The 110,583-nt window shown below is 42.9% G+C and overlaps 2 protein-coding genes across 7 annotated transcripts; both read left to right on the top strand.

Annotated features, from left to right (window-relative positions):
• Positions 1-7,486: 7,486 nt before the first annotated feature.
• On the top strand, positions 7,487-30,803 carry LOC121575632 (RNA-binding protein 12). Of its 2 annotated transcripts, none has more exons than XM_041888856.2 (2): positions 7,487-7,567; positions 27,236-30,803. In XM_041888856.2, the coding sequence occupies exon 2, from the start codon at positions 27,261-27,263 to the stop codon at positions 29,889-29,891; it is 2,631 nt and encodes an 876-aa protein (XP_041744790.2). In that variant the 5' UTR covers positions 7,487-7,567; positions 27,236-27,260; the 3' UTR covers positions 29,892-30,803. The 2 variants fall into 2 exon arrangements, with proteins under 2 accessions (XP_041744790.2, XP_045079066.1); XM_045223131.1 differs by lacking the exon at positions 7,487-7,567 and adding an exon at positions 15,159-15,245.
• Positions 7,501-77,934, top strand: LOC121575633 (copine-3-like). 5 transcript variants are annotated; one of them, XM_045223133.1, is made up of 16 exons: positions 7,501-7,567; positions 38,956-39,087; positions 63,109-63,288; positions 63,443-63,517; positions 63,659-63,730; positions 63,869-63,952; positions 65,204-65,293; positions 65,661-65,759; positions 66,123-66,209; positions 67,031-67,090; positions 68,049-68,182; positions 68,694-68,748; positions 68,835-68,886; positions 70,655-70,788; positions 73,900-74,136; positions 76,600-77,934. In XM_045223133.1, exons 2-16 carry the CDS (start codon positions 38,956-38,958, stop codon positions 76,711-76,713), a joined length of 1,605 nt encoding a protein of 534 aa, XP_045079068.1. In that variant the 5' UTR covers positions 7,501-7,567; the 3' UTR covers positions 76,714-77,934. The 5 variants fall into 5 exon arrangements, with proteins under 5 accessions (XP_045079068.1, XP_045079069.1, XP_045079067.1 ...); XM_045223134.1 differs by lacking the exon at positions 7,501-7,567 and adding an exon at positions 15,176-15,245; XM_045223132.1 differs by lacking the exon at positions 7,501-7,567 and adding an exon at positions 34,659-34,775.
• Positions 77,935-110,583: the final 32,649 nt, after the last annotated feature.

Genomic DNA, 110,583 nt, shown 5'->3' with positions numbered 1-110,583 from the left:
CCTATAAGTATATTTTGTATTGGCAGACCTGAATAATTTGTTCCTTTTGTATTTGACAAAGTATTATTATTGTTACAGAAATGATGTGCTCTTAATGCAGGAATCCGCTACCCTGCTTGTGTTGTGCACATGGTTAATAATATTACTGTCCGCCCCAGCAACTTTGTTATTGTTTTTGTTTCACCATGGTGCTGGGGCGGACAGTGATACTAATAACCGAGCACACAACACAAGCAGTGGGGCGGTAGCGCATTCCTGCCTTTAAGTAGTTCAGCAGCATTGACCATTGGATTTCATGACTGTCAGCAAGTTACAAAATGGTTTGTTTATGTAGTATGTGCTACATTCCATTTAGTTAATGGCGCAGTGGTCTAAGGCACTGCATCGCAGTGCTAGCTGTGCCACTAGAGATCCTGGTTCGAATCCAGGCTCTGTCGCAGCCGGCCGCGACCGGGAGACTCATGGGCAGCGCACAATTGGCCTAGCGTTGTCCAGGGTAGGGGAGGGAATGGCCGGCAGGGATGTAGCTCAGTTGATAGAGCATGGCGTTTGCAACGCCAGGGTTGTGGGTTCGTTTCCCACGGGGGACCAGTATGAAAAAAAAAAAAAAAATGTATTCACTAACTGTAAGTCGCTCTGGATAAGAGCGTCTGCTAAATGACTAAAATGTAAATGTAAATGTTAATGGATCATTATACGTTGTGAACATACAGCAAGCAGCATGCTAATGAGGTTATTAACAGTAACACTGGTTTCATGTCACGGTAAAGGAGAAAATTGAGAATTGTTTTTGCCTCATCTCAATGTGTGAATTTGAATCCCAACCTTGTGGAGCAATATTTTTATATACACTGCTCAAAAAAATAAAGGGAACACTAAAATAACACATCCTAGATCTGAATGAATGAAATAATCTTATTAAATACTTTTTTCTTTACATAGTTGAATGTGCTGACAACAAAATCACACAAAAATTATCAATGGAAATCAAATTTATCAACCCATGAAGGTCTGGATTTGGAGTCACACTCAAAATTAAAGTGGAAAACCACACTACAGGCTGATCCAACTTTGATGTAATGTCCTTAAAACAAGTCAAAATGAGTCTCAGTAGTGTGTGTGGCCTCCGCGTGCCTGTATGACCTCCCTACAATGCCTGGGCATGCTCCTGATGAGGTGGCGGATGGTCTCCTGAGGGATCTCCTCCCAGACCTGGACTAAAGCATCCGCCAACTCCTGGACAGTCTGTGGTGCAACGTGGCGTTGGTGGATGGAGCGAGACATGATGTCCCAGATGTGCTGAATTGGATTCAGGTCTGGGGAACGGGCGGGCCAGTCCATAGCATCAATGCCTTCCTCTTGCAGGAACTGCTGACACACTCCAGCCACATGAGGTCTAGCATTGTCTTGCATTAGGAGGAACCCAGGGCCAACCGCACCAGCATATGGTCTCACAAGGGGTCTGAGGATCTCATCTCGGTACCTAATGGCAGTCAGGCTACCTCTGGCGAGCACATGGAGGGCTGTGCGGGCCCCCAAATATATGCCACCCCACACCATGACTGACCCACCGCCCAACCAGTCATGCTGGAGGATGTTGCAGGCAGCAGAACGTTCTCCACGGCGTCTCCAGACTCTGTCACGTCTGTCACATGTGCTCAGTGTGAACCTGCTTTCATCTGTGAAGATCACAGGGCGCCAGTGGCGAATTTGGCAATCTTGGTGTTCTCTGGCAAATGCCAAACGTCCTGCACGGTGTTGGGCTGTAAGCACAACCCCCACCTGTGGACGTCGGGCCCTCATACCACCCTCATGGATTCTGTTTCTGACCGTTTGAGCAGACACATGCACATTTGTGGCCTGCTGGAGGTAATTTTGCAGGGCTCTGGCAGTGCTCCTCCTGCTCCTCCTTGCACAAAGGCGGAGGTAGCGGTCCTGCTGCTGGGTTGTTGCCCTCCTACGGCCTCCTCCACGTCTCCTGATGTACTGGCCTGTCTCCTGGTAGCGCCTCCATGCTCTGGACACTACGCTGACAGACACAGCAAACCTTCTTGCCACAGCTCGTATTGATGTGCCATCCTGGATGAGCTGCACTACCTGAGCCACTTGTGTGGGTTGTAGACTCCGTCTCATGCTACCACTAGAGTGAAAGCACCGCCAGCATTCAAATGTGACCAAAACATCAGCCAGGAAGCATAGGAACTGAGAAGTGGTCTGTGGTCACCACCTGCAGAACCACTACTTTATTGGGGGTGTCTTGCTAATTGCCTATAATTTACACCTGTTGTCTATTCCATTTGCACAACAGCATGTGAAATTTATTGTCAATCAGTGTTGCTTCCTAAGTGGACAGTTTGATTTCACAGAAGTGTGATTGACTTGGAGTTACATTGTGTTGTTTAAGTGTTCCCTTTATTTTTTTGAGCAGTGTATATTTTTTTATTATTAAGGAGAGAGCGAGACTAACATTTGACTTGCTAGCTACACAAGCAGATGCTGTTAATTTCTTTCTAAATTTCTACAAGGCATTTGATACCATTGACCATCAATGTGGTTTGGGGGAAATTTTATGAAAACTGTCAATGTTTTATAAGGACATTAATAGTTCAGTAATTGTACAATCAAAAACCTCAAATATATTCTATATCAAACGTGGGGTTCGCCAGGTATGCGGAATTTCACCTTTTCTGTTTTTGACTTCCGTGGAATTATTATCCCTAAGTATCCTTAATGACCCAGACATCAAAGGTCTATCAATGTTTGGGAGAGGTTAGGATCTCACAGTTGGCTGACAATGTTCCTGGAAAGCCAAGATCACATTTCCAAAGCACTTGACACTGTTGATTTATTTTCTGTTACAGATTTAAAGTTGAACGTCTCAAAGTGTGATGTTCTCTGTGTATATGATCATGTAGAAACTACAATAGGTAATATTCCTGTTAGAGACAGTGTTGGTATCTGGGTATTCATATTACCAAAAACTACATTGTCAGACAGCAGATTCATTTCTCACCCAGACTTAAGACAGCAAAGCTCATTTTCAATAATTGGTTACAAAGAGACCTGTCTATACTAGGCAGAGTTATTTTGGTGAAAGCAGAAGGGTTGTCTCGTTTCATATACCCTGCACTTTCATTATTTGTCCATGAACTACTTGCAAAGACATTAACAAAGCCTTTGTGAATTTCTTCTGGAAGAATAAGCATAAAAATCTTAAGAAAGCAGTTATAGCTGGGAAGAAAGCAGAAGGAGGGTTTGATATGTTAGACTTTTTGAATGTAAATAATACCTTTTAAAGTTAACTGGATGAAGAGGTGTATCGTTGCGCCTGACTCCATTTGGTACTTCATTCCACATAATGTCTTTGAGAAGATTGTTGGTTAGAATTTGTTAACATGTGACTACTCTCCATCCAAATTGCCCATAAAACTATCAAAACGTCATGAACAAGCTCTGTTGGCATGGAAGTTGAGCTTCGTACACAACCCTTCCCCTCAAAACCAAAATCTTGAATAATGAGCTACTTCATTATAATAAAAAAACAAGTATATTTTTTGAAAATTGGCATGCTCGTGGTACAGATTACCTGAGTGATCTCTTTGATCACTCAGGTAATCTATATACATATACAATTGAAGTCGGAAGTTTACATACACTTAGGTTGGAGTCATTAAAACTCGTTTTTCAACCACTCCACAAATGTCTTGTTAACAAACTACAGTTTTGGCAAGTCGGTTAGGTCATCTACTTTGTGCATGACACAAGTAATTTTTCCAACAATTGTTTACAGACAGATTATTTCACTTATAATTCACTGTATCACAATTCCAGTGGGTCAGAAGTTTACATACACTAAGTTGACTGTGCCTTTAAACAGCTTGGAAAATTCCAGAAAATGATGTCATGGCTTTAGAAGCTTCTGATAGGCTAATTGACATCATTTGACTCAATTGGAGGTGTACCTGTGGATGTATTTCAAGGCCTACCGTCAAACTCAGTGCCTCTTTGCATGACATCATGAAAAGAAATCAGCCAAGACCTCAGAAAAACAATTGTAGACCTCCACATGTCTGGTTCATCCTTGGGAGCAATTTACAAACGCCTGAAGGTACTACATTTACCTGTACAAACAATAGTACGCAAGTATAAACACTATGGGACCACGCAGCCGTCATACCGCTCAGGAAGGAGACGCGTTCTGTCTCCTAGAGATGAACGTACTTTGGTGCGAAAAGTGCAAATCAATCCCAGAACAACAGCAAAGGACCTTGTAAAGATGCTGGAGGAATCAGGTACAAAAGTATCTATATCCACAGTAAAACGAGTCCTATATCAACATAACCTGAAAGGCCGCTCAGCAAGGAAGAAGCCACTGCTCCAAAACCGCCATAAAAAGGCCAGACTACGGTTTGTAACTGCACATGGGGAGATCTTACTTTTTGGAGAAATGTCCTCTGGTCTGATGAAACAAAAATACAACTGTTTGGCCATAATGACCATCGTTATGTTTGGAGGAAAAAGGGGGCTGCTTGCAAGCCGAAGAACACCATCCCAAGCGTGAAGCACAGGGGTGGCAGCATAATGCTGTGGGGGTGCTTTGCTGCAGGAGGGACTGGTGCACTTCACAAAATAGATGGCATCATGAGGAAGGAGAATTATGTGGATATATTAAAGCAACATCTCAAGACATCAGTCAGGAAGTTAAAGCTTGGTCGCAAATGTGTCTTCCAAATGGACATGACCCCAAGCATACTTCCAAAGTTGTGGCAAAATGGCTTAAGGACAACAAAGTCAAGGTATTGGAGTGGCCATCACAAAGCCCTGACCTCAATCCTATAGAAAATTAGTGGGCAGAACTGAAAAAGCGTGTGCGACCAAGGAGGCCTACAAACCTGACTCAGTTACACCAGCTCTGTCAGGAGGAATGGGCCAAAATTCAGCCAAATTATTGTGGGAAGCATGTGGAAGGCTACCCGAAACGTTTGACCCAAGTTAAACAATTTAAAGGCAATGCTACCAAATACTAATTGAGTGTATATAAACTTCTGACCCACTGGGAATGTGATGAAAGAAATAAAAGCTGAAATAAATCATTCTCTCTACTATTATTCTGACATTTCACATTCTTAAAATAAAGTGGTGATCCTAACTGACCTAAGACAGGAACTTTTTACTAGGATTAAATGTCAGGAATTGTGAAAAACTGGGTTTAAATGTATTTGGCTAAGGTGTATGTAAACTTCCGACTTAAACTGTAACAATTTCATTACTAAATATGACTTCCCACTGCCATTATAAATACATAATTTGGTGCTGTGATCAACGCGATCCCCAATGGACTTATTCGCCTAATGAGAAGCCATATAGGATCTACTGAGATTCTGAGACTTGACCATGAATGTTTAGTTGGAGGAATGGATATTTATAATAAATAAAATATGATCCAAGATGTGGTAACAAACAATTAAGAGAGGTGTTTCATTGTAAAAAGAGAGTCACCCCAACAGGGAAGTTTTATTGGAACTCAGTATTGAAGACATAGATTGGAAAAAAGCATGGTTAATGCCTTACAGGTTTTGTATACCAAACAAGGCTAGAGAGGTCCATTAGAAGGTGCTAAATAATATACACAGTGTACAAAACATTAGGAACACCTGCTCTTTCCATGGCATAGACTGTCCAGGTGAATCCAGGTGAAAGCTATGATCCCTTATTGATGTCACATGTTAAATCCTCTTCTATCAGTGTAGATGAAGGGGAGGAGACGGGTTAAAGAAGGATTTTTAAGCCTTGAGACATGGATTGATATATAATCTGTTTTATTCATTTATAAGTATATATACAGATGGTTCAAAGGATGCAGTCAGTGGTAGGGTGGGGGTGTATATTCCAGATTTCAATGTCAAGAGTATGTATTATGTGTCAGTGAATGCGGCCGAGTTGATGGCCATGATTTGAGATGGGTGGAGGAGGTGAAACCACTCAGAGTGTTGATCTGCTCTGATTCGGCTGCAGTGTTGAGTAGTGTGAAGACGGACGGGCAGGTTGGATAGGGGAGATGATGGTGCTGTTAATGGGATTGGAGAGGATGGGAGTGGTGGTAAACTTTTGCTGGGTTCCCGCCCATGTGGGTCTGGAGGGTAATGAGAAGGCCGATGTGGTGGCTAAGAGTGCTGTGAGGAGAGAGGGGGTAGATATTCAGGTCCCGCTGGGCCGCAGGGACGTCAATTCCTTGATCCCGGCAAAAGGGCTCGATCTTTGGTAAAGGGAGTGGGATGCTAGTAGTAAGGGGAGGCAATTGTATTGGTTGCACCGGTCTGTAAAGGAAGAGGTGTGGAGTATGGGATGTAGGAGAGGAAGTTTGGGAACACAGGTTTGAAAGCCACGTGGATGATAGGGAGACATGAAACAGGTCTGTAATGAGTGTTTAGTGGAGGAAACGGAGGAGCATGTGTTGATATTTTGTGAACTGTATGACGTAGATGTGGAGAGACTGTGTGAAACTGTTAGAGGCTGGACGGGGTTGGGGTTTGGGTGGTGTGGTGGGTGGGTGGGTGGAGGAAAGGGGAAGGAAGTGGTGTCTAGGGCTCTATTTTACTTTCTTAGAGGAACAGGACTAATGAAGAGAATTTAATGTAGGTAGGCCGTGACTGGCCTCACACTCCAGTACAGAAGGTGACGGAGTATGCACCTTAAAAGTTGGATGTGGTCCGCCAAACCCAATCTAGAAGAAGACATGGATTGTGTATGTGTGCCATTCAGAGGGTGAATGGGCAAGACAAAATATTTAGGTGCCTTTGAATGGGGTATGGTGGTAGGTGCCAGGCGCACCGGTTTGAGTGTGTCAAGAACTGCAACACTGTTGGATTTTCACGCTCAACAGTTTCCTGTGTGTATCAAGAATGGTCCACCACCCAAAGGACATCCAGCCAACTTCACACAACTGTGGGAAGCATTGGAGTCAACATGGGCCAGCATCCCTGTGGAATGCTTTCGACACCTTGTAGAGTCCATGCCTGACGAATTGAGGTGTTTGAGGGTAAAAGGGGTGCAACTCAATATTAGGATGGTGTTCCTAATGTTTTGTACACTCAGTGTATATCCAACAAACGCCTCTATTTAGAAGTTATTTTTTCAATGTAATATCCAAATTCTGGGATGATCTTATATATTTCTCAAATAAATCTGTTTTAACTTTACCTTGAGCAAAAACATGTTTTACATTTATTTTCGTAACATTGATAAGAAGCTAGATTATTGTTAATTTCAATACTAATGAGTAAATTCTATATATGTACATTCCCTCAAATTACATAGTAACAGAAGTATCTGTACTGTAGAATATTATAATGCAATATTTTATGTATGATGTAATGTGATGTCATCTTTTTATTTGATTTAGAATTTTGTGTACGGTGGTTTTTGTAATATGTGTTCTTGCCTGAATTGAATATTGTAGTGTCCATTTATTTTTTATAAAAAAATCTACACGAGCAGAGAGAGAAGAGCGAGTGAAGAGGGTGGAGAGGACGCACCATAAAATAAAGATCTGTAAACAGATATTTCGGTAAGGACCAAATAAAAACACAGCAGACAAATGCAAGTACAGAGACCGTAATATTGAAATGCTTGTTATAGATTAGTGAAAATACAAACCTGCAGTCAGACATGGGGTGACGATAGCGTCAGCTAGAATGGCTAGCTAGCTATATATTTCTTTGGGGGGGTGGCATTTGAGCTGGTCGGCCTGCCCTAATGGGGTAACGTTAGCTAGCTATGTGTTCAGCGAACAACAGGCTATTTCACTCTAGTATTACTTGCGTTAGGCTTTTCCTGAGCTTTAGAAATGTTTTGGGAACGAGCTAGCTAAACATTTGGGTTTGCTGTTCTCGTGTTGTTTCGCTAGGTAGCTACTAGTCTGAAGAACTACGTTGAAGGGCAATTTTTCCGTCTTTAGCAAATTATGCTAGCTAGCTACCCATCTTGCTAATTAACTAGCTAGCTTTTAGGTCGGAGAATGGGTTCTCATTGCAGAACCAGCGCCATCTTGGCTGTCTGCTCTTAACATCAATCCAACTAGCTAGCTAGCATGACGCCCTTGCTCAAGTAAAATGTGGTGCACAGCCAAATGGATAATGGCAAAAGTAATGAGAAATGACTGGATATAATTTTTCTGCGGTCTAACTGTGGCCTTGCAGAATTTGCTGTCTTCCTGCAGCCCTTCAGATTTGGCAACTGCTTTGTACTGTGACAGACTGAGCTTTTAGTTACGTTACTGGCAAATGTGTTTTACAATGAAGTCTCGTTCATGTTGACAGCGTTTCGTGCGCATGCAATTCCATTGCTATTTCATCAACTTCCCCATGTGTGCAGGGATTGGGGTACAACAACCATGGATAGAGCAGTCCAGGGGTGTATTCATTACGCCTTGCAACGGAAACCGTTCACAGTTTAAGATCCAAACGGAAACAAACAGAGGAAACGAAACGGGGAGGGACCTACCTGAATGTGTCCAATAGAAAGTCGTTTTCATTGGAAACGGTTTCTGTTGGAAACGTTTTACAACGGAATTGGCGTAATGAATACAATGGTGTAACCATTAGTCCAAACGGTTTTGCAACTAAAATAAGTTTATATTGGACAAATTCAAGTAGGTCCCTTATGGAGCGACAGAAATTGTATTTGAATTGCATATTTAAAATTTTGTATTAGGATATTGAATTTGAATGTAATGTTTTAATTTGTAATGCACAAATTGAATCATTGAATTCATAAATTGAACTTCTATTTCATGATTTGAAACTGAATTGAATGAATATTGCATTCAGTTTTAAAATGTGATTTCAATTTAATTGAATATTCAAATTAAATATTGATTTTTATTTTATTTTATATATTAAGTTTCAATATGGTAGATATTACATTCATTGTCTGTATCAAGTTTACAAACAATCAGTTAAAGTTGATAAAAGTTTAATATATTAATCTTCTCGGATGCATTCCGATTCAGTTTTCAAATTCAGTTCTCTAAATTCAGATTCAAAACCAGAGACAACATCCTGGTACTTTGCCAGCCAGGAAAGGTAGAGGAGCACATATAGAATCAAACTGTCTATGGTAAACAAAAGCTTCTGGCCCTTTCTGAAGCTAATGTGGCATGATGACCACAGGCCTCGCCAGGACATTATAGAAGGGAATGTCACAAAAAAAATGTAGATAGCCTTTCCACTCCATATTTAATCTTGTGACTGACTGGGTTCGAACCAGGTCTCCTGCATGTCACAAGACTGTGTTAGCCCACTTGGCTAAAGCCTATAGGGATAAGTTCAGGAAGTTTGTGTAAAGGACGATATGCTGCTTTCTTATTGAGTACCGCTTCCCCCTGATTCAGCTCATACCGAGACTCGAACTCAGGACCTCTGCCTCGCAAACACTCGTGACTGCCCTCCTGAAGTTTTCCAACCCACTGCACTGTTGAAAAAGGCCTTCTTCAATTGCACAAGGGGCTGATGAGTGAGTTTCACAGATCCCCATCTGCTACATTCACCCCCCAAATTCACTCCATAGCGACTCCAGCGGTTGAGCTGAGAGTCCAGTGGCACCATTGTATATAAAGATGGCGCAGACAGACATGGCAGCTCTGCTTCTAGCTCCTAAGCAACTTTCCAGTATTGAGTTTTTTCGTACATTATTAGCCCAGAATGTTTTTTTGTGTTCTTACATACAGCCAGAAATAACTTTTTGATATCAGAGCAGCGGTAACTCACCAGCATTACGACCAGAAATATGACTTTCCCGAATTGGATCCTTTGTTCGTACCCCCCAGGGCAACTGAACTTATCCCAGAGGCTGCTCCAAGAAGAGGAGAGGTATTCAGAGTGGATTTGTAGTCCGACTCGGGAGGCACACCATCCACCGCTTCCGAGTATATTACTCGCTAATGTTCAGTCCCTGGAATATAAAATAAACGAGCTCAGGGTGAGGATCTCCTTTCTGAGAGACATCAGGGACTGCAACATACTCTTGTTTTACGGAATCATGGCTCTCTCCGGATATACTGTCCCCGTACATACAGCCAGCTGGGTTCTTAGTACATCACGCAGACAGGAATAAAGAACTCTCTGTGAAGAAGAAGAAAGGCGGTGATGTATGTTTCATGATTAACTACTCATAATGTGATTGTGATAACGTACAAGAACTCAAGTCCTTTTCTTCACTTGACCTAGAATACCTCACAATCAAATGCAGACCCTATTACCTCCCAAGAAAAGTATATTCGGTTATAGTCACAGCCGTGTAGATTCCCCCTCAAGCCGATACCATGACGGCCCTCAAGGAACTACACTGGAAACCACATATCCCGAGGCTGTGACTATAACCGATCAACACATTGTTCTATCAACACATTGCCTGTAGTACTCGCACATCAAAAACTCTCAACCATTGTTACTTCCTCTTCTGGGATGGCCCCTTCGGCAAATCAGATCACGACTCCATCCTGCTCCTCCCTTCCTATAGGGGATGTTGTTCCCACTGTGACTATTAAAACCAACCCAAACCAAAAACGGTGGATAGATGGCAGCATTCGTGCAGAACTGAAAGCGCGAACCACCACATTTAACCACAGCAAGGTGACTGGGAATGTGGTTGAATACAAACAGTGTAGTTATTCCCTCTGTAAGGCAAGCAAACAGGCAAAACGTCAGTACAGAGACAAAGTGCAGTCGCAATTCAATGGGTCAGACACGAGACGTAGATGGCAGGGTCGACAGACAATCACGTATTACAAAGGGAAAACCAGCCACGAAGCTGACACCGAAGTCTTGCTCCCAGACAAGCTAAACACCTTCTTCGACCTATTTGAGGATAACACAGTGCCACCGGGCTCTCTTTCTCTGTGACCGACATGAGTAAGACATTTAAGCGTGTTAACCCTCGCAAGGCTGCCGGCCCAGATGGCATCCCTATCCGAGCCCTCAGATCATGCGCAGACCAGCTGGCTGGAGTGTTTACGGACATATTCAATCTCTCCCTATCCCAGTCTGCTGTCGCCACTTGCTTCAAGATGTCCACCATTGTTCCTGTACCCAAGAAAGCAAAGGTAACTGAACTAAATGACTATCGCCCCGTAGCTCTCACTTCTGTCATCATGAAGTGCTTTGAAAGGCTAGGTAAGGATCATATCACCTCCACCTTACCTGACAACCTAGACCCACTTAAATTTGCATACCGCCCCAATAGATCCACAGACGATGCAATCGCCATCGCACTGCACACTGCCCTATCCCATCTGGAGAAGAGGAATACCTATACCATAGTACCCTTCAAGCTCATCATTAAGCTCGGGGCCCTGGGTCTGCACCCAGCCCTGTGCAACTGGGTCCTGGACTTCCTGACGGGCCGCCCCCAGGTGGTGAAGGTAGGAAACAACAACTTTGCTGATGCTCAACACAGGGGCCCCACAAGGGTGCGTGCTCAACCCATGACTGCGTGGCCACGCACGCCTCCAACTCAATCATCAAGTTTGCAGGTGACACAACAGTAGTAGGCCTGATTACCAACAATGACGAGACAGCCTACAGGGAGGTGAGGGCCCTGGCAGAGTGGTGCCAGGTAAATAACCTCTACGCTAATAAAATGAAGGAGCTGATCGTGGACTTCAGAAGACAGCAGAGGGAGCACGCCCCTATCCACATTGAACGGACTGCAGTGAAGAAGGTGAAAAGCTTTAAGTTCCTCGGAGTACACATCACTGACAATCTGAAATGGTCCACCCACACAGACAGTGTGGTGAAGAAGGCGAAACTGCGCCTCTTCAACCTCAGGAGGCTGAAGAAATTAGTCTAGGCCGCTAAGTTCCTCACAATCTTTTACCGATGCACAGTTGAAGGCATCCTGTCGGACTGTATAACCGCCCGCAATCGCAGGACGTTCCAGTGGGTGGTCCGGTCTGCCCAACAACACATCACCGGGGGCACACTGCCTGCCCTCCAGGACACCTACAGCACCTGATGTCACAGGAAGGCTAAAAAGATCATCAAGGACCACACGAGCCACGGCCTGTTCACCCCACTATCATCCAGAAGGCGAGGTCAGTACAGGTGCATCAAAGCTGGGACCGCGAGACTGAAAAACAGCTTCTATCTCAAGGCCATCAGACTTAAATAGCCTTCACCAGCCGGCTACCACCCGGTTACTCAACCCTTCACCTTAGAGGCTGCTGCCCTATACAGTGAGGGGAAAAAGTATTTGATCCCCTGCTGATATTGTACGTTTGCCCACTGACAAAGAAATGATCAGTCTATAATTTTAATGGTAGGTTTATTTGAACAGTGAGAGACAGAATAACAACAACAAAATCCAGAAAAACGCATTTCAAAAAATTATAAATTGATTTGCATTTTAATGAGGGAAATAAGTATTTGACCCCTCTCAATCAGAAAGATTTCTGTCTCCCAGGTGTCTTTTATACAGGTAACGAGCTGAGATTAGGAGCACACTCTTAAAGGGAGTGCTCCTAATCTCAGTTTGTTACCTGTATAAAAGACACCTGTCCACAGAAGCAATCAATCAATCAGATTCCAAACTCTCCTCCATGGCCAAGACCGAAGAGCTCTCCAAGGATGTCAGGGACAAGATTGTAGACCTACACAAGGCTGGAATGGGCTACAAGACCATCGCCAAGCAGCTTGGTGAGAAGGTGACAACAGTTGGTGCGATTATTCGCAAATGGAAGAAACACAAAATAACTGTCAATCTCCCTCGGCTTGGGGCTCCATGTAAGATCTCACCTCGTGGAGTTGCAATGATCATGAGAACGGTGAGAAATCAGCCCAGAACTACACGGGAGGATCTTGTCAATGATCTCAAGGCAGCTGGGACCATAGTCACCAAGAAAACAATTGGTAACACACTACACCGTGAAGGACTGAAATCCTGCAGCGCCTGCAAGGTCCCCCTGCTCAAGAAAGCACATATACAGGGCCGTCTGAAGTTTGCCTTTGAACATCTGAATGATTCAGAGGAGGTGGAAACATTATGCTTTGGGGGTGTTTTTCTGCTAAGGGGAAAGGACAACTTCACCGCATCAAAGGGACGATGGACGGGGCCATGTACCGTCAAATCTTGGTTGAGAACCTCCTTCCCTCAGCCAGGGCATTGAAAATGGGTTGTGGATGGGTATTCCAGCATGACAATGACCCAAAACACACGGCCAAGGTAACAAAGGAGTGGCTCAAGAAGAAGCACATTAAGGTCCTGGAGTGGCCTAGCCAGTCTCCAGACCTTAATCCCATAGAAAATCTGTGGAGGGAGCTGAAGGTTCGAGTTGCCAAACGTTAGCCTTGAAACTTTAATGACTTGGAGAAGATCTGCAAAGAGGAGTGGGACAAAATCCCTCCTGTGATGTGTGCAAACCTGGTGGCCAACTACAAGAAACGTCTGACCTTTGTGATTGCCAACAAGGGTTTTGCCACCAAGTACTAAGTCCTGTTTTGCAGAGGGGTCAAATACTTATTTCCCTCATTAAAATGCAAATCAATTTATAACATTTTTGATATGCGTTTTTTTGGATTTTGTTGTTGTTATTCTGTCTCTCACTGTTCAAATAAACCTACCATTAAAATTATAGACTGATCATTTCTTTGTCAGTGGGCAAACGTACAAAATCAGCAGGGGATCAAATACTTTTTTTCCCTCACTGTAGACATGGAATCACTGATCACTTTAATAATGTAACACTAGTCACTTTAATAATGTTTACATACTGCTTTATTCATTTCATATGTACAGTGTATTCGGAAAGTATTCAGACCCCTTGACCTTTTCCACATTTTGTTACGTTACAGCCTTTATCTAAAATTGATTAAACCGTTTTTCCCCCTCATCAATCTACACACAATACCCCATAATGACAAAGCAAAAACAGGTTTTGAGAAATGTTTGCTAATTTATTAAAAATAAAACACAGAAATATCACATTTAGATAAGTATTCAGACCCTTTACTCAGTACTTTGTTGAAGCACCTTTGGCAGCGATTACAGCCTCGAGTGTTCTTGGGTATGACGCTACAAGCTTGGCATTACCTGTATTTGGGGAGTTTCTCTTATTCTTCTCTTAAGATCCTCTCAAGCTCTGTCAGGTTGGATGGGGAGCGTCGCTGCACAGCTATTTTCAGGTTACATTTCTCCAGGCCCTTTCCTCAGCCTTTTCCCAAAATAGAGGCGAGGTGCTGCTTTGTTATTGTTTCAACTGTGGATTGCCACTTTAAGATGGCTAGGTGGGACAACCACAGTTGATGACCTCACTTATTGTCCATTGTTGCTGATGTGGACCAGGTTGTTGGTGCTCTCACAGGAGTGACAATTTTCCCCTGTATTTTTGGTGGATAGATTCCCACACAAGTGAGATATTGTAATGTGCTGAAGCTTTGAGTTCACACATCTGCAGGTGGTTGTTTTTTTCTGTAGCATTTTGCATAAAAAATAAGGAATATGCGAGGCTAGATTTTAGTGTAGGCCCAGGCTTATGTTTTTCATGGGGTAGGGTCTGAATACAATCCTCAGTGCGAGACTGATGACGCAGCAGACCTGATTTAGGTTTGTCCATAGTATGTTCAAGTATTAGGCTTCAGAGTCTCTGATAATCATGATCAGATGATGTGTTTGGTGGGAGATGAGAATTAGTCCTCCAACTGACTGGTCCACTACCATATTACTATACCTTATTTACGTTTGTAGACCATATCATTTAGATCATTTTACATAGAACACTTTAGAAAATAGAAAGTATAAGCTATTGAGGGAATCTTGTATTTCACTGCTCAAGTTGTTCAATGGCATGCATGTTTAATTCGCTCTTATGGATTTCTGTGATGAATGAAATGTATTTTCATTTTTAATGTCAACATGAGAAATTATGAGATGCATAATCTTTGTGAAATATATGAATTATTAAGTGTATGGCTTTTTGGCGAGGCAGCCATTTCAAAGACTTTGTGCTCTTATTGTTGATGCCAATTTACTGCATTTCTCCTGTTGCAAAACAAAAGCTGATATGGGGCTGAATCAAGAGTGTGTTGTACTGTTCACTAAGGATGCCTACATTTGCCTGCTGTTTGCTCATGTTTTTGCTTCCATTTCCTATTCTTTTGTTACAGTGTAGAATTGATTTAAATTGCTTGCTGTCAGGATTGGCTTGGATATCCTGTGCCACAGTTTTAACGAAGCACCACTTATTATTACAGGTAAGCTTGTGAATATGTCCTGAACATAGTCTAATTCAACTGACTTCCAGTCCAACCCTCACAACCTCCTGTGGGCTCTTTATGGTTTTTACCAGTAATTATTAGCTTTGTTAGGCTATATTCATTGACCTTATTGATTCCCTTTTGGGCTAGTGTCCCTTTTGAGATAGTGTTCTCTATTGTGGAAACCTCTGAAGGTGAGGAGAGCTGAGAATGACCTACCAAGGTATGAGTGGTTTAGAGGGAGATCATGGTATGTTGGTGGCTTTCTTTGGTAAGATACCACATTATCCACAAGCCCCAAGTCAATGTCTCCACTTCATGACCTGACCTCCTTCTGTTGACCACATTCTTTCTACTTGCTTTTTAATACGCTGTTTTGGCCAACACCTGCTCTGAACAATGCTTGAGACTTGAGTCTACGCATAGGCTAATTGTCTTGCACCTTTAGTGTTTTAATGTTGTTGGTGTCGCGATAATACATGGCCTAATTTGTGTCTGGTCCTCTCAGAATTTTAAATGATTCATAAATGCATTTGTTTATGTTTACCAGTTGCTACTGAGATGACCGTGTCATCCAATAGCTTAGGGATACTGCATTGCAATTATAACATATTGTCACATTTATATTTTAAAACGTTTAGTAAGTAAGATTTTAGTCCACAAATGTACCCACATTTACATTGAATGTAAATAGTTTATAATTTGTGAATGCCAGAATGTAGTTATTTTTGTTAGATACTTCTCCATATTAGCTGAGATCAGATTTTCTCAAAGCCATTTTAGCTGTCGTGCTAATTGTTTGTTCTGAATCTAGCATAGAATCATGCGAATTTGTCACGCTATCCCGACATTGCCTCCCAACCCTCCGGGACTCCCCCCCCCTTAATAGATTCTGCACTCTGAACCAAAACATATTATCTAGATTCAAGATGGCGTAGTCAAATAAAGCAAGGAAAGTCTACTTCAAAATGTGTTTTAGTTTTATTAGGATTTGCAGCTGTTGTTGGTAAGTAATGCACCCTGTAAACTTCTAAAACGACTTACTCAACCTTTTAAATTCATGCGCCTTCTTCCACCTGAAATGTATTGGACATGGGCCTAATGATGCATCAGATTGATCAATTGGAAGTTGTTTTAACAGTGCATTCGGAAAGTATTTAGACACCTTGACTTTTCCTAAAAACAATTATGTTACAGCCTTATTCTATTAATTAAATTCTATTTTTTCCTCATCAATCTACACACAATACCCCATAATGACGAAGCAAAAACTGGTTTTTAGCAATTTTTGCAACTTTATAAAAATAAAAAAAACTTTTATAACATTTACATAAGCATTCAGACCCTTTACTCCAAACTTTGTTGAAGCACCTTTGGCAGCGATTACAGCCTCGAGTCTTCTTGGGTATGACACTACAAGCTTGGCACACCTGTATTTGGGGAGTTTCTCCCATTCTTCTCTGCAGATCCTCTCAAGCTCTGTCAGGTGGGATGGGGAGCGTCGCTGCACAGCTATTTGCAGGTCTCTCCAGAGATGTTCGATCGGGTTCAAGTCCGGGCTCTGGCACTCAAGGACATTCAGAGCCTTGTCCCGAAGCCACTCCTGCGTTGTCTTGGCTGTGTGCTTAGGGTTGTTGTCCTGTTGGAAGGTGAACCTTCGCCCCAGTCTGAGGTCCTGAGTGCTCTGGAGCAGGTCTTCATCAAGGATCTCTCTGTACTTTGCTCCGTTCATCTTTCCCTTGATCCTGACTAGTCTCCCAGTCCCTGCCGCTGAAAAACCACCATGCTTCACCATAGGGATGGTGCCAGGTTTCATCCAGACGTGACACTTGGCATTCAGGCCAAAGAGTTCAATATTGGTTTCATCAGACCAGAGAATCTTGTTTCTCAAGAGTCCTTTAGGTGCCTTTTGGCTAACTCCAAGCGGGCTGTAATGTGCCATTTACTGAGGAGTGGCTTCCGTCTGGCCACTCTACCATAAAGGTTTGATTGGTGGAGTGCTGCAGAGATGGTTGTTTTTCTGGAAGGTTCTCCCATCTCCACCAAGGAACTCTGGAGCTCTGTCAGAGTGACCATTGGGTTCTTGGTCACTTCCCTGACCAAGGCCCTTCTCCCCCGATTGCTCAGTTTGGCCGGGCGGCCAGCTCATTTAAGAATGATGGAGGCCACTGTGTTCTTGGGGACCTTCAATGCTGCAGATATTTTTTGGAACCCTCCCCAGATCTGTGCCTTGACACAATCCTGTCTCGGAGCTCTACGGACAATTCCTTAGACCTCATGGCTTGGTTTTTGCTCTGACATGCACTGTCAACTGTGGGACCTTATATAGACAGGTGTGTGCCTTTCCAAATCAAATCAAATTTTATTTGCCACATGCACCGAATACAACAGGTGTAGACATTACAGTGAAATGCTTACTTACAAGCCCTTAACCAACAATGCAGTTTAAAAAAACTTGTTAAGTAAAACATTTTAAAATAGCTAATAATTAAAGAGCAGCAGTAAAATAAGATAACAGTAGGGAGGCTATATACAGGGGGTACCGGTACATTATTTAAAAAAATGATTTAGCAGATGCTCTTATCCAGAGCGACTTCCAATTAGTGAGTGCATACATTTTTCATACCGAGTCAATGTGCGGGGGCACCGGTTAGTTGAGGTAATATGTACATGTGGGGTAGAGTTAAAGTGACTATGCATAAATAATAATAATTACACACCTATCACGAAAATGTATGCAGCAGGTAATGCTCCTGGAGTTCCCCAGTGCCTCGACCAGCACCAGCAGCAGCTTGCCCAGTTGAACGCCGCCATGCAGGAAGTGCTCCAAACTCTGCATAATCTGCCCAGCGCTCCGGTTCCACCTCAGGGAGCGGCGAGTGCACCCAGTCCACCTGTTCCCGTGCTATCACCAACTTCTGAGGGACCCCTCGCCCTACCAGAGCGCTATGACGGTAAAACTACTACTAAATGTAGCGGCTTCCTGCTACAGGTTTCCCTTTATCTGGCGTGTCAGCCTGGGGCATATCCATCTGACCAAGCCAGGATAGTGCTGGTGATTTTGCTACTTAAAGGGAAGGCGCTGGATTGGGCCACGGCAGTCTGGGAAGGGGGTGAGGCCGCAGCGCTTCCCTGCTCCACCTTCCTCGCTCGGTTCAGGGCAGTGTTTGATCATCCCACGGAGGGAAAGGACGGGGGTGAGCGTCTCCTCCAGCTACAACAGGGAGAGGGGCCCGCGTCCGAGTACGCTCTGAGCTTTCGCACGGTGGCAGCGTCTTCCGGCTGGAATGAGCGTGCTCTGCGCACGGCCTTCAGGAGGGGCTTACGGGAGGACATCAAGATGGAACTCGCATGTTGGGACGACGAGATGGACCTTGATACCCTCACCGCCACGTCCATCCATCTTGACGACATGTTGAGAGACCGACGGCGTTCCCAACACCTCCTGGAGCCTCGACGCTCACCCCATCTGAGCTATGGAAGCCACCCTGCTTCCGAGTCCTCACCCATGGAGGTGGGCAGCACCCCCTACACCACCATGGACCACAGGTCTCCTGGCGGCTCCCTATCTAGGCGGTATGAATCCCGTCGCCGCTTCGTGAGTGTTACGTCATCTCCTATCACAAAAACATTGTTTTTAGTTCCCATAACGGTGACTGGTTATTCTTTCTCTTCCATTTCCACTGCAATGATAGATTCCAGATCAGCGGGGAACCTTATACAGTGAGGGAAAAAAGTATTTGATCCCCTGCTGATTTTGTACGTTTGCCCACTGACAAAGAAATTATCAGTCTATAATTTTAATGGTAGGTTTATTTGAACAGTGAGAGACAGAATAACAAGAACAAAATCCAGAAGAACGCATGTCAAAAATGTTATAAATTGATTTGCATTTTAATGAGGGAAATAAGTATTTGACCCCCTCTCAATCAGAAAGATTTCTGGCTCCCAGGTGTCTTTTATACAGGTAACGAGCTGAGATTAGGAGCACACTCTTAAAGGGAGTGCTCCTAATCTCAGTTTGTTACCTGTATAAAATACACCTGTCCACAGAAGCAATCAATCAATCAGATTCCAAACTCTCCACCATGGCCAAGACCAAAGAGCTCTCCAATGATGTCAGGGACAAGATTGTAGACCTACACAAGGCTGGAATGGGCTACAAGACCATCGCCAAGCAGCTTGGTGAGAAAGTGACAACAGTTGGTGCGATTTTTCGCAAATGGAAGAAACACAAAATAACTGTCCCTCGGCCTGGGGCTCCATGCAAGATCTCACCTCGTGGAGTTGCAATGATCATGAGAACGGTGAGGAATCAGCCCAGAACTACACGGGAGGATCTTGTCAATGATCTCAAGGCAGCTGTGACCATAGTCACCAAGAAAACAATTGGTAAAACACTACGCCATGAAGGACTGAAATCCTGCAGCGCCCGCAAGGTCTGTTTGAAGTTTGCCAATGAACATCTGAATGATTCAGAGGAGAACTGGGTGAAAGTGTTGTGGTCAGATGAGACCAAAATCGAGCTCTTTGGCATCAACTCAACTCGCCGTGTTTGGAGGAGGAGGAATGCTGCCTATGACCCCAAGAACACCATCCCCACCGTCAAACATGGAGGTGGAAACATTATGCTTTGGGGGTGTTTTTCTGCTAAGGGGACAGGACAACTTCACCGCATCAAAGGGACGATGGACGGGGCCATGTACCGTCAAATCTTGGGTGAGAACCTCCTTCCCTCAGCCAGGGCATTGAAAATGGGTAGTGGATGGGTATTCCAGCATGACAATGACCCAAAACACAGAGTGGCTCAAGAAGAAGCACATTAAGGTCCTGGAGTGGCCTAGCCAGTCTCCAGACCTTAATCCCATAGAAAATCTGTGGAGGGAGCTGAAGGTTCGAGTTGCCAAACGTCAGCCTCGAAACCTTAATGACTTGGAGAATATCTGCAAAGAGGAGTGGGACAAAATCCCTCCTGAGATGTGTGCAAACCTGGTGGCCAACTACAAGAAACGTCTTACCTCTGTGATTGCCAACAAGGGTTTTGCCACCAAGTACTAAGTAATGTTTTGCAGAGGGGTCAAATACTTATTTCCCTCATTAAAATGCAAATAAATGTGCATATATGCATTTTTCTGGATTTTTTAGTTGTTATTCTGTCTCACTGTTCAAATAAAGCTACCATTAAAATTATAGACTGATCATGTCTTTGTCAGTGGGCAAACATACAAAATCAGCAGGGGATCCAATACTTTTTTCCCTCACTGTAGATAGGGAGCTGATCTCTGAATGGGGGTTGCCACCGTGCCACTGCCTTCTCCGCTACATGTCACCTCGCTGGACAATAAACCACTTGGATCAGGCACAATTACGCATGTCACTCTCCCCATCACCATTCCCACACTACCGGAGCACCACGAGGAGCTGTCATTCCACATCGTCACATCACCCCTTCACCGGATCGTCTTGTGATTGCCCTGGGTCAGACTACACAACCCCGCCATCAATTGGATCACCAAGAGGATCATAGCCTGGTCCACCTCATGCCGGAAGACCTGCCTGCCGGTGGTTTTTTGTTCCACGTCAGTGGAGAGTCCGGAGTCCGCCCTACAGCCCAACATTCTACATGAGTGCGCAGATCTCTCTGATTTCTTGTCTTCATCAAAGGCTAAGTGTCTCCCTCCTCACAGGCCCTGGGACTGCGCCATTGACCTGCTGGAGGGACAACACCCCCCGAAGAGTCTCATTTACTCCCTTTCCATGGCGGAGACTGAGGCCATGGAGAAGTATGTGGCGGAGTCCCTGAAACAGGGGTTCATCAGACGCTCTACCTCTCTTTCCTCCGCCAGCTTCTTCTTCGTGGCCAAAAAAGACGGACTGAGGCCGTGCATTGACTACGGGGGCTGAACGCAGTCACCACCAAGTACCGGTACCCCCTCCCTCTGGTTACGTCGGCCATCGAGCAGCTACGAGGGGCCCGGTACTTTACCAAGTTGGACCTGGGGAGTGCCTACAACCTGATCCGAATCCGGGAAGGAGACGAGTGGAAGATGGCATTCAGCACTACCTCAGGCCACTATGAATACTGCGTCATGCCCTACGGCCTCGCCAACGCACCTTCTGTGTTCCAGTCCTTCGTCAATGACGTGTTCCGAGACATGCTGAGTAGACAGGTGGTGGTGTACATCGACGATATCCTGATCTACTCGGCTACGTTCGAGGAGCACGTCAGGGGCGTCAGAGCTGTCCTACTCTGCCTCCAGGAACACAGCCTGTTGGTGAAGGGGGAGAAATGCGAATTCCACCAACAGGCCATCTTCCTGGGATACAAGTTCAGTCCTCAGGGGGTGTTCATGGAAAGAGAGAAGACTGACGCCGTCAGGTCATGGCCAGTCTCCACCACCACCAAGGGCCTACAGAGGTTCCTGGGCTTCACCAATTTCTACCGGTGTTTCATCAGGTCCTTCAGCTCCATAGCCACCCCGCTCACCTCTCTCCTTAAGGGTGGGCCTCAGAAGCTGGCCTGGAACCCTGAGGCTGACGCTGCCTTCAAGAGGCTGAAGGAAAGGTTCACCACAGCGCCCATCCTAAAACACCCAGATCCATCTTGTGCTTTCATCCTGGAAGTGAACGCATCTGAGGAGGGCGTGGGTGTGGTCCTCTCCCAGCGACAAGGTAAGCCAGAGAAAATGTATCCCTGTGCCTTTTTCTCTAAAAAGCTTACCTCCACAGAGAGGAACTATGGAGTTGGAGACGGGAAGCTGTTGGTGGTGGTCCTTGCTCTGGAGGAATTGAGACACTGGCTGGAGGGCGCAGTCCATCCATTCCGGATTCTTACTGACCACCAGAATTTGGAGCACATACGAGCAGGGAATCGGATTAACTCTCGTCAAGCCAGGTGGGCCCAATTTCTTACTTGCTTTCAGTTCATTCTGTCCTACCGCCCAGGATCCCAGAATGTGAAAGTCGACACACTCTCCAGGATGCACCATACCGGAGAAAGGAAGGATCTGGGGGGTCCTATCCTGCTCCCGTATCTCATCGTTGCACCTGTCGTTTGGGATGTGGACGAAGACATCCGCCTGGCGGCTCAGAAGGACCCAGCGCCTGCCAACGCCCCTCCGGGGCACGTGTATGTACCCACCAGTGTCTGTGACCGCCTGCTGATCTGGGCGCACACCACCCTTACGGCAGGGCACTCCGGTGTTACGAGCACCCTGCATTCTCTATCACAAAAATACTGGTGGCCCAACTTGGCTACTGATGTCAACTCCTGTTCCGTATGTGCCCAAACAAAGACACCTCGAAACGCCCCGGCAGGCAAACTAGTTCCTCTACCAGTGCCTCAGCGACCTTGGTCATACCTGGTCATACCTTGGTCACAGACCTCCCACGTTCTGACGGCTTCACCACAGTCATGGTGGTCGTAGATCAGTTCTCAAAATCATGCCGTCTTTTGCCACTAACTGGTCTTCCTTCTGCTCTCTAGGTTGCTGAGGTCCTATTCCAACAGGACATCGTCTTGAACCGAGGTTTCTTCCCTGGGCAGAATATGCCCACAATTCCCTCGTTCACTCCTCCACTGGGCTCACTCCCTTCCAATGTGTCCTGGTGTACCAGCCGGCCCTGGCCCCTTGGACACCCAGCCAGACCGATGCGCCCGCTGTCTACGAGTGGTTCTGCAGGGCCGGACAGGTCTGGGACGCCGCCCATGTCCGTCTCCAGAGGACCATTCGCCGGCAGATGGACCAAGCTGACCGCCACCGCAGTGAGGCTCCCGAATTCCAGTATATAGCCCTGAACTGTTCAGTCATTGTTGTGTGTAATTTGTTAGCGTTTTGTCGTTTACTCGCTCTTTGTTATTCTCTTTCGTTGTGAAGTAAACCTTTACCTTGTTGATTCCTGCATCTGCGTCCTGCCTCTTCTTATCCTCAGTACTCGTCACATTATGACTAGGGTTGCTGGAGTCTTTGATAATTTTTAGGGCCTTCCTCTTACACTGCCTGGTATAGAGGTCCTGGATGGCAGGAAGCTTGGCCCCAGTGATGTACTGGGCCGTACGCACTACCCTCTGTAGTGCCTTGCGGTCGATGTCCGAGCAGTTGCCATACCAGGCGGTGATGCAACCAGTCAGCATGCTCTCGATGGTGCAGCTGTAGAACATTTTGAGGATCTGAGGACCCATGCCAAATCTTTTCAGTCTCCTGAGGGGGAATAGGCTTTGTCGTGCCCTCTTCACGACTGTCTTGGTGTGTTTGGACCATGATAGTTTGTTGGGGATGTGGATACCAAGGAACTTGAAGCTCTCAACCTGTTCCACTACAGCCCCGTCGATGAGAATGGGGGCGTGCTCAGTCCTCTTTTTCCCCCCTGTAGTCCACAATCATCTCCTTTGTCTTGATCACGTTGAGGGAGAGGTTGTTATCCTGGCACCACACGGCCAGGTCTCTGACCTCCTCCCAATAGGCTGTCTCATCGTTGTCGGTGATCAGGCCCACCACTGTTGTTTTGTAGGCAAACTTAATGATGCTGTTGGAGTCGTGCCTGGCCATGCAGTCATGGGTGAACAGAGAGTACAGGAGGGGACTGAGCACGCACACCTGAGGGGCCCCTGTGTTGAGGATCAGTGTGGCAGATGTGTTGTTACCTACCCTTACGCCCTGGGGGCGGCCCGTCAGGAAGTCCAGAATCCAGTTGCAGAGGGAGGTGTGTAGTCCCAGGGTCCTTAGCTTAGTGATGAGCTTTGAGGGCACTATGGTGTTGAACGCTGAGCTGTAGTCAGTGAATAGCATTCTCACGTAGGTGTTCCTCTTGTCCAGGTGGGAAAGGGCAGTGTGGAGTGCAATAGAGATTGCATCATCTGTGGATCTGTTGGGGCGGTATGCAAATTGGAGTGGGTCTAGGGTTTCTGGGATAATGTTGTTGATGTGAGCCATGACCAGCCTTTCAAAGCACTTCATGGCTACAGACGTGAGTGCTACAGGTCGGTAGTCATTTAGGCAGGTTGAGACATTAACTACTTTTTGAATGTACTGTTATGTTATGTTAAAGGAGAGTTTAACTATTTGTTCTTGGACACAGGGACTCTGGTGGTCTGCTTGAAACATGTTGGTATTACAGACTCAGTCAGGGACATGTTGAAAATGTCAGTGAAGACACTTGCCAGTTGGTCAGTTCATGCTCGGAGTACACATCCTGGTAATCCGTCTGGCCCCGCTGCCTTGTGGATGTTGACCTGCTTAAAAGTCTTACTCACATCGGCTACGGAGAGCATGATCACATAGTCATCTGGAACAACTGATGCTCTCATGCATGCTTCAGTGTTGCTTGCCTCGAAGCGAGCATAGAAGTGATTTAGCTCGTTTGGTAGGCTTGTGTCACTGGGCAGCTTGCGGCTGTGCTTCCTTTGTAGTCTGTAATAGTTTTCAAGCCCTGCCACATCCGACGAATGTCAGAGCCGGTGTAGTACGATTCAATCTTAGTCTTGTATCGACTCTTTGCCTGTTTGATGGTTCGTCAGTGGGCGTAGCGGGATTTCTTATAAGCGTCCGGGTTAGAGTCCCGCTCCTTGAAAGCGGCAGCTCTACCCTTTAGCTCAGTGCGGATGTTGCTTTTAATCCATGGCTTCTGGTTGGGGTATGTACGTACGGTCACTGTGGGGACGATGTCATCGATGCACTTATTGATGAAGCCAGTGACTGATATGGTGTACTCCTCAATGCTATCGGAAGAATCCCGGAACATATTGCAATCTGTGCTAGAAAAGCAGTCCTGTAGCTTAGCATCTGCGTCATCTGACCACTTCCTTATTAACCGAGTCACTGGTGCTTCCTGCTTTAGTTTTTCCTGAAAAGCAGGAATCAGGAGGATAGAGTTATGGTCAGATTTGCCAAATGGAGGGCGAGGGAGAGCTTTTTACGCGTCTCTGTGTGTGGAGTAAAGGTGGTCTAGAGTTTTTTTTCCTCTGGTTACACATTTAACATGCTGGTAGAAATTAGGTAGAACGGATTTAAGTTTCCCTACATTAAAGTCCCCGGCCACTAGGAGCGCTGCCTATGGATGAGCGTTTTCCTGTTTACTTATACAGTTCATTGAGGGCAATCTTAGTGCCAGCATCGGTTTGTGGTGGTAAATAGACGGCTACGAAAAATAGTGTGGTCTACAGCTTATCATGAGATACTCTACCTCAGGCGAGCAAAACCTCGAGACCTCCTTAGTGTTAGATTTTATGCACCAGCTGTTGTTTACAAATATACACAGAACTCCACCCCTTGTCTTACTGGAGTCAGCCGTTCTATCTTGCCGATGTGGCGTATATCCCGCCAGCTGTATGTTCTCCATGTCGTTGTTCAGCAACGACTCGGTGAAACATAAGATGTCCCGTTGGTTGGATAACCTTAATCTTAGGTCGTCCAATTTCTTTTCAAATGATTGAACATTGGCTAATAGGATTGATGGAAGAGGCAGTTTACTCGCTCGCCGTCGGATCCTTACAAGGCACCCCGACCTTCGTCCACGATATCTCTGTCTCTTTCTAATGCTAATGACGGGGATTTGGGCCTTGTCAGGTGTCTGTAGGATATCCTTTGCGTCCGACTCGTTGAAGAAAAAATTGGAGTAATCGCTGTCCTGATATCCTGAAGCTCTTTTTGGTCATAAGAGACGGTGGCAGAAATATTATGTACAGAATAAATTACAAATAACGCGAAAAAATCACACATAATTGTACAATTGGTTAGAGGGCTTTAAAACGGCAGCCATCTTCTCCGGGCCATTTCAAATCATGTCAAATCAATTGAATTTACCACAGGTGGACTCCACTCAAGTTGTAGAAACATCTCAAGGTTGATCAATGGAAACAGGATGCACCTGAGCTCAATTTCGAGTCTCATAGCAAAGGGTCTGAATACCTATGTAAATAAAAACCTGTTTTTGCTTTGTCATTATGGGTATTATGTGTAGATTGATGAGGATTTAATTTTTTCCAATTTAGAATAAGGCTGTAACGTAACAAAATGTGGAAAAAGGGATGGGGTCTGAATACTTTCCGAATGCACTGTAGTTTTATGAAAATAATTGCATTAGGCTTGAGCGGTATCCAGATTGTCATACCTTTTTATACCGACCTTGTACCATACTGGGATATTAGGTAATACTGAACACAAGGGGCGCTATTTTCAAACCCCACTGAGCCTTTGTAATCCGACAGATAGCTAACTAGCTACTAAATTAGCAAACCAAATGCACAACTGCAGAGCATTTACAACATTTTAGACAGTTAACTTAATATTTATACAATATCTAGCTGGCAAACATTTAGTTGTGAATTCCATACAGTAACTAGATCACCTGGCGTGTGCTTAACAACAGTGAGTGACTCACAAGGCTCCGGTCTCTCGTCGCTGTGCTTGTAAACAAACACCACGTGACTGGGGACTACCGGTAAGCTTCATAATGAAAAATTATGTGACCGGTGAAATGAAGTACGCAATCTTCTTTTTCTCCTAACGTATTGCACAAGTTGACTGCAGGTAAACTAGCTACAAATATTCAAATGTATGTTAAAAAAAACGTCAAAGAAATTGTTTTGACGGTATTGAAAAACCATCCCGTGGCTATACGGTATACCGCCCAAGCCTAAATTGCATTGAAATGTGTGGTTCTCTGGGTATAATTATGAGCAAGATTTAGGCCTATGAGCAACATTTCTCCATTCAAGATTTTCTTGTTAGACCTAGGGCCTACATAATGTCCTTGAGCCGGCTGATGTATGTGGTGAATGAAGCAATGTGTGGATGGCTGTGTAAGAGTGGTGATGAGCCTAATACTTGCACATGTATTTTGAATTTCTCTTGATGCATTGGACTCTCATCGAATATATCCAAACATAAGCCATCTTCTAAATCATGGTTTCTCTCCTGCTTTTTTTGTCTTGTGTGTTCATTGCTCTTTCCTCTAGTCTTACAGTGGTTGCCTTTTTTCACCTGCAGGTGTGTGTTGTTTCTCCTCAGCAGCATGGCTGTGGTCATCCGCTTGCAGGGTCTCCCGATAGTGGCGGGGACCATGGACATTCGCCATTTCTTCTCTGGATTGACCATCCCAGATGGTGGGGTGCATATTGTAGGGGGTGAACATGGTGAGGCTTTTATTGTTTTCGCCACAGATGAAGATGCCAGGCTTGGCATGATGCGTACAGGGGGAGCAATCAAAGGTTCTAAAGTGTCACTTTTGCTGAGCAGCAAGACCGAGATGCAGAATATGATCGAGCTTAGCCGCAGGCGTTTTGAAACGGGCAATGTAGAGGGAGTGGCAGGAAACGGTAGCAGACCAGGCCCCACCGTCAACACATGTGGGAGGGGCAGTTTACCCAACACTTTACAAGGGTTCAGCAACACCACACCAGCCACAGTCACCACAGCTGCCTCTGCACATGAAACTATAAGCAACAAAAATGTGTCCACGTTTGCCACCGCTAGCATGGGAAACATGCCCCCCAGTTTCAGCAACAACTTCAGCAGCCCAAATCTCACCATGGGATCCACTATGACAACAGCCATGTCTTCCCTCAACTCTGTACCACCACCTATCCCCCCTTTGCCAACCATGCCATCCCTGCCACCCATGCCTTCCATACCCCCCATGCCACTTCCACCACCAGTGTCCTCTGTGCCTCCTGTTCCCACTGTGTCACCTTTAACCCATGGCCCCCCTGTCCTTCCCATGAGTCTGTCCCACATGGGATCAATGCCGCCATTCAACCCAGGCGTCCCACCCCCTGGTGGATTGGCCTCAGGGCTGCCTCTAGGAACCCCAAATCACATGTTTGTCGGCCATATGAACCCTCTGTTAAATCTCCAGGCACACATGAAGGCAGCAATAGGTAATTCAGATGAGTTATATGTCCACCTTCAAGGCCTGCCCTTCTCAGCTACTGAAATGGATATTAGGGAGTTTTTCTGTGGGTTAGGGGTGGACTCCATCCGACTGGTCAGGGACAACATTGGCCGGAGTAGCGGCAGGGCCCTGGCCAAGTTCTTTTCCCCTCAGGACACTTTTGAGGCGTTCAAAAGAAGCAGCGGAATGTTAGGGCAGAGGTACGTGGACATCTCTCCGGCCACAGAGAGGCAGTGGATGAGTGTCAGCAGTGGTGGCAACGAGGTTGGAGGGCAAGCCCACTCAAAATCCAGTAACGTGCCCCAAGACCAGCACCGCCGCGGCAACATGAGTTCAGTGTCTCCGTCATCCAGAGATCATGCAAGGTCTCGCTCCCCTCACAACAAGGAGTTCTGTGTCTACCTGAAAGGCCTGCCCTACGAAGCAGTAAACAAACAAATATGTGAGTTTTTCAAAAACCTGGACATTGTGGAAGACCGCATTTACATTGCTTATGGACCCACTGGCCGAGCTACAGGTGAGGGATTTGTCCAGTTAAAAAATGAAATGGACTACAAAGTTGCCCTCGGCTGTCACATGCAGTATATGGGAAGCCGATTCATACAAGTTCACCCAATAAGTAAGAAAGCTATGTTTGAAAAGATTGATTCCATTCGTCAAAGGATGCAGGGTGGTGATAAGAAAAACAACTCTGAATCAGGCAAGATCCCTAGAAACTGTGCTCACATCTCAAATATTCCATATAATGTGTCAAAGAAAGATGTCCGTCTGTTTCTAGAAGGCATTGCGGTATTTGAGGAAAGTCTTAAAGTTCTGGTTGACAGCTGTGGTAACGGTCTAGGTCAGGCTGTTGTGCAGTTCAGGGCAGAGGAGGATGCGCTAAATGCTGAGAGACTACACAGGCAGAAGTTAAATGGCAGAGATGCTTTTGTGCATTTGGTCACCTTTGAGCAGATGAAGGAAATCGAGAGAAACCCACCACCACAGGTTAAGAGAGGCCAGAAATTCCAAGGGAACTCTCAAGGCCAGGCACACGGCCATGCTCAGGCACAGAATCCTGTTCAAGCCGAAGCTCACCCCTTTGCTGGTATGACAGGAGAAGAGTTCAACTTCCTCAGAAACACTGTAGGCAATTTAGGCAGTGGTCCTTTTGCTCAATTTACTGTCCCAGGTAATGGACTAGTGGGCCCTCCTCCTCTACCCCCACTTGCAGCAAGTCTAGAGAATGTAGCCCTTAGCATTCCCCCACCCATGGTTGCTGGTCATTTGCCTGGAGCAGTTCTGGCACCCCCAAGCTTCCGACCAGGCAGCAACCATGGCCCACCTGGCTTTGGGCCAGAGGGCTTTAGGGGCATGCCACCTTTTGACAATGGCTCTAGAAAGATTGGAGGCGACAATAACAACAACCGAGGAGGTGGCCAAGGGCGATCAGAAGGGGGCCCTCAGTCTGCCTTGGGCCCTGGCCCTGACCCTCTGAGAGGGCAGTCAACCGGAGGCCCGGGTAACCCTCGTGGACCTACCATTGTAAAGATCCAAAACATGCCTTTCACCGTAACAGTCGATGAGATCCTAGATTTCTTTTATGGGTATCAAGTACTGCCTGGTTCAGTCTGTCAGCAGTTCAGTGAAAAGGGCCTGCCCACTGGCGAGGCAATGGTTGCCTTTGAGTCACACGAGGAGGCATCATCTGCTGTCTTGGATTTAAATGATAGGCCTATTGGGGCTAGGAAAGTGAAAATAACCCTAGGATAAGACTCCAATGTTCCCCTCTACCAATAATAATGAAGTGAAACAGCCGGTTTCATTAATGCAAAGAACTTGCATTTAGGATTTAGCATTTAAGCTCCCAACCATCTTTAGTTCCTTTACCAAAGTTATAAAGTTGTTAGTAGCGTAGGAATAAAATGGAAAGCTGCTATATTGATTGGATGTATAATATGATAACTAAAGTGGGATGCTTGAATTTTCAAAATGGCGAAAAGCCAACTGTTGCCATGTTGATGTAGCTTGAGTCCAATCATATTTAGAGCAAGAGCCTTGAAATTCATTTCTAAAGGCTAAATGATATGGTTGGAGTAAGAGGATAGTCTGTTATTGCTGTGCTGAGATGTCACTTTCACTTGGAAGCATGTATTATTTTCAAATGCCCTGACACGTTTTGTGTTCGTGTATTTCTTCCATAGATTTAACATTCTCTTTGTGATGATTTTCTAAAGGGGGTACTCGCCAAATGCTGCCATGCATGGTGTTAGTACAGAGAACACTCATTGTGTCATGGGTAAAGCATTTGCTTATTTGCTCTATGCTGTTTTTCACTGTTAATAAATGCAAATGTCAATGTTGTTGCTAGCTATGTTGTGTGAGAAATTGTACTGCTTGTTTCTGAGAAAAAGATGTTGAACATTGCATTTGGTTTAATGGTCTGCAGTGCTCTTTAGAACTTTCTGTATCTGTCAACCCTCCCACTGCGATATACTCTTTTTGAATATGAGCTGTTTTGCAAAGATGTAAATACTATTTGGAATGTCTTAGTTTTGTAGTGTTGTCTAACAAGATACACTTTTATGTTTGATATTTTTGGGGACGTTCCAACTTATTTCACAAGTGTATATACTGTTTAGCTTACACTTTTGTCAATAAAATGACATTCCTGACATAGATTTACAAGCCATTCTATTTTTCTCCAATGCTTTTTCACTTGCTTGCTGAATTTCTGTATGAACAATAAAATAGTTTTGGGAAGGCACACAGATTTTACCAAACGTTCCAGGTATGAAATCATGTACGCCCAATGTAACAGTTTTCAAATCATTCCTGGGTAACAATTAAGTACCTTACTGTGATTGTTTTCAATTAAAATGGTAAAAAATAAACAAAAATAGCTTCTTAACAAAGAGCAACTTCTCAAACAATAATTCTGCTAGGACTGTCTGGGAGTGGGGAGGGGAAAAATGAAAACTAGCTGTTTTGGAACTTTCTTATTGGTCTAACTAATTTACCGGCTGGGAATGACCCCAGGCAGGCCAAAACGCCATCCCACCAAAACAGGTTGAAATTTCAGGCCATCTGTTCAAACAGCTCTTACGGGGGAAAAGGGCATTATCATTTTCAAATGTTATTCCAACCTCAATGTGGAAATGTGTATATAATACACAGGAAACGTTTTTGACTGCACTGGGCCTTTAAGTTAGGCCTACGTTTAGCTGTTTAATCTACTTAAAGGGTAATATAGGCTATATCTAGGTTTTGCAAGTGAACATATATGGTTGAATGGGAAATTTGATTGGGTTTACCAAGAAACCCATGGGCCGGTTTTCCAGACCCAGATTAAGCCTAGTACTGGACTAAAATGCCCATTCAATGGCAATTCTCTGTTAATAATTATTTTTAGAACAGGACCAGGCTTAATCTGTCTGGGAAACCAGCCTTTAAAGCACTTCAAACGCCAGTCCTTGAGGGCCAAGTTCTGCGGGTTTTCGCTGCTCCCTTGTACTTGATTGATCAATTAAGGTAATTGATTAGCTAAGAACTCCCCCTTACCTGGTTGTCTAGATCTTAATTGGAAACAAATTGAAAGGAAAGGACAAAACCCAGCAGATACATGGCCCTCCAGGAACTGAGTTGGACACCCCTGCCTTTTAAAGGAAATGTAAAACTTTTTTTCAACTTCATAGTCATCATCTCCAGCACCACCCCAACATCCAACATATGTGAAAATGGCGCATTTCTATGTTTTGTAGTAAAAAAGATGGAAGATAAGTGTTTCCAATGACATCATTGGAGTGCATTGTGTGATTTTAACCAATTAAAGGTAGGCATTGCCTAATTCCTTACTAATTGGTTGATGATGTCATTGCAAAACACTTATCTTGCTCTATCTTTTTTACTACAAAACATAGAAATGTGCCATTTTCACATATGAAATGTCCCTTTAAGGATCACTTGAATCAATTTATTTTGGGGGTATTTTGTTCAGTAGTCCACTGTTGATATGATCAACAACAAAAAATATTCTGCACAAACATTTTCCAGATAGAGCACTGCATATAATTATGTTCATAAATTGTGTGTGTGTTTTTTAAGAGTGGAATAAATGTGTACTGTCACAAGGCCCACTTTCAATTCCACTATAGATGCTAGTGGCAAACATGCCTACTAGAAGGCTAAGATAACACCTGTGTCTTGTGTCTTACAAGCTAGCCTACCGCTAAACCTAAATGTACCTTGTTTTTATCATGCGGTTTAATGGAAAGTTTTTGACTGATTCATATGAGTTCTCTGAACATTAATTTTATTTTGGTTTGAAGTGGTGTCAAACGTATACAGCCTTTATTTAAAAAAAAATGGTTTCTATGAATCAGGAAGAGTAATTCTATAGGCTACACATCAAATAAGTTGTTTATTTCATAATATTTTTAAAAAAGAGTGAAATGCTGTGTGTTTTTATGTTTGGGTTATCTGCAGTTCTCACTTAGTCCTAATGAGTCCACAGATTGAGAAAGGCCTAGTTGCACTGGGATGAAATGGTGGGTTGTGTTGTGGACATACATGACAACCTAGGGCTTGGTTTGAACATGCTGATGAACATAAAGCATATTTAGAAACTGATATGGCCTGGAAGATGCCTTTTTGTCTGTTAAAGAGAGCACATGGATAGAGCTGCTGAGTTGCAATGCAAAGCAAGTTGGGACTTAACTGTCATTCAGTATTCATACATGCCTATTTTGGTTTGCTTCCTTTAAAAGTCACTGAGTGTGCTTCTGGATTTTACTTGTTAAATATGATGCATTACACTACTTTTTGGGTACCAAACTGTCAGGTATAAGGCAATGAGAGCCACTTGCAGAGCCACTTGGTTTACTGTTGGATTTGCATGCAAAGGTAAGTACTAGTTATATTTATGAATTGTGCGAGGTGACATGGTGTGTAATAGATTAAGTATTTGTGGCATTATGCTTCTAATATCTAGGCAAAGTATTGCTGGACATGATTTATTGTGGTTGGACTTCACGATATTCCTGCTTTTACCATCTGATCTCACACTTTTGAAATCAAGCCGTTAACCGGATTGTAATCTAAAGCAGTAGGCTATATCAGAAATTGCCATATAGCTGGACTTTGTTGATATAATAGAGGACCACACAATCCCAAATCCAGAGTGAATCTGACTTGGGACGCTAGCACAGCCTTGTGCAGAATAAGCCACGGTTCCATCACTTCCAACTGACTGAATTTCAAATTCATTTTGATGCATGTTTTTTGTCAGTAAAAAGTATCTCCGATTGATTTGCCTAATTTGTGTCGTTCCCAAAGTCTCAATCAAATCTACAAATGGCTGTTTATTGAGCGCAGTTGATAGGCCAACAACACTAGAAGAACGGATGTATTGGGTTGTAAATGGCTACATTATTATCATCTAGAAGAATCATTCAGTGATGCAGTGAACAGCTAAGACTAAAGTGTTGCTGGCTATTCATTTACTTAGTTCCTATACTTGTTTTTTTATTAATTGATGTGCTGAACTTCAGAGTGAGCTGTACTGTCTGTTCTACAGGATTGTATCATCATTTGAGCTGAATAGGCGTTCTGTCCAAGGATATGGGTAAAAATGCATGTATCAAATGTATAGGTGTGGAGAAATAGATAGCCAGAATTTGAGAGCAAAAATTACAGCTCGAAGTGGGAATGTTAGCCTACATAGGAAATACAGCCTTGCTAGTAACATATTCATTTGCAAATTCGCAAGGCATAAGTGATCTAGTGACACTAAAATAGATATTGTACAGGCAAATCATAATAATATTAAATGATTAACAAATGTATGTGTATCGCTTGGTTTAGTTAGCTCCGTTTCCAACGGTGGTTAATGGCTGTTTATTGAACGAAGTTTATACGTTAACATTGTATCTCGGATGTATAGGGTAATTGTAAATGGCTATATTTTTTATATTTCTACAACAAAATCATTCACTCTGTCTCACTGTGTGCAGCTTGAACAAGGGGTATGCGGTCGTCACTAATTACCACAGCCACAAATAGATAAACACCGCCTATTTCTACAATTTATTTTAAACCTACCCCTAAATTTAGCCCTAGCCACATTGCTAACCTTATGACTAATCCTAACCTTAAATTAAGACCAAAAAGCAAATGTTGGTTTTCATGACTTTTTACGATACAGGCAATGTTTCCTTTGTGGCTGTGGTAACTAGTGACAACCGGGAAATGTGTGTAGTTACTTCCTGCACGGTGCTATGTGCTATCTGGGATCCTTAGGACGTCCCTTACTTAACTTTAACCCTTACATTAACTACAGATATACAAATATTTACCTTAAACATGTTCAACTTCAACGACTTCCATGGGGGGTAGGGACGTCACAAGGACGGACCCTTCCCCCTGCACTGCGGGCAGAGCGTGAGTGACGTTGTCTCTTGTCCAATAGGAACGTTTTTTATGGTGGCTGATCATCCAATGTTGAGCTATCAAGCTCACGTGACCATCTGCCACACCTTTTTGTCATAGCAGATTAAGGAAATATTTGCTCGACTCGACATACATTTCGTGTTAAAGCAGGGTGCGGTTACAAGTACAACTGTTTCATAAGAGACCCGATATTCCGTTTCGTGCTACAAGGTAATATTTGTAGCGTACTTCTTTTTCTAAGGTAAACCTCTGCTAGATTTGAGTTCGAGGCGAGCATGCAAATCCGTTGATTGTTGTATTATGGGCGTAATGGGCACTTGGGATGTATGTATGTTTTTTTGTTTTGTTTTTATGAAAAAAGGTTTGGTTAACTTCATAGAAAGTTCTCTCCAAGTCGAGTCTCTACTGTAAAATGAGCGTCTGGTAGTTTGCAGGTTGTCTGATTCACAGCTGAACTTTTGCTGTGAACTAGGAAGTATGTAGTTTATTGTAAATATACAGTACCAGTGTGTTGTGAACAACATTAGCGTGAGCCAGGGTTTTTAGCACGAAGACTACTCAAAACCCACCCAAAAGGCCTGAAAACTAGCCCAACATTTTTTTTCACCGCAAGAGAGTTGCCATATTTATACACTAAACCCTTTTTCCATAACGTTTTCGAGGAAATGTTTTCGAGGAAATTAAGATGGAATGTCATAGTAACTTGTAACGACGTTAGAAACAAAATTTGATTTCACTCATAATAATTGTGAGCTATGGCATAATAAAGGAATTTGAATATGTTGCAAGATAAAATATAATTAGCTCTTTTTAAACTCCCCAGATCATTTTCCATCAATTGATGTGGATTTAACTCGTTTGATTGCTATGATTAAGCAATAAGGCACAAGGGGTTGTGGTAAATGGCCAATATACAACGGCTAAGGGCTGTTCTTAAGCATGATTCAACGCAGAGTGCCTTGATACAGCCACATATACCACACACCCCCTGGGTGCCTTATTGATATTATGAACTGGTTTAGTTTCAAGTTTTAATGCACAAGTACAGTGAAATGCCTTTCTTGCTAACTCAAAACCCAACAATGCAATAATGAATAACAATGTATTACTAGAAACCCCCCCACAAGAAATAAGAATAGGAAATATGAAATACACATTCAAGTAAGCATATACAGGAAATATTTAAAAAGTTAGATCAAATACCATATTTACATTTGCAGGGATACTGGAGGGATTGAAGTAGATATGTATAAGGGTAAGGGGACTAGGCAACAGGATATAAGATAAACACAGTAGCAGCAGCTTGTATGTGAGTGGGTGTGTAGAGTCAGTATAAATGTATGTACATATTATGTGGGAGTGAGCAAATGATGGAGTGAGTGTGTGTTGGAGTGACAGTGTGTGTGAGTATGTAGGGCCCTGTGAGTGTGCATAGAGACAGGGCAAATATTGAAATACAAGGTGAACTCATGTAGTCCGTGAAGCTATTTTGTTAGCTATTTATCAGTCGTATTGCTTGGGGATAGAAGCTGTTAAAGAGCCTGTTGATGTCAGACTTGATGCGCCGTTACCTCTTGCCGTGTGGCTGCAGAGAAAATAGTCTATGGCTTGGGTGGTTGCAGTCTTGGACGATGTTCCAGCCCTTCTTTTCACAATGCCTGATATAGAGGTCCTGGATGGCAGGGACCTGGGCCCCAGTGATGTACTGGGCTGTCCGCACAACCCTCTGTAGCGCCATGCGATCGAGGGCGGCGCTATTGCCATACCAAGCAGTGATTCAGCCAGTCAATATGCTCTCAATGGTACAGCTGTAGAACATTTTCAGGATTTGAGTGCCCATGCCAAACTTTTTAAACCTCCTGAGGGGGAAGAGGCACTGTCGAGCATTCTTCACGACTGTGGGTGTGTGTGTTTGGACCATTTTAAGTCGTTAGTGATTTGGACACTGAGGAACTTGAAGTTGTCTAACTGCTCCACTGCTACCTGTGGATTGGGGGCGTGCTCGCCCCCCTGTTTCCTGTAGTCCACAATCAGCTCCTTGGTCTTACTGACGTTGATGGAGAGGTTGTTGCTCCGGCACCACACTGTCAGGTCACTGACCTCCTCCCTGTAGGCTGACTCATTGTCGCCGGTGATCAGACCTACCACCGTTGTGTCATCAGCGAACTTGATAATGGCGTTGGAGTCGTGCATGGCCACACAGTTGTGGGTTTACAGGGTGTACAGGAAGGGACTAAGCACACACCCCTGTGGGGCCCCTGTGTTAAGTGTCAGCGTGGCAGAGGTGATGTTGCCTACCCTCTCCACCTGGGGTCGGCCCGTCAGGAAGTCCAGGATCCAGTTGTAGAGGGAGGTGTTCAGACCAAGAGTCCTAAGCTTGGGGACAATGGTATTGAATGCTGAGCTGTAGTCAATGACAGCATTCTCACATACAGTACCAGTCAAAAGTTTGGACACACCTACCCATTCCAGGGTTTTTCTTTATTTTTACTATTTTCTATATTGTAGAATAATAGTCAATCAATCAATCAATCAATCAATTTTATTTTATATAGCCCTTCTTACATCAGCTAATATCTCGAAGTGCTGTACAGAAACCCAGCCTAAAACCCCAAACAGCTAGTAATGCAGGTGTAGAAGCACGGTGGCTAGGAAAAACTCCCTAGAAAGGCAAAACCTATATATAGGTAGGGGTAAAGTGACTAGGCAACAAGAGAATAGACACTAGCAGCAGCGTATGTGATGTGTGTGGCGACAGTGTGCCTGTGTGTATGTATGTATGTGTTGGAGTGTAAGTGTGTGAGTGTGTGGAAAGAGTCAAGTGTGTGTGCAGAGGCAAAAATAGTTTGCAATTTGGTTAACTATTTAGCAATCTAATGCCTTGGGTGTAGACGCTGTTCAGGAACCTTTTGGTCTCAGACTTCGCTCTCCGCTTGCCATGTGGTAGCAGAAGGACCAGTCAATCCAGTCAAAGTTTATCAGTTTGCATCAGTTTCAATGGGCGAACCGCCGATTCCACGATTGTTGCTCACGCTAATGTTGTTCACAACACACACACAACAAATATCTCCTAGTGAGACCATTACTCTGTTCCAGTTGGCTGATAAGCGTTATTAGATAGGTACTGTTTGGCGTAGCACAGAGAATTTTCGACCAACCTTAACTTCCTCAATTCCCGACTTGAAAGACAACTGTCTTTTAAACGTCCATGTCTACTTGCAGGGAGTTCGTTTGAATTTTGAAAATGATCTGTTATTAAATTAAATATTTGTTTTGCTCCATGAAGTAATCCAACAATGTGTATGCCTCCATCTTGTCTATTTAAAATATTCTGTCATTGATTGAGACATTGAGTGTTCACCCCAAAGTGTGCCGCATGTCATGACGACACTCACCTGTCTCAATCAGCAGCTACTCTTCCTGGGGTCCAAACAAGATTAGAGCCATGGGGCACCAGTCTATGGCCCGTGACGTGAATGGGCAAAAGCAGTGAGGGAGGCAGCATGGTGCGTTGTCTAGACGCATCTCTTTTCCATAAAATATATGTTAGAATTTTCAAACTAGTTTTCATTGGGAAGGCAGATTAAACGTTTTTCAAAAGCAATCACTTTTGTATGTGAAAACACAAAATCCTACTCATTACTCCACATGCTTAAAGGGAAAAATACACCCATTCCTTTAATTTACAGTGCAACAATTATTTAATTTAATAATGGCACATTTTCTGAATTCAAACAAAACCCCCTGCGACTAGACATGGACATTTAGAAGACATTGGTTGTCTTCCAAAATGGAAATTGAGGAAGTATCGCCAAGTTAAGGTTAAAATAAAATTATCTGTGCTACGCCAAACAGTACCAAACCTGTAACGGCTAATGGAGCATCACATTAGCCCATTACAATCTGCTAGCTAAGAACCTGTCCAGTTTTCATTTTCTCTATGCCGACCTAGGTGAGACTCTCTCATTTGCAAAATTGCCATTTTACTGAGCAGTATACCTTATAGCAAAGCCTGGGATAATGGAAGCTGTTAATGGTCATTTCAATTCTTGATATTATTGATTCCTGAAGAATATCATTTGTAAATGTCTCATGGGCTTAGTTCAACTGTCTTTTCTTTATCATAACCCAACATATAAGGGTTTATTACTCAATTGTTTACAAACAACAAGAATGTAAATGGCTTCAAATATTTTTTTTTAACAATGTCTTTGACGTCATCTATGAATTTGAGATGATTTTAATTTCCCTGGCCCCATCCCTTAGCTGTATATACCAAAACAAGTGGCAGGGACCCCGTTGTTGTAAATGTTTTTAGCTGCAGACTGTAGCTTTTGATATACAGTCATAGTTGATCCGAAATCTAATTTTCTCTTCCTGTATTTTTCAGATGGCTACTCAATGTGTGTCAAAAATAGAGCTCTCCATCTCGTGCAGCAATCTCCTCGACAAAGACGTTGGATCCAAGTCCGACCCACTCTGCGTGCTGCTGCAGAGCATCGGGGATGACAAGTGGACCGAGGTAGGGAGAAGCAAGTCTAACTAATTTAAACATTTAAATAATTGGCAACGTACAGTGAAGTCCAAAGGAATTTGGACACTGACACTTTTTGTGTAATGCCCCGGTATTCCAGCACTTTGGATTTGAAATGATACAATGACTATGTGGTTAATGTGCAGACTGTCAGCTTTCATTTCAGGCTATTTTCTTCCATATCGGGTGAACTGTTCAGAAATTACTTCACTTTTCGTCCACATTTTAGGGAACCAAAAGTATTTGGACAAATTCACTTATTAAAGTAGTCAGAAGTTTTGTATTTGGTCCCATATTCCTAGCACGCAATGGCTACAACAGAAGTGAGACCAAGTCAATATTATTAGAGTCACAAGGTCCGAGTCTCAAGTCGAGTCCCAAGTAGAACGGGTCGAGTCTCGAGCAAAGTCTTTTCAAGTTAATTCTCAAGTCAAGTAAAAAATAATCTATACATGCAATCACTTGTTCAACTACAGATATTTGTCTATTTATTGAGACTACCTGACAGTTGTTATCATTATTTTGTCCTAAACATATTTTGATTATGTAGTAATAATTAATTTTAACAAATTCCAAATGCAAGTGTTAAGCAATTGTGACATGCCAGAAGACCATAGGTCTATGCTAGTAAATGTTGCATGATGCCTCATTGCTGGTATGCTTGCTAAGTAAACAGTTAATATTATTGATCACCCAATTTTTTTGGGGGAGCTGCATATTTCTTTATGGCAATATTCTTCACTCCCAAAAAGGAGTGTTTCAAAGCTTGAGCTGAACGTCATTCATGGTAGCAGTATACAGTGCATTGGGAAAATATTCAGACCCCTTGACCTTTTCCACATTTTGTTACGTTACAGCCTTATTCTAAAATTGATTAAATAAATAAAAATGTCCTCATCAATCTACACACTAACCCATAATGACAAAGCGAAAACAGGTTTTTGACATTTTTGCAAATTTATTAAAAATAAACAGAAATACCTTATTTACATACACTACAGTCAAAAGTTTGGACACACCTACTCATTCAAGGGTTTGTCTTTATTTTGACTATGTTTTACGTTGTAGAAGTAAAGTGAAGACATCAAAACTATGAAATAACACATGGAATCATGTAGTAACCAAAAAAGTGTTAGTGGGACTGTCATTGTTTTTCAACAGGACAATGACCCAACACACCTCCAGGTTGTGTAAGAGCTATTTTACCAAGAAGGAGAGTGATGGAGTGCTGCATCAGATGACCTGGCCTCCACAATCCCCCGACCTCAACCCAATTGAGATGGTTTGGGATGAGTCGGACGACAGAGTGAAGGAAAAGCAGCAAACAAGTGCTAAGCATATGTGGGAACTCCTTCAAGACTGTTGGAAAAGCATTCTAGGTGAAGCTGGTAGAGAGAATGCCAAGAGTGTGCAAAGCTGTCATCAAGGCAAAGGGTAGCTACTTTGAAGAATCTCAAATATAAAATATATTTAGGTTTGTTTAACACTTGTTTGGTTGCTACATGATTCCATATGTGTTATTTCGTAGTTTTTGTGTCTTCACTATTATTCTACAATGTAGAAAATAGTACAAATAAAGAAAAACCCTTGAATTAGGAGATGTATCCAAACTTTTGACTGGTAATGTTCGTTTTCAGACCCTTTGCTATGAGACTTGAAATTGAGCTAAGGTGCATCCGGTTTCCATTGATCATCCTTGATGTTTCTACAACTTGATTTGGAGTCCACCTGTGGTAAATTCAATTGATTGGATGTGATTTGGAAAGAAACACACAACGTCCCACAGTTGACAGTGCTTGTCAGAGCAAAAACCAAGCCATGAGGTCGAAGGAATTGTCTGTAGACCTCCGAGACAGGATTCTGTCGAGACACAGATCTGGGGAAGGGTAACAACATTTCTGCAGCATTGAAGGTCCCCAACAACACAGTGGCCTCCATCATTCTTAAATGGAAGATGTTTGGAACCACCAAGACTCTGCCTAGAGCTGGGCGCCTGGCCAAACTGATCAATTGGGAAGAAGGTCCTTGGTAAGGGAGGTGACCAAGAACCCGATTGTCACTCTGACAGAGCTCCAGAGTTCCTCTGTGGAGATGGGAGAACCTTCCAGAAAGACAACCATCTCTGCAGCACTCCACCAATCAGGCCTTTATGGTAGAGTGGCCAGACGGAAGCCACTCCTCAGTAAAAAGCACAACAGCCCGCTTGGAGTTTGCCAAAAGGCACCTAAAGGACTCTCAGACAATGAGAAACAAGATTCTCTGGTCTGATGAAACCAAGATTGAACTCTTTGGCCTGAATGCCAAGCGTCACATCTGGAGGAAACCTGGCACCATCCCTACGGTGAAGCATGGTGTTGGCAGCATCATGATGTGGGGATGTTTTTCAGTGGCAGGGAGACTTGTCAGGATCGACGGAAAGATGAACTGAGCAAAGTACAGAGAGATCCTTGATGAAAACCTCCTCCAGAGTGCTCAGGACCTCAGACTGGGGTGAATGTTCACCTTCCAACAGGACAACGACCCTAAGCACACAGCTAAGACAATGCAGGAGTGGCTTCGGGACAAGTCTCTGAATGTCCTTGAGTGGCCCAGCCAGATCCCAGACTTGAACCCGATCGAACATCTCTGGAAAGACCTAAAAAAAAAGCTGTGCAGCGATGCTCCCCATCCAACCTGAGCGTTTGAGAGGATCTGCAGAGAAAAATGGGAGAAACTCTCAAATACAGGTGTGGAATGCTAGTAGCGTCATACCCAAGAAGACTCGAGGATGTAATCGCTGCCAAAGGTGCTTCAACAAAGTACTGAGGAAAGGGTCTGAATACTTATGTAAATGTGATATTTCCGCTTTTTTTATATATACATTTTCAAAAATGTCTAAACCTGTTTTTGCTTTGACATTATGTGGTATTGTGTGTAGATTGATGAGGGAAAACTCAATATAATCCATTTTAGAATAAGGCTGTAACGTAACAAAATGTGGAAAATGTGAAGGGGTCTGAATACTTTCTGAATGCATTGTATATACATAAGTATGGACACCCCTTCAAATGAGCAGATTCGGCGATTTCAGCCACACCCGTTGCTGACAGGTGTTTAAAATCGAGCACACATCCAGGCAATCTCCATAGACAAATATGGACAGAAAAGGGTCTTACTGAAGAGCTTAGTGACTTTCAACGTGGCACCATCATAGGATGCCACCTTTCCATCAAGTCAGTTCGTCAAATTTCTGCCCTGCTAGAGCTGCCCCGGTCAACTGTAAGTGCTGTTATTGTGAAGTGGAAACATCTAGGAGTAACAATGGCTCAGCCGCAAAGTGGTAGGCCGCACAAGCTCACAGAACGGGACCGCCGTGTGCTGAAGTGCGTAGCGCGTAAAATTGGTCTAGTCAGTTGCAACACTCACTACCGAGTTCCAAACTGCCTCTGGAAGCAACGTCAGCACAATAACTGTTCGTCGGGAGCTTCATGAAATGGGTTTCCATGGCCGAGCAGCCGCACACAAGCCTAAGATCACAATGCACAATGCCAAGCGTCTGCTGGAGACGCCACCATTGGAACGCGTTTTCTGGTGTGATGAATCACGCTTTATCATCTGGCAGTCCGACTGACGAATCTGGGTTTGGCGGATGCCAGGAGAATGCTACCTGCCCCAATGCATAGTGCCAACTGTAAAGTTTGGTAGAGGAGGAATAATTGTCTGGGGCTGTTTTTCATAGTTCGGGCTAGGCCCCTTAGTCCAGTGAAGGGAAATCTTAACGCTACAGCATACAATGACATTCTAGACAATTCTGTGCTTCCAACTTTGTGGCAACAATTTGGGGAAGGCCCCTGTGCACAAAGCAAGGTCCATACAGAAATGGTTTGTCGAGATCGGTGTGGAAGAATTTGACTGGCCTGCACAGCGCCCTGACCTCAACCCCATCGACCACCTTTGGGATAAATTGGAATGCCGACTGCGAGCCAGGCCTAATCACCCAACATCAGTGCCCGACTTCACTCATGCTCTTGCGGCTGAATGGAAGCAAGTCCCTGCAGCAATGTTCCAAGATCTAGTGGAAAGCCTTCCCAGAAGAGTGGAGGCTGTTATAGCAGAAAAGAGGGACCACCTCCATATTAATGCCCGTGATTTTAGAATGAGATTTTCAACGAGCAGGTGTCCACATACTTCTGGTCATGTAGGGAGAGGGGTAAAGTAACTAGGCAACAGGATAGATAGACAGTAGCAGAAGCGTATGTGATAAGTGTGTGTGTGGCGAATGTGTGCCGTGTTCGGCCCTCCGTTTTCTGTAATCCACGATAAGCTCCTTTGTCTTTATTTTAAGAATGTGAAATGTCAGAATAATAGTAGAGTGATTTATTTCAGCTTTTATTTCTTTCATCACATTTCCAGTAGGTCAGAAGTTACACTCAATTAGTATTTGGTAGCATTGCCTTTAAATTGTTTAACTTGTGTCAAACGTTCCACAAGCTTCCCACAATAAGTTGGGTGAATTTTGGCCCATTCCTCCTGACAGAGCTGGTATAACTGAGTCAGGTTTGTTGGCTTCCTTGCTCGCACACGCTTTTTCAGTTCTGCCCACAAATGTTCTATAGGATTGAGGTCAGGGTTTTGTGATGGCCACTCCAATACCTTGACTTTGTTGTCCTTAAGCCGTTTTGCTAAAACTTTGGAAGTATTCTTGGGGTCATTGTCCATTTGGAAGACCCATTTGCGACCAAGCTTTAACTTCCTGACTGATGTCTTGAGATGTTGCTTCAATATATCCACCTAATTTTCCTTCCTCATGATGCCATATATTTTGTGAATTGCACTAGTCCCTCCTGCAGCAAAGCACCCCCACAGCATGATGCCTCCACCCCCTGTGCTTCAAGGTTGGGATGGTGTTCTTCGGCTTGCGAGCACCACCTCCCTTTCCTCCAAACATAACTATGGTCATTATGGCCAAACAGTTCTATTTTTGTTTCATCAGACCAGAGGACATTTCTCCAAAAAATACGATCTTTGTCCCCATGTGCAGATGCAAACCGTAGTCTGGCTTTTTTATGGCGGTTTTGGAGCAGTGGCTTCTTCCTTGCTGAGCGGCCTTTCAGGTTATGTCTATAGGACTCGTTTTACTGTGGTCATAAATACTTTTGTACCTGTTTCCTCCAGCATCTTTACAAGGTCCTTTGCTGTTGTTCTGGGATTGATTTGCACTTTTCGCACCAAAGTACGTTCATCTCTAGGAGACAGAACTTTCCTAAGCGGTATGACGGCTGCGTGGTCCCATGGCGTGGTCCCATGGTGTTTATATTTGCGTACTATTGTTTGTACAGATGAACGTGGTACATTCAGGCATTTGGAAATTGCTCCCAAGTCTTGTGGAGGTCTACACTTTTTTTTTTCTGAGGTCTTGGCTGATTTCTTTTGATTTTCCCATGATGTCAAGCAAAGAGGCACTGAGTTTGAAGGTAGGCCTTGAAATACATCCACAGGTACACCTCCAGTTGACTCAAATGATGTCAATTAGCCTATCAGAAGCTTCTAAAGCCATGACATAATTTTCTGAAATTTTCCAAGCTGTTTAAAGGCACTGTCAACTTAGTGTATGCACACTTCTGACCCACTGGAATTGTGATTAAGTGAAATAATCTGTCTGTAAACAATTGTTGTAAAAATGACTTGTGTCATGCACAAAGTAGATGTCCTAACCGACTTGCCAAGGCTATAGTTTGTTAACAAGACATTTTTGGAGTGGTTGAAAAACAAGTTTTAATGACTCCAACCTAAGTGTATGTAAACTTCCGACTTCAACTGTATGATAATGACGTGCATAAACTTGGTATCATTGGAAAGAAAACACCTGGGAGATTATAAGGAAATGGTCAGAACGTGGATAGGAAATGGCACAGTTCAGATCAAGCACACACAGAGTAGCCATTAATTTTTTTTAATTAAAACAATGTTTTAAAAGTATTATTTCGTGGACAAGCTATAGGTCAATTATTGCTGAAAAGAGCTGGAAACACATCAGAAGGCTTCCACAACATGTCAAAAACTTTTTGGGGAAAAATGGGATTGATAGACACAACAGCTAGAACATTACAAATGTTTTAGTAAGGGATGTCAGGTGGGGTCAAGGGACATATCCAAAGTGTCCTAAGTATGTAAATTAGTGTTTTCACGATACCAACTTTTTACAAATGATGCGATAGCAGGCCAAGTTCCACGATACCAAGTAGTATCGCCATACCATGCTGGGGGAAAAAAAATCAGTGGCCTAATATCCTGTTCGCCCCGTCACCCGCACACTTGTTCCTGTTTTCTAAACGTTCTCTAAAATGCTGTCACTGAAATTCACACTTCTACTCAATACAACACATTGAATTTAACTTCACACTGTTCAGTGTATAATTGAATGCTGCATAGAATGGCTGATTTGCTAATATTTGCAAAGGCCTACCTGTGATTTGGCTGGAGGAATGGGAGGAAGGAATATACATGCATAATGAACTGCATGTCATTGTCAGTAAGGGGAAAACACTGCATGAAACCTTCTTTACTCTTCACACTCTTTCTCCCTCACTCTCATAAACATACACACACCACTCTCTCTCTCCCACAAACACACACTGCTCCCAACTTTTAAAACATTAGGCACCAAACAGAATTTATAAAAATAAACTAAAAGATCACATTTACTTAAGTATTCAGACCCTTTACTCAGTACTTTGTTGAAGCACTTTTGGCAGCGATTACAGCCTCTATATTGGGAGGTTTTCCCATTATTCTCTACAGATCCTCTCAAGCTCTGTCCGGTTGAATGGGGAGCGTCGCTGCACAGCTATTTTCAGGTCTCTCCAGAGATGTTCGATTCCGGGCTCTGGCAAGGACATTCAGAGACTTGTACCAGAGCCACTCCTGCGTTGTCTTGGCTGTGTGCTTAGGGTCGTTGTCCTGTTGGAAGATTAACCTTCACCCCAGTCTGAGGTCCTGAGTGCTCTGGAGCAGGTGTTCATCAAGGATCTCTCTGTACGTTGCTCCTTTCATCTTTCCCTCTCCTGACTAGTCTCCCAGTCCCTGCCGCTGAAAAACATCTGCACAGCATAATGCTGCCACCACCATGCTTCACCGTAGGGATGGTCACAGGTTTTCTCTAGACGTGACGCTTGGCATTCAGTCCAAAGATTTCAATCTCGGTTTCATCAGACCAGAGGATCTTGTTTCTCATGGTCTGAGAGTCTCTTAGGTGACTTTTGGCAAACTCCAAGCGGGCTGTCATGTGCCTTTTTACTGAGGAGTGGCTTCCGTCTCGCCACTCTACCATAAAGGCCTGATTTGGTGGAGTGCTGCAGAGATGGTTGTCTTTCTGGAAGGTTCTCCCATCTCCACAGAGGAACTCTGGAGCTCTGTCAGAGTGATCATCGGGTTCTTGGTCACCTCCCTGACCAAGGCTCTTCTTGCCTGATTGATCAGTTTGGCCGGGCGGCCAGCTCTCGGAAGAGTATTGGTGGTTCCAAACTTCTTCGATTTAAGAATGGTGGAGGCCACTGTGTTTTTGGGGACCTTCAATGCTGCAGACATTTTTTGGTATCCTTCCCCAGATCTGTGCCTCAACACAATCCTATCTCGGAGCTCTACAGACAATTCCTTCGACCAAATGGCTTCGTTTTTGCTCTGACATGCACTGTCAACTGTGGGACCTTAAATAGACAGGTGTACCTTTCCAAATCATGTCCAATCAATTGGTGGACTCCAATCAGGTTGTAGAAACATCTCAAGGATGATCAATGGAAACCGGATGCACCTGAGCTCAATTTCGAGTCTCATAGCAAAGGGTCTGAATACTTACAGTACCAGTCAAAAGTTTGGACGCACCTACTCATTCAAGGGTTTGTCTTTATTTGTACTATTTTCTACATTGTAGAATAATAGTGAAGACATCAAAACTATGAAATAACACATGGAATCATGTGGTAACCAAAAAATGTATTTTATATTTGAGATTCTTCAAATAGCCACAGCTTTGCACACTCTTGGCATTCTCTCAACCAGCTTCACCTTGAATGCTTTTCCAACAGTCTTGAAGGAGTTCCCATATGCTGAGCACTTGTTGGCTGCTTTTCCTTCACTCTGCGGTCCGACTCATCCCAAACCATCTCAATTTGGTTGAGGTCGATGGATTGTGGAGGCCAGGTCATCTGATGAAGCACTCAATCACTCTCCTTCTTGGTAAAATAGCCCTTACACAGCCTGGAGGTGTGTTGGGTCATTGTCCTGTTGAAAATCAAATGAGAGTCTCATTAAGCCCAAACCAGATGGGATGGCGTATCGCTGCAGAATGCTGTGGTAGCCATGCTGGTTAAGTGTGCATTGAATTCGAAATAAATCACTGACAGTGTCACCAGCAACGCACCCCAACACCATAACACCACATGCTTTACGGTGGGAACTACACATGCGGAGATCATCCGTTCACCCACACTGCGTCTCACAAAGACACGGCGGTTGGAACCAAGAATCTCCAAATTTGGACTCCAGCCCAAAGGACAAATTTCCACAAGTAAATGTCAATTGCTCGTGTTTCTTGGCCCAAGCAAGTCTCTTCTTATTATTGGTATTCTTTAGTAGTGGTTTGTTTTTAGTAATTCGACCATGAAGACCTGATTCACAGTCCCCTCTGAACAGTTGATGTGTCTGTTACTTGAACTCTGAAGCATTTATTTGGGCTGCAATTTCTGAGGCTGGTAACTCTAATGAACTTATCCTCTGCAGCAGAGTTAACTCTGGGTCTTCCATTTCTGTGGCGTTCCTCATGAGCCAGTTTCATCATAGTGCTTGATGGTTTTTGCGACTGCACTTGAAGAAACTTTCAAAGTTCTTGAAATGTTCCATATTGACTGACCTTCATTTCTTAAAATAATGTACTGTTTCTCTTTGCTTATTTTATCTGTTTTGACATAATATGAACTTGGTATTTTACCAAATTGGGCTATCTTCTGTATGCCACCCCTACCTTGTCACAACACAACTGATTGGCTCAAACACAATAAGAAGGAAAAAAAATTCCACAAATTAACTTTTAACAAGGCAGACCTGCCAGTTGAAATGCATTCCAGGTGAGCACCTCATGAAGCTGGTTGAGAGAATGCCAAGAGTGTGCAATGCTGTCATCACGGCAAAGGGTGGCTATTTGAAGAATCTCAAATATATAAAATATATTTTTATTTGTTTAACACTTTTGGTTACAACATGATTCCATGTGTTATTTTATAGTTTTGATGTCTTCACTATTATTCTACAATGTAAAGAATAGTAAGAAAATAAAGAAACCCTTGAATGAGGTAGGTGCGTCCAAAGTTTTGACTTGTGGTGTGTGTATATATATATATATATATATGCAAACATTTCTAAAAACCTGTTTTCGCTTTGTCATTATGGGGCATTGTGTGTAGATTGATGAGAGAAATAAATAATTTAATCCATTTTAGAATAAGGCTGTAACAAAATGTGGAAAAAGGGAAGGGGTCTGAATACTTTCCAAATGCGCTGTATATGGATGATTTATAAAGCCAGGCACATTTAACAGTTAGGCTATTGATTTATAGACATAATTAAATTGGGGTTTCCGCTCTCCTCAATTTTCTTACACAGTTAGGCTAAGGCAAGGGCTGTTTCCTTGTCTCTGCTGCTGCTGCCTCCACCGCATTGTTCTCAATCCCAATATGCTGGTTAACTTTGCTATTATGCACATGGCAGCTTAGGGAAAGGCACCAATTCTACGGCACACAAGATTGTTTCGGAACCGCTGACAGCGACCGTATTCAACGCGGGAGAAAGTGCATTTGTTATAAAATATTAGATTTATTAGTGTTCCATTATTTTCACATAATATAACCATATACAATTTCAGTATCACATCTTGGAGTGATGGACTGTGCCATCCCCGTGGCCTCCGCAATGGATTAGTCCATTGAGACAGGTGCGAATCAGACAGGTGTCTAGTGCACCATGAAAAATAAAATAGGAATTGCGCCTGCTCGACTAAAGAAATCTCGGTCGACCAAACAATCGACCAGTCGACTAAATTGGGTCAGCCCTAATTCTCACACAGGTGTTCCTTTTGTGCAGGTGGGAAAGGGCAGTGTGGATTGCAATAGAGATGGCATCATCTGTGGATCTGTTTAGGCTGTATGTGAATTGGAGTGGGTCCAGGGTTTCTTGGATGATGGCCTTTCAAAGCATTTCATGGCTACAGATGTGAGTGCTACGGGGCGATAGTCATTTAGACAGGTTACCTTGGCGTTCTCGGGCACAGGGACTATGGTGGTCTGCTTGAAACAGGCATTACAAGACTGGGTCAGAGAAAGGTTGAGAATGTCAGTGAAGACACTTTCCAGCTGGTCAGCACATGCTCTTGAGTACGCCTCTTGGTAATCCGTCTGGCCCTTCGGCCTTGTGAATGTTAATCTGTTTCAAGGGCATAGTCACATTCATCCGCGACAGCTGGTGCTCTCACATGGTTAAGTGTTGCTTGCCTCGAAGCGAGCATAGAAGGCATTTGGCTAATCTGGTAGGCTCGCATCACTGGGCAGCTCTCGGTTGGGTTTCCCTTTGTAATCCGTGGTAGTTTGCAAGACTTGCCTCATCTGTCGAGTGTCAGATCCGGTGTAGTAGGATTCGATCTTAGATGTTCTAGGCTGCTTATGGTAGAGCAACCTCTACTGAACAAAAATATAAACGCAACATGCAACAATTTCTATGATTTTTCTGAGTTACAGTTCATATGAGGAAATCAGTCAATTCAAAAAATATTTTAGGCCCTAATCTATGGATTTCACATGACTGGAAATACAGATTTGCATCTGGTCACATATACCTTAAAAAATTAGGGGTGTGGATCATAAAACCAGTCAGTATCTGGTGTGAACACCATTTGCCTCATGTAGCTCGACACATCTCCTTCGCATAGAGTTGATCAGGCTGTTGATTGTGGCCTGTGGATGTTGTCACACTCCTTCAATGGCTGTGCGAAGTTGCTGGATATTGGTGGGAACTGGAACACTCTGCTGTACGCGTCGATCCAGAGCATCTCAAATGTGCTCAATGGATGACATGTCTGGTGAGTATCCAGGCCATGGAAGAACTGGGACATTTTCAGCTTCCAGGAATTGTGTACAGATCCTTGCGACATGGGGCCGTGCATTATCATGCTGAAACATGAGGTGATGGAGCGAATGAATGGCACTACAATGGGTCTCAGGATCTCGTCACGGTATCTCTGTGCCATCGATAAAATGCAATTGTGTTCGTTGTCCGTAGCTTATGCCTGCCTATACCATAATCCCACAGCCACCATGGGGCACTCTGTTCACAACATTTAACATCAGCAAACCGCCTGCCCGCACGACGCAATACACGCTGTTAGCCATCTGCCCAGTAAAGTTGAAACCGGGATTCAGGGATGAAGAGCAGACTTCTCTAGCGTGCCATTGACCATCGAAGGTGAGTGTTTGCCCACTGAAGTCGGTTACGACGCCTAACTGCAGTCAGGTCAAGAACCTGGTGAGGACAACGAGCACGTAGATGAGCTTCCCTAAGACGGTTTCTGACAGTTTGTGCAGAAATTCTTTGGTTGTTCAAACCAACAGTTTCATCAGCTGTCCAGGTGGCTTGTCTCAGACAATCCTGCAGGTGACGAAGCCGGATGTGGAGATCCTGGGCTGGCGTGGTTACACGTGGTCTGCGGTTATGAGGCCGGTTGGATATACTGCCAAATTCTCTGAAACGACGTTGGAGGCTGCTTCTGGTACAGAAATTAACATTCAGTTCTCTGCCAACAGCTTTGGTGTACATTCCTGCAGTCAGCATGCCAATTGTACGCGCCCTCAAAACCTTAGACATCTGTGGCTTTGTGTTGTGTGACAAAACTGCACATTTTAGTGTGGGCTTTTATTGTCCCCAGCACAGGGTGCACCTGTGTAATGGTCATGCTGTTTAAATCCCTAAGGTCGGTGTCTGCGCCCCGCGGAAATCTAATTGGCGTTTAAAAAAAATCCCTATAAAAATCTGTCAGTTTAAGCTAAAGATGTTTTTTTTTGCATTGGATGTGTCTCAATCAACCGCATCCGCATATGTCGCACTTCCGCATCTGTGGTGAAAGGTGACAGAGCTAGAGCGGTGTTTGTCAGACCATGAGACATCCCAAAAAACGTTATTCTCACAAAATCGTCTGTAACGTCCGAACGGTTTGGGCTAGACACTAATATGACCCCCCTGTGGAAAGGTGAGATCTCACGAGTGCGTACATGTTGTTTTGCTCTAGGACGCCCACAGGCCTCAAGACTCGTCTGAAGTATATACAGTGGGGAAAAAAGTATTTAGTCAGCCACCAATTGTGCTAGTTCTCCCACTTAAAAAGATGAGAGAGGCCTGTAATTTTGATCATAGGTACACGTCAACTATGACAGACAAATTGAGGAAAAAAAATCCAGAAAATCACATTGTAGGATTTTTAATGAATTTATTTGCAAATTATGGTGGAAAATAAGTATTTGGTCACCTACAAACAAGCAAGATTTCTGGCTCTCACAGACCTGTAACTTCTTCTTTAACAGGCTCCTCTGTCCTCCACTCGTTACCTGTATTAGTGGCACCTGTTTGAACTTGTTATCAGTATAAAAGACACCTGTCCACAACCTCAAACAGTCACACTCCAAACTCCACTATGGCCAAGACCAAAGAGCTGTCAAAGGACACCAGAAACAAAATTGTAGACCTGCACCAGGCTGGGAAGACTGAATCTGCAATAGGTAAGCAGCTTGGTTTGAAGAAATCAACTGTGGGAGCAATTATTAGGAAATGGAAGACATACAAGACCACTGATAATCTCCCTCGATCTGGGGCTCACGCAAGATCTCACCCGTGGGGGTCAAAATGATCACAAGAACGGTGAGCAAAAATCCCAGAACCACACGGGGGGACCTAGTGAATGACCTGCAGAGAGCTGGGACCAAAGTAACAAAGCCTACCATCAGTAAACACTACGCCGCCAGGGACTCAAATCCTGCAGTGAAAGACGTGTCCCCCCTGCTTAAGCCAGTACATGTCCAGGCCCGTCTGAAGTTTGCTAGAGTGCATTTGGATGATCCAGAAGAGGATTGGGAGAATGTCATATGGTCAGATGAAACCAAAATATAACTTTTTGGTAAAAACTCAACTCGTCGTGTTTGGAGGACAAAGAATGCTGAGTTGCATCCAAAGAACACCATACCTACTGTGAAGCATGGGGGTGGAAACATCATGCTTTGGGGCTGTTTTTCTGCAAAGGGACCAGGACGACTGATCCGTTTAAAGGAAAGAATGAATGGGGCCATGTATCGTGAGATTTTGAGTGAAAACCTCCTTCCATCAGCAAGGGCATTGAAGATGAAACGTGGCTGGGTCTTTCAGCATGACAATGATCCCAAACACACCGCCCGGGCAACGAAGGAGTGGCTTCGTAAGAAGCATTTCAAGGTCCTGGAGTGGCCTAGCCAGTCTCCAGATCTCAACCCCATAGAAAATCTTTGAAGGGAGTTGAAAGTCCGTGTTGCCCAGCGACAGCCCCAAAACATCACTGCTCTAGAGGAGATCTGCATGGAGGAATGGGCCAAAATACCAGCAACAGTGTGTGAAAACCTTGTGAAGACTTACAGAAAACGTTTGACCTGTGTCATTGCCAAAAAGGGTATATAACAAAGTATTGAGAAACTTTTATTGACCAAATCCTTATTTTCCACCATAATTTGCAAATAAATTCATAAAAAATCCTACAATGTGATTTTCTGGAGAAAAAAAATCTCATTTTGTCTGCCATAGTTGACGTGTACCTATGATGAAAATTACAGGCCTCTCTCATCTTTTTAAGTGGGAGAACTTGCACAATTGGTGGCTGACTAAATACTTTTTTTCCCCACTGTATTTAACGCCTTATATTTGGCACTAAACAGTCTCCATACAGTGGGGAAAAAAAGTATTTAGTCAGCCACCAATTGTGCAAGTTCTCCCACTTAAAAAGATGAGAGAGGCCTGTAATTTTCATCATAGGTACACGTCAACTATGGCAGACAAAATGAGATTTTTTTTCTCCAGAAAATCACATTGTAGGATTTTTTATGAATTTATTTGCAAATTATGGTGGAAAATAAGGATTTGGTCAATAAAAGTTTCTCAATACTTTGTTATATACCCTTTTTGGCAATGACACAGGTCAAACGTTTTCTGTAAGTCTTCACAAGGTTTTCACACACTGTTGCTGGTATTTTGGCCCATTCCTCCATGCAGATCTCCTCTAGAGCAGTGATGTTTTGGGGCTGTCGCTGGGCAACACGGACTTTCAACTCCCTTCAAAGATTTTCTATGGGGTTGAGATCTGGAGACTGGCTAGGCCACTCCAGGACCTTGAAATGCTTCTTACGAAGCCACTCCTTCGTTGCCCGGGCGGTGTGTTTGGGATCATTGTCATGCTGAAAGACCCAGCCACGTTTCATCTTCAATGCCCTTGCTGATGGAAGGAGGTTTTCACTCAAAATCTCACGATACATGGCCCCATTCATTCTTTCCTTTACACGGATCAGTCGTCCTGGTCCCTTTGCAGAAAAACAGCCCCAAAGCATGATGTTTCCACCCCCATGCTTCACAGTAGGTATGGTGTTCTTTGGATGCAACTCAGCATTCTTTGTCCTCCAAACACGACGAGTTGAATTTTTACCAAAAAGTTATATTTTGGTTTCATCTGACCATATGACATTCTCCCAATCCTCTTCTGGATCATCCAAATGCACTCTAGCAAACTTCAGACGGGCCTGGACATGTACTGGCTTAAGCAGGGGGACACGTCTGCTACTGCAGGATTTGAGTCCCTGGCGGCGTAGTGTGTTACTGATGGTAGGCTTTGTTACTTTGGTCCCAGCTCTCTGCAGGTCATTCACTAGGTCCCCCGTGTGGTTCTGGGATTTTTGCTCACCGTTCTTGTGATCATTTTGACCCCACGGGGTGAGATCTTGCGTGAGCCCCAGATCGAGGGAGATTATCAGTGGTCTTGTATGTCTTCCATTTCCTAATAATTGCTCCCACAGTTGATTTCTTCAAACCAAGCTGCCTACCTATTGCAGATTCAGTCTTCCCAGCCTGGTGCAGGTCTACAATTTTGTTTCTGGTGTCCTTTGACAGCTCTTTGGTCTTGGCCATAGTGGAGTTTGGAGTGTGACTGTTTGAGGTTGTGGACAGGTGTCTTTATACTGATAACAAGTTCAAACAGGTGCCATTAATACAGGTAACGAGTGGAGGACAGAGGAGCCTCTTAAAGAAGAAGTTACAGGTCTTTGAGAGCCAGAAATCTTGCTTGTTTGTAGGTGACCAAATACTTATTTTCCACCATAATTTGCAAATAAATTCATTAAAAATCCTACAATGTGATTTTCTGGATATTTTTTCCTCAATTTGTCTGTCATAGTTGACGTGTACCTATGATGAAAATTACAGGCGCCTCTCATCTTTTTAAGTGGGAGAACTTGCACAATTGTTGGCTGACTAAATACTTTTTTTCCCCACTGTACATGTAAAAAAATTAAAGTTTCCTGATGTTTCTTATATCTCTCATATATAGGACAGACTCTTCAGAACAAACTTCCTTGATTTTGTTTTGGGACTATCTGTTGTTCCGTGTAGTGAATCTGTCAGGGGTGCCACTTTGGTTTTAGAAGTGGGGGGAACATAACCTGGCGGGGTGGTCTTAAGCTAATTTCCTGCATTTTCACACAGTCCAATATGCCGTCACTATTTAGAACAAAAAGTAAGCAAAAATGCCCACAGTCATCAAGCTAGGTAAGAGATCATTTATGAAATGTTTAAGTGATTTTAATAAGACTGAACTAGATCAAAGGTAATTCAATAATACGTATTGTGTTGCACCTTCAACCAATACCCTAACAAATGAACAACTCCTGAAAAAATACAAATAATTTTGATTGTCTTTATTAAAACATCCTCTATATCAAAATTCAGCCAGACCGACCAGCCTGCCCGAGCCGCCTGTACTCCCGACCCCCACCAGTCTAGTCAATAACTCAACTCTCTCCCAACACAAGTTCCTTCCCAGTTCCTACCTTTAAATTTTTTTTGTTCCGAAGGGGAATGATTTGGAAACAAAAAAAACACACCTCAAAAATACATTTAACACACAGAAACAGCAAATCCCTTCATATAATAAATATCATAGGATTAATAGTACTGTAGAGCTCTTTCTACTTGCACACAATGTAGCTGGGTCACCCCATCCTGTTCCTAGGGGTTCATCACCCTGCAGCGCCCCAACCCAACCCAACACACTCAGCTTTAGGATCTTAGTGAAATATTCATTATTGGTTTCAGGTGTGTTAGGCCAAGACCAAAGTGACAACCCACAGGACGGCAGACCCCCGGGGCCAGGACTGAGCAGCCCAACAGCTAGGGATTGCCTAAATAGGTATCTCCCCTGACGTGGTCATGTTTTCAATACAGACTCCTTTAGTTTTACTGTATTCCATATAGGGCATCCAGACCTTATGAAAGTTGCCCAGTATAACCTTAATCTGGTAATAAATCAAAGCTAGTGATGCATAACTTGACCTTGTGGGAGGATAACCAACCTTCCAAATATTGGCAATGCATATCTTAGCCACTATTAATACTTGGTTACACAGTTTCTTGAGGTAATAGTCTCCAGTTTCAACATTTCCAAGCAAACAAAAACAGGGAGAAGGGAGAATCTGTAGACATGTTGAGATAAAATAGCATAGTCTTTGGCAGAATTCAGCCAGCCTTCACAAGACCATAACATATGCAAATATGTCCTGTTTTGTGTTTATAACCTCCAGCAGAGGAATTACATTTCTGAGTGAATGTAATTCAGTTTCACTGGTAGGGCTGACCCCAATTAGTCGACTTGTCGATTGTTTGGTCGTTAGGCTGTTGGTCGACCTAGATTGTTTTAGTCGAGCAGTTATATATATGCGCCCATATCAGTGAAGTAATCCATTGCGGAGACTAAAAGCCAATTTATGCTTGATCCGTAAATGTGGTCGTAGGGTCTATATGGAGTGTGTGACGCAATTGTGGAGCCTCCAGAGGCATGCAGAGTCCAAATCGAGCTCCGTACCGTATTGCCATGCGCCTCCCAAATTTTGTAACGATGCGCATTGAAATGTTTGGTTGACAGTAGTACATCCTGTTGAAAACACAAACTCCCTTCCTTGACAACAGCTCTGCACTGCTCCGCGAAGCTCAAGAAGAATGAATGCCCTGACTTCTGCTGAGGCCATATCACCGTAAATGCTGCATGGCCAATGCAGACGTCAGATTGACCATGCACCCAGATGCACAATACACTTCTCTCTCCAGAATGCGCTCTCTCCCGCCAATTTGTGCACATTCACTGTTTCATAACTTCATTGTGTGAATTGTTTGCATTTGATTGTTAGTGTATATCAATTCCCCATTACATATATCACCAGTAGTACATTTACCATTAATTCCTATAATTTCTAATCTACAATGTTTGTTATGGTAATTTCTGTTAATACATTCAATATTATTATTACAGTCTTCCCGTTATCATTGACAGAGTGGACACATTGTTTGCAGAACCTATGCTACACTTGTGAGAAACAAGTTTTGGTTTATTTCATTCTATTTACGAGTTTAGTGAATTTAGTCATTGTCTTTTGTTTGGAGCGCTCTTGTCAATGTTGAGTAAGGATGTGCACCTGATTACGCATAGAAGTAGGCCTATAGGCTACCTGGCCTGTAGGCATATAAATGTGCCCATTTGGGAATCTGATAGTATTTCTGATTGGCTTAACGCACCACCACTAATGAGCTGTGGAGCTTCTCAAAGTAATGTTTTCTTCACCTCAAAGAGCAAGCAAACAAAGTCTGTTTTTACATCCATTGAGAATTACAATAGTTCCTCAATGTATTTGAAAAATCTTTCCAGCTCTCTCCCTTTCGATAACCACTCAGCGTGAACGGGCAAAATGTCAAATCCGGTGAGCTCCTGCCCAAGTCAAGCACTGCTTCTTATGCCTTGCGCAAATAGCCTACAGCTGTGTCTATCCCAGAATATTTTATGTTGAAAGTTCGCTAGCGCAAGCTTCCCGCTGGACCCAAGTTAATAGTTGATTCAACGTTTCAAGTTCGTTGCGGACAGGCCATGTGTAGCCAATGTGATTTATAGGATATTTATTTTTATCAGGATATTTTCTACCTGCAGGCTACAATGTTTTTATTTGTTGGCTTTATGTAGGCTATTTTTACATAGTTGGCAATGGCAATAGAAGTTACTTTTTAGGTTTGTATCATTTATTTGTTTAGATTTGGATATAATTTTGATTAACCACATGACAATGAGATATTTTGAGATATGAAGAAGTTATAACAAATTTAATGAAACTGTTTCACGAAAATGTGCATATGAAAATCATAACTGGCACGCAGATCAGTACAAATGGTAAGATAAATTGGCATTCCATATGAGAAAGGTTGCCGACTCCTCGTGTAGCCTATTACCGGCAACTTCAGGAGAGTAATGGCAGAATCTGCGAAAGCCAGCAAGAGCGGGAGGAGAATAATTGGGTCAGGTTAAGGTTTTTTTTCTTCTGGTTTTCTAGATCTCTGGCGCCCTCAAGGCATTTGTCTTATTTCATCAAACCATAAACTTAAAGCAATCAGACAAGCTTAATGCATTTATTAAAACACAGGGTGTGTCTATATATGGAAAAAATACAAGCCGAAACTTCCTCAAACACTTCAAACTATGTTTGGTAGTGTTGATACTCGAGAATAATATGCTCTCGATGGTGCAGCTGTAGAACATTTTGAGGATCTGAGGACCCATGCCAAACTGTTTTGCGAGCACAGACTGGAATATGTTCCGGGATTCATCCAATGGCATTGAGGAGTATACCACCTCAGTCACCGGCTTCATCAAAAGTGCATCGATGACGTCGTCCCCACAGTGACCGTGTGTACATATCCTAACCAGAAGCCATGGATTACAGGCAACATCCACACCAAGCTAAAGGCTAGAGCTGCCGCTTTCAAGGAGCTGGACACTAATCCGGACGCTTATAAGAAATCCCGCTATGCCCTCAGACGAACCGTCAATACAGGACTAAGATTAAATCATACTACACCGGCTCTGACGCTCGTCGGATGTGGCATGGCTTGCAAACTATTACGGACTACAAAGGGAAACCCAGCCGCTAGCTGCCCAGTGACGCAAGCCTACCAGACGAGCTAAATGCCTTTTTATGCTCGCTTCGAGGCAAGCAGCACTGAATAGTCACTTTACCCCTACCTACATGTACGACTTACCTTGACTAACCTGTACCCCTGCACATTGACTTGGTACCGGCACCCCCTGTATATAGCCTCATTATTGTTATTTTATTGTTACTTTTTATTTTATTTTATACTTTATTTAGTAAATATTTTCTTAACTCTATTTCTTGAATTGCATTGTTGGTTAACAGCTTGTAGGTAAAAATTTCACGGTAAGGTCTACACCTGTTGTATTTGGCGCATGTGACAAATAAAATGTGATTTTAACATTTTATTTGAAGCATGTATGAGAGCTGTTCCGGACGACTGTGTGATCACGCTGTCCGTAGCCGATGTGAGCAAGACCTTTAAACAGGTCAACATTCACAAGGCCGCGGGGCCAGACGGATTACCAGGACGTGTACTCAGAGCATGCGCGGACCAACTGGCAAGCGTCTTCACTGACATTTTCAACCTCTCCCAGACCGAGTCTGTAATACCTGCATGTTTCAAGCAGACCACCATTATCCCTGTGCCCATGAAAATGAAGGTAACCTGCCTAAATTTACTACCGCCCCATAGCACTCACGTCGGTAGTGCTTTGAAATGCTGGTCATGACTCACATCAACACCATCTCGGAAACCCTAGACCCACTCCAATTTGCATACCGCCTCAACAGATCCACAGATGACGCAATCACACTCCAAACTGCCCTTTCCCACCTGGACAAAAGGAACACCTAATGTGAGAATTCTGTTAATTGACTACAGCTCAGCGTTCAACACCATAGTTCCCACAAAGCTCATCACTAAGCTAAGGACCCCGGGACTAAACACCTCCCTCTGCAACTGGATCCTGGACTTCCTGACGGGCTGCCCCCAGGTGGTAACGGTAGGCAACAACACATCTGCCACGCTGATCCTAAATACTGTGGCCCCTAAGGGGTGTGTGCTTAGTCCCCTCCTGTGCTTCCTGTTCACCCAAGACTGCATGGCCAAGCACGACTCTAACACCAATGACACAACAGTGGTAGGGCTGATCACCGACAACGATGAGACAGCCTATAGGGAGGAGGTCAGAGACCTGGCAGTGTGGTGCCAGGACAACAACCTCTTCCTCAATGTGAGCAAGACAAAGGAGATGATTGTGGACTACAGGAAATGGAGGGCCGAACAGGCCCCCATTCTCATCGACGGGGCTGTAGTGGAGCGGGTCGAGAGTTTCAAGTTCCTTGGTGTCCACATCACCAACGAACTACCATGGTCCAAACACACCAAGACAGTTGTGAAGAGGGCACGACAACACCTTTTCCCCTCAGGAGACTGAAAAGATTTGGCATGGGATCCCAGATCCTCAAAGAGTTACACAGCTGCAGCACCGAGAGCATCCTGACCGGTTTCATCACCGCCTGGTATTGCAACTGCTTGGCATCCGACCGTAAGGCGCTACAGAGGTTAGCGCGTACAGCCCAGTACATCACTGGGGCCAAGCTTCCTGACATCAAGGACCTATATACTAGGCGGTGTCTGAGGAACGCCCAAAAATGTGTCAAAAACTCCAGTCACCCAAGTCATAGATTGTTCTCTCTGCTACCGCTATTTAAGAGTGACTGGCCCAGTGTTGCAGTTGTCATGATAGATGCAGAGGGTTAATGCCTTTAGTTGGCTCTCCCGATTTTTTTATTTACAGTGGGGGGAAAAAAGTATTTAGTCAGCCACCAATTGTGCAAGTTCTCCCGCTTAAAAAGATGAGAGGCCTGTAATTTTCATCATAGGTACACGTCAACTATGACAGACAAATTGAGAAAAAAACATCCAGAAAATCACATTGTAGGATTTTTAATGAATTTATTTGCAAATTATGGTGGAAAATAAGTATTTGGTCAATAACAAAAGTTTCTCAATACTTTGTTACATACCCTTTGTTGGCAATGACACAGGTCAAATGTTTTCTGTAAGTCTTCACAAGGTTTTCACACACTGTTGCTGGTATTTTGGCCCATTCCTCCATGCAGATCTCCTATAGAGCAGTGATGTTTTGGGGCTGTCGCTGGGCAACACGGACTTTCAACTCCCTCCAAAGATTTTCTTTGGGGTTGAGATCTGGAGACTGGCTAGGCCACTCCAGGACCTTGAAATGCTTCTTACGAAGCCACTCCTTCGTTGCCCGGGCGGTGGGTTTGGGATCATTGTCATGCTGAAAGACCCAGCCACGTTTCATCTTCAATGCCCTTGCTGATGGAAGGAGGTTTTCACTCAAAATCTCACGATACATGGCCCCATTCATTCTTTCCTTTACACGGATCAGTCGTCCTGGTCCCTTTGCAGAAAAACAGCCCCAAAGCATGATGTTTCCACCCCCATGCTTCACAGTAGGTATGGTGTTCTTTGGATGCAACTCAGCATTCTTTGTCCTCCAAACACAACGAGTTGAGTTTTTACCAAAAAGTTATATTTTGGTTTCATCTGACCATATGACATTCTCCCAATCCTCTTCTGGATCATCCAAATGCACTCTAGCAAACTTCAGACGGGCCTGGACATGTACTGGCTTAAGCAGGGGGACACGTCTTGCACTGCAGGATTTGAGTCCCTGGCGGCGTAGTGTGTTACTGATGGTAGGCTTTGTTACTTTGGTCCCAGCTCTCTGCAGGTCATTCACTAGGTTCCCCCGTGTGGTTCTGGGATTTTTGCTCACCGTTCTTGTGATCATTTTGACCCCACGGGGTGAGATCTTGCGTGGAGCCCCAGATCGAGGGAGATTATCAGGTGGTCTTGTATATCTTCCATTTCCTAATAATTGCTCCCACAGTTGATTTCTTCAAACCAAGCTGTTTACCTATTGCAGATGCAGTCTTCCCAGCCTGGTGCAGGTCTACAATTTTGTTTCTGGTGTCCTTTGACAGCTCTTTGGTCTTGGCCATAGTGGAGTTTGGAGTGTGACTGTTTGAGGTTGTGGAAAGGTGTCTTTTTATACTGATAACAAGTTCAAACAGGTGCCATTAATACAGGTAACGAGTGGAGGACAGAGGAGCCTCTTAAAGAAGTTACAGGTCTGTGAGAGCCAGAAATCTTGCTTGTTTGTAGGTGACCAAATACTTATTTTCCACCATAATTTGCAAATAAATTCATTAAAAATCCTACAATGTGATTTTCTGGAATTTTTTTCCTCAATTTGTCTGTCATAGTTGACGTGTACCTATGATGAAAATTACAGGCCTCTCTCATCTTTTTAAGTGGGAGAACTTGCACAATTGGTGGCTGACTAAATACTTTTTTTCCCCACTGTATAGACTAACAATCCTTTATCTGATTTTGTTTTGCACCACCTTTTTTTATTTGCTTCCTGTCTAACTTTTGGTGTGGGTTTTTCTTTTGTTTGCCTCTTCTTGGGCAAATGTAGTGGGTGCTCATGGTGGGTCTTTTAGGTTCCAGTTGTTGTTGCTAGTCAACTTTCAGACACCCCCATGAGTGTCTTTCAGAACCCCTCCTAAAACCCCACCTGTTTCGTTTTAGTTGTTGGTCAGTGACTCTTTGTTAGTTCCCTCTTCTGTTTGAGCTGCATTTTTGATTTTCTTGCTGGGGAATGTAACACGTGTGTAATAGCCTTTTTCATTAATGATAGGCCAAGCTTTACTGAAGTTGCGAGACATTGCATGCCAAGAAATGGAAAGATACAGCATTCCATTGCTAGACACAGCTTTTGATTGCCGATGGATAGGTGTAGTGCACGGTTCTGACTGCCTGACTGGTGGCTGACCTGCCTTTACTGTGTCCCTCCCCTCTCTCTCCGTCCCTCGCTAGGTTGCTATGAAGGATGTGAGTGTTTTTGTTCTCGGAAGTACTGCAACTAATCAGTCTCCTCCATTCCAAATATATTGAGTCTTAGGACTCTTTACTCAACACCGGGGATCGATGTGCAAGGAGTGGAGGAATCAATTATTTTGGAGTGGACACTCCACCAGTACGTCATCCACAGGAGGTTGGTGGCACCTTAATTGGGGAGGACGGGCTCGTGGTAATGTCTGGAGCGGAATTGGTGGAATGGTATCAAATACATAAAACATGGTTTGATGCCATTGCTGGCAGCAGCGCAGCTGCATTGTGAATTCACATGGAATTTTATGAATCTTTCTTATTGTTTTAACGGAAAACCGATAATAAAATGGCTAAGTAAATGTTTCCATTTGTCACATCCCTAGTAGCATCCACATTAAGTGTTTATAAACATTATATTCTTATTTACAATAAAAGTGACTCCAAAATGACACTATTATTTACCATTCATTTCGATTGAGCACAAAATAATCTGAAACAAAACAAACTGCAAATGCATCCAACAAGTTTGTAGTCACAAGCTTGATGTAGCATGCTATGAATATGGGACCAAATACAAAACATTTGACTACTTTACTATACATAAGTTAATTTGTCCAAATACTTAAAATGGGGGGTCTACGTATAGAAAGTGCTGTAATATATAAACGGTTCACCTGATATGGATGAAAATAACCTAAAATTTAAAGCTGACAGCCTACACTGTAATCTCCGTCATTGTATCGTTTCAAATCCAAAGTGCTGGAGTACAGAGACACAAATTGTCACTTTCCAAATACTTTTGGACCTCACAGTATACACTCAAATGGCCTATTTGTTCATGAAGATGTTTTCTGGTTCACTATACAGTTGGACCGCACGGAGAAGGTGAAAAACTGCCAGGACCCTGAGTTCTCCAAGAAGCTGCTCGTGGACTACCACTTTGAGAAGGTGCAGAAGTTGAAGCTGGGCGTCTATGACGTAGACAACAAGTCTGTCAATCTGAATGATGATGACTTCCTGGGGGGTTTTGAGTGCACACTGGGACAGGTGAGGATATATGAATGTGTGGACCAATTAGTCCGCCATCATTATTATACATTTGTGTACATTTTTATTTTCTCAAGTATAAACTTTACCCAATGTTCTTGAACTGCTCTACGAATTATGGTGTGCCTCCAACGATCAACCATTTGCCTTTCAGATTGTGTCCAGCAAGAAAATTACCAGACCTCTACAACTGAAGAAGGGGAAGCCTGCAGGCAAAGGCACCATTACTGTAAGTATTTAACTGGCTGTGTAAATGTAAAATGGTCCTACTTATGTAAATGTTAACAAACATAAGGCTAATGCAAACATTGTCTTGAGATCATCATATGAATTCTCTAATTTGTGTTTAATTATGTGTGTGTTTTTACAGATTACTGCTGAGGAGATAAAGGATAACAGGGCCATAGTGCTGGAGGTGGAGGCTAAAGGCCTGGATAAGAAGGTACAATTGAGGCACTTCTCAGTGCACAGTCTTTGCAAATGCAAAGTGGCCTACTTTATTAAGGAGTAATAAAAAGTGTTCTGAATTCTCTCCCGCCCATTATTTATTCCCCAGTGCTCATGGTTGTCTCTATTGCAGGACTTGTTTGGGAAATCTGATCCATTCCTTGAATTCTTTAAACAAGGAGATGACGGCAAGTGGCAGCTAGTTCACAGAACTGAGGTACTTATCACCATATTTATTTGGAGTAGCTGCAACCCAATATGTCGAGTATAGACTGGGTATTTCGAAAAGAAAGTAGGCTAATTGCGCACATGTAATTGGTTTGACTTTCTGTCAGTTCTTGCCAGCGAGTGCAGAGATTTGGGCGGACACGGCTGTAGAGAGGAAGGCGCATCGAAGTTGGTGAAACTCAGAATGAACTTGTCGTAAAATCACTCATACATTGGAAAAACATTGCATGTATCTTAACATCTTAACGTGTTGTGAACATTTTACATCTATCACGTTTAATTTCGGTTGTGTAGACTACTGTGGGCAAGGTCAAAGATAAAACTTGTCGATGTCCAGTTTCTGAACACCAATAGCAAGCTTGCTCAAGGGCCGACTTATGGGTTTGCCTGCCCGGCTACAGCTGGTGACAGCCAATTTACGAAGTGAGCGGGCAGAAATGGCCTACAGCAGGGTTTTTCAATTCCGCTACTAGAGGGCCGAAACACTTCAATTTTTTTGTTTCTTCCTGTTAGTGAATTGCACTCACCTGGTGTACCAGGTCTGAGTCCCTTATTAGAAGGAGTGGATGAAAACCCAATCAGTGTTTTGGCCCTCCCGGACTGTCATTGAACACCCCTGGTCTACATTCATACCCATCTGATACCAACACATTATGATATCAGGAAATTAAAATTAGTATACACTGGTTGCAGTTCTTCATGTTATCACAATTGCTTTTTTTTGGGGCGTATATGTGAACTCAACTGCTTTAGCAGTCATGCATTTCCTCAAGGAAAATGACTACGAGACTGAATACTCATCGGATGTTCATGACACAGAATACTGGTAATAAATTGTCATGTTTTGCTTTCATAAAAGGTTTAGTTGTGTATGTGATTAAAACTGATTTAGCAGTTATCATCCATGCATTTCCTCAAGGAGAGAACAAAATAGGCTACGCCACGTGCATTTCTTTTAAACACCTGCTTCTCACACCACACCACTACTCAGAGACCAGTCCAGGATACAGCTACCTATTTTTATAATTAATTCTGTCTGATGAAGTTGTTTTGACCGGAACAGCACATTTGAAACATTCTCTAATAAAGTAGTATTTGTTTAATGGAGAGAGTATCGTGCATGACCACCTTATTGGTCTGTATTGTTATTTTGGCATGGTGCAATTGTAATTTCAATTTTTTGTGACTTGTTGATCTCATCCATTTGTCACTACTTTTATTTATTTGTATTTTTTGTTAGGTTGTGAAGAATAATCTGAGTCCGTCATGGAAGAAATTCACTGTGGCTTTGCAAACATTCTGCAACTGTGACATGAGCAAACCAATCAAGGTATGAATAGCTGAAAGACCGTGGCATTTAGCAGACCTACACAAGCACTAGCATGTAGGGACCTCTCAGAGCTTATGGTGTCCTATAGAACCTGTTGAATTACAGATGTTGTGACTACTAAATTATGTGTTTTGTCTTGACATAACCTACAGCCCTATTCTTATGGGACCGCTGACCTATGTGTCTGCGTTACTGGCAGGTCACTTGTTATGATAAGGACGAAGACACCAGTTCAGATATGATAGGAGAGTTTACTTGCACTACCCGCCAGCTTTTGGACGCTAAAGACCGTGCGGTGAGCCAAAGAGAACCTCTCTCCGTCCTTTTGTCTCTCTTCAACTCCCTCTATCCTGTCCCCCTTCCCCAGGTCCACTGCTCTGATTATGATAGTGATGGTTCGCATGACCTTATCGGTGTTTTCCAAACTAATGTGTCTGAGCTGCAGAAAGCTTCCCATGGTTCGCCGGTGAGACCATGTCTTTTTTTCTTGCATTTTTGCTTACCTTACTGTTAACCTTCTGTCTCTTTTATAGATCCCACTTGACATTAAATTGTAAAGATACCATGTTACATAAATTTAAAGTTGTTTTGTGTAATTAATTGCATCTAACTACACAGTAACTTCACTAATTACTCATTTGAAACACATTTTTGCCAGTTTCTGATTATAATTGAATCATTGTTCTGTGCCTTTACAGTATAGCTACCATATGCTTTATATATTAACTACATGTGTAAGAGCTGAGCAGCTTAATGTAAAGTGTTTCTGCCTCATGTATCTAATCATGATGTATTTGAGGAATTTGTATATATTGCCCATTGTGATCAGGTGGAGTTTGACTGTGTCCATCCAGAGAAGCAGAAGAAGAAGAAGAGTTACAAAAACTCTGGAGTAATCAGTGTCAAGAGCTGCCAGGTAGGTTATAAATATACTGAACAAAAATATAAACGCAACATGCAACAATTTCAACGATTTTACTGAGTTACAGTTCATATATGGAAATCAGTCAATTGAAATAAATTAATTCGGCCCTAATCTATGGATTTCACATGGGTGGGCCTGGGATGGCATAGACCCACCCACTTGAGTCAGGCCCACCCACTGGGGAGCCAGCCTCAGCCAATTAGACCATCCCGCAGGTGAAGAAGCTGGATTTGGAGGTCCTGGGCTGGCGTGGTTGCACGTGGTCTCCGGTTGTGAGGCCGGTTGGGCGTACTGCCAAATTCTCTAAAACATAAGGCAGTTTATGGTAGAGAAATTAACATTACATTCTCTGACAACAGCTCTGGTGGACATTCCTGCAGTCAGCATGCCAACTGCACGCTCCCTCAAAACTTGAGACATCTGTGGCATTGTGTTGTGTGACAAAACTGCACATTTTAGTGTCCTTTTATTATCCCCAGCACAAGGTGCACCTGTGTAATGATCATGCTGTTTAATCAGCTTCTTGATATGCCACACCTGTCAGGTGGATGGATTATCTTGGTGAAGGAGAAAATCTCACTAACGGGGACATAAACAAATTTGTGTACAACATTTGAGAGAAATATGCTTTTTTTGCATATGGAACATTTCTGGGATATTTTATTTCAGCTCATGAAACATGGGACCAACACTTTACATGTTGCGTTTCTATTTTTGTTCAGTATAATTGCACAGAAGCTTCATTAGCCCTTAGATTTTACCCTATTTTTAAAAAGTTGATACTTCTAAAGCAAATTGTAATTTCCCCCTAGATACAGGCACAGTACACATTCCTGGACTATGTCATGGGAGGATGCCAAATAAATTTTACGGTAAGTGCAGGCTCTTCAGACACAATCAGATGTAAGGGGTTGAAGTTTTGCTTATTTTGTTGTTTTTTATCTTATTTATGTTTTTTACGTTTTATCTTTTTTTTCGGGGGGAATGGATCAGCTTATTGCAGATAGATTGTATCTTCTATCAATGTAATTGTCTGCATCACTTCCAATCCCCCATATTTTTAAATATATACTCCCCTTTATTACTTTTCAACCCCACCATCCTTTCCCTACTTGGAGTAAATTAGTGAACAACAATGCCCAGGCCTCTACTTCCGGTCTATAATTACTATCTACACCTTATGGACAGAGTTAATTGTACAATAATTCTATTATATATATATATATATATTTTTTTTTTTGCTCCTGAACTTCTTCTACTCTCAACCTCTCCGATCATTTTCATGATGTCCATTCGGTTTGCTTCTATATGCCATATCTTTCTAACTAGCTCATGTCCAAAAGTCAAGCAATATGTTTGATGGATTGAAAATGCACTAATGGAAATAAGCTCAGACTGCTGATAGCTACTTTATTAAAGAAAAATGTACTTACTGTGATGTGGTTGTCCCACCTAGCTATCTTAAAATGAAAGCACTAAGTAAGTCGCTCTGAATAAGAGTGTCTGCTAAATTACTTAAATGTCGAATGTAAACAGCTGAGGGATGGGGCTGGAGAAATGTAACCACTCTCAAAATAGACAGAGTACAGACTTTGTTTGCAATTACAAACAATTGAGTAAAACAAGCTTATGTTTGGGGTTCTAATGGGGTACGGCAAATAGACTAAGCTCATGAGGCATTTACAAGTTGTATTCTTTAAGAATCAATGGCTATATCTATGAAATTCCAAAAATGGATGTACCATTCCCGGATTGCTTCTTTAAATTAGTATTTCTTTTAGCTTTTTGTTCCAATTGCACCATCACTCATGGTTCCTACATTTCTCTAAGGTGGGCATTGATTTCACTGGGTCAAACGGCGACCCTCGCTCTCCACAGTCCCTGCATTACCTGAGTCCTGACGGTCTGAACCAGTACCTTTCGGCCACATGGTCAGTGGGCCTGGTGGTCCAGGACTATGACACGTAAGAAGAACACTCTTTCTGCTCAGTAGAACGCCAAAGAGGGAGAGGCCGTGAGTAGATTAATAGATGGCTAAATTCAGATTCCCTACCCTTCTCCTCGAAGTGTACACTTGTTCACCCCCCATGCATTTAAAATAAATAATCTGTTGTAAGAAATACGGTGGGTACTCTCTCCAGCAATGCTGACACCAGTTCAATGCTGTTAAATCTATGAGAGGAAGAGGGAAGTGCACACTTTGGGGGACAGGCAAAGGGAGTATGAATACAGCAACTGAGATGAATATGAGCACTTGGCTTGACTTCCTGGTTGTGCAGATTTAGGTCATGGAAATGTTTAGCCCTAAGTAAGGATCATTAACAAATTGTTATTTCTATAGAGGCGGGGACCTAAATGGACTAACATGGCGGGTTTGGCCTGTTACTCTGGACAACATCCCTCCATTGTTTTCATGATGCCTCTGTCATTGTGATAGTCTGCTCAAATCTCATATTGTTTTATGTGCTTCCTCAGTGACAAACTCTTCCCTGCCTTTGGATTTGGAGCTCAAGTGCCCCCAGACTTCAAGGTTAGATAAAATAAAATAAAAGGGGTAAATATTTCAGGAAAACAAGTTTTGTAAGTTAGTAAATCGGTGTGTTATTAACCCTGCAGGTATCCCATGAATTTGCACTGAACTTCAACCCAAGTAATCCTTACTGTCAAGGTAAATATTTGTGTGTGTGTTAATATAATCCATGTCCATCAGCATGACTATTGCATCATGTGTATTGATCTAACCTGTTTAGATAAAATAAAAAAATGAAACCATACTCTGCCTGTTGTTGGCCTAGATGCATAATGATTTATTCATGAATTTATTTGCCATTTGAAATGTTTTACATATAAACCTACAGCTGCCATACTCAATACGGTAAAATATGGACCATACTCGATACGGACCGAACAACACCAAATGTCTACTGAATGCGCTGATTAGTTCTTAGAACCGTGGTTATGTGAGTAACCTCCAATATCCACTATTAGTCTGTTTCCCTCTATGACACTCACAAGCTGTGCAGGACTCGTTAGAAGGGAGTGTGACGCATCCAGAGAATGACTGGGGAACATGAATTGATTCTCCACAGAAGATAATACACAAAGATTGTTTTATGATCATCCCTGATGTTTTCCTGAACTTTCCAATACCTTTCTAATGCATTTCAATCACTTCAAAGCATATTGACTACCACTGACAAAGGGATAGTTCATCCAAAATGTTTGGGCCAAATTCCTCTTACCTTGAGTTGTCTGTAGGCCAGTAGTGACAGCATCCACAATTAGTTGTTTACTTTTGCCACAGCCATAATGAGTTAGCATTATTAGCATCGTCCAAAAATGAATGTAATCCATGGTACCGATGTTGGCAAAGCTGCATTGCAAGTCGAAACTTCCTCAAAAACACTTCAAACTATGTTTGGTAGCGTTGATACTCGAGAAGAACCTGTTCATATTATTTTCCCTATGGGAATGTAGTTATTTTTGCAGTAATATCTGAATATTCCAATGGTCTGATAGTTCAGTCAAGCCAGCTGTGAGTTTGTTCACAGCTGGTAGTCAATCCATGTTTGAGTGCCCAATGGAAGACTCAAATTACAATGCAATACAACTTAATTTTCTATGTTAAAGCAAACAACAGAAACATATGTGGCTGTGAGACTACAGGAGAAAATGGGTTGTTTTGAGTAACAAAATTCCAGCAATTATTTCATCAGTATGCACGTAAACAAATCCCTGCAAACTCCACCAACTACTGAATTTAGTTTGAAGTGTTTTTTAGGTAGTTTCTCCTTGCAATGCAGCTTTGCTAACATCGATACCATGGATTATTCATTTTTGTGGGTGATGCTAATCATGCTAGCTCCTGGCTGTGGCAAAACCGATTATTGTGGATGCTGTCACTACTGTCCTACACACAACTCAAGGTAAGAGGAATTTGACCCAAACATACATTTTGGATGAACTATCCCTTAAAGTCCTTGTTCATTGAAGGCCATTGGTTCAGTGTACCTTTTTCATACAGATAACTATGCAACCACTTTTGTTCTTCAGCAATGTCACAACTTTACACTTTTTCTTCATATTTTCAATAAAGTTTAATAATGAATGTGTTGTACTGAAATAGCAGTAGCCTACTGTACACATTCCTGCACTGTAAGGCACATTTTCACAATCAAAATCACCTTTTAGTAATTCATTGAAATATGTAATTAGTCTCATTTGATGTATTTACCAGTATTCCTCAAAACATTTTATGCAAAAACGGTTGTAGATTCTGTTACTATGCCGATAAATTACAATATACATCCGGACTGTTGCCACCTAGGAAATGTGTGTGATTGAACCTTCTCAAATAATATGAGTATCACTGACCTACAGTATACACACCAGTTTTAGCTCAAACTAATGTGGCCCTATGTTTTGATATGTTGCAGGGGTACAGGGGATTGTGGAGGCCTACCGCATGGCCCTACCTCAGGTGAAGCTCTACGGTCCCACCAACTTCTCCCCCATCATCAACCACGTGGCAAGCATTGCGTCAGGGGCGGCACAGCAGAACAACGCATCGGTGAGTCTAGACCACATGCAACACCTCTTCCCCTTCCTTCCTCTCATTAAAGGATATCTTCTCTTTTTCAGCTTAACCTGAAAATAGTCTAAAACACATATAATACATGGGACTTATATAGCGCTTTTCAAGGACCCAAAGTCGCTTTGCAATTGTAGAAATGAATCAGAAAAACAGGAGTCAAAACAACATGAGACTAAACATAAATGTGAATAAAGAGAGGAGTGGGCTCAATGAAGGGAAAGCATGTAATGTATCAGTGTATGGGGAGGGTAGGGTTGGGGTTCGGATACGAACCCGGTTTAGGTTACCGGGAGGGAGTTCTAGGAGCAACCCTGGAGAAGGCCTTGTCGCCGAAGCTCTGGAGCTTCGACCTGAGGATGAGAAGGTGGCCTGTTGTGGTGGAACGGAGTGCCTGTGTGGGTTGGGAGGGGAGAAAGTCTGATTGGTGGGTGGGGGTGGGTAAAGTGGTGAAGGGCTTTGTATGTCAGAAGGAGGATCCTCAGAACTCCCACCCTCATCAGACCGTGAGGCTGCTAGAGACTCCGGCCCATTCATCATCCACGATGGATACTACAGCTGGCTCCAGTTCATTGGGCCCTAAGATCCTCGAGGTGAAAGAACGGCCGGATCTCCTCAGCCATTGCACCAGCTCTTGTCATTGGCAGTTATATTGTTTAAAACATCTTGGTTCCTGGGGCAAAAACCCAAAAACCATGTGCTATACTGGAGCACGAGTACAGGACATTACAAGGCTGCTTCCGACCATTCTACGACAGATGCCGAGAGCTGACGCTGTCGTAGTCCATGTGGGGTCAAACGACATCAGGAGGGTTAGCTCGGAACTTCTGAAAATTGATTTTAAAGATCTGATTTTAGCACTGAAATATTGCAAAAAGCAGCCAAATATTTCAGGTCCGGTACAATCGTTGGGCCGCGAGTGTGAAGGATTCAACAGGCTACTGGCATTACACACCTGGCTAAAAGATTACTGTACTCTGTTGAAATCACTTTTATAGATAACTTTGGAACTGGAAACAGAAGATGCTCTACAGGAATGCAGAGTCAATCCAAATCATCTTGGCTCCTGGACTCAGTCCACGCATTTCGCGGCTGAGTTGAGACAATGACTAGCTCAGTTAAGCAATAAAAATCAAACATCCCAGGAAAGTGCTAAAAATAGCCCACATTAACATACACTACCAGTCAAAAGTTTGGACACACCTACTCATTAAAGGGTTTGTCTTTATTTTTACTATTTTTTACATTGTAGAATAATAGTGAATATATCCAAACTATGAAATAACACATATGAAATGATGTAGTAAATAAAAAAGTGTTGAACAAATATAAAAAATATTTTATATTTGAGATTCTTCAAATAGCCACCCTTTGCCTTGATGACAGCTTTGCACACTCTTGGCATTCCTTCAACCAGCTTCCCCTGGAATGCTTTTCCAACAGTCTTGGAGTTCCCACATATGCTGAGCACTTGTTGGCTGCTTTTCCTTCACTCTGCGGTCCGACTCATCCCAAACCATGTCAATTTGGTTGAGGCCAGGTCAACTGATGCAGCACTCCATCACTCTCCTTCTTGGTAAAATAGCCCTTACACAGCCTGGAGGTGTGTTGGGTCATTGTCCTGTTGAAAAACAAATCATAGTCCCAATAAGCCCAAACCTGATGGGATGGCGTATCGATGTAGAATGCTGTGGTAGCCATGCTGGTTAAGTGTGCCTTGAATTCTAAATAAATCACGGACAGTGTCACCAGCAAAGTACCATCACACCACCTCCTCCATGCTTCATGGTGGGAACCACACATGCGTTGATCATCCGTTCACCTACTCTGCGTCTGACAAAGACACGGCGGTTAGAACCAAAAATCTCATCAGACCAAAGGACAGATTTCCACCGGTTTCTTGGCCCAACAAGTCTCTTCTTATTATTGGTGTCCTTTAGTAGTGGTTTATTTGCAGCAATTCGACCATGAAGGCCTGATTCACACAGTCTCCTCTGAACAGTTGATGTTGAGATGTGTCTGTTACTTGAACTCTGAAGCATTTATTTGGGCTGCAATTTCTGAGGCTAGTAACTCTAATGAACTTAGCAGCGGTAACTCTGGGTCTTCCTTTCCTGTGGCGGTCCTCATGAGAGCCAGTTTCATCATAACGCTTGATGGTTTTTGCGACTGCACTTGAAGAAACTTTGAAAGTTCTTGACATTTTCCGTATTGACTGACTTTCATGTCTTAAAGTAATGATGGACTGTCGTTTCTCTTTGCTTATTTGAGCTGTTCTTGCTATAATATGGACTTGGTCTTTTACCAAATAGGGCTATCTTCTGTATACCACCTCTACCTTTTCACAACACAACTGATTGGCTCAAACACATTAAGAAGGAAAGAAATTCCACAAATTAACTTTTAAGAAGGCACACCTGTTAATTGAAATGCCTTCCAGGTGACTACCTCATGAAGCTGGTTGAGAGAATGCCAAGAGTGTGCAAAGCTGTCATCAAGGCAAAGGGTGGCTACTTTGAAGAATCTCAAATATAACATATATTTTCATTTTTTAAAACATTTTTGGTTACTACATGATTCCATATGTGTTATTTCATAGTTTTGATGTCTTCACTATTATTCTACAATGTAGAAAATAGTAAAAAAGAAAAAAGCCCTGGAATGAGTAGGTGTGTCCAAACTTTTGACTGGTACTGTAAGTAAATGTGATATTTCAGATTTGTATTTGTAATACATTTGCTAAAATTTCTAAACCTGTTTTTGCTTTGTCATTATGGGGTATTGTGTGTAGATTGATAAAAAACAAAACACATTTTAATCAATTTTAGAATAAGGCTGTAACGTAACAAAATGTGGAAACAGTCAAGGTGTCTGAATACTTTCCGAATGCACTGTATAGTGTACAAACATGATGATACAAATCAGACATTTACCATACAGGCTACTCAACAGTTCTGAAAAGAAAGTGTCTTGGTCAGAATGAACACACGGTGGAACGCAGAAGGATTTGCCGTGTCTAGCGCATTTGTTAATTTCAAACTGAATTCAATTTAACAAACCGTTCTGTCCTCCTCTTTTAACTTTCCTCAGCAATATTTTGTCCTGCTAATCATCACCGATGGCGAGATCACGGACCTGGACCAGACCCGGGACGCCATCGTCAAGGCCTCACGGCTGCCCATGTCCATCATCATCATCGGGGTGGGCGAAGCAGACTTCAAGGCCATGGAGCTGCTAGATGGAGACGACGGTGTACTCAAGTCCCTGAGTGGCGAGCCCGTGGCCAGGGATATTGTGCAGTTTGTGCCCCTCAGACAGTTTGCTAATGTATGTTTATTTTAATCTGCGATTGTGTCATTGTGAAGTGTGTTGTCAGTACCAGTACCACACCATTTTGGCGAGGAATTGAGAAGATTCACGAGTGTACATCAGTTTAGTCCAGGGGTGTCAAACTCATTTTAGCTCAGGGGCCACATGGAGGAAAATCTATTCCCAAGTGGGCCGGACCGGAAAAATCATGGTATATATAACTGAAAAACAACAACTTCAGATTGTTTTCTTTGTTTTAATACGATCAACATACAACATAAAGCTGGAGCCTGAGGACAGTGTGTCCAAAATAGTACAAGCACAACATCACTATTAATCATAAAACACGTCAAGTTTATTTGAAAATTCTAAAGAAAAAGAACACACAAACACACAATGCCTCAGTGATTAACAGAACTGTTTCACAGAACTATATCAGGGTGTCATTTCTCAGGCAGAAATGTAGATAAAAATAATGAAATCCTGTTCTCCAAACAAGTGCAAGAACCACAGAGTCAAGAATAGGTTAAATATACAAATAAAATAAAATCAATTTAAAAAAATAGCACATCAACATAAAAACATATAAACATAAATCTGAAAGCGTTGCTCAAACTCCCGTAACAGTCCAGTTATTTTATCTTTGAACCGCTTCATGTCTGCCACATGTTGGGTCGCGCACACATTTTTCAGACAGGGGAAGTGAGCTGCATCACCACCGGCAAGTTGCGTCTCCCACAATGACAGCTTCAACTTGAAAGAACGTATGCTGTCATAATACTGCGTGACAACTTTGTTGTGCCCTTGCAGCTGTTTGTTCAAGTTATTCAGGTGCTCTGTAACATCCACCATAAATGCAAGGTCCGGCATCCATTCTGCGGAATGAAATTCTAACACTGGTTTGCCCTTTTCTTCCATGAACTGTTCAATTTCTTCTCGTAAATCAAAGAAACGCCTCAGCACAGCACCTCGGCTTAACCATCTTACCTCAGTGTGGTATGGCAGGCCATAGATGTGGTCTTTCTCTCTGAGAAGGCTGTCAAACTGACGGTGATTCAGGCTTCTGGATTGGATGAAATTAACAGTTTGGATGACCACCTTCATGACGTTATCCATCTTTAATGACTTGCAACACAAAGCCTCCTGGTGCAAAATACAGTGAAAAGTCAAAAATCACATCCTCCATTTGCAGATTGCACTTTCTCTCTGAACTTTGTCACAACGCCTGCTTTTTTCCCGATCATTGAGGGCGCACCATCTGTAGCCAGGCTGACAGCGCGGGACCAGTCCACTCCGACCCTGTCCAGCGCGCCCGACGAGTGCGGTAAAAATATCAGCTGCTGTCGTTGTATCTGTCATCGGCACCAACTCCACGAACTCCTCGGTGACGGTCAATGTGTCATCAACTCCGCGGATGAAAAAATGGCCAGTTGTGCAACATCTGTAATGTCCGTGCTTTCATCAATTGCAACCGAAAACGCAATAAATGACTTTACTTTTTGCTTCAACTGGCTGTCCAAATCCACTGAAAGATCGGAAATCCTGTCTGCAACTGTGTTTCTTGTCAGGCTGATATTTGCAAAAGCCTGCCGCTTTTCAGGGCACACAATCTCCGCTGCCTTCATCATGCATGTTTTTACAAATTCACCCTCACTAAATGGTTTTGAAGCCACTGCGATTTCATTAGCAATGAGGTAGCTAGCTTTCACTGCAGCGTCACTGATGTCTCGGCTGTGAGTAAACACAGACTGCTGTTTCTTCAGACCCGCCAACAGTTCATTCACCTTCTCTCATCTCCGCTGTCCTTGAAAGTTGTCATATTTGTCGGCATGAAGACTCACATAGTGGCGACGAAGGTTATATTCTTTCAGCACTGCAACATGCTCTGAACACACCAAACATACAGCTTTCCCATTCAATTCCGTGATTAAATAGGATGACCATTTTTCTTGGAACACTCTGCGTTCTCTTTTTTGACAGAGACATATTGGGGCAATGAGGGTGCCAAAGCACATAATGTTAAAAGTAGAAGCCGTAATAAATATCGCGGGCAAAACAAATTAGCTCATTGGCTGCACGTGCTTGACCTACTTGCTCTGCCCCGGTATAAACAGTTTGCTTGCTTAACACAATTGCTATTGCGCCATCCAGTGGACGCAATTGGAACAGCAGTTTATTTTATTGAAAAATTGCAGCGCATTTTTATACTTAAATTTTTTTTTTTTTTTTTTTTTTTTTTTTTTAAATCATCTCGCGGGCTGGATTAAACCCGTTTGCGGGCCTGATCCGGCCCGCGGGCCGTACGTTTGACACCCCTGGTTTAGTCTGTAATTGTATCAGTGGGTAGTGTAGCACCATTCCGTAACACTTTGGCGAGATATTGACAGATTTTACACACTTTTCTATCTTGAGTTTGTTTGTGTGTTTTGTTGCCCTGCTGTTGGAGCTCTTCCCTTCTCACTGTCCTTCCGCCCTCTGCAGGCCCCTAAGGAAGCCCTCGCCCAAAGTGTCTTGGCTGAAGTGCCCAATCAACTTGTGTCCTACTTCAAGATGCTGAAACTGGATCCAGTCAACGTTCCTGCCCTCAAAGCTTAGTGGAGCAAGCAGAACTGCAGCACTTAGTAATCCTAGCCACATGAGGGAGCCAGCACACCACACAGGGTTATGAGTATGCCCACTATCAGATGTGAAAATCCTATAATTATTTCACACTGTCAACGCTCTTTGTGCCTTTTGATACAACTTATGACAATTATGACCATTTAATTTTTAATTTCTACAGTCATAGATATTTCTCATTCTTTGCTGCTTCAGATATTCTTTCATTCCTCTGGAAGTGACAAGGAGTTCAAGAAGTGGTTGTTACAAAATAGTGGAAAAGGAGAGCTTTAATGCATTTAATGAAATGCAGCTGATACTTCACTGTATTTAATCCTTATTTTCAATGCAATGAAGCTTTCCTCCGTTATCGAGGTTAGGCAGGGTGATTCTACATTATCAGTGCAATCACATTCATTTTCTAATTGTGTTTATTACATCTTGGTTTTCTGAAGCTGATAACCATTATCACTCCATCACTCGGTATTCCACCACTCAAACTTGAATACTTGTGCATGGCCTTTTGCACTGCTTATTAACCTTTTATGCAATGTAGTTTTTAATGATAGTGTATGTCACATTATGAGAGCTGATATTACACACCACCTTGCACTTAATATGCTTGGAAAGTATATACGTCACAAATGCCAAAATGTAAACATAACTGGAGACAGTCGTTTTTGGAGGCATGACGCTACAGTATAGATAGCAATATAGCTAACTAACTCTAAATCAATCTATAAAACTCTAGCTAGTTAACTAACTTTGCTAACTGTGAAACAAAACTGATATTGTGGCTCCAGTAATGTTCACATTTTGATGTTTGTGGTGTATCCACTTTAGAATGGTTTTCTCATGCTGGAGATTAGTTAGAAAATTATGCTAAATCATTTTTATCTGCTGCAATAGAATGTATGCTATGGATTGCTAAAGTTTTGTACCAAAGATAAATAAGACTTGCCTTTAATTAGAGTAGTGCTGTAGAACTTCTCATGAATTGTTTACTACCCCCATTGAAAACCATGTAATTATTAGGAAATTGCTATTGATCCTGATGTTGTTAGATGCTTTCTCCTATTCTATTTCCTCCCTAAAACAATGGAAACTAAAATGATAGATTTGAGAATGGTATATGTAATGTATGATGGTATGTATATGTTTTATATGTATTTACATTATAGGGTCGTCCCACATGAATTAAATCAAAAAGTGCCAATGTTTGAGCATACCCCTTTTGATTAAAACAAAACTTTGCATACATATTTGCCCATGGTAGAAACTGTCAGAATATTAATATTGGACCTGAATGACCAATCGTTCAAGAGATACAGGTCCACAAAGTTGGCCCCCACACACTTCATGAGACATCCATATCTTGGTCATTGATTAAGACAAAATGTTGATTTTTATGTCATTTGAAAGCATATAAACAGGGTTGTCATTTTTCCGTTATTGTTTTTTTTATACCGTTGTAGTCAATTAACAACAAAAATGTAAATACTTTTTTTTTTTCTTGTGATGTAGTTTATACCCTATTTCACATCAAATTAGGTGTTTGTTATGCCCACCATTGGTTGAGACGCAGGATACTCTTAAATACAGTACAATATTAAAAATGTTTAAATGTCAACTTTCAAATGGTACCATAAAGATGGTTGCAGATCCACCCATCAGAGAATGTTGAATAGAACGTGAATATCCATTGTTTTAAATAATATTGTAAATCTTCTATAGCAGGGATATTCAACTCATACCCTACGAGGTCTGGAGCCTGCTGGTTTTCTGTTCTATTAATTGCACACACCTGGTGTCCCAGGTCTAAATCAATCCCTGATTAGAACAATGAAAAAATGCAACTGGCTTCGAGGTCCAGAGTTGAAATATAGATGATCGAATAGACCCCTCAAACTCAACTCTGACCTGGGACACCAGGTGTATGCAGTAAATTATCAGGTAGAACAGAAAACCAGCAGGCTCGTGACCTCGTAGGGTATGAGTTGAGGACCGCAGGAATAGGCCGTGCCATTCAAGTTGACATTCAACGGTGGGAGGAACGGCAGCCGTCTTTGTGGTAGTAGTTGGACGTTAAAATGTCAATTCAATTTCAATGGTGTACCAGCTAAATTGCAGTGGTCTGAAGGGATAGGTCCAATCTATGAATTATATTTATCTGGTTAAAATTACACCCTCCCTGTATTCAAGAGTGTGCTGTGTCACAACTGATGGCGGGGCCAACACTAACACCACAGCTTTTGTAAAATAGGGTCTTGGCTGCAATATTATGTGAAAATGAAAAACTCTTGAGTTGGTGAGTTTTTAGATAATTGACAATAATTATTGATAATTGATTATTGACAATATAAGATAAAAGATTATAAAATACTTTTTTTTTTTTTTTTTTGAAATTATAAAACAACATACTCAGACAGTGAGACGACCTAATGACGGCTGTTTTCAAAGGGGTATATGTATTATCTAAATGTGGTCTGCAATTATTATTAAGACAAATGTTCTATTTTATTTTTATTTTATCAAATATACCATTTACGAAAATGAGTGTGTTCTCTGTATGCCATGTATCTGGTTTGCTTTAGTAATGTGCTTTTGAGGCCAAATAAGTGGATTTGGGTGTAATCTACACATTTGAACATTTAATTTTTTGTTCTTGCCCCACATTGTTTGGGTTACACATAGGGCCATGGGATTGATTTTGTGTTTGTTATACAGCGAGACGGTGATGGCAGCATATGTACCATTTAGATTAGAAAAAACACACTTTCTAACTTGTAATGCCAAATCAGTGCTGCTATGAATATGCTGAACTTGTTGGGACCACAAATGTATACATTCAATTGTTTTTTGTTTAGTTTACAGGGGGGAAAAATATTTAGAAAGGTACATAGTTTGTTGGTGTCAACAGTGTTATCTTAATATTCAAATGAGATTTTATTAAACTAAATTTAAAGAGCCAACTCAAATTATATTACAAAAATATATACATCATTGTAATTGTAGCCAAGAGACCATACCTTTTGTCTAAGCCTAACCATACCAACATTCAGCCAATTATATTTAGAATGCTTTCCTATCAGCCTTTCTGAAATATAGCTTTTTGCAACATGTTTTTTGCATTATGATATTAAAATAAATACATATATCAAAATGATTTGCCTGGTTTCCTTTGCTTTCATTTTTTTGTCATTAGTTGCAATGCTGTAGGTAGGACTGGTCTTACTATTTATGAACTCAAAACTCCATAGTCGTAACTATCAGTTTTGTTGTTGAAAAGACCAATGTCTCTACACCAGCTTGTCTAGAAATAGCATATGAACGTAAACATGAGCAACTTATTCCAAAAACATGATTTGGAATCCAGTTGACAATTTCTCTGAATTACTATCTAAGTATGGTAAATCTGAACTATTAATTATGGGTGATTTTTATATTGATTGGAGGAGGCCTGTGTCAGATACGCTGAAAGATATTTATTCCATCGAAATCTACCTTGATTGAACGTATTCTGATGAATACTCCAGATAAATATGTTGCTAGTGGGATTTCCCCACTGGAAAAAACAGTTGTGTCTGTCAGAGATGTGAGAATGCATAAATCTAAGCCATGTGTCATCACTAAGAGGAACTTTAAAAACTTTAGTGAACAAGCCTTTTTACATTATCTTTATTTAGTAACCTTGATTATATGTCAGCTATCCCTGAACCTGATTTAGCTTTAAGCTTTTTTGTAAATGTATTCAACACATTGTAGATAACCATGCCCCCTTCAAAACTCTGAGAGTTAAAGTAGATTGAATGCCTGGTCACTCCTGAATTATCTGAAGTCATTCGTAAGAGAAATGCTGCCTGGGCTAAGGCCAGGAACACAGGCAATCTTTTAGGCAACTGAGGAATCAATGTATAAGACTAATTAGAAAAGCTGATTATTATGTAAGCATTCTTTCTGATTGTAAGGGGAATCCGGCTAAATTCTGGAAAACTGTCAAATCTCTGAAGGATTGTGCTTCCTCCTCTCTGCCCCAACAAATTCATTCAGACTCTGGCCCCATTACGGACAAAAATGCCATCATTGATGCATTTAATCATAGTTTTATTTTTTGAAAGCGCGTCTATCCCTACTATCTGGGCTAAATGCTGATTAGGAATTTTGCAGATTGACTCGGAAAATGGTAGTGAAGTTTTAGCATTTTGGCAATTCACAGAAAGTTGCCCAAGAAATCCACAGGGGCTGACCAATTGGACCCAGGTATGCTCAAGTGTGCTGCCTCATTGCTGGCTCATTAATCCATATCTTAAATCTAACCTTGTTATCAGGAAATATTCCTAAAGCATGGAAAACAGCATATGTACTGCCACTCCAAGGGCGGGGATAGTAGTGATCTTGATAATTATCATCCCATCTCCTTCCATGTCTAGCTAAGATTCTCTAATCTTTGGTAAATAAGCAATAAGCTCTTTTTTTATCTGAGCATGGTATTTTGAAAATAAATACATCTGGGTTTAGGCCAGGGCACAGCACTCACAGCAAACACATTAGTTGTTAATGATATTGTTAATGCTTTAGACCAGGGTTCTTCAATTCCAGTCCTGGAGGGCCGAAACACTTCTGTTTTTTATTTCTACCTGGTAGTTAATTGCACTCACCTGGTGTCCCAGGTCTGAATTAGCCCCTGATTAGAAGGAGAGGATGAAAAACAGAGGTGCTTCGGCCCTCCAGGACCGGAATTGAAGAACACTGCTTTGTGCTGCCTTGTTTTTGGACCTGTCGAAAGCATTTGATACTGTTGGACAAGTTGTCCTCGATTGGCCTGGGCTCTGACGCCTGCTCATGGTTTCATGATTATCTTAGTGACAGAACTCAGGCCATCGTGATTGATGAGGTTAAGTCCGAATTTCTTGAAGTACATAAAGGTGTTCTGCAGGGGTTAATACTAGGACCTGTTCTTTTCACCATTTATATAAATGTTGTTGATCAATATGTAAAAATGTGTACATTTCATCTATATGCAGATGATACTATTATGTACGCAATTGCCACGACTGCTGACCTGGATATGACAAGGCTACAGTCCGATTTTGCAGCTGTACAGGAAGTCCTTACTGATTTAAAACTTGTGCTTAATACAGGCAAAACTAAATACATTATGTTTTCAAGTTCCCATAAGATTGTCTCAGATGGATACATCTTCGCTCATCAGATGGTTCTATAATCGAACAAGACCCTGCATACAAATACCTTGGTATTTGGATTGACAATGATTTAACGTTTAAAAAGCATACGAATAAGCTTGTTAAGAAGCTAAGATTTAAAGTGGCAGAAAACAGAGGCAGTGGGAGAACTAAGTAAATATTTTAAATGTAAAAATAAATGTAAAAATAAACCTATTATTAGCTAGCTAGCTGGCTACAGTAGACCACTTTGTAGGCTAGCTCAACTGAGCTGCTATCTAACTTTACACACTGTTTAGCTAAGTGAATTAAATGTCATCAGCTAGCTAACTTCCTTTTAGCTGCTTATCTTGATGTAATCATTATAAACTAAAAACACAGTCCCAAAATGCATTTGTAGATAACAGCCATGGAAGAGAGGGTGAAATTGCAGCTCCAGCTGTCAGTAAAGGGAGAATGTAGGCCACTGGATAGGGCAGGTCATTTTGTGGGAGGACATTATGAAAAGATTCTCCAGTTCCAGTCCCTAGACGGGAAAACATTGAGGAGAGAGATAATAGCAACATACTATTCATTGCTGTCTAATTTGAGTATAATGAAGCCTGTTTCTGTTATGTTTTCTATCCTCAGATATGGAAAGCTGTGAAAGCCTGTTTGCAGATGAAGAGAAAGGTCCCATTGAATGCCACAAGAGACTCAGGATATATCATAAATTGTATGCCATGGATTATATGTGTAGGCATACCTATGTTAGCAAATGTTGTATACAAAATACAGTTAAACATCACACAAGTGATGAAGTGTTTAAACTTGTTTTATTTGTCAAACAATTATTCAAAATGAACTAGTGTCAATGTTGATTAATCACATTACAACCCTGCAATAAAGAGGGGAAGGGGTTCTGTCTGTAATGTCTCTGTGTTTCTGTGTTGTATTCTCAAATGGACATTTCCTTTTTGTCTCGTTGTAAGATCTCCAACCTGTTTTATTTGACTGTCACTCTCTCAGTAGATCAGTTATGTGAATCCATTTTGCAGCTTATCATATGGCATGCATCACCAATGCAGCCATACAGTATGACGGCATTACTGGCCTTATGGGCATCTGTCATCTGAAGCAGAGACTAGCTAAACTCACTCATATGAATAGCTAAGCTCACTCATACAGTGGGGAAAAAAAGTATTTAGTCAGCCACCAATTGTGCAAGTTCTCCCACTTAAAAAGATGAGAGAGGCCTGTAATTTTCATCATAGGTACTAGGGGTGTAACGATCCATCTACTACATCGATGTATCGATTTATATTCCTATGATCCAACTACATCGATCTGTGCTTGGCGAGTTGGCCTTTTGGACAACATATATCAATCTAACATCGTTTTAAAATGTAATAAATCGATTGTATCGATACTAGGAAATAACCCATTGGATTTAAGCACGTCAGACTTTATATGGATGTTTTTTCTTAGCACTTTTAATGATAAAGGCTTTAAACATTACTCGATTCAGTCTGCCTATCCGTGACGTCATCGCCCCGCGCCAGCAGCAACGCAAAGGCGCAAAGACAACAAAACATAGCATGGCGGACGACAGAGGAGAAGCCGACGAGCGAGAAATTATCAAGCCACCATTGCGGTCCTTACAAGAAACAGGAATCTAGGAAACTTCACCTGCACTGTCCAGTATCCAGGTATTCATTTCAGTCACACTGGTTGAATTTTTGGCTAAAAGGTTACTGAATCGATTTCAAGTCACTGAATCGTTTCGGATCGTATCGTTCTAAATGAACCAATATCGTCCTTGAATCGTATCGACAACCACGAATCGTGATACAAATCGAATCGTTGTTAAAACGAATCGTTACACCCCTAATAGGTACAGATCAACTATGACAGACAAAATGAGAATTTTTTTTCCAGAAAATCATATTGTAGGATTTTTTATGAATTTATTTGCAAATTATGGTGGAAAATAAGTATTTGGTCAATAACTAAAGTTTCTCAATAATGTGTTATATACCCTTTGTTGGCAATGACACAGGTCAAACGTTTTCTGTAAGTCTTCACAAGGTTTTCACCCACTGTTGCTGGTATTTTGGCCCATTCCTCCATGCAGATCTCCTCTAGAGCAGTGATGTTTTGGGGCTGTTGCTGGGCAACACGGACTTTCAACTCCCTCCAAAGATGTTCTATGGGGTTGAGATCTGGAGACTGGCTAGGCCACTCCAGGACCTTGAAATGCTTCTTACGAAGCCACTCCTTCGTTGCCCGGGCGGTGTGTTTGGGATCATTGTCATGCTGAAAGACCCAGCCACGTTTCATCTTCAATGCCCTTGCTGATGGAAGGAGGTTTTCACTCAAAATCTCACGATACATGGCCCCATTCATTCTTTCCTTTAAACGGATCAGTCGTCCTGGTCCCTTTGCAGAAAAACAGCCCCAAAGCATGATGTTTCCACCCCCATGCTTCACAGTAGGTATGGTGTTCTTTGGATGCAACTCAGCATTCTTTGTCCTCCAAACACGACGAGTTGAGTTTTTACCAAAAAGTTATATTTTGGTTTCATCTGACCATATGACATTCTCCCAATCCTCTTCTGGATCATCCAAATTCACTCTAGCAAACTTCAGAAGGGCCTGGACATGTACTGGCTTAAGCAGGGGGACACGTCTGGCACTACAAGATTTGAGTCCCTGGTGGCGTAGTGTGTTACTGATGGTAGGCTTTGTTACTTTGGTCCCAGCTCTCTGCAGGTCATTCACTAGGTCCCCGCGTGTGGTTCTGGGATTTTTGCTCACCGTTCTTGTGATCATTTTGACCCCACGGGGTGAGATCTTGCGTGGAGCCCCAGATCGAGGGAGATTATCAGTGGTCTTGTATGTCTTCCATTTCCTAATAATTGCTCCCACAGTTGATTTCTTCAAACCAAGCTGCTTACCTGTTGCAGATTCAGTCTTCCCAGCCTGGTGCAGGTATACAATTTTGTTTCTGGTGTCCTTTGACAGCTCTTTGGTCTTGGCCATAGTGGAGTTTGGAGTGTGACTGTTTGAGGTTGTGGACAGGTGTCTTTTATACTGATAACAAGTTCAAACAGGTGCCATTAATACAGTTAACGAGTGGAGGACAGAGGAGCCTCTTAAAGAAGAAGTTACAGGTCTGTGAGAGCCAGAAATCTTGCTTGTTTGTAGGTGACCAAATACTTATTTTCCACCATAATTTGCAAATAAATTCATTAAAAATCCTACAATGCGATTTTTTCCCCTCAATTTGTCTGTCATAGTTGACGTGTACCTATGATGAAAATTACAGGCCTCTCTCATCTTTTTAAGTGGGAGAACTTGCACAATTGGTGGCTGACTAAATACTTTTTTTCCCCACTGTATGTTCTCAATTTAAAATGATACCAGTAGACAATGTATATGAGGCAAACCATATGCCAGATTTTGTACATTCCTTTTAAGTGCTGACATGTGAAAATCCAACCCTTTTGATTTAGGTACAGTATGAAAATAAGATGACAATTAGGCTACAGGAGATGAGCATTACAGGTTCATCTTATTTTATTCATTTTAGCAATGTTGCTTGTAAAATGATTGCAGTTGTTCCCATAGATAGACTGTACATGGTTGCTCTATGTATCACTGACCATGGACAAACTAGCGACTGGGCTACACAGCTAACCTTTTAGGTCAATAATACGCTGTTTTTGTAAAATGTTTGTTGGTTTTATAATCGTGAGAGAAAATTAACTAGCTAGTAGCTAGCTAGTTGGTTATACTTAGGTAGGTTACAAGGTTAGCCGAATTTTCCAAAAAATAACATTGTGGCAAGCTACTTGTCCCCCATGCTAGCCTTTACAGCCAAATATCACTTCAGAAATGTCAAAATTAAACATATTGAAATGTCCAGCATTATAGACCATTTCACCCCTCTTGCTGCAGCTTTAGCACATCTCGAAATAACAGATAAATGCTGTGAAAACCAACGTGCTGCAAACGTTCTAAAATGTTTTGTCACCAGTGCTTGTTTTGTTGGAATTGTAATCCTCAAGCACTGTTGCCCCTACAGCACTAAAAATAAAAAACTGAAATTACATTTATATAAGTATTCAGACCCTTTACTCAGTATTTTGTTGAAGCGCCTTTGGCAGTGATTACAGCCTTGAGTCTTCTTGGATATGAAGCTACAAGCTTGGCACACCTGTATTTGGGGAGTTTCTCCCATTCTTCTCTGCAGATCCTCAAGCTCTGTCAGGTTGGATGGGGTGCCTCACTGCACAGCTATTTTCAGGTCTCTCCAGAGATGTTCGATCGGGTTCAAGTCCGGGCTCTGGCTGGGCCACTCAAGGATATTCAGAGACTTGTCCTGAAGCCACTCCTGCGTTGTCTTGGCAGTGTGCTTAGGGTCGTTGTCCTGTTGGAAGGTGAACCTTCGCCCCAGTCTCATGTGCCTTGAGCGCTTTTGAGTAGGTTTTCATCAAGGATCTCTCTGTACTTTGCTCCGTTCATCTTTCCCTCGATCCTGACTAGTCTCCCAGTCCCTGCCACTGAAAAACATTCCCACAGCATGATGCTGCCACCACCATGCTTCACCGTAGGGATGGTGCCGGTTTCCTCCAGACGTGACGCTTGGCATTCAGGCCAAAGAGTTCAATCTTGGTTTCATCAGACCAGCAGGCTGTCATGTGTTTTTTACTGAGGAGTGGCTTCCGTCTGGCCATCGTCTGGAGCTCTGTCAGAGTGACTATCGGGATCTTGGTCACCTCCCTGACCAAGGCCCTTCTCAGTTTGGCCGGGCAGCCAGTTATAGGAAGAGTTTTGGTGGTTCTAAACTTCTTCCATTTAAGAATGATGGAGGCCACTGTGTTATTGGGGACCTTCAATGCTGTCTCGACACAGTCCTGTCTTGGAGCTCTACGAATCATTCCTTCGACCTCATGGCTTGGTTTTTGCTCTGAAATGCACTGTCAACCGTGGGACCTCCATGAAGATGGCGCCGGAGGGGTGGCTGCCGTTTTATGGACTCTTAACCAACTGTGCTCTTTTGTGTGTTTTTTCGCATTGTTTGTAACTTATTTTGTACATAATGTTGCTGCTACCGTATCTTTTGACCGAAAAGAGCTTCTGGACATCAGCGATTACTCACCTTGAACTGGACAAATAATTTTTCTTTAATGAGTTGGATGAGCGGGATTTGCTCCAGACACCCGACAGGGCTCTCATCCCTGTCATTCGCAGTAGAAAGAGAAGGAGATATCGCGGTAGGAGATCAGGGTGCTTGGTAAGGAGCCGGCGACGAGTGGCTAATCTGCCTTTGCCATCGATACTATTGGCCAACTTGATAATAAAGTGGACGAACTACAGGCACGAATATCCTACCAACGGGACATTAAAAACGGTAATATCTTATGTTTCACCGAGTCGTGGCTAAACGAAGACATGAATAACATACAGCTTGCTACACTGTATCGGCAGAATAGAACAGCAGCCTCTAGTAAGACAAGGGGTGGCGGTCTATGTATATTTGTAAACAACAGCTGGTGCACGATATCTAAGGAAGACTCAAGGTTTTGCTCACCTGAGGTAGAGTATCTCATGATAAGCTGTAGACCACACTATCTACCAAGAGAGTTTTCATTTATATTCTATGTAGCTTTCTATTTACCACCACAAACCGATGCTGGCACTAAGACCACACTCAATAAACTGTATACGGCCATAAGCAAACAGGAAAATGCTCATCCAGAGGCGGCGCTCCTAGTGGCCGGGGACTTTAATGCAGGGAAACTTAAATCCGTTTTACCTCATTTCTACCAGCATGTTAAATGTGCAACCAGAGGGAAAAAAAACTCTAGACCTACTTTACTTCACACACAGAGACGCGTACAAAGCTCTCCCTCGCCCTCCATTTGGCAAATCTGACCATAATTCTATCCTCCTGATTCCTGCTTACAAGCAAAAACTAAAGCAGGAAGCACCAGTGACTCGGTCAATAAAAAAGTGGTCAGATGAAGCAGATGCTAAGCTACAGGACTGTTTTGCTAGCACAGACTGGAATATGTTCCGGGTTTCTTCCGATGGCATTGAGGAGTACACCACATCAGTCACTGGCTTCATCAATAAGTGCATCGATGACGTCATCCCCACAGTGACTGTAGATACATACCCCAACCAGAAGCCATGGATTACAGGCAACATCCGCACTGAGCTAAAGGATAGAGCCGACGCTTTCAAGGAGCGGGACTCTAACCCTGAAGCTTACAAGAAATCCCTCTATTCCCTCCGACGAACCATCAAACAGGCAAAGCGTCAATACAGGACTAAGATCGTATCGTACTACACCGGCTCCGACGCTTGTCGGATGTGGCAGGGCTTGCAAACTATTACAGACTACAAAGGGAAGATCAGACGCGAGCTACCCAGTGACACGAGCCTACCAGACGAGCTTAATTACTTCTATGCTCGCTTCGAGGCAAGTAACACTGAAACCTGCATGAGAGCATAAGCTGTTCCGGACGACTGTGTGAACACGCTCTCCGTAGCCGATGTGAGTAAGACCTTTAAACAGGTCAACATTCACATGGCCGCAGGGCCAGACGGATTACCAGGACGTGTACTCCGAGCATGGGCTGACCAACTGGCAAGTGTCTTCACTGACATTTTCAACCTCTCCCTGTCTGAGTCTGTAATACCAACATGTTTCAAGCAGACCACCATAGTCCCTGTGCCCAAGAACACTAAGGTAACCTGCCTAAATGACCCGTAGCACTCACGTCTGTAGCCATGAAGTGCTTTGAAAGGCTGGTAATGGCTCACATCAACACCATTATCCCAGAAACCCTAGACCCACTCCAATTTGCATACCGCCCCAACATATCCACAGATGATGAAATCTCTATTGCACTCCACACTGCCCTTTCACACCTGGACAAAAGGAACACCTAAATTATGTGAGAATGCTATTCATTGACTATAGCTCAGCGTTCGACACCATAGTGCCCTCAAAGCTCCTCACTAAGCTAAGGACCCTGGGACTAAACACCTCCCTCTGCAACTGGATCCTGGACTTCAGTTGGTAGAGCATGGTGCTTGCAACGCCAGGGTTGTGGGTTCGATTCCCACCGGGGGCCAATATAAAAAATGTATGCACTCACTAACTGTAAGTCGCTCTGGATAAGAGCGTCTGCTAAATGACTAAAAATGTAAAAATGTAAATGATCCTCAACACGGGGGCCCCTCAGGGGTGCGTGCTCAGTCCCCTCCTGTACTCCCTGTTCACTCATGATTGCATGGCCAGGCACAACTCCAACACCATCATTAAGTTTGCAGATGACAGAACAGTGGTAGCCCTGATCATTGACAATGACGAGACAGCCTATAGGGAGGAGGTCAGAGACCTGGCTGTGTGGTGCCAGGACAACAACCTCTCCCTCAACGTGATCAAGACAAAGGAGATGATTGTGGACTACAGGATAAAGAAGAGGACCGAGCACGCCCCCATTCTCATCGACGGGGCTGTAATGGAGCAGGTTGAGAGCTTCAAGTTCCTTGGTGTCCACATCACCAACAAACTAACATGGTCCAAGCACACCAAGACAGTCGTGAAGAGGGCACGACAAAACCTATTCCCCCTAAGGAGACTGAAAGATTTGGCATGGCTCCTCAGATCCTCAAAAGGTTCTACAGCTGCACCATCGAGAGCATCCTGACTGGTTGCATCACTGCCTGGTATGGCAACTGCTCGGCCTCCGACCGCAAGGCACTACAGAGGGTAGTGTGTACGGCCCAGTACATCACTGGGGCCAAGCTTCCCGCCATCTAGGACCGCTATACCAGGCAGTGTCAGAGGAAGGCCCTAAAAATGGTCAAAGACTCCAGCCACCCTAGTCATAGACTGTTCTCTCTGCTTCCGCACGGCAAGCGGTACCGGAGTGCCAAGTGTAGGTCCAAGATGCTTCTCAACAGCTTCTACCCACAAGTCATAAGACTCCTAAACATCTAATCAAATGGCTACCCAGACTATTTGCATGATTTGATTTGATTATATAGACAGGTGTGTGCCTTTCCAAATCATGTCCAATCAATTAAGTTTCCACAGGTGGACTCCAATCAAGTTGTAGAAACATCTCAAGGATGATCAATGGAAACAGGATGCACCTGAGCTCAATATCGAGTCTCATAGCAAAATGTCTAAAAACCTGTTTTCGCTTTGTCATTATGGGGTATTGTGTGTAGATTGAGGAGAAAAAAATAAATTAATCAATTTTAGAATAAGGCTGTAACATAACAAAATATGGAAAAAGGGAAGGGGTCTGAATACTTTCCGAATGCACTGTTTCTACAACATAACATCCATGTGTATGTGTGTATAGTGCGTATGTTATCGTGTGTGTGTATGCGTGTGTCTGTGCCTTGTGTATGTGTCTCTTTACAGTCCTTGCTGTTCCATAAGGTGTATTTGTATCTGTTTTTAAATCTGATTTTACTGCCTGCATGAGTTACTTGACGTGGAATAGAGTTCCATGTAGTCATGGCTCTATGTAGTACTGTGTGCCTCCCATAGTCTGTTCTGGACTTGGGGACTGTGAAGAGCTCTCTGGAGGCATGTCTTGTGGGGTATGTATGGGTGTCTGAGCTGTGTGCTAGTAGTTTAAACAGACAGCTCAGGGCATTCAACATGTCAATATTTCTCACAAATACAAGTAGTGATGAAGTCAATCTCTCCTCTACTTTGAGCCAGGAGAGATTGACATGCATTTTATTAATGTTAGCTCTCCGTGTACATTTAAGGGCCAGCCGTGCAACCCTGTTCTGGGCCAATTGTAATTTTCCTAAATACCTCTTTGTGGCACCTGACCACACGACTTGACAGTAGTCCATGTGCGACAAAACTAGGGCCTGTAGGACCTGCCTTGTTGATTGCGTTGTTAAGAAGGCAGAGTAGCGCTTTATTGAGGTTTATGGTTAAGTGAATGATTTGTCCCAAATACAATGGTTTTTGAAATATTTAGTACTAATTTATTTCTTGCCACCCATTCTGAAACTGACTACAGCTCTGTGTTAAGTGTTGTAGTGATTTCACTTGCTGTGGTAGCTGACGTATATAGTGTTGAATCATCAGCATACATAGACACATAGGCTTTACTTAGAGCCAGTATAGTAAAGATTGGGAAAAGTAAGGGACAGCTGCCCATTAGGCTGCCCTGGGGAATGCCTGACTCTACCTGGATTATGTTGGAAAGGCTTCCATTAAAGAACACCCTCTGTGTTCTGTTAGACAGGTAACTCTCAATCCACAATATAGCAGGGGATGTAAAGCCATAACACAAGTTTTTCCAGCAGCAGATTATGATCAATAATGTCAAAAGCTGCACTGAAGTCTAACAAAACAGCTCCCACAATCTTTTATTATCAATTTCTCTTAGCCAATCATCAGTAATTTGTGTAAGTGCCGTACATGTTGAATGACCTTCCGTATAAGCGTGCTGAAAATCTGTTGTTAATTTGTTTACTGTACATTGTAGCTGTTCAAACGTTTACTAAGGGTTGTTAGGTTGATTGGTCGGCTGTTTGAGCCAGTAAAGGGTGCTTTGCTATTCTTGGGTAGTGGAATGACTTTTGCTTCCCTCCAGGCCTGAGGGCACACACTTTCCTGTAGGCTTAAATTGAAGAGATGACACATAGGAGTGGCAATATCGTCCGCTATCATCCTCAGTAATTTTCTATCCAAGTTGTCAGACCCAGGTGGCTTGTCATTGTTGATAGACAGCAATAATTCTTCCACCTCTTCCACACTCACTTTACGGAATAAAAAATGTAAATGCTTGTCTTTCATATTTTGGTCAGCGATGCATGCATGTGTAGGTTCAGAATTACTTTTGGCATGTCATGCCTAAATTTGCTAATCTTGCCAATGAAAAAATCATTTGAAGTAGTTGGCAATATCAGTGGGATTTGTGATGAATGAGCCATCTTGTGATGAACCGAGCTTGCCTTTTTGCCCAAAATTTAATTTAAGCTTTTTACTATCATTCTTTACATCATTTATCTTCGTTTCATAGTACAGTTTCTTCTTCTTTTTGTTCAGTTTAGTTGCATGATTTCTGAATTTACAGTACGTTTGCCAATCGACTGTGCAGCCAGACTTATTTGCCATACTCTTTGCCTCATCCCTCTCAGCCATACCATTTTTTAATTAGTCATCAATCCACTGGGATTTAACAGTTTTTACAGTCATTTTCTGTCGCTAATAAATACAGTCATGGGTGGTAACTCTACAATTCACTCGAAAAGAAAAGGTACCCTGGGAAATATGTAAATTAGGCTTTACACCAAACAGTGTTAAAAAAATACCCAAAAATGATTTACTGTGACAGTATAGGTGTTAATTGTTTACACTGAGAAAGTATAACTGCTTCAGCACTAAGCAAAGTGAGTCCAATTTACTCTAAATCAAGTGTTATGTTTTACACTGTAGGGGTTACGTATTACTCTACAGTCAAGTTCATTTGAACACTTTAAGAGTTGAATGGGGAACACTGCAACAGAGTTTAATCTTTAACACTTTCAAAAGTGTTATTTTAACACCAGTTCTGGGGGGCTCATATATGTTCACTGAAAATAGTGTACATTTTACAAATTTTTTTGCAACTTTTTAAAATCATAGTCGCATGCAACATGTAGCCTAGCCCATAGGCTTATATGTGTCCAAATAACTCTAAGCGTAGCATATAGGCCTAGGATCCTTGAAACAGAAACAGGGTTGGAACAGGGTTGGAGAGCCGATAGCCTACAGAGCCAAGTGAAACATAAATTCTTATAATCCCAGTCATTGCGGAATCGAGTGTGAAAACAGAGTTTTGACTGGACACTATTTAAAAGAGGATCCCAACTTTCTCGTGCTGCTATATTCATTGCTAAATTCTTAAAATGAAGCATATTAATCCGCTTTACAACCGTTGTAGCTTACCTGGCATAGGCTATCAAAAACGTAACCGGAAGTGCTTCTTCCATTTGCTATTCGAGTGCAGCCTATGGATTACATGTTTTTTTTTTATTATTCCACATATTAGTAGGCTATCTGTGAAGACCAGATTCAATTGGAAATAGTCTGATGAGTGAGATAGGGTTCTACCAAGAACCGTTATCATCTGAAGAACCCTTTTTGGAAGACGAGGCAAAGGGGTTCTATCTAGAACCTTTACTGTCCTAATAACTGTTTTTGGAAGAAAGAGTTCTTTGATTATTCTTTGGAAGGCAAGAAGGATTATTTGTATGGCAAGAATGGTTCTACATAGATGTTTTATTTATTTATTTATTGTAATTTGTTTTTGTACTTTTAAATAGTGAGCATTAGTGTAGCAATGCGCGCCCACCTGAGGATCTGTCTTTTTCAACCGACTAAGGGTGCAAAATCCACTTGTCACTTAAATCTTGCTGGATTGATTGCTTTCCTTTTACGACTCTTTCATAATCTTATTTGTGCCTGTCGTTTTTTCCTGTTAACGTCACGACCATGGAAATGTTTGTAATGACCTGTCAAACACATCCCGGTAATGGCTGAAATGGGTCCAATGGAATACATTGGCTTTCCGTTTAATCTATAAGAACGCTAAAGCTTTGTCAGGGATTTAATGCACCGTCTCAACACTTACAGTACCAGTCAAACGTTTGGATACACCTACTCATTCCAGGGTTTTTCTTTATTTTTAAAATGTTTTACATTGTAGAACAATAATGAAGACATCAAAACTACGAAATAACACATATGGAATAATGTAGTAACTAAAAAAGTGTTAAACAAATCAAAATATATTTTATATTTGAGATTCTTCAAAGAAGCCACCATTTGCCTTGATGACAGCTTTGCACACTATTGGCATTCTCTCAACCAGATTCATGAGGTAGTCACCTTGAATGGATTTCAATTAACAGGTGTGCCTTGTTAAAAGTTAATTTGTGGAATTTCTTTCCTTAATGCGTTTGAGCCAATCAGTTGTGTTGTGACAAGGTAGGGGAGGGGGGTATACAGAAGATAGCCCTATTGTCACGACTTCCGCAGAGGCTGCCTCCCCTCCTTGTTCGGTCAGGTTTCGGCGTTCGGCGTCACCGGTTTACTAGCTACTGCCGATCCATTTATCATCACTCCATTTGTCTTGTCTTCAATCACACACACCTGGTCCTTATTCCCTCATTAGTCATTGTATACACTGAGGGAAAAAAGTATTTGATCCCCTGCTGATTTTGTACGTTTGCCCACTGACAAAGAAATGATCAGTCTATAATTTTAATGGTAGGTTTATTTGAACAGTGAGAGACAGAATAACAAAAAAAAAATCCAGAACAACGCATGTCAAAAATGTTATAAATTGATTTGCATTTTAATGAGGGAAATAAGTGTTTGACCCCTCTGCAAAACATGACCTAGTACTTGGTGGCAAAACCCTTGTTGGCAATCACAGAGGTCAGACGTTTCTTATAGTTGGCCACCAGGTTTGCACACATATCAGGAGGGATTTTGTCCCATTCCTCTTTGCAGATCTTCTCCAAGTCATTAAGGTTTCGAGGCTGACGTTTGGCAACTCGAACCTTCAGCTCCCTCCACAGATTTTCTATGGAATTAAGGTCTGGAGACTGGCTAGGCCACTCCAGGACCTTAATGTGCTTCTTCTTGAGCCACTCCTTTGTTGCCTTGGCCGTGTGTTTTGGGTCATTGTCATGCTGGAATACCCATCCACGACCCATTTTCAATGTGGGCGCTGCAGGATTTCAGTCCTTCACGGCGTAGTGTGTTACCAATTGTTTTCTTGGTGACTATGGTCCCAGCTGCCTTGAGATCATTGACAAGATCCTCCCGTGTAGTTCTGGGCTGATTCCTCACCGTTCTCATGATCATTGCAACTCCACAAGGTGAGATCTTGCATGGAGCCCCAGGCCGAGGGAGATTGACAGTTCTTTTGTGTTTCTTCCATTTGCAAATAATCGCACCAACTATTGTCACCTTCTCACCAAGCTGCTTGGCGATGGTCTTGTAGCCCATTCCAGCCTTGTGTAGGTCTACAATCTTGTTCCTGACATCCTTGGAGAGCTCTTTGGTCTTGGCCATGGTGGAGAGTTTGGAATCTGATTGATTGATTGCTTCTGTGGATAGGTGTCTTTTATACAGGTAACAAACTGAGATTAGGAGCACTCCCTTTAATAGTGTGCTCCTAATCTCAGCTCGTTACCTGTATAAAAGACACCTGGGAGCCAGAAATCTTTCTGATTAAGAGGGGGTCAGATACTTATTTCCCTCATTAAAATGCAAATCAATTTATAACATTTTTGACATGCGTTTTTCTGGATTTTGTTGTTGTTATTCTGTCTCTCACTGTTCAAATAAACCTACCATTAAAATTATAGACTGATCATTTCGTTGTCAGTGGGCAACTTTTTTTTACTTTTTTCCCTCACTGTAAGTTTACATTTACATTTTAGTCATTTAGCAGACGCTCTTATCCAGAGCGACTTACAATTAGTGAGTGCAGACATTACTTTTTTATTTTTTCATACTGGCCTCCCGTGGGAATCGAACCCACAACCCTGGTGTTGCTAACGCCATGCGCTACCAACTGAGCTACATCCCTGCCGGCCATTCCCTCCCCTACCCTGGACGATGCTGGGCCAATTGTGTGCCGCCCCATGGGTCTCCCGATCACGGCCGGCTACGACAGAGCCTGGATGAGTTGGACCGCAGAGTGAAGAACATTTTGTGGATTAAAGCCTGTAAGTATTCCCTCTGCTTCCTTGTCTGTGTGGGCATGGGCGGTGTGTTCAATAGGGCGATATGGGCGACGCACTGCCAAACGGGAAAAGGAAGGGATTTTTTTTCTAATCAATTATATCATGGCAACAGTAGTTCAGTGTTCACGTCTGATCTGCCAGCCACTAAATGTCCAATCAGGCTAAAGTCGTGCTTCAAATGTCCCCGCCCGTTTTGGGGCGATTTCAGTCAGGTTGAAAATCGCCCAGAAGTCTCTCATAGCCTCTAATGTAAAATATTTTTTTTTCAAATTTCTGAGCTTTCAATACATTCTCTATGGGTGTCTGAGGGCTTGCACTTACGCGCTTTCGTCATACGTAACGTAACGTAACCATGAACGGCAGACAGCAACGCTTGGACAGCGACTGGTGTAACCGACATGCACCATCTTTCAGAAAAGATTAAGAAAAATGAGCTGTCAAAGACCCACATTGATAGCTGTTTGAGATTGTCTGCTTTGGTGAGAGTGAATATTGCCACTCAACTGGATGAGGGATACAGACTAGCTGTCCGCCGCCACAACGATGAGGTTAGCAACAGCAGAGTCGTGAACACTGTCTACGAGAATCGAGACGACCTCATAGAATGTTTTGAAGCCATCCGGACGGGTTCATTGGGTTCATTTGACCAGCCCACCGTACCAGAAGCTACAGAATAAGGACATCGATGCTGTCTTTATCAAACGTGCCCTCGACAGCTTCGCAAGCAGTGTGCAGGCCATAAGGTAAGATAAAGATTAAACAATATCATTCGATCTTTCTCAAAGCAGAGCTTTATTTGAAAATGTATGCATGAAAGGAGACTGCATTTGTGTTTGAAATTACATTTTGTCATTATATATGGCCAGTGGTGTAATCTATCTTATTTTATATACTATGTGTACTGTACAGTGGTGCTCATAAGTGTATGAACACATTCTAAAGCTGACTAAAAAGAGGAATAAAAAAATAAAAAAATCATCTTTTGGAAATTGATCTTAATGACTTAATTAAAAAAGGTGGAAAATCCAACCTTTAAGGACACCAATTTTCTTTTCTTTTTTTATTCCTCTTTTTAGTCAACTTTAGCATGGGATCATAAGCTTATGAGCACCACTGTATACTGTGCTGAACATCCAGGCTATGTGAGACACAAAGGCTAACTTAAACACTAAAGACTTTATGCATCCCTGCCCATTTTAAGTGGAACTGAAGTATTTGTACTATACATGGATACATTGCATATACCTGTGCATCACATAGACAACAATACTGTACAAAGCCAACAAACACATTGGTCTGTTTGCCTTCAGGGACTCCTCTCAACAGCAGCTGCAAGAAGCAACAGGAGCCAAAAGACCCAGAACAGCTTTGAGAGAAGAGGAGAAGCAGAGGCTGTCTGAAGAGGTCTGCAACACCATCCTGGATCACACCAAAGAAAGGTTCTCTTTCTCTGGCCACCTTGTGAGTGCTACCTTACTGCAAGCAGACATGTTTGAAAGGTACTGCCATTCAAAAAAATAAAAAATCTGTTCATGTTCATTTTTACAAATCTATACAATTGGCCAGAATATGGTTGTTCATATTTACAAATCTATACAATTGGCCAGAATATGGTTGTTCATTTTTACAAAGCCATACATATTGTTTATGCAGTGTTGAGGAATGTGAAAGAACACCCTTGATTATTTTTACTGTGATAACTTATTTTGCTTTTGTAAGCCAACACTTTTGAGATCAGTCAATAAATGCTTCTGGTATTGACTTATATGCTGCCCCTGTCTTCATGTTGTTGCTGGACATGTCTTTTTAAAAATGTGTGTAGGTCACCTAAATCATCAGAAAAATTGCCCCTCCTGAGAATTTTTTCAGGAGCCGCCACTGTGTGTGGGTGATTGTTTATTGTGGAGGTTAGTGAAGCTCGGTGGAGCTTGTGTATTTTGTATCGACGGGAGTATTTCCCGTGTGCCTTGTATTTTCCAATGCGCCTGTTTTGTGCCCTGGAGAGTGTTTGAAGTATTTCTGCGTAAACCTGTATTTTGCGGATTAAAGCATGTTATTCTGTGATTTACCCTCCTGTGCCTGACTCCTTCAATACCACCTCATCACACCTATTTAGTAAAAGACGAAGTCCATATTATAGTAAGAACAGCTCAAATAATCAAAAATAAATGACAGTCCATCATTACTTTAAGACATGAAGGTCAGTCATTCCGGAAAATGTGAAGAACTTTGAAAGTTTCTTCAAGTGCAGTCGCAAAAACCATCAAGCGCTATGATGAAACTGGCTCTCATGAGGACCGCCACAGGAAAGGAAGACCCAGAGTTACCTCTGCTGCAGAGGATAAGTTCATTAGAGTTACCAGCCTCAGAAATGGCAGCCCAAATAAATGCTTCACAGAGTTCAAGTAACAGACACATCTCAACATCTGTTCAGAGGAGACTGCGTGAATCAGGCCTTCATGGTCGAATTTCTCCAAAGAAACCACTACTAAAGGACACCAATAAGAAGAAGAGACGTGCTTGGGCCAAGAAACACGAGCAATGGACATTAGACCAGTGGAAATCGGTCCTTTGGTTCCAACCACCGTGTCTTTGTGAGAAGCAGAGTAGGTGAACGGATGATCTCTGCATGTGTGGTCCCCACTGTGAAGCATGGAGGAGGAGATGTGATGGTGTGGGAGTGCTTTGCTGGTGACACTGTCAGTGATTTATTTAGAATTCAAGGCACACTTAACCAGCATGGCTACCACAGCATTCTGCAGCGATATGCCATCCCATCTGGTTTGCGCTTAGTGGGACTATGATTTGTTTCTCAACAGAACAATGACCCAACACACCTCCAGGCTGTGTAACGGCTATTTTGACCAAGAAGGAGAGTGATGGAGTGCTGTATCAGATGACCTGGCCTCCACAATCACCTGACCTCAACCCAATTGAGATGGTTTGGGATGAGTTAGACCGCAGAGTGAAGGAAAAGCAGCGAACAAGTGCTCAGCATATGTGGGAACTCCTTCAAGACTGTTGGAAAAGCATTCCAGGTGAAGCTAGTTGAGAGAATGCCAAGAGTGTGCAAAGCTGTCATCATGGCAAAGGGTGGCTACTTTGAAGAATCTCAAATATAAAATATATTTTCATTTGTTTAACACTTTTTTGGTTACAACATTATTCAGGCAGGTAGCTTAGTGGTTAAGAGTGTTGTGCCAGTAACCGAAAGGGCGCTGGTTCTAATCCCTGAGCCGACTAGGTGAAAAATCTGTCAATGTGCCCTTGAGCAAGGCACTTAACCCTAGTTGCTCTGGATAAGAGCGTCTGCTAAATGACCAATTATTATTTATATGTGTTATTTCATAGTTTTGATGTCTTCACTATTATTCTACAATGTAGAAAATAGTAAAAATAAAGAAAACCCCTGGAATGAGTAGGTTTGTCCAAACCTTTGACTGGTACTGTATATACACTTGAAGTCGGAAGTTTACATACACCTTAGCCAAATACATTTAAACTCAGTTTTTCACAATTCTTAACATTTAATCCCAGGAAAAATTCCCTGTTTTAGGTCAGTTAGGATCACCACTTTATTTTAAAAATGTGAAATGTCAGAATAATAGCATAGAGAATGATTTATTTCAGATTTTTTTCTTTCATCACATTCCCAGTGGGTCAGAAGTTTACATACACTCAATTAGTATTTGGTAGCATTGCTTTAAATTGTTTAACCTGGGTCAAACATTTCGGGTAGCCTTCCACAAGCTTCCAACAATAAGTTGGGTGAATTTTGGCCCATTCCTCCTGACACAGCTGGTGTAACTGAGTCAGGTTTGTAGGCCTCCTTGCCCGCACACGCTTTTTCAGTTCTGCCCACAAATGTTCTATAGGATTGAGGTCAGGGCATTGTGATGGCCACTCCAATACCTTGACTTTGTTGTCCTTAAGCCATTTTGCCACAACTTTGGAAGTATGCTTGGGGTCATTGTCCATTTGGAAGACGCATTTGCGACCAAGCTTTAACTTCCTGACTGATGTCTTGAGATGCTTCAATATATCCACCTAATTTTCCTTCCTCATGATGCCATCTATTTTGTGAAGTGCACCAGTCCCTTCTGCAGCAAAGCACCCCCACAGCATGATGCTGCCACCCCTGTGCTTCACAGTTAGGATGGTGTTCTTCGGCTTGCAAGCCACCCCCCTTTTCATCCAGGCCTCCTGTAGCTCAGTTGGTAGAGCATGGCGCTTGCAATGCCAGGGTTGTGGGTTCGATTCCCACGGGGGGCCAGTATGAAAAATGTATGCATTCACTAACTGTAAGTCGCTCTGGATAAGAGCGTCTGCTAAATGACTAAAACATTTAAAATAAATCCAAACATAACGATGGTCATTATGGCCAAACAGTTCTATTTTTGTTTCATCAAACCAGAGGACATTTCTCCAAAAAGTAAGATCTTTGTCCCCATGTGCAGTTGCAAACTGTAGTCTGGCTTTTTTATGGCGGTTTTGGAGCAGTGGCTTCTTCCTTGCTGAGCGGCCTTTCAGGTTATGTCGATATAGGACTCGTTTTACTGTGGATATAGATACTTTTGTGACTGTTTCCTCCAACATCTTCACAAGGTCCTTTGCTGTTGTTCTGGAATTGATTTGCACCAAAGTACGTTCATCTCTAGGAGACAGAACGCGTCTCCTTCCTGAGTGGTATGACGGCTGCGTGGTCCCATGGTGTTTATACTTGCGTACTATTGTTTGTACAGATGAACGTGGTACCTTCAGGCGTTTGGAAATTGCTCCCAAGGATGAACAAATTTTTTTTCTGAGGTCTTGGCTGATTTCTTTTGATTTTCCCATGATGTCAAGCAAAGAGGCACTGAGTTTGAAGGTAGGCCTTGAAACACATCCACAGGTACACCTCCAATTGACTCAAATGATGTCAATTAGCCTATCAGAAGCTTCTAAAGCCATGACATAATTTTCTGGAATTTTCCAAGCTGTTTAAAGGCACAGTGAACTTAGTGTATGTAAACTTCTGACCCACTGGAATTGTGATACAGTGAATTATAAGTGAAATAATCTGTCTGTAAACAATTGTTGGAAAAATTACTTCTGTCATGCACAAAGTAGACATCCTAACCGACTTGCCAAAACTATAATTTGTTAACAAGAAATTTGTGGAGTGGTTGAAAAATGGGTTTTAATGACTCCAACCTAAGTGTATGTAAACTTCCGACTTCAACTGTATATAAATAATAGAAATAGGAGAAGGACCAGAGAGAAATTGCAAGCTAAAACTAATACAGGTGACCAACGGCTAAAAACAGGAAGTAGTTTGCCAGAAGCAGATCGCCATGACCTTTATTACCAAGAAAAACTCACCCATCCCCCCTGAAAAGAATAACAAAAACTTGGTGCAGAGAAAAGATGACTTGAAGGACGGTGGAAAAAAATTGTCATCGCAAGGACAAGAACCGAGAGTGAAAATACGCTTTTTAAGAAACTTTCAGATTGGATGCAAACATCAACTGAATGCTTTCAAAATTATTTTCAGAGAAATCAATATTTCTGGTTTACATTCTTTGTATGCATTACTTCACTTTCGCTTACAATAAAGAATATATATTTTACGTAATTCTTTTATTTTGGGCCAATTCTTTTGAACTGCATACAATGTCTCAGAGTGGGTGACTTCACCGATTGATTGTAGCCTACATCTGAAGGCGTTGGTTTGAATCTTAGGCTTTTTCGACTAGAATATGTCAAATTTCATATTCACCTCATAAAAAGCCACTGTTCAATAAACAAACCATTAATGCTTTATGATATCCACTCTGCTGACGAATCAGATGAACCAGTGCTGGAATGTCTTTATGACTAATGTATTCCCTAAATGGTCAACAATAAGATACAATTATGCAAAATCACACTACACAGAAGCAGAGGATGGTCTATAAGGAGGATGGTCTATAAGGAGGTCTGCTAAATGACTAAAATGTAAAATGTATTCACTCCCATTAAATCGCAGCAATATCATTCCGCCACAGCTTCCCATGTTGATATGGGTATTGTAAATAGCAATTCTGTGCCTGTTAATTTAATTTCCATTGATAGCTCTGTTAGCTCCCTTGAGGAACCCACTGTTGTTAGCTCCACCTATGCTATTAATAGTTTTATATCAAGATACATGTGCTCATAAGCATAGGGCTATTGTCAATAGTAATACTGTGTACATTAACCTGAAATGTACTATTAGCTCTGCAACTTTTATCCAATCAGGAAGCCTATTGTGGCTAGCTCATCCTATGTATTGACTGTTGTGTCACCATGGATCCTCCTGCTGTTTTCAAATCTTGCATAGGGCTTGTACTGTTACATATAAATGTGCAAAGCCTGATGTCTAAACTGGACTTTCTGGATGTCTGGCTGCACGACACTAGCCCAGACGTTCTGGTTATCTCAGAGATTTGACTGAATAATTCGATTCTGGATAAGTATGTTGCCATTGCCGTCTACAACATTTTCAGATGTGATAGACTAAAAAAAGGGGAAGGGGTGGCTATCTTCTCTTATGGCATCATGCTCTCTTAGCATCTCTGTCCCCAAAATGTGTGAGCTGTTGGTTATAAAATTGTCCGTAAGCCAAAATATGCATATATTTATTGCTGCGGTCTACCGCCACCCAGCCACTTTGGCGGAGGCTGTTGGTATTATTTCTGATTATTTAAAACCCTTTCTGGTATCTGAACTGGTTGTGTTAGGAGATCTAAATATTGATTGGCTTACACATGCCTCAGATCAATTTAATAATATCTGTCTTGAGATCAACTTGACTCTGCTGATAACGAAACCCACTCAGATTAATGTAAAAAACGTAGCAAACTCCTCATGAATTGACCTTATCTTGACTAACCGTCCCCATAAGTATTTGGCTAGTGGTGTTTTTGTAAATTATATTGGGCTGGATACTGATAGGGGAAACCTGCTGAATGATCTGAGAAATTATAGTCAAAGCTTTTCTTTTAGGCTATTTACAGAAAAAGAAGCCCTGGATGCTTTGCTAGCAAAAGACAACAAGAAATCCACAGGGGCCTACCAATTGCATCCCGGTCTGCTTAAGTGTGCAGTGCCCATCATTGTTGGCTTAATAACCCACATTTTTTATTTAACATTATTATCAGTAAATATTCAAAAAGTACTGACATCAGCTCTTCAATCAATCAATCAATCAAATGTATTTATAAAGCCCTTTTTACATCAGCAGATGTCACAAAGTGCTATACAGAAACCCAGCCTAAAATCCCAAACAGCAAGCAATGCAGATGTAGAAGCGCAGTGGCTAGGAAAAGGCAGAAACCAGTCCTCTTCTGGCTGTGCCGTGTGGAGATTATAACAGTACGTGGCCATTAAGGCCAGATTTTTCTCCAAGATGTTCATACGTTCATAGATGACCAGCAGGGTCAAATAATAATCACAGTGGTTGTAGAGGTTGCAACAGGTCAGTATATCAGGAGTGAATGTCACTTGGCTTTACATAGCCAGGCATTTAGAGGTTGAAATAGCAGGTGCGATAGAGAGAGAGAGTTGAAAACAGCAGGTCTGGGACAATGTAGCACGTCCGGTGAACAGGTCAGGGTTCCATAGCCGCAGGCAGAAGAGTTGAAACTGGAGCAGCAGCACGACCAGGTGGACTGGGGACAGCAAGGAGTCATCAGGCCAGGTAGTCTTGAGGCATGGTCCTAGGGCTCAGGTCCTCCGGGAGGGGAGAGAGAGAGAGAGAATTAGAGGGAGCATACTTAAATACACAGGACACTGGATAAGACAGGAGAATAACACCAGAAATAACAGACTGACCCTAGCCCCCCGGCACATAGATTATTGCAGCATAGATATTGGAGGCTGAGACAGGGGGGGGTCGGGAGACACTGTGGCCCCGTCCGAGGGCCAACCGTCCGATGATACCCACCCACTTTGCCAAAGCACATCCCCCACACCACCAGAGGGATATTAACAGACCACCAACCTACTACCCTGAGACAAGGCTGAGTATAGTCCACAAAGATCTCCTCCACTGCACGAGCCCTGCCACACCATAATGACAAGGATAGTAGTGATCTTAATAATTATCGGGCCATTTCAAGGCTTCCTTGTCTAGCTAAGATTCTTGAATCCTTAGTTAATGTATAACTTTACTCTATTTTAGCTAACAAATGTATTTTGAATGTAAACCAATCAGGGTTTAGGCCTGGGCATAGCACTATTACAGCAACCACTTTAGTTGTTAATGATCTTGTCAATGCTTTAGACCCATCTTTGTTTGTGGACCTGTCAAAAGCTTTTGAAACTGTTGATCATGCTATTTTATTTAATAAGTTGTCCTTGATAGGCCTGAGCTCTGACGCCTGTTCATGGTTTTATAATTATGTTAGTGACAGAACTCAGGCCATCGTGATTGATGGGGTTAAGTCTGAATTTCTTGATGTCCATGTGTACCATAGGGGTCGAATTTGGGACCTGTTTTCTTCACTATTTATAGAAACACCATTGGTAAATTGTAAACTTAATCTATATGCGGATAATACTATTATGTATGCTATTGCCCCGACTGTTGGTCTGGCTGTGTCAAATCTACAGTCAGATTTTATAGCTATGCAGGAATCCCTTGCTGATTTAAAACTTGTGCTTAATACGGAAAACGAAATACATGTTGTTTTTAATGAACTTGTTCACTCATTAGATGGTTCTCCAATCGAACGTGTTCCTGTGTATAAATGCTTAGGCATTTGGATTTATATGGATTTGACGTTTAAAAAACATAAATGAGCTGGATAAAAAGCTAATGTTTAAAGTATTTAAAACGTGTACTTAATGTGGGCAAGCCTAAATATATGTTGTTCTCTAATTCATCAGCTGGCTGTTGGAAGTTGACATAGGCGTATCCGAGCGAACAACGGGTGATTATATCACTGCAGACTCTAATTGAAAGGATGGCTCCGGCGGGGCTGAATTTCTCGAATAGCAAGGCTTCGGTCACATCTTGATGATCACCGACATACAGGGATGCCATGGGCTGCTGTCGGGAGACACTGACTCGACGGCGAAAACGTTGTAACTCAAGAACTCGGATACCTGTGTCAACACCTGCTACCAACTAGTCAGCTAGCTAGCTAGGTTGCAATGGAGCCCTCTTCGCCTGGAATAGCTAACAAAAGTTTCCAGCGCTGTAGAAGCTGTGTTTATTACGCTCTTGTCCGGGACAATATTGACAATCCGGAGTTCCAATGCGGCAATTGTTTGCAAGCGGAGGACTACTGGAATGAGGTGGCTATGCTTAGCAAACAAATCTAAATTCTGCCCGAACTTATGGGGAAAATGCAAATGTGAACTTTCTCGTTCTCAACTCCTATGGCAGGACGCCGCTCGAGCCTAATGGATGTTTCCCCGCCTTGTCATCTGTCCCTATCCGAATGGCCTGTGCAACCTGGAACTTGCCTGGCAAGGAAATCGTCTCCATCTGCTTCTCCTCTTCCATCTTGTAGTGAAGTAGACGGAGAACAGCAAGAAGAGTGTTACGATCAGCACTGGTCCCATGTCACAAGTCGTGGAAACCGAAGGCAGCTGCATATTGCTAAGCGGACGGGAGTGACAGCGAGAGGTTTGGAGCAGATTGAAATAGCTTCGCTGGAAGCTAGTGCCTGATCTACCTGCACCTTCATCGCTGGGACTGCCTGTGTCTGTGACAGCGGTGCTAACTCCAACTACGCTGACTCCAGCAGCGGCTTCGTCGTCGAGTTCAGCTCCTTTCCCTCTCTCTGGATCTGAAGGGGCACTGCCTGCTGTGGGAGGTCTGGACCTATCGCCAGGAGCAGCGGGTGTATGCTATCCTGCTTCTCGTGGGCCCGTGAAAGGTTGAACAAATTGTGTGAGGGGTGGGAATGGGCAGATTTCTCAATTCCATTCTCTGGCCATTGTATTGGGCAGTTCAATGGTGAGAAATGCCTCAGTCCCTGGAGCAAAAATGTTGTGCTATCCAGGAGCACTAGTGCAGGACATCAATAAGCTGCTCCCAAACATTTTAAACCAGCATCAGGACATTAAGTCTATCATAGTCCATGTGGGATTCAATGACATTATGAAGGGCAGCTCAGAACAGCTGACGATGGATTTTAAAGAACTGATTGGGTCACTACTTCACACCAACAAACTCCCCATAATTTCTGGCCCTCTACCCTCCCTAAATCGTGGCATTGAACGGTTCAGCAGACGTTTAGCCCTCCATAACTGGCTACGAGACTATTGCAGCTCTGTGGGTGTAACATATATTGACAATTACCTTCTGGAAACAAAGCTTGTATTATAAGGAGGATGGGATCCAACCAACTCATTTGGGTTCCTGGATCCTTTCACAGCATTATAAGGCTGCGTTGAGACAATGACTTATCAATGACCAAAGCCCAGCTGATTTAATCCCTACCATTGTGTCGCTGAGTTGTCATAATGCTTCTGCAAATGTACATTATCCCAGGGGCGTTGGCAGACACAATATAAGTAACTTAATTTATGTCCCCCTACCTGCCCTGAATAACTCTGTTGATCCTACAGCTATTGTATGCAGTAATCATGTGCCTATGAACCAGAGTTACACTGTTAGCACTGAGGCGGTGTACCCTAGTAGGAAGTCCACTGTGTGCAGCTCACCGTACACCATCAGCTCCAATATAAATAACATGAGCAAGTCTACTTCTGATAAGCTTCCCAGTAAAGCATTAAAAACAATCAAGCAATCCAGAAAAGTGCAAAAAATTGCCCATATTAACATATGTAGCCTAAGAAACAAGGTTCATGAAGTCAATAACTTGCCTGTAACAGATGACATTCCTATTCTGACTATCTCTGAAACTCACTTAGATAATACATTTGATGATACCGTGGTAGCAATACATGGTTATAACATCTACCGAAAAGACAGAAATACCAATAAGGAAAGTATTGCGGTTGTTAGGCCTACTGCTGATAGGTAGCTCTCTCTGCTCTCTCCCTCCCCTCTGTCTGTCCTTGATTGCAGGAGTGAAGTCTGGTGTGCGGGAGTCAGGGTTCCAGCTGCAGCTCATTCACCATATCACCTCAGCCTTTAAGACCCGGTCAAACTTACCACTCATCGTCAGATCATAGTCAAGACGACCATGTTAGTCTCGCTGCCGACTCAACCTGGTTATTTTTGCTCTTTGTGTTTTTGGTCTGTTCTATTTACTTTTTCTCCTGTGCCACAGATATTTGGAACCTGACTCCTGCCTCCGCTTCACTCCTGCCACCACCATCCTGCTCTCCATTACCGGACCTCTCTTTTGGACTCACCACGGACACTAGGACATTACGGTACCACACCTGCCCTGATCTGGATCTGTTACCCTCCCTGTACCTGGACTTGCTCTTCCCATATATTTGGAAACCTGGACTTTGAACATTGTAAATAAACCTGTTAAAACTTCTCTGGCTTGGTGTACTTGTCTGCATTTGGGTTCTTATCCAGTTAAATCATAACAGTATGATCTGACCAACATGAACCCAGCAGACAGTAGCTCGGATACCACCCCAGAGTGCACTCAAATTTGGACTGCCATAGCCAATCAGGGCATTTTACTTGGCCAACATGATACCCTGTTTAAAACGATTGCTGAGGACAGTCAGGTGCTGCTTAATCAGGTTCAATTACTCTCCAATCAAGTATCTGCCCTTACTACCCCTTCAGCCCAGATCAGAGAGCCTTTTGTTCCTGCTCCAGAGCGCTATGACGGGAACATGGGAACCTGTGGCGATTTTTTGACTCAATGCTCGTTAGTGTTTGAACAACAGCCCCTCACCTACGCCTCAGAAAGAGCCCGTATTGCCTACCTTATCAACTCTACTAGCGGTTCCGCTCGTGCCTGGGGATCCGCGGTCTGGGAGAGTCAGTCGGACATTTGCAACGCTTTACGTTGCCTTCACCACGGAGATGAGGAAGGTTTTGACCACCCCGTACGAGGCAAGGAGGCTGCGAAACGGCTGTTTTCTCTTCGGCAGGGGGCTCGTAGTGTGGCGGAGATGGCAGTGGAGTTTCGGACTTTAGCAGCAGTGAGTGGTTGGAATGACGAGGCATTACAAGGAGTGTTCATCAATGCTTTGTCTGAGACCTTAAAAGATGAATTGGTGTCATATGATGAATCGCCTACGCTGGATAATCTTATTTCACTCACTATCAGGTTGGATAATCGGATTCGGGAGCGCCGCCGGGAGAGGAGTGTTAGTTCCAAGCAACCTGTCTGTCATCAACAAACTCCTTCCTGCATCGTCCCTACGGAGAGAGCCGTGTCTTCCCCGAGTCGATACGAGGAGCACTGAACCCGAAGCCATGGAGGTGGGTCGGTGCACGGTTGTCCTCAGAGGAGCGTGCACGTCGTATTCAGGCTCGGGTCTGCCTGTATTGTGGAGAAGCTGGTCATTTCGTTCCTTCCTGCCCAGTTCGTCCGGGAAAAGGGCCGGCTCATCATTAATGGGAGAAGTTTTGGTGAGCCGAGCAGCGGATTCTTCCTCTTCTCCCCGCATTCTGCTCCAGGCATCCCTCCAGTGGCAGTCCCAGAATTTCTCTGTTAGTGCGCTGATTGACTCTGGTGCCGGCGAAAGCTTTTTGGATAGAGAGTGGGCTCAACAAATGGATTTGGAGACTGTTCCTATGGACTGTCCGCTGCAGGCTAAGGGTCTAAATGGACAATTGTTGACCCGCATTACCCATCAGAGTGTTCCTGTTTGTCTTAGAGTGTCGGGAAATCATCAGGAGAACATTCAATTCCATATTATCGACTGCCCACAGACTCCCCCTGGTCCTTGGTATCCCCTGGCTCATAAAACACAATCCACACATTGATTGGGTGACAGGTAGCATTGTTTCATGGAGCACATTTTGTCATGTGAATTGTTTGTGTTCTGCTCAGACTCCTGCCAGTACTGTGCCTCAACCTCCACTGGAGTCCATGGATCTTTCTGCTGTTCCTGACGTGTATCATGACCTGGCATCCGTTTTCTGCAAACACAGAGCTACTTCTCTTCCTCCTCACCGGCCTTACGACTGCGCCATTGACCTCCAGCCAGGAGCCCCGCTCCCCAGCAGTCGCCTGTACAATCTCTCCCGGCCGGAGACGGAGGCTATGGAGAACTACATTCGGGACTCCTTGGCGGCAGGTATTATGCGTCCTTCCTCGTCACCTGTAGGAGCGGGATTCTTTTTGTTGCTAAGAAGGATAAGACCCTCAGACCCTGTATTGATTACCGTGGACTTAACAACATCACCATTAAGAACAAGTATTCTCTGCCTTTGATTAATTCTGCTTTTCCCCTCCTTCATGGTGCTACCATCTTTACGAAACTGGATCTACGAAATGCGTATCACCTGGTGCGCATTCGTAAGGGGTGATGAATGGAAGACTGCCTTCAACACACCCTTGGGACATTTTGAGTATCGGGTTATGCCCTTTTGGGTTGTCTAATGCCCCTGCTGTTTTTCAGGCACTAGTCAATGATGTCCTTCGGGACATGTTGAATCGGTTTGTTTTTGTCTATCTGGATGATATCTTGATTTTCTCAGAGTCCTCCCAGGAACATGAACTGCATGTGCGCCAGGTGTTGCAAAGGTTGTTGGAGAACAAACTGTTTGTGAAGATGGAGAAATGTGAATTTCATGTGTCTGAGACCTCTTTTTGGGTTACATCATAGCTCAGGGGGAGCTGCGGATGGACCCAGCTAAGATCTCTGCTGTCACGGACTGGCCAGCTCCCTCTACCCGCAAACAACTTCAACGATTCCTGGGGTTTGCGAACTTCTATAGGAGGTTCATCAAGGACTACAGCCGCATTGCGGCGCCACTCACCGCTCTCACCTCCATCTCACGACCGTTCGCTTGGAATGAAGGGGCCGAATCAGCGTTCGAAGAACTGAAACATCGCTTCGCCTCGGCTCCCATTCTGATGCAGCCGGACCCCGACCGCCAGTTTGTCGTGGAGGTGGATGCATCCGACACTGGGGTAGGTGCAGTGTTGTCACAACGTTCTCCTGAAGATAACAAACTGCATCCCTGTGCTTTTCTCTCAAGGAAACTTTCTCAGGCAGAGAGGAATTATGATGTTGGAAATCGTGAACTGCTCGCCGTTAAGCTGGCTCTCGAGGAGTGGCGACATTGGTTGGAGGGGCGGAACAACCCTTCATCGTTTGGACGGATCATAAGAATCTGGCTTACCTCCAGTCAGCGAAGCAGCTCAACCCCCGTCAAGCCAGGTGGGCACTATTTTTTGGGAGATTCAATTTTTCTCTGTCTTACCGTCCTGGGTCACGCAACGTCAAGCCTGACGCCCTGTCTCGTGTTCATTCGGCTGTTGATACTGGTAGTAACCCTGAACCCATTTTGCCTCCTACCTGCAGTATTGCAGTCATCACATGTGACATCGAGGGGATTGTTAGACAGGCTCAACATCATCAAGCTGACCCTGGGAGGGGTCCTCCTAACCGGATGTTTGTCCCTGAGTCTGCTCGCTCCCAGGTACTTCCAGTGGGCTCACTCGTCTCCCCTTACCTGTCACCCTGGAGTTTCGCGGACCCTTGACTTTGTGCGACGGAAGTTCTGGTGGGCCACGATGGAGGCGGACACTCGAGCCTTCATTGCTGCTTGTACGGTATGTGCACGAAGTAAAAACTCCACCCAGGCCAGCACTGGTCATCTACGACCTCTACCTATACCCAGCCGGCCCTGGTCGCATATCGCTATGGATTTTGTCACTGGACTTCCCCCCTCATCTGGTAAGACTGTCATTCTTACGGTGATTGATCGTTTTTCTAAGTTCGCTCATTTTTTGGCCCTACCTAAACTGCCCACTGCCAGAGAGACGGCTGATATTTTGGT

The sequence above is a fragment of the Coregonus clupeaformis genome, chromosome 10 (assembly GCF_020615455.1).
Source record: "Coregonus clupeaformis isolate EN_2021a chromosome 10, ASM2061545v1, whole genome shotgun sequence".
Classification (NCBI taxonomy): Eukaryota; Metazoa; Chordata; class Actinopteri; order Salmoniformes; family Salmonidae; genus Coregonus; species Coregonus clupeaformis.
Note: the sequence above shows the minus strand (reverse complement) of the source record. Positions and strands in the feature narration are given on the sequence as shown.

Excerpts from the sequence above, each read along its gene's own strand:
- LOC121575632 (XM_041888856.2), top strand. The coding sequence starts at position 27,261 with ATGGCTGTGGTCATCCGCTTGCAGGGTCTCCCGATAGTGGCGGGGACC.
- LOC121575633 (XM_045223133.1), top strand. The coding sequence starts at position 38,956 with ATGGCTACTCAATGTGTGTCAAAAATAGAGCTCTCCATCTCGTGCAGC. Across the intron at positions 39,088-63,108 it reads GGGATGACAAGTGGACCGAG|TTGGACCGCACGGAGAAGGT; the intron begins GTAGGGAGAAGC and ends TTCACTATACAG. Across the intron at positions 63,289-63,442 it reads TTGAGTGCACACTGGGACAG|ATTGTGTCCAGCAAGAAAAT; the intron begins GTGAGGATATAT and ends TTTGCCTTTCAG.